The sequence below is a fragment of the Stegastes partitus genome, unplaced genomic scaffold (assembly GCF_000690725.1).
Source record: "Stegastes partitus isolate 25-593 unplaced genomic scaffold, Stegastes_partitus-1.0.2 Scaffold1277, whole genome shotgun sequence".
Classification (NCBI taxonomy): domain Eukaryota; kingdom Metazoa; phylum Chordata; class Actinopteri; family Pomacentridae; genus Stegastes; species Stegastes partitus.
This window is the reverse complement of record NW_007579008.1, coordinates 21,089-137,538: the sequence shown is the minus strand read 5'-3', so window position 1 is coordinate 137,538 and position 116,450 is coordinate 21,089. Positions and strand designations below refer to the sequence as shown.

At 39.6% G+C, this 116,450-nt stretch overlaps 3 protein-coding genes across 5 annotated transcripts in view; 1 reads left to right on the top strand and 2 right to left on the bottom strand.

Annotated features, from left to right (window-relative positions):
• The window catches only part of hapln1b (hyaluronan and proteoglycan link protein 1b), a 32,203-nt gene extending 21,356 nt beyond the window's left edge, over window positions 1–10,847 (top strand). Inside the window, exons 2-6 of the mRNA XM_008298068.1 lie at window positions 2,380–2,513; window positions 3,582–3,745; window positions 4,816–5,014; window positions 6,215–6,517; window positions 8,327–10,847. Coding sequence (XP_008296290.1) covers window positions 2,408–2,513; window positions 3,582–3,745; window positions 4,816–5,014; window positions 6,215–6,517; window positions 8,327–8,616 — 1,062 coding nt within the window. The 5' untranslated portion in view covers window positions 2,380–2,407 and the 3' untranslated portion in view covers window positions 8,617–10,847. The remainder of the gene's footprint in view (window positions 1–2,379; window positions 2,514–3,581; window positions 3,746–4,815; window positions 5,015–6,214; window positions 6,518–8,326) is intronic.
• Window positions 10,848–15,150: 4,303 nt separating this feature from the next.
• On the bottom strand, window positions 15,151–52,260 carry vcanb (versican b). The gene is made up of 16 exons (XM_008298067.1): window positions 52,111–52,260; window positions 49,645–49,716; window positions 48,017–48,427; window positions 44,157–44,331; window positions 43,728–43,855; window positions 43,346–43,642; window positions 37,361–38,101; window positions 32,036–32,202; window positions 30,203–31,538; window positions 29,278–29,391; window positions 29,083–29,196; window positions 24,136–24,294; window positions 22,660–22,742; window positions 20,251–20,395; window positions 19,320–19,502; window positions 15,151–18,559 (listed from the first exon to the last, which is right to left on the bottom strand). The coding sequence occupies exons 2-16, from the start codon at window positions 49,703–49,705 to the stop codon at window positions 18,309–18,311; spliced, it is 4,365 nt and encodes a 1,454-aa protein (XP_008296289.1). The 5' UTR covers window positions 49,706–49,716; window positions 52,111–52,260; the 3' UTR covers window positions 15,151–18,308.
• A 3,793-nt stretch (window positions 52,261–56,053) lies between these two features.
• Window positions 56,054–100,481, bottom strand: LOC103369363 (DNA repair protein XRCC4-like). 3 transcript variants are annotated; one of them, XM_008298064.1, is made up of 8 exons: window positions 100,381–100,481; window positions 92,183–92,326; window positions 90,642–90,832; window positions 81,725–81,891; window positions 76,527–76,658; window positions 75,681–75,817; window positions 69,911–70,052; window positions 56,054–56,645 (listed from the first exon to the last, which is right to left on the bottom strand). In XM_008298064.1, the coding sequence occupies exons 2-8, from the start codon at window positions 92,322–92,324 to the stop codon at window positions 56,546–56,548; spliced, it is 1,011 nt and encodes a 336-aa protein (XP_008296286.1). In that variant the 5' UTR covers window positions 92,325–92,326; window positions 100,381–100,481; the 3' UTR covers window positions 56,054–56,545. The 3 variants fall into 3 exon arrangements, with proteins under 3 accessions (XP_008296286.1, XP_008296288.1, XP_008296287.1); XM_008298066.1 differs by having other exon boundaries at window positions 56,054–56,642; XM_008298065.1 differs by lacking the exon at window positions 100,381–100,481 and adding an exon at window positions 97,612–97,623.
• Window positions 100,482–116,450: the final 15,969 nt, after the last annotated feature.

The window sequence follows — 116,450 nt, the reverse complement described above, 5'->3', positions numbered from 1 at the left end:
CAGTTTTTTGCTTTCTGATGTTTAAAGGATATTTGTATACGCAAAACAATGACACTCCCTGTAATAATAAATTAGTGTATAATATGACAGAATGATAAATGTTATATAATTTATATAATGATAAACACTGTATTTTTAAAATTATATAGTTTTTTTAAAAGAAAAAAAATCAATTTATTATTATATTTGTGGTACAAACTGTAATTATACAAGATATCTCTCATTTAACAAGTTTTGTAAAATTACAGAAAAAGATGTTAGGTTAGGTCTGTTAAGTGACACTAATTGTATGTAAGTTTAGAAATAGATTTACCACATCAAACTTGTATTTAAATTCAAATGAAAAGGAAATATTTGTGAAAGAAAGTGAAATGTATTTTTAATTTTTAATGTATTTATTTTTTAACTTTATGTCCAAAATTGTTTATGGTCATTTAGTTACGGGCTTTATTTTGCATCAGACATGCAAGCATCTTTGTAACTTTATCGATACATTCATGGACTTAAAAAAAAAAAAAAAGCAGAAATAAATATGGAGAAAAATTGTTGTATTAACCATTTAAGCTAATTACTATCTGCACAGGTGCTTCATGTTTTTGGGGAATCAGTAACTGTTGTAACTAGTTAAAACGATAAAAGAAAAGAAAATCCCTCAATATAGCTTCAACCATCTATCGGAGGATTTTAAAAGAACCTAAGCCATCTAAAATCAATGGGACCCTAATTTACAAAATGAACACCATGGTGTATTGAAGGAGACTTGAAACTAGCAACTGAGACTATAAATTCATTAGGGGAATATTTGCTAAAGTCACAATTCAAAGAGAGGTGTTGGATCATTTTCCCATTGGTACAGTTTGATTTCTTTTTGCAAAAAGAGGAGTCGCCCCCTGCTGGCTTCCAAGGCTACGTCCATCTTTTATAAACAGATTACAGTCATAATGGTCATCCCAGCGTTTCATTTTTGTTAAATTATGCTAAAATACATGAATTATACCATTTAAACATTGCCATTTTTACCATTTGTGTGTTCCTCACTACAGATATCTACATTTCAGCTGTAGATATGTTCAGTTTGCAGCTCAATTAAAACCATTTTCATCGCAATTTTCCAAAATCTACAGTCTAATTCTGACTTTTCGTAATTCTAGTTTCAAATATTGTTGAATTACCCTCAATTCAAGATGTCTGCATTCATCTTTTAGATTTTTAAATTAAATCTGAACTGGTCAAAATGATGTATATATCTCAAACTGGAATTCTGACTAGCACTTTAACTCAATTAAAGCTTCATTTTCAAGTATACTATGGCACTGCAACAGTAACTGCATATGGCAGACATTATACCACCATGTCAGAGCAGCCTGAAGGTGAAGCTGTAATAATTTTTGACCAGACGTCTCTGATGAACAAAACTTTTGTTCTCAACAATCTCCCCGCTGATGAGTTCTTTTTGTTTAATCATTTTCTACTAAAGCCTTCATTCATTTAAAGAAAAAACAAAAACGAAATGTTGATGCCATTCAGTGATTACAAATGCCACCAGAAAGTTGTGGGGTTTTCTTTGGGGATGAAAAAAAGTTGTCTTCTTTAAAGCATTAAAGGAATTTGAAAAAATAATATTGGCAGCACTGGGCTTCCATAAAACATTCCTAAAGTGGTGAGATAGTGAATCCTTCTGTTTGAGGTGAGCATAGATATGTATGGGGGTGAGTGTGTAGAGGATGAGCTGCAGTGTGTTTGTGTTTGTGAGTACATGACTATCTCTGTGAGGACCAGTTTGAGGTTTACAGCTTGAGGACACTCTTGTAAAGTGAGGACATTTGCTTTGGGACAGACCTGCAGCAGACTGCAATTCTAGGGTTCAGTTAGAATCAGGTTCAAATACAAGTAAGGCTACAAGGCTGAGTAAAGTCACTGAATGTCCTCACAGAGATAGGACCATGTGAGTGTGGATTAAGCTGGTGGTGTGGGGGTGATGCTGCACTGTGGCAGTCTGCCTCTGAAGTTGTGGACGGTGTCACCAGGACATGCTGCCTCCTCACACTGCTGGATGACAGAGCATTCCCTGCACAGTATGTACAGCGTTCAGAGCGTGTGTTGTAGCTGCTCGTGGGATGTCCGCTTTGTGCCTCAAGGACGGTGTTTCTTGGCAACTTTGCAGTGAGATGTGGAGATTTTCACTTTGTGCCTGTAGATGTGTCCTGCACTCGAATTGTAATTACGGAGCAGTCGAGGGGAAAAACAGCACTGCAGATAGAAACAGCTGCATGCAGAATATGCTTGAGCTTTATCTAAATCCTGCATCTATGTGATGTAGCTTCAGAAAAACTTAATGCGACTGTCCCGTAACCCCACCCTCTGTTTGTGTCTCTACAGTGATCAGACCCCCGTCCGGTGAGTGAAGATGATTCCTGTCCTGATCTGTGCGTTGGTCTCACTGAGTGTAGCAGAAACCGACTTGGACGTTCTGTATCCTGAGCTGGAGCACTCCAGAACCATCTATGTTACAGGTTAGTCTGCATGTTTCTTTGGGACAATGTCATACAGAGTTTTGCAGAGCGTCCAGCGTCCTTTCCTGTGTTTCGTTCACAACACTTACTCTGCAGTGTCATTGGTTTCCTCAGTTTATCAGCAGCACTATGGCTCAATGATAAGGCTGCTATGTGGGGGATTGTTAGCTCGCACAGATAAGAGTTATCTCATTAGACCTGCATCAGTGCCTACAGATGAAATCTTTGTGTATGCAAAGATGTCAACATTGTGAGAAAAATCTGCTCTGTAGTTTTTAAAAGTTTTTGCATTCTTATCACAAATGGAATAAACCAAAAACACAAGATGTGGCTGTTCACTCTTTGAACTCGAAACAGTTTCTGCGCATTTTTATGTTTTTTTTTTTTTGCTTCATTCGTGCGTTTTTTTTTTTATTTATTTATTTTTAGGTGGCTACTGCAGGTAGTTTATCATCAATGACATTCATGGTCTGAGGATGTATCCTACTGACTGAGGGAAACGTGGTTAACATCAGGATTGACTTTTCTGCTATCCGTTAGAACAAAACGCAGCCACACTGATGACTTCTTTGACATCAATCAATTTGAAGCTGAGTAAGCGTTCAATAAGTTAGACTTAACAGTCTCCATTAGGTTGGGCCATTTCAAAGACCCAAAAAACACAGGAAGTCTGAGCTCCCCCTGCTAAATGTAATGGATTTATCCTGGAGAGCTGGTGATGTAGCGCTTTTCTCCTTTTGAAAGTGACACGTGGTTGTCTGACCAATGAGGATTTGGTCAGATGAGGGCATATCGACCAGTCAGTCAACCAACCACCTGGACAGCACAGCCCCAGTATTACAGCTGCTAAACATCAGCATATTTGCAATTTGAAGTTAGCATTTCACTCAGATCCTATCCTCACACAGCCATGAGTGTAGTATCTGTGCACAGGTCCAGTTTCACTAGATTTGCTAGCCTATGCTAGGCTACACTGACTATGTCCCTCTTGAACCACGCATTTCCTTTGTTTATGAGAATGTGGATGCAGGTCAAGTTTCTTTGGTATAATAAGTCACTGTGTTGCAGAAAATGGCCCTCGACTCTCGGTGGTGGCAGAACAATCCAAGGTGGTGTCAAGGCGAGGGGGGAACGCCACATTACCATGCAGGATCCAAAGGGACCAATCAATGGCACCCAATCGGAAGATGAGGATCAAATGGACCAAGCTGACCTCGGACTACCTGAAAGAGGTCACATTTATTTTGTTCATTTTATCTCTTTAGTTGTTCTTCATTAATGCATGAGTAGCATTCCTAAAGATTAGTACTACATTAAAGTTGAGCAACGCTCCACTGCTTTTCTTCTGAATTAAATATGAACTTGATTGACCTGTTAAACAGTAAAGGTTTCCATAGTGACCCGTGCTCAATCAGTAATCAGAAACACTGCAGCACACTAGTAAAAACAAGTACTGTATCCCTTGATTACTTTCTCAATTAATAGATCAGCTGTTTGGTCCATAAAATGCCAGAACATTGTGAAAAATGTTGATCAGTGTTTCACAAAATGCAAAATGACAAATGTCTTGATTTGTCCACAACCCAAAGATATTCAGTTTAATTTCACAGAGAAGGAAAGTTCCAGAAAATACTCACATTCCCAATGCTGCAATCAAAGAAATTAAACAAATCCTCTAAAAGATAAACCGATAATGAAGATAATTGCAAAATGATTTCATATTTGGCAGCCAATCAGTCAACCATAGCAGCTCCATTGTAAACAATGCAAATTTTGGAGTTTTTAAGAAACAAATGCATTTAGCTCAGTGATATGTTTCAGGGACCAACAGAGGAATATACCACTGCAAATAAGGATTGCAGACACTGCTAATTATTCTGTAGTTACTTTTTACCAATAGCTTTGTCTTTAAAATGTCACAAAGACGATGACTGGCATGTTTTTTTTCTTGATGAATGACTTAAAATATTAATCAATTCCTAGTATAGCTGCTGGTAATTTTTCTACTGACATAACAGAAAAATCCTGAAGCTTGTGAGTTTACAAAGTCCTTCAGTTGGTTAAAACCCTGCTGTTTGTGGTTCATATTTAGGCCTTGATAGCACTATTGCTGCTTTTTATGTGATACTGAATTAGCTCAGAGTAGCTGAATGTCATGTGCTGGCGACTCCTCTGGCTGCAAAAAGAAGTCCAATTGTATAGAAGTCAGTGAAAAAATGACCCTCCATAAGCATGACCTATTTCTACAACCTTTAAATGAATATAAGTAGTGTGAAAAGTTCCTTTCCTCATCTTGCTCCAGGTGGATGTGTTTGTTGCCATGGATTATCACAAAAGGAGTTATGGCAGTTTCCATGGACGTGTCCACCTACAAGGCTCCTCTCCCATGGACGCTTCACTGGTCATCACGGAAATCACCTTGGAGGATTATGGGAGATATAAATGTGAAGTAATCGATGGGCTGGAGGATGGAACGACAGTGGTGGCCCTTGACCTTGAAGGTAAAAATATTAGGGTGAACTAACCCTTTAACCATCTGAACCAATGGCAGTTTCTGGACATATTCTGCTCCTGCCACATTTATACTCACTGTGGGCTCATTTTTTGCTGCAACATAAAATCCTGCATCACAATGGAAACAGCACAACCATGTCTGGAAGTAGAGATTACTCAAAAATGTCTTTTGTGTAGAATAACAGAATGCTATAAAATCATTTTTAATTACCCTTTTTTATATTTTTTCTTTTTATCAAGGTTTAAACAAATGGAAAATAATAGGTCCAACATTTTTCCTAATGCCCACATGTGCTGCTAATACTAATCAAAGATATTTACTTTTTAACATTTTGACAATCTCTACAAACGTTTCAAACTACTTTTGACATCATTTCTACAAATATATTTTACCATGCTGAATGTATCTTCCAACAACTTTGTGTTTTATTTTCCTCTCAGTCTCTCTTGTTGTCTCCTCTCTGCTCTGTGTAAACACTGCTTGCAGTTCACCTGAACACTCTCATTGATTTACTAATGGCTTTACGGTTGCGTCAGAATTTTGTGTTTGTGTGTTTTAAAATAGAATGTGATGAGAGCCAACAGTTTATTTTTGACAAATTTGTAAATAAGGCATGTTGAATAAAGGGAGTTTGATGAAGTAACACATTTTGAAAGTTAGATTTGGTTAAGTTTCGGATGGAATGGCACTTCAGATAGGTAGTTCTTGGACCTTTTCAAAGTTTTAAATCTGAATTTTTTTTCTGTATTTGCAGTCTCTGGCTGTTGCACATAATGTAACTTTGGCAAGCTTTTAATGACAGCATGCTTTTCAAACCCAAATGGGAAAGAATGAGGATGTGGTGTAAAAATAAAACACGTATAAAATGTGTTTGTACAGTAAAAGGCTGCAGTTGGTCTAAATTTAGCTCCAGGAGCAGAGACTGCTTGGGGGAATGTCAGGAGCCAGTGTAAGCATTGTGTACATCAGTGTCAGAGCAGCTTCATTATGTTTGAGCATAGCCAGAGACACCAACCATTACAGCCTGATGCCAAAAACGCTGGCAGCAGGCTGACAAAGAAACAGCTGTGCTTACACAGCAAGACACTACCTCAGTCATTAAGTTAAATAACACGACTGAATACAAAACTCAGAGAATGGATGCTGCTTTGGTCTGCTAACAGTGATTTCTATCTACTCCATGCAGGTGTTATCTTCCCTTACTTCCCCCGCCTCGGTCGCTACAACCTCAACTTCTACGATGCTGAGCGTGCATGCCGTGACCAGGATGCTATCGTGGCGTCCTTCGACCAGTTGTACGACGCGTGGCGAGGTGGGATGGACTGGTGCAACGCTGGCTGGCTGAGTGACGGCTCAGTGCAATATCCCATCACCACCCCCAGAGAACCCTGTGGGGGCAAGAACACGGTACCGGGCATTCGAAACTACGGGCTGAGAGACAAGGACAAGAACCACTACGATGTGTTCTGCTTCACCTCCCACTACAAAGGTAAAATTCATGATTATACTTTATTTAGCTGGCATGAGGAGACAATTTAGTGGCTGGTTACCTTGTGGATTTGATGTTTTTCCAGTGCCAAAGTTGAAGCACTAACTGCAGAATTTGCGGACTGTTTTACGGTGGTTCGAATCTTGTCTGTGTTCCAACTGTGAGAACTGTCCTTGTAGAACCTTTTTCAGGACTGTTTTGAGGCACGAAGACACCTCAAACTCCAGGCTACTTGTGAGCAGCCTCTCAATAATTATTGGTTGAACTCAGAGACAAACAAAAGGATATTTTTTTCTGCCCACTCAATGACTGTGTTCAGTAACAGTCTTTTCTCTTCAACATTCCCATCATGTCTAGTTTTGATGCATTCGGATTTAATCTCGCAGTTCAAGCTGCAATAGAAACAGGAAGGCTGAAAGGGCGATTAGGGGCCATTCCTGTAAACGTTGGTGTCATCTAGCATCTGCCCAAGTTTGAGCCGTGGAACCCTAAAGTGAACATTAATCAGGAGATATTAGTAAATGGTGTAGGCTATCTGAAACATGTAAAAAAAAAAATAATGGTACTTTGTAGGCTATTTTAGGCTTCTTAGCCTCTGTTACCTCAATACCCATCCATCCTCCCCTGCTTGATTGATGTATCCAATCGAGAGCTGATCTGCAATGCTGATTGTTTATATTTGAAGTCATGAATGCCTTTGAGCTCGGAGTTCAGAACTGGTTCATTGCTATTTCAGGCTATGCTCGACCCAGGTACTTGACTCTCATCAACAAGCTCCCCTCCCAGGTCTGGCCCCAGGAGGTGGCTTGACTTTTCCTCCCACTACAGAAAAATCTAAATATGACAAATGGGCACCGACACCTTGCACAGGTGCTGTTATTTGCTTCTGGGATATGGTAATACGGTATCAAGTGGTTGCTTTCAATGGCAGGAACTCTGGGGCAGGCATGAGGTGGTGTGAATATTTACTGGAATGGCCCTAATCATCCCTTTCAGTCTCTCTGTTTCTATTGTAGTGTCGGATCCATGACATTAGCGTTTGTGCTGTGGGACTTCACACCTGACTTCCCATGCCAAAACGACTTATAGCGTGTGTAGGAATGATGACCGTGTAGGAAGTAAAACATCGAAGGTTTGTTGTGGTAACCTATATGGTGAGTTTTACGCTGAGATAAAGACTGCAATTTGATAAGGGTATGGAGAGGGCAGAAAAAAATAGAACTGCTTGTCTTCTCTGAGCATCAAGATTCATGCCGCAGTTTTTCAGGGTCACTCAGAAGTACCAACCCTGGACTATTTTCTATTTATTTCCTCAAAAACACACACTACAATGGCCAGCAAGTTCAGTGGAAAACACACAGCTTCAATTCTGTGGAGCTGTCACGTCGCCCATCTTTATATATACCCTGTATGATTCAAATACAAATTGCTGAGATTCCCTCATAGGGTGCCTGGCCTCACCTGCAGAGGGTGAGAAATTCAGTGAGAAATTCAGACATCCACAGGTAGTTCAGAGTAGAGTCACTGCCCCTAGTTGAGGCATCAGATTAGAATCCTTCTGGGAACTTTCCGTTGGTTGTTCCCCGGGCATGTCCAACTGATAGGAGAACCAGGAGTGGATCCAGTACAAACTGGGGAGGTTGTATATCTCATCTACACTGGGAACACCTTGAGGCAGGGACATCTGGACAAACTTGCTTAGCTTGCTGATATCACAACCAGACTCCAACTAAGTAACAGAAAATGGACCCGTGGATGTTTGGATACTTTACATCTTTGTGCTCATCTGCCTGTCTTTTGTCTCCACAGGCCGGTTCTACTACTTGATCCACCCCTCTAAGTTGACCTATGACGAGGCGGTCAGGGCATGCCAAAAGGACGGCGCTCAGATTGCCAAAGTCGGCCAGATGTACGCCGCCTGGAAGCTGCTGGGCTACGATCGTTGCGACGCTGGCTGGTTGGCAGACGGTAGCGTCCGCTATCCCATCTCCCACCCTCGACGACGCTGCAGTCCCACGGAAGCTGCCGTCAGGTTCAGTGGCTTCCCCGACAAGAAGCACAAGCTGTACGGAGTGTACTGCTTCAAGGGCCACAACTGAGCTACAAACACACAATCAACACATACATACATACACAAGCATGCACAAACACTCAGAGGAGGGGATCTGGAGGTATGAACACACACTTTCAAACTGTGATGCTTTATTTCATGGAAACCTTAAGACATTAAAGTCAGACAGATTCATGTTGTTGCTTTGTGATCTGGGACCTGACACTCTATGAGGGATAGTTTACACATATTTAAGGTTCACATTATTTAATCAATGCCTTTGAGAGGGGTGGGAGGGTTATTGTGTGAGGGGTGGGGGTTGGAGGATATCACAGCTACAGCCATACTGTCACTCAAGAATGGACAACGCATGTCTGAACTGAGAACAGTTTAACAGCAAAACATCTCATGTTGGACTGACACTTTGGGCACTTAACTTGTTTTTGTTCAAGACCTGGAACAACAACACCATGAAAGACACCTGCAAACAAGACAAAAAGAGAGTTAGGATTACAAGCAGAGCACAACTAAAGCGATCTTTGCTGTCCATTCTTAACAAGGTGCTATGACCGGTACTTTGTACTTCATCCGACCGTCCAGTATTTTATGTTTTTATACAAATGTGTTGGACCAAACATCAGTGTCATCACCAACATGAATAAGAAATAGGAACATCCAACTGTTAGCTTGTTTATGTTTTCTAAATACGTAGAATGTGATAATCTAGAAATGTAATTCTGTTAATGACTATTTTTTGATATACTGTAGAAATATTTTCATTATTATTTCTGTCTTTCTGGCCAAACTATCCAAGTCTCATTGGTTTACATGAAACATACAATGACAGTGGAAACAAAAAACTCCACAATCTTTAAAAACAAACAAAAAAATTGCACTGAACCTATAGAAGATAACGCCTAGAGGAGAGAAGACAAGGCAAACAGTAGTTCGCCCCTTGCAGCAATACAAAATGCCTGGCATGAATAAATGCAGTGCTATGCTAGAGTATTTTTTCTGTAACAGCAGTGAAGTAGAATTTTGTGGCTGTATCTCTGTTTGGCTTGAACTTCAGAGCATGACTTCGACAAGCACACAGCAAAACAGCTCCCAGAGTAGATCTACTCCCGCTGTCTATCTAGCGCCTTGATAAACTGCTATTTTTGATACAAACACTGTAGTTTCTTAAAGTGTATGAGCAGAGCCAGGCCCAGGCCGGCTTGTGACCTCATCCCTCTGTACGTAACTCCAATGATTAACCTCACATCACTCAGCTATGAGTCTTTTACCTGTTATTCAGGGTTGTATCTTCAAAGCTGTTTTCGTGATCCCATAGATGTTGGTCTGCCTCCACCCATAATTACAAAATGTTTGCTGTAGCCAACAGAAATTCAAACTATTTTCTTACGCCATTCCTCTCCGCCAGTGGTGCTAGCTGTGGCAGGCCTGGGCGCTAGCCGACAGCACAAATTTTGGATTTAAATGCGCGTTTAGCAAACAGTTTTAGGTTTCCTTAAAATCATGAGGTTGTGACTACGACATGGGAAGTTGTGTACACAAAATGCTTGGTGCTTACGTCGTAGCATCAGCTGTAAGCCATGAAAACATGACTGCTGAGCAACGGCAACATGGGTGGTACTGTCAATGTCTAGCCCCCAAGACTTAGTAAGCTCATGAACCAGTAACAAAATGTAGGAAATGCAGAAGCATCAAAATAGAAGACAAGCCCATTAAAAATATCAACATGTCCATGTGACTTTACAAGAAAGGTTACCATATAATACCTTATCATCCATGCAAAAACAAACTATTTGTCAACCACAAATAATTTGCAATCATGTAAGGTAACCTAAAATGAGGGGAATTTGTGAAAGTAAACTTCATCTATGTTGATGTTGATATCAAAATCTTCTTCCACGTGTTTACTAAATTGTTAACGCTGTGCTGCCATGACTGAATATTTCAGCTGCTTATCTCAAGCTAGACCTAAACAACAACCTGTGTACTAGTGAACAGATACAGCCGATACTACAAGATGGGATTAAAACGACACATATGCATATCAGTAACATTGTGATGTCACTACTGTATTTACATGAAAGAAAATGTAAAAGTAAATTTAAAAAATTTACATTACATTAAACATGATGTATTAACTACCTTATCATTAGCTGTGATTATTGTTCTGTTTGTCACATCTATCTGATGCTATCTATCATTAATAAAAAGGAGCCAAATACAGGACTGAACACTCTAAAACAATAAAACTATATCTGCAGGTGATTTTTTTTACTTTAATTGTTGTTCATTTAGAACAAAAAAAAGGGAGAAGTATTCCGGTTATCCATGTATTTACCCTGTTCAGGAGTTTTGGGATCTTTGAACCCCAGGCCATTTGGTTTAGGTGACAGATATTGTTTTTTTTTTAATATAAAAAGAGGGATTTGTCATGCATTTGGAACCAAAAATACATCAACTTATTAGATAATGTATTTAACATAGTATAAAAGTCTATAATGAATACCAACAAATATTTTGCACATATTCTTTCTTGGGGTCCAATGGACCCCAAAAGACCTTCTACGTATGGAAACATGAAAGTCCTGAATAGGGTTAAATACTGATGTTTATATTTGACATCAGAGTGTCTCCTTAGAACTGCCTACCAATACTAAGGACTTCTGCTAGTATGAAGTGGGACAGTTATTTTTTTCATCTGCAAAGGCAGCGTAATTACCTGGACAAACAGTGGGGCTCTGTGATTTCGTTTTTATTCACGGAAAGATTGGCTCATGAATTAATAATTTGATGCTAGGTGCCTTTTTTTCATAGTCTGCAGGAAAAGTATGTAATACTAGTTTAAAATTACTATGGCTAAATTGATTGTGACTGAAACCAAAACATGTTTTTATCACCAGATTAGTACCTGAACTGTATTAGCAGTGCCTTTGATCGTTTTGGGCAAATAGTATGAAAAAGATGCAACCTACTCCAGAATAGCAGGTAGAAAACAAGGTGTTGAGGTTAATGAAGGGAACGATTTGTGCCCAAATCCTGGAGTTACGTACAGAGAGTTGAAGTCACTGATGGGACCACGCCAGGCCCTGAGCGAGCATGGTTTTCCTGGCAGCGACTAGTTCCCTGATGCTATCTAAGCTCTGCTAGACTCAGCCGTGAACTGGCTGAGCTCACCGATCAGACCCAGCGGGCCTGCAGCCAGCCTGCACCAGCCTGCTGAACGAGACAGAAATACAATACATAATCAAAATACCAGTAATTCCTGCATGGAGGCACTAAGGGCTTCTTCCATGTACGGGTATCGTGGTAAATGGTGCTCATTGATCAAGTGTTAGGTCACTGTACATGGTCCCAGCTGGCCCGGACTTGGGTTTAGGTCATCAACCTGGGCCTGGTTAGAGTCCTGCTTTACTTATCACCGAGGAACTGCTGGACAGACTCATAAAAATATCCTCCTGTAATGATCTGCCATCAACAATGCGGGAGGTAAAAAAAAAAAAAGAATCCTATTGCAAAGTCCACTGCAGTGCTGCAACATTACATTTGTCCTTTTTGTATTATTGGATTGGTTTCAGTTATTGTGAACAATCTGCAAACACTTTCACTTTGTTGAAGAAACATTTTGACATTGTGGGGAGTTCAAGTACTCATACCAATCTCATTTCTGTTCATTAAATTTAAGGCAACAGCCACAAGCTTGTTAGCTTAGCTTTGGAAAAAAGATTGGAAACACTGGGGAGCAGCTAGCTTGGTTCTGTCGTATTTACCACAGTCCACCGGTTGCTTATAGTCTTTATTCAGTACTAAGTGAAGCTAAATGTCCTGTCTTTGTCGAGAACTTCAGATTCAGTGTAGCCAGATGCTAAACTCTTTCCCTCTTTTGGCCTTTATTTATGCTAAGTGAAGCCATTTGATCTCCTGGCTGTCCTGTCCTCTATATTTTGTGAACATTTATGAAAATGGTATCAATCTTCCCATCTCACTCTTGGCAAGAAAAGTGTATTTTCAAAAATTATTTCTTTAAAGCTTTAAAGATAACCCAGAACTGTTGGCTTTTATTTTGTGTATTGTCTGTCTGATGTTGTAAATCTGAAACCTTGTTAATTACTGCAGCGTACAAGGAAACCTTAGGGACCCAAAGATAAAAAAGGATAATAAAACAGTACATAAACCACGTCTCTGCCTCTGTCTTTTTACACCGGCGTCATTGAGTTGGCCTATTATCGGAAATGCATCACGACGACTTATGAGCAATCACACCGCAGCTGCAAAAGAAAATAAAAGTCAGCAGAAGTTCACGTCAGCTATAATTGGCTTTCAGATGGCTGTTTGCAGAGGTAATGCAGTAATGTGCCCGACGTGTTTCCAAAGGGAGGGGTGCCGCTTACGCCAAAATGTTTTGCCAGCAGAAACAGCGAGGCCATTCATGGTGCTGCTTTCAGTTGATTCTGTAACTGAAATACAGTCGGTTGCCAAAGTAAAGGACTGTTGTAGGAACTTTGTGACGGCATGTTGGTGACGTGTTGCTTTTTTATGTCGATTCTCGTGCTGGTTTCTAGAAGGCTGTTTGAGCATGAGCAGGTAGGATAACACAGCTGTCAGTATATTTAGCCAGCGTGTCTGCAGTCAAGCTTATATAATACTTTCTACACTAATACATGGGTGAAACCTGACACGCAAGCTTAAAGCAACTTTTCAGGATACAGCATCGTTTAACTGAAACTCAAGCTCTTGTGGAGCAATCAGGAGATGCCATGTGATAAGTTTATAGCGGACCTCATTGAAAAGCTGGATGATGTCTGAATTAAAGGAAATTAAAAGACATTATTTAGCTCTGCAATGGATTAGGTAACATAAATAATATAGCTTTATTGCAACTTGAGATTTACAAAATGCTAATGAGCTTCTGGATCCAGAGATTCTACATACACCGCCCTGCTTGTACAAATATTCACCAAATGTGGGTCATTCCCCCAACAAATGCGTTGATTTACCCTGTGGGCCTGACAAAAAACAAACAAACAGTGATCTACTTTTTTAGGGAATTAATTATTATTATTATTATTATTTTAAATTAAACTTTATATTTACCAAATACCCCATAAGCCTTTAAACCCCAAAAGCTCACCAAATAAGAGACTGAGAGGAAAATAAAACATACTGGATCTATAAATAGATGTAACAGGGCTCAAAAACTGTATACAGAGGGGGAAGTTGTCAGTAAGCTGCTGTAAAATACATGGTGAAATATCTTTGTAGAGTTGATGTACAGAGTAGTGTGAAAAAGTTCATAGAGGCTGTATAAAAGTTAAATGTCTATAGCATGTGAATCCCCCACCCCTCTTTTTTAAAATACTGGTAATACCTTTGGACACTTGAACCTACCCTGTCAATTTCAGGAAGCTGGGAAACATTTTATTTATTTTAAATTTACCTAATTCAATTTTATTTAATTTATAAAGAAAATGTCAGGGGTTGATAATGTGTGTCCATTGGTATAGATTGTGCTTCATGCATAAACCCAGAATCGTTCTTTCAGATCGTCACTGATGGTCACACTGATGTGCCTTTCCATTGGGAAAATGAATCAAATCCTAATTTTTCATCACTTTATTGTACCTGTCCCATTCAAAAATTATTTTGAAATAAACTGCTTGCTCCAGCCAAATTCATTTAAAAACGAAAACTCCTCTGCTCCTCATTGCAACTGAGACGCCCACTCACTGGATAAAAATTCAGATAGTTTTGAGATGAGCTGCAGGATGTGTTTACACAAAGAAAAAAGGAGATGATAAAAGAGTCTGAGAGGAAAATGCAACATATTTCAATAATAAAAAATGTAGCATGGCTAAAAAAAAAAAAAAAAAAAAAAAGTAATATACAAAGGAGCAGGTTGTCAGCACATCACGAGATACATTCAGTAAGGTGAAACATGTTTCTAGAGCTGATGTGCAGAGCTGTGTGAAAAAGTTTGTAGAGGCCTAAAAATGTAAATTGTTCCTGTAAATACACATAGTAGGTACAGTCTGATTTGTCAGTACTGGAAATACCTGTGGACACTTGGAAAAATACTGGACTTTTTTTTCTTTCTTTTAAAAATTTGTAGAATGAAAAGTCAAAGAAATTTTACTCTTTTCTTCCTTTCTACTGTGATTTGTGGCTTTATAACTGAGTTTTTAAAGCCAATGGTAAGGAAAAATGTCAAAGGAGCAAAATAAAACTGCTTGGAGTCCAAGGGGTTAACAAAGTAACACACTAACTCGAGTTTGATACAGTTTTCTTGTTGATGTGCAGAAATGACTCCGTGTTTATATTCAGAAGAGCAGCAGTAAACACACACATGACTGTGTAACAAGCTTCACGGTTTGAGTTATTCATAATTTTCGCTGGTGAGCTAAAAGATGCTAAAACTCTCTGTAGATCTCAGGTTTGTCAATGTGAGCGAAACCTTTTACATTACACATAGACGTTTGCTCTAGAAGGAAATTGTGGGTCTTTTTGACAGTAAGAGAAACAAAGAACACCAGACTTCTGTAAATAAAGTAAAATAAAACCGCAGGACAGGTTGTGTTTTAACACCTCCTATTATTGCACACACAGCTGACAACAACACTGAAAACAGGCTGATGAACATATTGACAGTAACAACAGTGATTACATAAAAATAAGATCTTGTGCCACAGATACAGTAAACCCTATGAGCCACACGGTGTAGAAAAAAAAAGCACACTGGATACATCGACAAACGATATATATATAAAAAAGAAAATGTATGAAAAACATGAAGAAAAGAAGGCAAAATGCCTTAAAAAAGAAAAGAAAAAGTCTTGTGGAGCATGTAGAAAGTGTCTCTATGTGTTTCTGTCACATTCCCTTAATCCGTGGATGAAAAACAGATTCCAGATCTGTAGCAAAAAGCAACACAAATGTAGCTGAGAACACTTCCAACTTAATAATGCAGAAATAATCAGGAGCATTTTAATGGCGACATCTCTGGCTTGATTTTACGCACAATAAAAAGCATCAACAGCGCGACAAGCTGACTTTGCTAACGAAAAACTCTATGTGACGTTGAACGCGTAATGTCGGTGAAAGAAGCAACATAGCAAGAATCTGTAAACAGCAAGGAAGTCATCATTAACAGAATCATTCAGTTCCAATGACCTTTATTTAATATCACAGTCTATTCATAGTTTTAAAGTATACAATAAGTTAAATTCATATGGCTTCATATAGTATCTATATTATATATCCTATGATTAATAGCCCCAGCACACACGCACCACACATTCATAATAATCTACCGTCCCCTCTGTGTGCATTTAGTCTCTGTTTTTTAAAAAAACTTTTTTAAGCTAAAACATTTTGTACAAAAATCTACATGGGAAATCAACCAGTAAAAACAAGGCTGTACTAATATGAGTGATACAAACCAAAACTGAAAGTCTTCTATGATAATAATTTAAACGTATGTTTTCTTTCTTTTTATATTCTATCAATAACAGTATTTGGGCTAGCTTGTATAAAAATAAACCACAAATATTTCAACCTTTGTTTGCATGTGCCACATTTTTGGAAATTAAAGGTACCCTGTGGAGTTTTAGACCACTAGTTGGGCTGTGGAGCAATTTTGTTGGACTGCTATTAGTTTCATGCCATTCACTGACTGAGTGGTCTAAATAACGAATAAAGAAATGTAACTAGCCAATAGAGAACTCTAGGAAAACCATTGCAACCACAGACTGTCTATAAAAGATGGACATAGCGTCTGAAGTTCCTTAAATGTATAATCTTTTAAACAGCCAGCAGGGGGTGATTCCTCTGGGTACAAAAAGAAAGTCTAATTGTATAGATGAGAAAATTGCCCTTCCTTTTGTTTTTTTCCTCTGTAAACATTCCCAATAGTCTTATTTGCTAGTTTTAATTCTCCTTCAATAGAGTAAGGTGTTAATTTGGTAAATTCTGCTCCCATTTAGAAGCAAATAGATGATAAAGCACGGTATGGTAAGAGCAACTTTAAGATTGACAAGGTGCTACAAAATTGGTGTGCGTAGTTTTCCTGGAAAAAGAAAATAAATGTCAACGGCTAATTTCAAAACGCAAGGCATCAAAATGGTGTCCCAGAAACTAACGGGTGACAGTCTAGTGGCCACATCCATCTTCTATATTTAATTACAACCTATCAGGTGACGGTTACGTGACAGATGAAGGTGGCCACAGCTGTCATAATCCTCCACAGGGCTGCTTTAAAATAATTTCACAGAAGGCACTGGGCTGACAGGCTGTATTTAGTGAAAAGCTGATGAATCTGAAGTGTCACAGATGTTCTGTGGCGTTTTAAATCTTAAAGTCATAAGTCTTCCCATTTAGGTTGCTAACATACTTGCTTTTTAAGTACATGTTCACACATGCATGACTACCACCCTGGGAGAGCTGGTGGTACATGTCTTTAGAAATGAATGTGTCTGCGAGATACCACTCAGCATATGACAGTGGGGGCAGAATTAGAAAATAAGGTCAGTGGCAGTTCTACACCACCCTCACAATGATAGAAGGCTTGGCAGATAAAGTCATTAAGCGTAGTCCATCTGAAGGCCAGTTCTTGGTTTCAATTTTGGTGAGTTGAAAAAGATTTGAATCCAAATCAAGTCCAAACCAGAAAGAGTCGAGGCAGAGTCCGATAGAAATTCATTTTTAATCAAGGCCAAATTTAAAAGAGTCAAGTCAGAGCCAGGGCAGAATGCCAACTCATGGCCAAGTTCAAAATGTTTCAAAGCTAAATATGAAAGGAGTTGAGTCTGAAATGAGTCAAGTCTAAGTCAAGACCAAATCGAGACAGAGTCCAAAAGGACTCAAATGCAACTCAAGGTCAAGTCCAAAAGGAGTCAAAGTCAAATTGATAAAGAGTTGAGTCTGAGTCAAGGTTGAGTCTGAAGTCCAACAAGAAACATTCAGTCAAAGAGAAACTGTCTTAATGGAAATAAAACTTTCTTCCACAAGCTTACCATGACACACGACATTCTGACGGACACTAGTGAGCTTATTTAGCCCTGACATCACAAACTTAGATATATCAGGGACAGAGTCAAGTCCAAGTGTTTCTCATGTTGTTCAGCCAAACACAACAATAAATAAAAAGGAGCTCTTCTTCTTGCTGTCAAGTGATTACTATAATATTGTCTAGAGTGCCTGTGTTGAAAGCATCGTCACACTCATAAATCTGATCATAGTTTGTGTAGAAGTGTGCACTCCATGTGCATGTGAAAATACTGTAATCTGCATGACGATTTTTTTTTTTAATTTTGTGCTAAAGTGGAAGTTTGAAAAGATTTTATACAGCCAGGCATGAATAATTGCAAATCTGCCCTCTAGTTTTACACTCCAGACACAAAGTATGCAAGTATGTGAACACTGATGACTGTCTATTCATTGGAAATGCTAAAAAGCAAGTATATCAGTAACCTGAGCACCGAGACGTTGTAGGGAGACCAATATAATCAATAAGCTAACTCTACAAATGAAACTAAACTCTCACTAGTGTTACGGTTCAGATCCTGGAGTGTTTGTGGACAATGTACTGGTGAAACATCTCCCTCGTCCTTCTGAGAGAAATTGATAGACATTTGATCAACACTCCGTCTGTCTATCGATGCCTCTGGACTGACACGGCCAGCCTGCTGTGACTGGTCACCACCGCAGATCTGATTTGCGAACCCACAAACCCCATCAGTGTCTGATCTGGTCCTGGTTGTGTGGTTGGGCCTGCAGTAGCCTCTTCTCCCTCAGCACCTTCTGGACTCGACTCTGGAAAGGATTCCAGAGGTTTTGCAGAATGTTGTAGTCCTGCTGCTGCTCCTGGTTTTGATTGTGTTTCTCGTGACTCTTGGTGTGATGGATGTGGTGGTTAAAGTGCCTCTGTTGTTGCTCGTTCTGGTTGTTGCGGTGCCGCAGAGTAAATGACTTGTGGTAGGTTGCAGCTGAGAAGACAGATGGAAAAAGAGTTTAAAGCGAAAACATTTCAAAACAGTGTGCAGCCTTTAAATTGGGTCATTCCATTAAAAATGAATCAGTGCCTCACTGGTTGGCAGATATTCTGCATTTTTCTGATTGTCGTGTCAGCATTTTTATGAACTGAATCCTGACAAAATAAATAAATGTGTTACTTTGGCTCTGATGAAGCTTTCTCTCTCTTACTGTAGTTACTGTGACAGGTTTCCTGCTATTACATGGTTTAATTGTATATCATTTCATTTATTATGGTTCCAAATATCAGTCTATTGATTACCAATAACTACTAGTGATATTGGCCAAGAAAAAAAAACATCAGTTGTTCCCTAATTTTCACTAACATTTTGATACCAGGATCATCTTGTCACCATGAGTCCTTCTGTGTCAAAACTGTTTTCTAATAAAGCTGGATTTTAACACTCATAAATGTAGTTTCTGGCTGTGAAATGGAGAAACATCATTGGTGTTTTATATTATAGTTTGGATAAAACACGTTGCTCAAACTTCTTTGCAGCATCAGTGTTTGTTTGACAGCCTTTCAGATTCTACTCTGACAGTGTTCTGTTCTTGTTCTGTCAGTTTGCACAGTACTGTTTTGTGTTGCTGCTATTATACATTAAAATGAAAATTCAGTCAGTTCTGAGGGGAGTTTTTGCCACTGAATGACCCAGTTCTGAAACAATACGCTGACAGAGCCCAGCTACAATATATCCTTAAGTGGACACTCACGGCTCGTGCAGGTGACTTTGGGTGTATCCCACTGGCCATTGGAGCGGCAGCGTATAGTCGGGGCGTGTCTCTGGATGAAGCCCTGTTTGCAGTGATAGCGGAGCAGCGAGTTGATCTCATAGCGAGGCTTCATGGGCCCAAACACTCGAGCATCCTTCACCACGGGGGGCTGGCCACATGAAACTGGATGGTAGGAAACATAGCATCTAAACATATGCTTTGTGGTTGATTGTCTGGCTACTGGGTTAACAGTGAAACAACATGTTAACACAACACACACCTGTAAGCCCTTGTGTAGCAACATGATTATTCACTTTTATTAATATTTGATGAATGTAAATCCAATCTTCATTTTCTTTTAGCTCTATTTTTGGTCTCCACCACCTTCTGAGGAAAATATCTGGTTCTTCAGTTGCTTTCCTAGAGTTTTTTCTGTGAAAACCAAAGCTAAACTAAAATAGTGGCCAATAGTTTGGTCTCTTCAATTCCATTCTGTTCATTTACTTTAAAAACTAATTAAAATACAGACAAAGATTTGTTGCATTACTGCAAAAGTTACCACCTTGTTCTTGTTGCTGTGGTAAAGGTGATCCAAGGCCTGTTTAGGAAATGCCAGGTGTTCATTTATTATTGATTCATTGTCAGAATGAGAGAACTATACATGATTCCTGGGCTAGCAGAAAAAAAAATTACATTTTAATGACGCACCTGAGCTTGGTTCAGGTGTAACCTAACAACAGTCACATTCAACCATATTTAAGAAAACTATTCAGCCTTTCCAGGTGTCATTAGAACATCTTTTAAACTCCAAACCAAAACACTTTGGGTTAAATTTTCTGTCCGAGATACAAGAAAGGATGTGAATATTAATTTTAAACAGCTGTTTCTGTAGGCTGAGTGGTTCAGGTAAAATGCTTCCATGTGTACGTACCTGTCCCCTTCTTGCAAGTGAAGGTCAGGTGATAGTTGCAGGGCACGTCATTCCACTGTCCTCCCTCATGCCAAATCATCACCACACAGTCCTCTCCTGACTGGAAGAAGCTGTCGGGCTGGTTCTGCCTCCAGTGGTCGTATTGCTGCCAAAACACATAGTTTCAAGTGTGAAACACAAACATGCACCGCTTGGCTCATGCACTCACATGGAGTCTTTACCTCATTTCCTGTGAAGACACTGTAGAAATCAGGCTGCTACGTCATGTTGAAAAATTCAACATCTACTACCCAGCAAAGGTTTTTGTGTCTCTTTGTGGTCATTTTGTTTAAAGTTTAGCGTCTCTTATTGGCAGCTTTGCATCCTTTGTTGTCATTTTGTCTCTTTGAAATAAGTTTTATTGCCAAGTAGGTTCCTGAAGCTGCTCCTGAGGCATGAGGTTCGGGTCATCCTGCCAGAGAGGACGGGCTCAAGCAGTTTATGTCCAGAGTGGAAGGGGTCTTGTGTGTCTCTTTGTTGTCATTTTGTATCTCTTCGTAGTCATTCTGTGTCTTTTGTTGCCTTTTGTTTGCAGAGGTTGTTAAAATGTAAATGGAAAAATATCCAAAGTATGTGCAGCCACCTTTTTTTTTTTTTTCAAGTGTTGGTAACGTGTGGATGCTTGGAAAAAAAAAATGCTCACAGTTTTTCAAAATTTTTGGAAAACAAATAATCCAAAAAAAAGTTTTTTTTTTTTTGTTTGTTTTTTTAATACATTGATGCATTCCAACTGTATCATACTGCACATAAGACATTTCTAAGTTCTCTCTCCTTAGTCATGGTTGTGCTGTTGTAGTGGAGATGCAGGTCTTTACATTGCAGTGAAATATGTGTCAATATGTGTGTTCACAGTTACAGTTAAATGGATGCTGCTTCAATAAATTAAAAAGTCTTCCTGATTCATCACCACATGTCTGTGTCTAAAAGTAGGTGATGTAGTCAAGTAAGGAAGACATAATTAGACTAAGGCTTTCCTCTTCAGTAAACCCCAGTCAATAAATAGAAATGATTCATGCCTTTATTTTTACTCGTACACAGTACTGTAAGTGTGAATAAGGACCATGAAATCACCAGCTTTCCCCTTGAGAAAACAGTCCTCACTCAGCACATGTGACTGATGTAATTCACAGAGAAACCAGACTGTGGTGCTGCAGAGACAACCAGCACCACAGGCCCGAACAACCTGACAGCCTTCTGCAGCTTATACGCAAGAAGAAATGCACAAATAAGTTCCTTTAGTTTCTTTTAAGACTACCCAACCTGCACTGAACATGCTGTATGTACAAAGTGAGGCTGTGCAAGGCTCAGTCAGGGTGTGTCTGTATTCCCAGTAATAATACATTACAACAACAGCAGCGTACCCCCTCCAGTATCACATTTCAGGATTTCTCTCTGCTGTCATCAGGCCCAGTTAATTCAACTCACATGCTGCAACAGCAGACGCAGAATGTGTGTGACAGTGTGTCATCATAACTGAGAAGGATAGACGAGCTGCGTCACTGCCTTCAGCCGCTGCAACGCGTTCAGCTGCAGCAGGTCATGAGCCATGTTTTTAAGGTTCACATGTGTTTGGCACTCGTGTGACTCGTGTTTTGGTTCTTTGTGTTTTTTTTACTGAGTTTCTTTTCTGCTTTTTGCACTCACAAAACAGAACAGATTCTATAAATTCTCAGATTTAATTCAAAAAATCAAAACTTTAATCTTAAAAGTGCTGCAACATGCAGAAGATCCACTATTTTTAGAAAGCATTTAATGTAGTTGTGGTCATTTTGTGTTTATGGATTGTGCAATTTTTTTTTGTAATTTTCTGACTCTTGTGGTTTTTTTTGTCTTTTTGTGGTTATTTTACATGTCTTAGTGGCCATTTTGTGTCTTTTTGTGGTGATTTTGTGGTGATTTTGTGTGTTTCATGGTTTTTTATTGTGGGCATTTTGCACCTCTGTGTGGTCAATTTGTAGCTTTTTAGATTGGTTTACCTTTTAACTGAGTTCTCTAACTTCATACATATAATATGTTGTTGCATTATCAATCAATGCAACAAATATTTTCTCAAAAAAACTAATAATGATTGTTTAGGGAATGTCAAAACTATATAACGAATCAGAACATCTTCAGATTTCATCTTCAGTTCAACCAACAGACAAAAACTTAGACTTTAAATAGTTAAATTTTCTGGTATTTCTATGACTATGAGCTTTTGTGTGTTAAAGAGACCTTACTCTTTGTGTGCCTCTTGAAAAACCTAAATGTTTGATTGTCTCTTTGTGAGATTCAGTGTTTCAGTCAGTAGCTCTCTGTGTTAGACTTTACAGAGATGGAATGTCCAGGACATTACTGTCTGACGTGTCAGTTGGTAGGTGTTGGTTGTACCATAGGTCTGCCATCGGTCCATCTGAAGTCCCTCTCAAACATCTTGTCACTGAGGCCGATCCACTGGTAGTCACTGCCCAGACCTGCAGAGGAAAAAAACCACACCAAGTGTGAGTTCATTCATGGATGAAGGGAAGCAGCTGATGAGGATTATCACACTGCAGAGGGTTTGGGAGAGAGGTGGGGAGAGACAGTGCTCAGGTCCATTTCATCTGTCAGCAGTTTCACCAGTAAACCAAGAGACACAACCTCAAACACTCAGTTTGATTTTCTATGGAAACTCTCTGTTCTAACTTCCTGACAATCCTGACAAACAAGTGCACTGACCAACACATCAGCTGCTCTAATAATAAACAGAAACTCGTTTGTTGACTTTATCACTGCAGAGGAGCACAAACATGTCTCTCCATCTCACAGAAAACAACCAGCCTTCCAACCATGAACGAACCAAAAGGTCTGTAACAATCGACTGACCAATAAAACTGTGGTTGAACCTCTAAAGGTGATGTTCTAAGTCAAAGTGAAGAATGAAGCAGCTACATGAAATGGAACAGATGGTTTAGACAGTCTGTCTGGGAACTTATTTTTACTTTAATTTCACCATTTCAGCAGATATATATTTTTTAGACACTGTAACTGATAATGATAACCGGGAAGGCAAAAGGTGTTCTTTTGGCATTACTTTTTGGTAATTTTGCATGTTTTTCTCCTGATTTGTCCTGTCTTTCTGAACATTTTGTGGATATTTTGCATGTCTTTTTGGTCTTTTTTTGTGTCTTTGTGTTAATTTTGTGTCACTTTGTGATCATTTAGTGTGTGTGTGTGTGTGTGTGTGTGTGTGTGTGTGTGTGTGTGTGTGGTCATCTTGCATGGCTTTATGGCCGAGTTGAGTCACTTTATGGTCATTTTGTGTCTTTGTTTTCTATTTGTGTCTCTCTGTAGCTGTTTTGTGGCCTTTGTGGTTATTTTATGTCTGTTGGCATTTTGTGCTTATTTGTGGACATTTTGTGTATCTTTTTGGTTGTTTTGTGTCTCTTTGTCGTTGTTTTGCTTTTTTGCAGCCATATTGTTTTATTCTTTTTTAAACTGGACGTAGTGAGCATGGGGAAGCTAACTTGTCAATCCTAGTCTAGCCCTGCTCTAAAACACACCCTGATTTATCATCTATTTTTCTCAGTATGAAACCATAATTTGACAAATGAACACCATGCTGTGTTGAAGGAGACTTGATGCTAGTGATTAAGACCATTAAGACCAACTCATAAGGAAAATGTTTACTGAAGTAAATCAGGTCAAGTGAGAAGTCGACCAATTTCCTCATCTATATATTCAGATTTAGCAAGCACAGGAATCGCCGGCTGGCGACGTCCATCTTTTATTTGTAGTCTGTGGCTGACACCCACATCTCCCAGCGGAGCCCTGGAACAGTAATCCGCATGTTATAACACTTTCGGCCACATCATGAAGACAACTTACGATTGACAAAGAGCTGCTCCTCGTGTGACAGGATGCTGGCCAGGTGAGCTCCATGCAGTCGACACTCCCTCTCAGCAGCATCCCAGGTACGACGGTGTGTGAAATACTTGTAGCAGTGTGACTGAAACTTCTGCCAACCAAATCCGCACACCTCCGTGTCTGCACAGAGGAAAAAACACCAGGTGTTAAAGAACCATAAATATACTGAGTATACTTTGTCTTCACTGTTTGTATCAATCTGCAATTTCTTTTAACAAATTGTTGAATTTTTTGCAGTTTGCAGTCCAGAATTATACACTCAAATACAGTAAACATTCACTGAGCACTTCATCTGGAACACCTGCTTATTTATCCAATCAGCCAGTAATGTGTGGCAGCAGTGCAGATACAGGTCAGGAGTTTCAGTTCATGTTCACAACAAATATCAGAATGAAGGAAAATGTGAGCTCAGTGACTGTGGCAGGATTGTTGGCTGCAGACTTGTTGGTTTGAGATTCACAACATCTCCAAAGTTGAGGTGGATGGACTCTAACAGCAGTTTCAGCTGAGGAAACTCTCACACTGGAACCTCTTATTTCACTTGAAGTTCATGTTTGATCTCACAGCTGCCTGAGCTGCTGTGTTGCAGTAACTGATGCCTCTCTAGCAGCATCTGCTGATGCATGTGAGGCGTTTATGGAGCATTAGTGATAGTATTGTAGACCAGTAGTCTGCATGTGTGGCATTTAAGGAACATCTGGAAACTGGACATCTACTGATTAATGTCCACAGTTTAGGGGGACATCTGCAAAATGCCAAGTTTTTCAATGCAAGAGGCATTAGAAGAACATTAGTAAGTTGTAACACCTGTTAATAGTTTGCTTGTGAGGCGCAAATATTCAATTAATTGTTTTGTCAAGTGAAGTACAGACATTTGGACATTTGCCATAAGCTGATGAAGCAATTTTTGAACACAGACACATAACATCCACTGGAAAATCGTCGAAGTAATATTTATCCACTCAGCCATAGGAATGTGTTCTCAGTGAACCGACTCATCTTCAATATGTAAATTTGAACGTCTATCGATCTATGTGAGGCATTTAGGAAACATTTGTAAATTGTAGTGTCTAGCAGTGGTCTACATAATGATGCTTTATAGGGCATCTGTAAACTGTAGCTCCAGAAAACAACCTAGATTACACTTTGCCTCTAAACTGTGTGAGTCTCTGCGTGCACACCTGTCAGGCCATGCCACCCACCACCAGGTATATTCTCAGCCTGAAACAGTGAGATATGATAAAACAGCCAACATTATGCATTTTTTGCAAAGAATGCAGCATAAGCATCCTTGGGAACAACGTTTTAGCTTAAAAAAAAAAGTACAGGTACCTAAAATGTATTATTTGGTGCCAAAAGACAGTGAAAAGGGTGCACCTGAATAAAAAAAAGTGAAATGCACCCGTTTAGACACCTCTGCTTGCTAACTAGTTTTCATGTACTGCCACTGTTCAGGTGTTACAGCTGAGCAATCAAATCACCGTTTCCTTTCTCAGATGAGTCGTGCTGCTCCACAATCTCCCCACGTAGCCCTGCTTTGCAATCACTGATTTACAGTCCGGAAGAAAGTTTTTAATTTGATTATATGCATGAAGTTGCCCACAGCCAGTCGATTTGGACTCGTGCTGCTGCAACAATGAAGCTGCTCTGATTTGTTTATTTCTCATCAGACTCTGTTGTTCTACAGAGAGAGAGACCCGGAGGTCCAGCTGGGGAGTAAATCCCCTTGCTGAGTGAGCTCAGTAACACACAGTTGGACTTCATTAACCCTCACAAATATCCAGTTGTCTGCAGGTCAAACACACACACAAACACACACATTTAGCTTGATATACAACGACTTAATCAGCCCTCTGCTTTGTCGGCCTCAGCAAACAATGGCTGTTTTGTGTCAGTGGCTTCAGAATCTTTTCTGTGCCAATAAAGTCGTGATGGAAAGTTGCTGTCGAGGCTTCGGGGTAAAAGCCATCGTTGGCCCGCCTCATCTTAATAACTGCACTGAGCAACCACCTGCGGGGTCAGGTGAGGTCCTTAATGAAGGCAGAGCTGCTGGATGGTCAGCTCAGTCAATGCAGCCTAACACAGGACATGAAGGGCAGCCTGGTTCAGTGCGTGGCAGAGTTTAGCTGGACTCTTTCAATGCCACACAGCTGCAAAAGCTTTCTGGCTAAATAATGGAGCAATTATCTGTTTTTCTCCTTCTTTCCACTGGCAGAGAGCTCCGAGAGGACAGCTGTGTCTCTGAGTCCCTGTCTACTAACTTCTGCGTGTATCAGGAAGGAAAACTACAGTGAATAGGCCAAAAATTTACATCTAAGTTTGCATTCATCTTTTACATGGATACACCCCGCAGATGGGGAATTTTCCACTTTTCTGACAGAACTGACAATGTGAAGAGAAGCAGTGCTTTTTTCTGGTATGTTTCAAATCTGTTTTCTTCATGGTCAAGTCATTAAGCTCAAGTTATCCTCCTACATTGAATATACACTATTGTGAGCATTTAGACTTGTGCTTTGGTGTGTCTGTGCCACTCTCCAGAGTCTCTTTATGCACTTCAAATAATGGCAGCTAAAACAACACACATCATGTTGGAAATGGAGCTAATAAATGTTGAACAAAAGTTATCTTTACTGAGATTACTGCAACACATAACAAAGAAAAACCAACTGAGTCTATACAGTAATCAGCAGAACTACGAAAACCAGAAAGCAGCTTTCGGCTACAATGACCAAATACTGGCTCTTGCGTTTTGTGAAAATAACCAGCCAGTTACAGCTAGAGTTATACAGTATATATTGTTTCACTAAAGCATCATCATTCAATGGATTCAATGCAGAAGTGTAAATCAAGCTTCATCCAGCAAATTAATGCTGTGATGATTGTTTGGTTACATGTCACAAGTAACAGCAAGTCACCACTAAAAGCTGCTGTTTACAGACAGGGACAGACGAGTGCATCTGCACGGTTGAGTTGTGTTTTGAGGGTGAGGTAACAGAAATGAATTAAGTTGTAAGATGCATAACAATCATACACAAGCATGCCCAGTTCCCGTGTTTATATATAGATATATATTCATATGCAAAATTCCAAATAATTCCCTTGTTGGTGTCAGTGCAGCTGGACTTTATTTTCCTGATGATGCTAGTTTAAGGCTATCACTAAGACGGTAACTGTCAGGCCTGTGGCTAACTCTGAAGTACCTGTAACATCTTTCTAAAGCAGGATTACCTTTAATGCTCTGTTCTAACTGACAGACAGGAGCTAAGTTAGGGGGCAGTCACTGAAAACCCCGAAACAGTGTCTGGAAAACAACAATAATGGTTGAAGATATGGGCCTTAGTGGGCAATAAAGGGAAAAAAAGTTGAGTGGAATGAGAGAGAAGAACAAAACAGAGATGAACAGCAGGTGAGGAGAAGCAAACCATTATCAATCTCACAGTAAACAGAGGAGATCGTCCAAACATCCTGTGACGCTTAAAGAGGCTTAGTCATAAATGACAGGTTACCTGCTATCATATGCTGTTAAAATACAGCATGTAATCAATATTGGTTGTTCGTCTTTTTCAATTACCAATAATCGGCATCAGCGTTGGTCCTGAAAAAAAACACATTGGTCGATCCCTACCATTTGTCAACCAGAATCTGTACAAACAGAGAGAATTGTCAGATTTTCAACCTTCCAACTCTTCATAAACGTATGGTGACTTCCAACTATTTACTGCAGAGAAGACATTTCTGAGTTCTCTCTCCTTCTAGTCATCGTTATTCTGTTTCCATAGAGATGCAGGACTTTGTATTGCAGTAAAAAAAAAAGTGATCCCACAGTGAGAAAAAAAATGTATAGGAACCAAAAACACCCAGAAACTGGTTGGAGGACAGACGGCAGTTAAATCTTATTTAATAACTGATCTGATGCACAATGATTTACTGCTGGAGCTGCCACTTGTTCAATGTTATGATTATACCATGGAGAAAAAAAAAAAAACATGGTCTTGAAACTAACTTCTGCTTCCAGAACAACAGCAAAACCATCTTCAACTTTCATCACTGAACTCTGGTGCATGGTCATGGAAAACATTAATCCCTGGAGAGCTCTTGAGAGCCTGAGCCTCGACTCGCTGCTGAGTAATGACAGAAATATTGGACAAGAGGCTGGAACTAATCTGCCAAGGAGCCGACGCCCAGAGTTGGAGGACAGCTGAGGACCGAACGCTCAGTTTGTACACTTTATTTACCTGCTTGAATGTAGGTCAGCGCGTGTAGATCGCTTATATTTAAATGATAATCTCATGTTGTTGTGACTTTAGTCTTGTTTTTGTAGTATGGGGCATCATTTCCTTTAATAAAACGGATTATAGGATCATTCCATAAAAAATCAATCAGTGCCTCCCACCTGACCCCCTCAGGATCAGCTGATTATTTTCATGTACAGTCATTTTAGTTTTGGAGTAAGATGCCCTGAGTACATAAGGGTGAAATAAAACTGCACACTTGTGTTTTCCGGCCCTTTTCATTTGTTTATCTCCTGTACTTATGAAGTTATAATGGCTCAAAAATTATGGAAAAAAGTAACACCAATGAAAAAGTGCAAAATTTCGACCCACCTCTATGTTCTTCAAAGGGCCTTTAGCTGTAAATATTCATGTTATGAGGTAAAAAAATTTGCAGGATTTCATTAAACATATTGAAGTCACTGTAGATTAAAAAATAAATAAATCTGCTGATTCTGGGAGGATCAGTTGGGATCTTTCTTCAGATTTAGTTAATTACATATGGGAATGACCAAGAAACAAACCCTCATGTTAATCAAATATAAATGAAAATAAAATTATTAATATTCACAACAGTTTACAGAGCAGATTCCTTTCATTTACATCTAGATAAACGCTGTTGTCCCTGATTTCTGACCTTGTTCGCAGAGCTCTCCGGCGTAGCTGGGCAGGCAGAGGCAGGTGTAGGAGTTGACCCCGTCCAGACAGGTGGCTCCATTCAGACACGGGTTCGACTGGCACTCATCGACATCTGCAACACAAGCCTTCATTATTCCACGTCCTCAGCCTGTCAATGCGGGGTCAGTGTGTTCGGTTGTGTGTGCTACTGTACCTATTTCGCAGCGCTGCCCGACGTATCCAGGTGCACAGACGCAGATGTTCTGAACTCCTCTCTTGTAGCAGGAGCCTCCATTTAGACACACACTGGTGGAACACGGCAGGAGATCTGCACAGTGAATACAACATGGTTAAAATCACACCTGTATCAGTGTCTCGGGGTCGCTTTGCACTCTTTGTTGTCATTTAGCATCTTTGTGTTCATTTTGTGTCGGCTTGCAGTCGCTCATTTCACATAAAACGTCCTCAAGAACCTAAAAGGGAAGCCCAGTTGCTTTTTGCTAAAGCTCAGAGAGCTACGGTGACATGGATAACTGCGACAATGGATCCTATTATGAAGCTTAGATTTGTTTTTTCCCCTGACAGAACAGTTGAGTAGTTCAACGGCAGTCTGAAAGTTGAGAATCTGACAGTTCTGACAGTAAAGGATAGAATTTGGATGTTTTATTTATGCTTTTGAAACCCATCAATGGGTATTGGGGTTCAGAGGTTTGGTTTCATCTCATTTTGCTTCCAGCTGTTCTTTTTTTAGTTATATGTCCCACTGAAGCAGGAGTGGCATACTGTCGCTCAAACTACTAATTCAGTTCAGTTCTGAGAAGCTCAGGATATTTTGTTTTTAACAGGATCTGGTGCAAATCTTTTAATCTTTCTAAATGAGATGTGTAAGATAAAGTAATTTTGTTGAAATATCATGATTTTAAGCACAGATGTAGTTTTTTTCCTAAAGGAATCTTATGTCACAGATGAGTAGTTCAAGGATCGAGATGAAGATGAAAATCTGAAAATTGTTTTTGGTTTTATTTTGTAATTTTGTAATTTTGGCATTTCTTTCACTTCAAACTTGTCAGTAGGTTTTAGGTTTCAGATGGTTAAACTTAGTAAAACAATCACCACTGAATTCTCTACAGAACACGTACCTCTGACGTTCACCGTGCTGGCCTCCACAGAATAAGCCGAGTCAGTGCCGGTTTCAGGTTCCTCTGTTGCCTCGGTCTCTTCGGGTCTCTGTGGGAGGGCCTCCACCAGATCGGGGACAATCTCCTTGTCGTAGTCCACAAAATCTTCATCTGGCAGAGCGGTGGCGTGCGGGTCGGGGATCAGAGCCCAGTCAGGGACGGAATGGGTGTTTTGGTCAAAGGTATACAGAGGGGACGTCGTGGAGAGAGTAGTCTGGCTGATGTCCTGCGTGGAGGTTGTAGAGGACAGACTGGTGTGTTCGCTGTAAAGCTCAGTGTGGTCGTCTGAGGTCGTGTTTGGAGGCTCTGTGGTGACTGCTGGATGTTTCGTAGCGTTTGTGGCAGCAAGGGACAGATGTGTGGAGGGTGTCAGTGTGGTGCTTTCTACAGTCGTGTGCTGTATTTTTGTGGTTTGGTCTCCAAACGTCACAGCTGCCACTGCTGGTGAAACCGTGACCTCTGCAGGATCCAGACCATCCTGCTCCTCTGACTCTTCCCCATCCCCAGACACTTGCTCTGCACCCGAGCCAGTTTCTGCTACAGCATCCGGTGAAACTACTGGTGTTTCTGTGGCTTCTCTGCCAGCTGCAGGTGGACGCTGCGCGGTGTGGAGGGTGGAGTGAATTGGTGACGGTGTGCTACTGAATGTGGGTGTCTCTGATGGATAAACGTCTTGCCCTGAGGCCTCGTCTTCTCCTCCTGAGGCAGAGCCCTCTGAGTCCTCCATCTGCGGCTCTGTGGTGGTTTCCTGGGGCTTTGTGTCAGGGATTAAAGTCGGAGACTCCGTCCCTCCGATTTCTGTCTCGTCGGTCATCACACCCGGCTGGCCACCTGCAGCTGGCGTGGTAGGAGCACCAGAGCCATCAAGTGTAGTGCCAGGCTCCTCATCAGTGGTGCGGCTTGCAGAGCCTTCCATGTCCTCATGGGTGGAAACTCCTGAGCTCGACCGTGTGGTGGATACTGGTGATGAAACAGGTGGGGTAAATGTGGTGGTCGTCGCTGTTTCATCCTGAGTTCTGAGTCCATCAAGTGGTGTGAAGACATCAGGAAATGCTTCAGCCTCCAGGCCAGAGACTGAACCTCCATCTGAGTACGAATCTGTAGGATGAGAGACCTGATCACTGTTATCCTCTGTAGGCGTCTCCTCTGTGTGGATTTCTATGACACCATAGTCAAAGGGAGTCACACTGGAGTCCTCCTCCCTCTCCTCCACCTCCACTTCCTCCACACGAACAGGGGTGGCCGTCTCAAACTGATCACCTCGGGCTTCCTCTGGCGGCTCTGGTGCCAACGTCACCTGGACACATCAGGAAAGTGCATAATTAAAAAATAAAGGTTTATAAAGTATCATGTTGTAATTTAATTGTAACTTGGGTCTCTGCTTTGGTAGGTTTGGTCATTTTACCATCTGTGCTCATTTCATTAGCAACAAAAAGAGAATGTGTTTCAGCAGCTTCCTGTTTTGCATTTGGGTCATTTCATATGAAATCAACAATTATCTGCATCAGCTGATTTTTTCTGCACAATAACTTTAGTATGTTTAATGACGCCATGCTAATTTTACCTTTAAATTACTATTTTTTCAGTTACAGGCCTCTGAAGTAAATAGGGGTGATTTTGATAAAATATCACAACTTTAAGCTCAGACTTGGTAAATGTCTCAGAACATGAGTTTCAAAACTGCAAGTTTTAGGCCTCAGAGGGTTAAACAATGGAAACGTTTACCAAAATTACAAAAATATAACTAATGCTGGAATTGCCTGTCAACTAAACACTCCAGTAAATAGACAGTACCTCATGTTTTCCATTGACAAAGCTGACCATTGGAGGTAGATTGATTGGAGATGGATCAAGGGAGTCGGCGTCCCCGCTGCCTTGGATGGCCAGCTGACTGAGGTCGGTGATTTGGGGGAACTGGGAGCCGTTCATAGGCTGGTTTAAGATGTCCAGGACCATGTCAACTATAGACACACAAGAAACCACGGTTACAAATCAGGTAAGAAAAAAAGAGACAATAAAGCACCAGTGCCTGAATTTAACATGAAATTGTCAAAATGTCAAACACAGATATGTGCAATATGTTCTAAATGTGCAAAAAGTTTTGGAGATGTGCTATTAAAGTCCAAGAGTTTATCTGTAATTCCAAATGATGAAAATAGATCACATGCACAGTCAAAGAGGTTACTACCACAAACAACAGACACAAAAAAGAACAGAGGACAATAATACATGTGAAATCTACTGGCAAATAAATATTTAGACAAAATACACAACATCTTATCTATTATATTTTAAATTGTTGCCTGGTTTTCCTTCACATGGAAAAAGATGTTTCCACCATAAACTGATGTAGAAAAGGAACAAAGGAAAGAATGTACCAGAATGCAGAAATTGAAGTGTTAGACACCCAGACTCACTGGTGTTCAAACTAAATCCAACCTGTGATTATTTTTTTCAATAGCGCTAGAATTTTAAGGAAAAGAACAGATTTTTAATAAACCCAGAACCATCCTTCCACCATGTAATGATGCTCAGATGATGTTCACTGGTGGAGTACTCACACATCCTTACATCCACCTTTGGGCTAACACATGTTATTGTTATTCTACTACATTTTTTTCTAGCTACGTTTGCAGAAAGCACTGTATGCAGCACATATGGTAGAGTCTTCACAGTAAGTTGCGCACTAGCTTGTGAAATATATGTGTATATATCTTGCTAGTTTTCTTGCAAATGCAATTTCTAACAAGAAAATCCACAAAAATGCAATTTACTCCCCATTTCAATCCACCACCAGTGAAGAAATTCTGCAAACTGGTTCATCAGATAAACAGCAAGTGCAAGTACAAGTAAGAACAGCTCCACTAAAGTGTACAAAAGAAAGCAGAAAACATGATGCTACAACTTATATAAATAAGTACATATTCAGTATAAAGACTGTTGAAATATTTGTAGTTTTTAGAATTTTTTACTCCCTTAAACTCAGTGTTGGCTCCAGAAATCCTAATCATAAAGTATCAGTCAGACTCTTTTTGTTTGCTGTACCAATCAAAGTTGGGTTCTTTGCAAATGTAATTTTTTCCCCCATTTCAATCCCCCATCAGATCATCAGATAAACAGCAGGTGTCGCTAACTCTACAATCACTGCCATTAAACCGCTGCAGATGACGGAAAGGGGCAAAAGCTCAAACGGTTAAGACGCATGTGCAAAACATGATGCTGCTTAATACTCCCACAGCTTCACTTCAGAGGGGAATTAAGGTACTTTTTTTTGCACTACATTTAAGTAGCCGCTTTAGTTTCTTGTGAGATTAAAATCGTACATTAAAAAACATGTGATGAGCTTGTTTTAAAAGTTTAAGGCGGTGGTCTTTAACCTTTCTGGCTTGTAAAAGAAAGCTCATGAGTTGTTTGCAGTTCTACCAAACAGACATTTCCCCTCTAAACTTCTCACATGGTTTCATTTAAAGTACTGTGCAAAGCCCAAAGAAGAAGAAAAATCCAAAGAAAACTAATCCAGATTTGTGAATCGAACCTTTAATCATCTCAGCTGCAACCTCCAGGGCTGAAAAATCAATTTTCCAAAAACTGCAGTCCCTTGAATGTCCACTTCAAGCTCCCAAAGAGAGTCAATCCCCACGTTAAAAAATCCAGATTTACTGAAAATATAAACATGTTTACAGCCTGTTATAGACAACTGTTTTGGACTCTATAGTTAGGAGTGTAATGCTATTTGTTTTAGTACCGTTGCTGCACTGTTCATGTAAATTCGATTCTAAGTTTATGTCACCACTAATCCTACAGTGTTAAGTGTATCTATGTCAGTCAACTATAATGGAGCACATGATAACTTTGTCATGGTGCATCTCAACTACGCTGAAGTTCACGATGAGCAGTTGAGGGAAACTTCACAAGCCATTTTGGACCATTTTGAGCCATTCTCAACAACTGCTGAGTCATTTCAAACAAGTTTTAAGTCATTTGGGACAATATCTGAGTCATTCTGGACAAATTGCGATTAATTTTTGCTCAGACATTTTGGACAGGTTTTGAGCCTTGGACAAATATGGAAACAAAATAAAAAGGTAAATGGTAAAATAGTATGTAGATCCACAATTTTTTCCCCCAGTGTTGGTAACAGAGTACCTATAGGAAAAGCGTTAGGCAAATTGATTTCAATGTATTTATTTTGTAAAGTAAATGTCAGTAATCATGTCAGATATAAGGCCGTAAATTCTGATTTGTCTGATTTGAGTTCTCTCTCCTTCTAGTCATGGTTGTGCTGTTTCCATTGAGGTACAGGACTTTATGTTGACGTGAAAATGATCCAAAGTAATAACATACTAAATGTCAGCTTGTTTACTTTACTTTTTCATGGTGGTGTTGCTACTTCAGTAAAGTATCTGAGTACTTGTTGCGAATCCCACTGCAGCTCATTTCTGATATTGATTAAAACGAGCCAAACAGCATATCTGGATAGTGAACAGTCGGGGGTCTGTGTTGCTTATGATTAAGGTCGGTTGGTGCCAGTGGCTGCTCTCAAACAATGCACGCTTGTGTGACTTCATTAAGACTTTACAGTGCCCATGGAAGTTGCATCGTGGGAAAAACAATACAACACAAAGCCGAGATTGGTAAATTTGTGTGAGGACGAACAAAGAAACACGCCACGACTCGGCTAATCCGATTCTGTCAAAGTCTAAAAAAGCCTCCGTGCGACTCAGGAAAACGATTCATCACAACACTCGCTGCTTTCATTTTCCCAATTTCTGTGGAAACAGTGAGTCGGTGCCACTCATGCAAACGAGCGGCTGCTTTCTGTAATGATATATTACAGATGCAACAGGACACAATGTTTCCATAATAAACACACTCCTGGAAGATGGCACCGCTCTGCTGAAGGGAACAAACTCTGTAATTTGAGTGAGCGTGCAGAGGTGTGTGTGATTTTGAGGCCACAGGCAAAATCCAGAACTGGGCCCGTTATCATTTGTAAATTACTCTTAACCTTTTCCACTTGCAAGATTTCTGTTTCTTCATGACTGCCTTATCTATACTTATTTCTATCATTTTATTATGTTGTAACAGGAATGGCTTCTTAAAGAGGCAGCATCTGGACAGAAAGTGATTACAAAGACATGTGAAATGGTCGTAACGAAATAGCAACACAAAACTATAACAAACAGATACAGAACAACTTCAAAGAGACACAAGAAACAAATAAGGGGATTTGAAAAACAAATACAAAGAAATGCAAAACAACTACAAAGAGAGAAAAAACAGCTACAAAGCGATCCAAAACAACTCAAACAACTACAAAGAGACACAAAACAACTACAAAGAGAGAAAAAACAGCTACAAAGCGATCCAAAACAACTCCAAAGAGACAAAATTCAGCTACAAGGACATGCAAAACAAACTCTCAGTAATTTAGCAAATCTGTGGCTCCTTCGTAAGAGGTGTGGGGCCTTTTGCGTGTCAGTGCACAGTTACTCATTGTCTCATAATCCAACAATAATCAGAAGATACGAAATAATCACAAAAAAAACAACTCATAACTTCTTCACTTCCGAACAAGTATTTGGACTTTTCCAAGAAATGTTAATAACAAACCAGAGGCTCTGGCTGGGGGCCCTCTGAGCCCTCGGGCCTCTGGGCCTGTTCTTGGTAAGTCTGCTCGGTGTAATCCATCCTTGGTGGTAATACAACCAACACAGATGAATGTAAGTAAAGAGATTGAGAAGTTGTTAGTTTCAGCCCGCTCCCTGGAGAATAGTTAATTAAGGTCAGCTATTTGTGGTTCTCTTTCTACAGATATTCAGACGTCTGTAGACATGCCTGCTGAAGACAACAGAGACTAATCACTCCTTCAGACCACCACTGTGTGTTTGTGTGTGAGAAAGAGAAAGAAAGGCAAAGGGAACAACTATTCATGCGGCACTGCTGCTTTCCCCAAAGGAGACGCTGTGATGTGTTTACAGTATGTTTAGCTGCAAAACTAGACGCACAGAGATCACTGACTTCATCATTTCCACATCTGGCTCTGCAAATACCAAGTGTGTTTGTGTGTGAGAATCTGTCGGCATACAAACACAAAGGTAACAAACCATTAGTTGTTTCCTACTGAGACAACAAACAATACTAAATCACCTGAAACGGATTAGTGTGCAGTCCCTTACAGCATACCGTAACGCACATGAGGTCACTCTGGAAGATAAATGTTCTCACAGAAAGACCCAAACGTTGCGTCCCAAAACACTAAAGGCTTGCGAAAGATGCAGGAAGGGCTACAACTTATAGCATATAGCAGAAGGGAGTACACCCCTGTGCAATATCACTTAAATGTCAAATGATTCAAAACGGTATCATCACATCACAGGAACTTATTACCACTAAGACAGAACAGAAGAACAGAAGAGAATTTGCACTGATGTAGAATGAAAAGCTAACAGCTTAGATTTACTATGTTAAAATACAGGCTCCAAAGTAGGAACTCTAAGCAACAAAACTCAGTATTTGTCAGTTATTACTGACATTTAAATCTCTTACTTTTTCAATACATCACACGTACGTCCACCTTCATTTTTGATGACAGACTTAATCCTCCTCAGCATGAAGGATACCAAATCTACGGAGAAATGTTCTGCCATTCATCAGACTATTTTTTTCAGCTGCTCTTCGCTGGATGGGAGAAACTTGATTGAGACATCCCTAATTGATGGTGTTCATTATTAAAGTCGTGACATCAGGGGTGTAGATTTCATTTTAAAATTGTAAGGGAGGGTTGGCACATTAAGAAAGAACCTAGTTGTCCTTCTCTAGGAAATTTTACTTACTCTACTGCATTCTGGTAAATTTCTTTATCAGTTTATGACAGAAAGGCATCATGAAAAGGAAAAAAATCAATTCAAAATATCATGAAACAATGCTGTTAATCATTTACAGTGTGGCATATTTTAGAGATCACAACTTCTTTACGCAAAAGTAGCTGGAAAAAATGCAGCAGATTAAAAATATGTAGCAGTCAAGAAGAATGAGACTGTAAATATTAAATGACTCTGGAGAAACTTGATCGGGACGACTCTAGTCAGCACCAGCTCGGTCCCAGCAGACACTCACCTGACTGATTCTGGCTGTGCACGTTGACGATGATGACGTGGAACGGCGGTTTGCCTGATGACTCTCCGCCTGCAGACACATCCAGAGAGTGCTCCATGTCGAACATTGGTGGAGTTCCAGGGGTGACGTCCTCTTTGAAAACCACGGCAGGTTGTTGCCCATCCTCTGTGGCCCCGGCTGGGAGTCCTGGCTCTGCTGTGACAGTGAGTGCAGTCATCTCTGAAGGGCTCAAAGTGACTTCCAGGGACGAGGTTTCCATCCTCACTGTGGTCTCTGGAAGCCATCTTGGTCTCAACGTGGTTTCTGGGGTCACGGCTCCAGAGCTGTCATCGCTACTGCCTCCCTCCCCGCTGCCGCTGCTGTCACCCCGGCCTGACCCCGTATGGCCTCCCTCCTCCCCCCCATGGGAGATGTCAAGGTGTTCGTGCTGCGAGCGGGAAGTAGGTAACGGAGGGAGCTGCATGGGGATCAAAGTGTCTCCTCTGATGGGTATCGACTCAACCTTGTGTGAGTTATCAAAATCTAGAACATCAAACTCGTCTAAGGTGGTGGAGGGGGCCACTGAGGTTGAGGTGTGAGGGGAGGTGAGGTCCACCAGTGGGCTTTCTGTTGGCGAATATGCGACGGGCTCTGGTTGTCCTGTTTGGATTTCAGCTCTTTCAGGGTGTGAGGGAGCAGATGTGGGGTTTGACACAGCTGTACTCACCTGGGAACTCGCAGTAGTCGGTTCTGGTAGTTTAGCTGTGAGAGAGAGGAACACAAGAGAGGAGAGAGGTTTAGAAAACATGGAAAACAATGAAACTACTGGAACTGATGCCCATAACATATGCTTATAGCATCGGTAAATTAGCAGCTCTTGTATTTACATACTAAGGGACAGGGACTGTGTTGGTCACATTTTTCCTCACAGGTAGAAAACTAGCCCTGGTCTGCTTTACAAAAAAAAGTTCTGTGGCATTATAAATTCAGCAAAATTTGTCATCAGTGAACTTAAACATGCAGAACAATGAGTCTGGTCCTCCAGTGGTCAAGCAAACCACAGTAATATCCAACAAAAACAGTTTACAGAATGAAATCAGTGTCGTCATGAGCCATTAAAAAGAAAACTTTGCTATCTGGAAAATGCTAATCATGCAACTGTCAGGCTGCTGTTAGCTTTAAGCAGACTATAAAAGGAAATGTAGCAGCTTTTACTTATGAAACATGAAGTCACCTGTCAGGAATGAGAGTGGACCTTCTGACGGCATGGAGGCTGCTGTCAGAGAATAACAGTCACTACCGAAGCCCTCACTAACGCCACGAAACACACTGAGATTTTTAAGGCTTTTTAAAAATAAAATCAGTTTCACAAAACACCCTTAAGTCTTTAACTTAAAGGTTCAATGTGCAGTGTTCATAACTACCGGATATCATCAGAGCAGCAGCATCTCAGACCAAAACAAAAGTCTGATACCTCCTTCCCTGAACTAACATTTACAGAAAGGTTGTGAGAGTCAACAAGTAAGAATGTCGACACAACCTTAACCCAACCTAGCAGGGCAAAATAAACTGAATCGCCTTAATTGTTGTCTTTACCACACCTGTCTCTCCTCCAATATTTCACCGTTGGCCCCGAGTGGACGTGTGGTCCCCAAAAACCACAGAATTTACACACAAAGTATTTTATTTGTTATTTACTTCATGGTTGTAGACTTGTTTGAGTTCAGATCAGTGTGAGAGTCTCTGCTGCTGTTTTAAGGATCTCCTGTTTCAATTTCTTCACTGTCTGTTAAACTCCAGTCTTTGTGTTTCTGTTTCCACAAGTGAATTTTCTTTAGTATGTTTTTTTTCCTATAACCAATTTTGAGCATCATTATCGTTTGATTTTGATTTTTTTTTTCCCCCTGAAAGTTTTATGTGTCTATCTGGGGATAAGAAAAGCTGGAAAAAGTTAAAAGCATGACATTTTACCCACCTCTATGTACTTCAAGGGCCTGTAACTCTCTGCAAAATTTTGCAGGATTTTATTAAATATACTTACGTTATTGTACATAAAAAATCAGCTCATTCTAAGGGGGTCAGGTTGGAACTTTTTTTTTTTTTATTTGGTTAGTTTCATATGGTATAACCCTGCTGAAAAGGGTCACAGTATTTACTGCTTGCCCTTGCCCCAATGTTGACCCTTAAGGGTCTCTGTGCAACACCCTTAGGTCAGTCCAGCTGAGGAGAAATTTAGCCTGAAGTGTCAGTCTTATGGAGAAAGCTTTAGGTTTTTAGGTTTTGTCTCACCACTTTCTTATCTTTTTGGGAAACAACTGCAAATCTGCACGGAGAGGTTTCTGCGAGTTAGTTCACTTATTTTTCGCAGTGAACTGGTTTCTCTTTTTTCCCTCTAAGCACACTGTGTACAACTCTGAAAACACCATACGGGTTTTGTTGTAAAGACCTCTTCAAAACAGGCTGTGATGCTTGCAAAGATTTATATCTCATTATGATGGAACACATACCATATGAGAAAAGACGGGAAATAGGACTCCCAAACACGCATACAATGCTCTCCTTTGTGTACGTCTTAGTGCTGAGTTCATATAGTTAGCGTCCTGGGAGTAAGCAGCAGGCTTTGAACGTCACTGACATAATGCTTTAATAAACGGGATGTAATTGACTCCCCTCTCTCCCTCCCCGATCTGTTGGCTGTCAGGGGCAACGTATGGATGGATGGGAGGGGTGGCTGTTTCTCCTGTTTAATTTTCCACTCTTCCTCCCAGACTCTCTTCACACTACCCTCAAGCTCATACTCAGTGCTAACAATAAGTACTGTTGGGGCCCTACTCTTGCCGCAACTGACAGATATTCTCTGTACTGATTTATCTTCAGATTATTTTTTCAATCATTTAATAACAGTTCTGTCTATGAAATGACAGCAAATAGTGAAAACGCTCAGTATATTTTCCCACAGATCGTATTCATGTCTTTAAATATCTTGTTTTGTCTGATCAGAAACCCAATATCTTCAGTTAACCATAATGTGTGACTTTAGAAAAAAGACTCAAACTGTCACATCTGACAATCTAAAAACAACAAATCTTTAAAGGTTGATATGAAGCAGCCAACAAGGGCCTTCTTACTGGAATAAGTCAGGGCAGGTGCTTGGTAGCATTCACAAGAACAGCCCCGTCAGGCTTTCTGCAAGCTAGATGACTATGCAAGCACTGACTCCATTTGTTAGCAGTTGGCTAAGCTGGTTCGCTCCAATGCTACAATGCTAAAAGCTTGGTTATGTTGACTCTGATAGGGACCTGATATGTTAGAATCCAGCCGTTCTTAAATTCCTCATATCTGAGCAGCAAATATCTAAAGGCATACAAAGTGGTCAACAGGTGGCTTTCCAAGGCAGGAAGTTGAGGTGGCTCGAACGTTTTTCCTTTCATTCTTTTTGTAAGCTTGGTTTTTTCTTTAAACTTATTTTTTTGGCCTTTGTGCCTTTATTGGATAGAGCAGTGACAGAGAGACAGGAAAGTGGGGAGAAGACATGTGGGAAAGGGCCATGAGCAGGATTCAAACCCACGACCTCCACATCAGGACTGTAGCGCTGTACATGGGACGCCAGCTCAACCCGGTGAGCTATAGCGGCACCTCGAGCTTGGTTATTCCATCGAGCAGTGACTCTGTTCTCCGTCACCTCACGTCCGTTTGTCAACTGTTGGCTAAGCTAGTTACACTTTTCAATGTACAGTCCAGTGCGCTGCCAGTTAAAACTCAACAGTAAAATAAAATATCAGCTTTCTGACAACCAAAAAATGGAAACGATGAGTTTATTGCAGAGCTGTTGGACTGCGTCAGCTTGCACACATTTATATGCATGTTGCTGATAACACTCTGACTTTAGTTTCAAAGCAGCACTACAGTATTTTCAGATTGTTTTATTGATGCTTCTGCTGAAGGTGTTTACTGCCTGCAGAGAGGAGGCTTTACACTGCGGTCGGCTCTGGTGCTTTGCGCCATGCAGGAGACCCAGGCTGCGTGTTCGGCCCCGCCCAGATATGATGTCATGTGTTTGGCGAGCTGCAGCCGTCTGGCGGGGTCGGGGGCCAGGAGCCGGGGCCCGTCCTCGTGCTGTCGCTTTACTGTACGCTAGCTCTGCCACCTCTCTAAAGGCTTGGCAGGACACCCGGCAGAAAGTCCCGCTGTGCCGCCAGACATGTGAGCGATCACAGTTCTATCATGTGTAAATCAGTGTGATGCTGCTGCTGCTGCACACACCGAGCTGACCTCTGTTTTTAAATGATGATGTTACTGAAGGGAGAGTTCCCCTTCTTTTCCACCTCCTCCTCCCTCTGTCCGTACGTCCGTCTGGCGGTGGGAGTTTGGCAGCTCCAGCTGTGAAGCATTAGGGACCTGTCCTGTTTCTGCTCTATCTGTGTTAGAGTGCATATGTTGGGTTTTCCCCTTGTAAAAAGCGTGCCCCACCATAAATGGGGCAGAGTGAGTTTATTCTCCTCCTGTTTGGGTTTGTTCTCTCTGCTCCGTCTCTGTTGCCACATCTTTACGCTTCGCTGCTTTTATCGGCTGCAGATTGTGGCTTGTTTGTGCGGTGACACACCTCAGAGTTTATTCAGTAAGCTGCAGCTTTCTGCTGATTGGGACGTTTGGAGGAAGTTCAGCAAAAAGGTGCAGCCCTGACCTGAACAGAGTTTTTGGAAAGTTTTTGACTTCCACAACTCTATGAATAAACATTATTATTATTATTATAATTTTGCTGATGCTGTGAGTTCCCCAGCTGCATCTAAACAAACTGCTATCCTTGATAGCATTCCTCATTAAATTATTGTTATACAAGGTGCAGTAACTGCCCCGTTGAAGCTCTTCCAAGGTTGTTATCAGGACAGAAAAAACTTTCTACGCCAGGGTAGGGACTAATGAGTGGCCCTGAAAAACTTCAGTTTGGTTGAACTCAGAAAGGGCAACCAGCAGCATCTTCCCTCTCCTTGTATTTTGTTGTGTTTTCTTACATTTTCTATTTTTATGTTGAACATCTATTATTCACAAAAGTTTCAAACACTCTTACACACTGTCCAACTTGCAAAGATATATTAGCAACGTTAGCGTGCTATACTTTTTGTATATCATTTAAATATTTTTTTTTAGATTTGCATTTTTTTTCTAACACATATTTCTCACATATTTTTATTTCTGTTTTTGAAAAAAATATATATTTTTAGGCATTAGTATTTAGATTTTTTTAAATGTTTTGTTTACTATTATGACTTTTTTCTCATACCTATTTCTTCATGTTTTTACATACATAAAAATGTAAATTAATAAAAAGGATATAACTGAAATGCCTGAAATGAAAAATATTAGTGTCTGATTTTAAAAAATGCCTGAAAAATAGAAAATAAACAAATAGTCAAATATATATATATATATATATATATATATAATTCCAGAAAATATCAGTGAAACATTAATACTTGGGAAAAAAATAGAATTTATATCTGAAAAATATGAATTAAATTTATGAGAGATTGTGGTCATGGTCAGCAGGTATCCTTGATGGAAACAGTAATGCAGTTGGCTGAATATCTGTTCCATACAGATAATGTTCATGTTTCATTTTACTCAGACTGAAAACTCCTAAAATGATTTATGTAGAAATGTTTGGAAAGCTGTACTTTATAATAGACTGTCACACGCTGTTTTGTGTGATTCCTCGTTTCCTGGAGAAGTTAGTCTGACCCACAGAGACACAACAGACACATTAATGAGAAATACAGCAGGAGCTACTCTTTAACTCAGGCAGTGATTCCAGCCTGGAGGGACATATCACTGAGACTAATTCATAGCAGGGAGAGAAGTAACTTAAATATCTGGGGAAAACACAACTTCCAGGTGAAGCAGATGACAAACAGTTGATTTTGGTCCTCTTCTAACCAGAGGAGGAGTGTGTGTTCACAGGAGTGTTCAGCGTGTGTCAATGTTGTATTGGTTGTGTTCCTATCTTACCTTTGAAGCAGAACACTCCATAGAGGTTGCTGCGATCTGGGTATCCAGTTTGGTTTTCGTATTTGTAGAGCGTGCGGACGCCCAGCAGGCCTCCTCCACACTGCGGCCGGGGGACGGTGATGGGGTAGCGAACGCTGCCATCGGACAGCCAGCTGTAGTCGCAGCGGTTCAGTCCCGCCCTCCAGGCAGCAAACAGCTGGCCGGTCGACGCCAACACAGCGTCGTGCTTCTCACACTCCTCATTTGCCTGCTGCCAGGTGACCTTATCTTTGAGGGTGGGAGGGTAGAAGACATCACCTGCACACAAAGGACACACATGTTAGTAGTCAACAAAGGTTAACAGAGCTGCAGTCATTTTACATGATATTTTAGTTGTAGTTACCGTTCAGTTTGTCTACGTAGCAGTACACGTCATATTTCTCTGTGGGGTCGCGGATACCATACGTTCTCACACCTGGTCGATTCAGCAGATCACCTGCACAGCCTGGACGAGGAATTGTGATTGGATACCTGAAAATAAAAAAAAACTCAGTTGTCTTTCAATAAGTGAAAAATCAGCCAGTGTAGAAAGAATATATTGGCTTGTTTCCAAAAGAAATCCATTTTACTGAAGTAGTCTCTAGAAATAAATGGCACCACCAAGAATAAAGCAGGCTAAATTAAGTTATATTAGAAAATACTTGTGTACATATTCTTGCTGCATTGGCAGTTTTTTATCACTCATTTTTAGAAATTTGCACTGCAAGAAGACAAAGACAGATAAAAATGGAGATTTTGCAGTAAATGCATCAGAAACATTGTGTGAATGTACCTGACTGACTGGTCGGCGAGCCAGCCAGCGTCACACTGGTCGAGGCCGTCCTCAAAGGCAGCACTCAGCTGTTCGGGTGTGGCGACGGAGGCATCGACGGAGTGACACGCCTCCACAGCTGCAGGGAAATCCAGAGTGTAGCGGCTGGTGTTCGCTCTGTAGTGGAACACAACCCCTGCAGACAGAACAACATCAACAGTCAGTTCAACAGCAAAGCCTCAGTAGGATTTTATTGAACCTGAAACTTTTGAGAGCTGAACTTTCACCAGCTAAAGTTATAAATAACTGCAGGTCAAAAATCCAATTCAGGTTTGTCATCAGCTGCTTGCTAGCAAGATGTCACAAATATCACTATATTTGTAGCTAATGAATCACATTAACAATAACGAAGTCGACTTAATGCTGATAAACTGCAGCCCCAACCTGAACATGAGCCAAGAAGCAGAAGTAAAATAAAAAAAACTAATGAATATAAATAAAATAAAGGTAAAATATATTTAAAATGTCTGAAAGTGTTACATGTCTGCCAAAAAATGAATGCAACTTCTGCAAAAATAAATAAAATGTCTGCAAAACAAAATGTAAGTGTCTGAAAAAAATATGAATACACATATATTATATTATTTAGAATCGATATATTTTATAAACAGAGAATGTATAAAAGATAGTAATAAAATGTAACAAAATGAAGAAAAAAATCCTCAAAACATTTCAAAATGTCTTAAAACATTACCAAAATGAAGTGTGTGAAAAATGTAAACAAGACGAAAAAAAATTAAGAAAATGTTATCAATTAAATAATAACAAAATATCTGTGACAATCTTTCATATAATTTCAATTTCAATAAAATACTAATAAGAAAATTCTTTTGAAAAAAGAGGCAGAAATGTTATTTTTTGATAAATAAAAATAGAATTTCAGACATTTTCCCAAACCTATTCTACCTAAAACAGAAACAAAAGATTGAAAAATAAAATTTCCAAAAAATATTAATAAAATATCAGTAAAATGTCAAACCTGTTAATAAAATAGTCAAAAATATAAATACTATGGGGGGAAAAAACACGAAAGATCAGAAAGTGTTAAGAAAATATCAGAAAACTACTCAAATGTGCAACAACATACCTAAATGGGAAAAAAAATAAAATTCATTAAACAGCCAGGAAATACTGACGTCTTCAGCTGATTCTCAGAAAACAGAGGTGCTGATTCAGCACTCTGAGCTCTTACAGTTCTTCCAACATTAAGATTGAGACTACAAAGGAAAACACATTTCATCAGGCGGAGTGTCTAATGTTGACGTTGCATTTCAGTGACTGATTTAAAATGACTTCAGATTACAGCATAGATCCTCTGCTGACAGAAACTGGATCGCTGCACAGATACATGACAGTATAGAGAAACAGAAGCCGGTGAATAATTTCAGCTGTCATCCTCAGACTATACGTCGCTGTTGTCTTGTATCATTAGGTCTGTTTTTTTGGAGCTGGATCATGTCTCATCTGCAAGGATATCCTGGCAGAGCTGCAGGACGACGTGAAAGGATGTCTGAGCTGTTAAATGGAGAGTTGTGTGTCACTCATAGGGAGAGTCTTTGTGTGGAGCTGCTCAACAAAGAGTGCTGTTCAGGATTAATGTGGAATCTGTGGAAATGTCTGGGAGAGAGGAGAGGCGAGGTGATCGACAGACCCCACAAATCTTTAGTTTCTCTACAGACTTTCATATAGGAGAAAGTGAGGCTACTGTGCATTTTTATCTTATCCTGCGATACTGAACTGGAGCAAAGACAGTTAGTAGATTCTCTAATTAGTCAAACAACTAAAAATGAATATGACAATTGTTTACATCTTTTGGTCAAAAGCCCAAAAATGTCCACTTCCAGCTGCTCAATAGTGAATATCTGCTTTGCAAATTTTTGTAACAACGCCATGATAATAAGCTGAACAAAGTTGTTAATTGTTATATTGTGCATATCTAATTTAAAAACATTATTATTCAGTATATCTTAGCACAGAAACACAGGACTCTTCGGCAGACTTTAACGCGGTTTCTTTTTATTATCCCAGCCAGTTTTAGTTATTTATTATTATCTAGCTGTTATTCTGTTTATAGATTTTGTCATTGTTGATTTTGATGTTTATATATTGATAAATATTGATTTTTAAGTTTATATATTCTTAACTTATTAAAAACATTTGAACCTTTCGAGCAGAAAATGAGGGACCTGCATGTCAGGAAATGTATTGCAGATTTGCTCTAGTACCTGGTTCCTCCACCAGGTGGCGCCTGTCACTGTTTAATGAGATGGAGTTACAGGTGTGTTTGCTGACCGTCTGTAAGGATTCATAAAACAAGTGCACCTCCCTGGTGTTTGTTAATTGTTGCAGTCATGTTGATGAACTTTGCAGCATCACGCTGTGTGTGTTGGGGGACTGTAGGATTTAGCTAGCTGCCTGAGACTCGTGCTGAAAATGCTACGCTAATGTTCAGATGCAACCACAGGCCAGGAGCTGAGTGTCTGTCGGCAAAGATGCTGCTAATGTCAGGAATTTTCAACAACATTCACAATAAAGTGCAGTGTGTCTGCAAAGCTCTGTATAAACACGTATAAATACATTTTAAAGGTGGCAGTAAATACTAAGAGACTTCCGGTACCAATAAAGCGAAAGAACGTGAAATAAAACGCAGCAGGGGTCAGGTGGGAACTGTTTTCAGCTTTGGTTGATTTTTAATTAGAATGACCCAGCTACCTGCTTAGAAACTCATTTCCTCTCAAAAAGTCAGAATGTATGAGCACGGAAATATATTTCATGTCAGAAGTTGAACTACAGGATAGACGATGTCTCTGTGTTTGTGCTTCAGGTTTCCTCGTCACCCTGGTGAAAATTACTGTTGGACTTCAACTCAGATTTTAGTGGAGCTCGGAGAAACTTCCAGAAGAAGAATTAAAAAACAGACAGTAACAACGACCACAACAGACTTCTGAGAGGAAGCGACTTTAGAGAAAACAGCTTGACTTAATACTTTTGGCGGCACCTTCAGCTTTGAAGTGTCTGCCAGCTAAACACATCTGGATGCAGTCACTGATGGAGTTTGTAGACTCCTGGTACACACTGTTAATGTGACTGTAAAAGGTTTGGACCCGCCCACTGCTCTCTCTGCTGATGATGATGCAAAAACTACCACATAAAGATCTACATTAACCACGAAGCGATACTAAACTACCACAGAAGGATGCAAAACTACAGAAGAAAGACGTAAAACTACTACATAAAGTTACAAAATGACCAAAAAAAGCTGTAGAGCTACCACAAAAAGGGCTTAATTACTCCCTGAACATACAAAACTACTATAAAAGATGCAAAAGTAATTGCAATAAACATTCAAAATTACCATGAAAGACACAAAAGAGCCTCAAAAAGATGTTAAACGACCACACAAAGATGTGAAAATTACAACAAAAAAGTTAGAAAACAGGCACATAGACAAAAAAGTATCACAAAATGATATAAAATGACGACATAAACAAATAAAACTTCCACAAAAAGATGCAAAACTTTCACATTATGACACAAAATTAGCGCAAAAAATGCAAAATGACCCCCAGCAGACAAAACTTATATCAAAACAGTAACTACAAAGAAATGTAAAATGACACCCAAAGACACAATGTTACCACAAAAACACAAAATAATCACAAAAAGATGCCAAACTACCACACTAATGCGAAACCACCACAAAAACATGCAAGATGACCACAAAAAGGTGCAAAATGTGGACAAAAAGATGCGCAACAACTACATAAACATTTTAGTAAATAAGTGTGTAAGTGCATGTGGTGTGTGTGTGTTTTGCTAACCGGTGACGTTGAGGCTGACGGTGTCCTGAGTGTCCTCCATCCCGTGCATCACCTCGCAGCGGTACAGGCCGGCGTCACTGGCCCTGAGCCGCACAATCATCAGCGAGGCGTCCCCGACCGACAGCGGGTGGCTGGGCACCGACACCCTGCTACGGAACTCCTGCCCCACCTTCACCACCGCCCCCTGAGCCACCAGCACCACCTTCTCCCCCGGCCCATCAAGCTTCACCCACTTGATCCGGAGCTGCTCATCGGGACTAGAGCTGGGACGAGGTGCAGACGTGGGAGGGAGCGTGGACGTGGTGGGAGAAGCTGGCATGATGGAGAAGTGACACGGCAGCACCACCCTGCCAGCCAGAGAGCCGGCTGCAGGAGAGCTCTTCTCCATCTTCATCGTGGTACGTGGAGGCGCTGGAAACAGGAAATAGTCTGCTGAAATTTGATCATTTAGCCAAAATATCTGCTAACAGAGTTGGTAAACATTAAAGGTCCCATAATGTGCATCTTTTCATTCATGATTAAATCTTTTTTGTGGCTATCAAAGCCAAATGATCTTGTCCAGCATCAAACACACTTCAAGGTCTTGATTTGATTCAGCAGTTATGTTTCCATGTAACGGTAAGGTGACACTGAAGCAAACTTTCGAACAGTGTTTTTAGTATTGAAAGAAAATGTGAGTTAGGTTTGGCCCCAAAGCAAATAAACTTGACTGCTTTGCGTCATCAGAAGGTGGCGCTGTGGGCTACACGGCTTTCATAGACGGAGTAGAAGAAGCCACAGACAAAACCAGCTGTTTGACAATCACTACAACCCTCTAAGAGGAAGAGGAAGAAGCCAAAAGCTTTAGCCATCTACACAAGAAAAATGGAGAGACGTTTTCAGGAATAGTTTACAATAAGGAAGGTTCTATTTATTCTTTGATGCCTGCTGGTGACACCATGTTTCAAGCTGTGCAGAAACAAAGACCATGAAAAAAACAGCCGATCAGTCATGTGAGTTCAATGTTCTGCAGTTAGCAGCTTTCCAATCGTTTCAACAAACTATAAACAGTAAACTTTAAAACTGCACAACAGATTTCTGCATCATCTGTGCAGCAGCTCCTCTTCACTAGAGCGTTTGGTGACATAAGAGCACCGTCCTCCCAAGACAGAAAGCTCAACGTGACTACTTCACATGGCTACAGAGTCTGTCTCCAGCCTCATTCATCATCCATACACTCATATCCAAAAGTAAAGGAGCATTACATGCATTCCTTCTTTTACATTACGTCAGAAAACCATGGCACCACTAAATCTGGACCTGGTTGCTGCCGTCTGAGAGATCTAATGTCATATTTTATTGTCGAGCCCACAAAACATAAGAACAAACCATCAGCAGTCCCATCCAGCTGTAATATCTGTATTCCCCTGATACTCTGATAATGAGGGAATGCTGCTACAATACAAGTGAGCTCATGTGGGAGCTTCTAGCTGCTGCAAAAAGATGGAAGAAACTGCACATGTGAGGAACTGGAGTAAAAGGCACTTTCCACTCTGTCAGACTTGGACCTTTAAGTCTGGCACTCTTGTTATTACATCAGAGTTTGGATTTAAGGGGAAATCACATCATTCCCGCTGGCCTCGACTCACCTGGTTGAGCCGAACACAGACACACAAACCAGAGCAGGTGTGTGAGGGTGTGTCCAATCATCTTGACACAGTCTGAAAACACAAAGACACTGAAAATCAGAGACAAACCTCACAAAAGGGTTAAAGAAAAAGTTTTACTCTGTGTTTTAACATGTTGATGTACCTTAATGCTGTAATGGATTACTAGCTATAAACAGCAGAGTAACAGAGCAGCAACGACAGAAGCAGGAATGAAAATCTAAACTGTAATATAGAGAGAAAAGTTGTAAAGCTTTAATGTGATGTATTTGTATGATGATTATTTCACACCATTAAATAGTTGTCATAGAAACCACACATCAGCTAAAAATTGCTGACGGTGCACTCCGCCTTTGGATAATCTTCTGCTGTATCAACCAACAAACTGCAGCTTTGTCATACATTTTGTTTCAGAAAATAAACTTTAGTTTGATTATTTACAGCCCATAGCTTATAAAAATTCTAAAAAATCTAAAAACTCCAATAAGTTAATACATTTTAGTATGAGATTTAAATACAATTTACCCACCCAACTATAGTCAAATAATGCAATAGCAACGACAGAGATGTGCTAAGCTAGCTACCTTTAGCAGGAGTTTAAATGTTAATTTTCTTCTTTGTAATGAAATAAGTCCGCTGCTGTCTCATGTGGATAAAAAAAAAAAAACGTAATTAAAATGCTTTTTTTTTTTTACTGAGAGATACCAACCAGAAGAAAACCAGTCACTTTTTAAATTAGCTCTAGCTTATGCTAACGTTAGCTGAAGCCAGCTTAGCACTTAGTTTCACCTCAAATTGTTAAAATATTACTACATACTAGCGCCTGGGAAGCTTAATATTAAAAGTTATTGAAACTGTTTTAAAAAATGATAGCAAATCTTCATAATTTTAAAGCTAGAGAATTTTTTGTTATTTTATTGTTCATTTACATGTTGCAACAAGGACAAAAAAAAAACAATACCTTAAGTTAGCTTTAGCCTGTGCTATTGCCAGCAACAGCAATATATTAGCAACTAGTCTTCACTTGAAATTTCTTTATCAATTTTTGATATCGAACAAAAGCAGCAAATCTTCACAGTTTTAAATCTGGAGGCAGTTTTTTCTGATTTACATACAAAAATGAAGTTAAAAAATTCATTCAAATTAGCTTCGGGTTTAGCCTGCGCGACGGCTAGCCAATAGCTTTCTCTTAACATCTAAAGAAAATCATATATTTAAAACAAAAGCAGCAAATCTTCACATATTAAAAGGTAGAAAATGTAATTTTGGATGTTATTTTCAATCTTTTGACTTAAATGATAACAGTTGCTGATCAAATGATGTAAGATGTAACCTGTAAATACTGTTGGATAGTTGGGGTTGTTACAAAGCACCAAATTTTACCTCTAAAGTCACTAAAGCTGACAAATAACTGTAGTGGAGTAGAAGGATCTGTACAGCAGCATAAAATGCAAAATGAAAAGAAAGAAAGAAACTAAGAAAACAAGTACATGTACAATTACAATAAATTGAGTAAATCTACTCAGTTACATCCCCTCAGCTGCAGTGGACAAGCTGAAAGCAGCAGAGGTTTTACATTATTGCTTGAAAAATAGAACAGTTGATCAATCTGCAGGTAGTTGCAGATCATTCTCCCACTGATTGGCTGAATGTTTCACTGTTAATCACAACTGAAAGTGCTTCTTCCACCAGTACATTCCTATTATAATATTCATACAGCACTACTGCTTCCAACCTTCCTTTTACTTATGTGCTGTCTTCAACTGTGGTATTTTAAAGTCATGCAGTGGCAAAATCAGATATTGCTGAGGTTGAAATGTGCCATTTTCTGTCATTTTATTTTTTTAAATAATGTTTTTTTTTTTGTTGTTTTTTTTTTTTTAATCTTTTATAAGAAAGTGAAGTTGCTAACATTTTGGAATCACTACGACCTAAACTATGTTTACTCTCCAAATGACCAACTTTTACTGAAGTGTTTTAAAGTAGAAAGTCACCTCATGGTAAACAAGGACAATATTTAGACACTGCCTGGCATTAGTTGTGATTTTGCTGTACTTTCTTTATATTATTGGATGTTCCAGCACTGAAAATGCAGTTTTAATGCTGTTAATTGTCCATCCTCCATCGATGCCAGTGAAGCGCAGAGTCATGAAACGCAGAGCAGAGCAGATGTGTGGTAACAGCTGTGTGATAAGTCTTATCCAGTGATCAGTGGATGTAAACGCACCTAAATGGTCCCGAGAGTCACTTTTATCAATGACTCTCAAATCACTGTGATTTATCAGTGTGGGAACATTCCTGGCCACCCAAAAGCTGCCGCTCCTCCGCTGCAGAGCGCAGAAATGTGCGGCGAATAATTACGCACCAACTGAACATTATCTTACCACATGTAACCGACAAGTAGTCGAGTCTGTTCAAGAATGAAAGTTAGAAAAATTAATTTCATACCTTGTAAATGCGTAAAAAGTCCAAAAATCCACTTGCTCTGTGTCACTTAAAACTTTCCAAACTAAACTCCCGCAGGTCCGACGTCGGGGTCTGGATGCGCGTACTTGTGCGGTTCCTCTCAAACAGATGTCTTCCTCCAGCTTTCAGCTCTGGCTGCAAGTTCAAATCCACTTTACACCCGCTATTATCCGCATATTAGGAAGAGGAGGAGCGCACAGGGACGATCATACACCGCCCAGTGCACGGAGAGGGAGGGAGGGAGGGAAGGAAGGCCAAAAGATGCATGTAGTGAAGGAGGTGGAGGGAGGGAGAGTGGGGAAAGCCTGAGTGGGAGAGAGGGAGAGAGAGGGGGGAGACATTAAAGGGACGCTCCGCTGGCTTATAGCACTGCTGTGAAGTTAAAGCAGTGTGGTGAGGGATGGATGGATAAAAGAAGGATGGAACTGTGAGAAGCAGAAGTTGGAATATTACAGGTTTTCAGTGGAAAAGCTGATCACTGTGAATTTTTATTTTTATTTGTATTTTTAATTTTAATCTTTAATTTTTTTAAACTTTTTTTTTTAACAATTATTTTACAGATTTTCCCTTTTTGGTTAAATTACAGATGACTATTAAGTTAACAGGAAAACATATTAATTCCCACATTAATGTAAAAGGCCAAAGCTGTAATCAAAATCTGGATTTTTATAAATGGTCATTTCTCCTTTCACAGTGTTTGACCGAAACATTACACTATTTTTTCTGTACATAAATCAGTAAAAATCTTATTATTTTATAGATATTTGCCCTGATGTCGAAAAAATATGTATATTTTTAAAATGGTAAATTACACTGTAACTAAGATCTTTTCTTTTTTTGTCAACAGGAAATATTGAAAAAAATCACAGAAAAACAACTCTGTGTCAAAGCATTTCACATATTTGCTGCTATTTTCACGAGTTTTTACCATTTTTGAACATCACAGTATTCAAACATTTATTGCAGTTCTTCTCGTTTTTTTTGTTTTTTTTTCCAGATTTGGTTTTTACATTGTACATTTCCCATAATGCAACTTGGCAATATTTTGATTGAACCCCTTGAGTTAAAGATGAAAGTCTGTTCTTCAGTCACAATTTCATTTCCTCGTTTTTAATCCACTGGCTTGGGGTGTAAAGGCATATTTACAAAATCTTTATCACTGTCCAAATACTTACAGACCTGACTGTATACTACGAAGGAAAGCAGCAATCCTCACAATTAGTAAGGGAAACATATGAATATCTGCCAACTAACCAACTCGTTACCAAACAGTTTCTTCACCAACATGTTTGTAAAGGTGTGTAATAACATGTTTTAAAATGTTGAAGTTCAACTCTGTGGGAAACCCTGAAAAAACCTGCCGAAGTTAGGGTTCCAATAAATGATCATCATTATTGTCATTATAGCAAAAATATTAAAAATGATAATTGTTGTATTTCGGTTTCAAATTTGATACAACATGTTCTCAAGGTACCCTAACTTGAGCATATTTTTTCAGGGTTTTATTGTTTATGTTATTACACACCTCTACCAACATATTGGTGAAGAAATTGTTTGGTAAAGATTTAGTTGGCAGATTTGTGAAATATCTCATAAAATGCCCTTTCTAAAGCAAGAAATGGAAAATTTTACTAAAGTTTGACTAATTCTATTGTATACATGTTTGTAGTATATAATTGTATATTTAGGTTAGAGCTATCTTGCTATTCATTATGCCTCCTTGCTTTTGTCACTTGCGTCACCTCATCACCTCATAGCCCCTACAAGCGAGGATGTGAGGAAGAAGACAAACTTGGCAAATGAAAATGATGATGTGCTGCACAGCTATATCACCTGTCAAATCAAACTGTTGCCCATGAAAGTGCTGCATTTATACCACTTGATAAAAAACTTCCGTGAAGAACACGCCAGTGCTTCCAAACACTGAGCTCCTCCAGAAGCCTTTTTTCCTCCAGATGCCAGCTCAGGTCACGCAGAGTGGCCATAAATCCATCTAGATGTGAAAAGGTGCCATCCCTATACAATATTTCATGATGTGGCGGCAGTGTAAAGACTTGTTTATACTCTCTGGCAAATGCGCTCATTGACAGCGTTATAGCTATAATACCACTGTATAGTCTGCAAGAACCCACTTGGATTTCCGTGCACTATTTCCCTGGTAGTGTAGTTGACACATATTGGGAGCTGTACCTGGAAGTTAAAAAAAAAAAAGGGATCCGCACAGACTCTTGTGCACTTTGAGAGTGACAAAGTTTATGTCACACTAATCTGACTTAGCAGATGTCACTGATTGCTCCTTTCACGTGGCTTTTTTCTCTCCTGCCATTATCTGTGTGTTGCTGGTTTCAAAATCCTCTTCGCTGCAGAAAACAACAAACTCCGAGCAGCAACCTACACAGTAAAAATGGCAACTTTGCAGAGGATTTTGATCGTGCAAAAAGGTAGGCTTGCTTGGTTCTTTTGGAAAATTATCTACTTTAGTGACAGCGCTCACCTCGCTGCATGAAAAAGTTCCACCAAAACAATTCTCCCATCACGATTTTGCAGGGACACGGTCGGTGCATCCTGAGTTTGACACTGCCCAATATGACTGTGGTTTAAAGAAATACAAACCACAGTGTTTTTTTTCTGTAGCTGAATGACGATGAAATGATGAGGACAAACATAGCTGACTTAGAAACAGTGAAACAGCCAGCTGTAGCTGACTCTGGAACAGTCTTTTTGTCAGCTGTGCATGGTAGGGACCTGGGCTTCAGGCTGACCCAGGTGCACCCTCCTGAACGAGAGACGGTGGCCCACTAAGATACAGAAACAGACAGACAGTGGCAGTGGGTGTTACCTGGCTTAAGGGAAACGTAGAGAACACAGAACAAACCTGGTCAACTGGGACCAGGTGAGACGTCAGCCAGGGTGCAGGGCTGCAGGATCGGGATCTCTAAGTTGCTTGACAGCGGGGCAGAGACCTCCATAGCCATGGTCAGGGTGCTGGAGAGCGGTGAACGGTGAGGGACATTGTTGGCGGGAGCCATGCTTCCTTCTGGAGGCCTTTGCAGAAGGTGGGTGCAGGGTAGGTTTGGGCAGCATACTACCTGACTGGTGAACTGGCTAGACACTAGCAAACAGGAAGCTGGCTCAGGAACTGGGACAGGTTGGGGGTAGCAGGCCGAAGACTGGCTGACTCAGGATCGAAAGCAGGCAGGAAGTTAGACAGGAGGGCTGGGAAACAGAGGTATCTAAAAAATCCCTGATTCACCATAGCAAAGAGCTCCTCAGCCAAGGCTTCAGATCGCCCTATAACCCTAACAAGGGGTTCTACTCCACGTCCTATACAGGCAAATATGAGTGTTATTAAAATAAAGTTAATCGTGCATCAGGGTGTCTGCTGAGTCCATATTGGCTAGTTTATTCTGTTAGTTTACAGATTGGTGAGGAAAGGACCAAAATGCAGACAACTAGACTAAAACCTAAACCAAAGGTGATGAACAGGCTCAGGAGCAAACAGAGGTCGGCTGTGATCAGGTAAAAATACAAACTATTATACTGATGAATTATAAATGTGTGAATGATGGAGAATCTCCTTGTACAGGATTTAAAAAAAACAAAACAAAACAAAACGCCGCCCTTACTGAGAATCCACTTCAAATGTGAGACATGAGCAAAAATGAATTTACCTAAAAATATAACATGATAACAATGCTGGAAGTGAAAAATTATCTATAAAGGCAAATACAACAGGGTGGCACTCATCTCTCACTGAAGATAGAAATTAAGTTATTCACACAACATAAATGGAAATATGATGGAGAAGATGAAGATGGTGGTTAAAACATCTCACTCAGTGAAAGTGGAAAACAAAACTAATATATCATATTTTAAGAGGACTGTGAAGGCTTGCCTTTAATAATTCTCTCTGAACTGTCCAAACTGAGATCACTTTGCTCTGAGTTTTGCAGTTTATTAGCAAAAATATTAAAATGACAAAATTTAAAACACTGCATATAGAAATCTATACACGAGGCAACAAATGCAAAACATTTCCAGTGTTTAAAATACATACAGATTTTTGTTTATTCATTTTACAGCTTTAAAAAAAAAAAAAAACAACTTTGGCCATTCGTTCATTAACTATCATATCAGTTTAAAATTTCTCTAAAATGTAGAAGGGATGCTGTTTGTTTTGTCTGTTCTAATTTAACATATATTTGTTATTCGTGTCCTAGATTACTAATAATCAATAGCAGACAACCCCATTTTCACCCATCCTGTCATATCCTGTCATTATTTTTACTGCTCTATATAAATACTGTAATGCAAAACGCCCAGTCCATTCAATCTGTCTAAAATATGACCTGTCTTCATAACTCAGCGCTGTAGTTGTGTTTATGTGTCTGTACAGGGATGTGGCACCGGTCTGCAGTCAGAAGTCCTCAAACAAGTCCTCGACTGCTGAACTTGCTGCCGCAGCATCTGCAGAGCGCTGGGGAGTCTGCAGCTTACTGGATCCTGCAGAGTCGCTGCTGTGCAACAACGCGCACACAGACAAACACACATACATACACACACACACACACAGACACACACAGAAAGAGAGGGAGAGCAGGTCAGTGGGCTAATGAGGCCAGTTTACAGCACAGTTTTCCTGCAGAGACGGGAAGTGTATCATGTGGCCCATAAGGAGCAAGACAAGAAACACATGGGCAGCTTTTATACCTGTGTGTGTCTGCGTAGGTGTGTGTTTGTGTGTGTGTATAATTGTGGTGAAGCAGCTCCCCCACCTTAAGTGGTCTACATCAAATACAAGCGCTGACGACCCGTGTGTGTGTGTCTGTATGTGTGTTTGTGTTACCACGTGGAGGCTCATGTTCTCCAGCTGGCTCAGCTCTGTTGGAGCTTAAAGCACAGAGAATCTGCACACGTCTCACTGTGGTCACTTGGTTTCTCTTTGTGGTTGTTTTATGTCTCTTTGTGGTTGTTTTATGTCTCTTTGTGGTTGTGTTGTGTCTCTTTATGGTCGTGTTGCGTCTCTTTGTGGTCATTTTGCATGCATGATCATTTTGAGTCTGGAGTTGTGGATCTCTTTGCAGCCGTTCTGCATATTCTTTTAGCTGTCTTTCATCTCTTTGTAATCGTTTTGTGTTGGTTTGTGTGCTTTATGTCTTTTTGCGGTCGTTTTCTGTCTTTTAGTGGTCATTATTGAGTGTTTGTGGTTGTGTGTTGTCTTTGTAGTTGTTTTGCATCTCTTCAGGGTCATTTTTTAGTCGTGTTGCATTTTCTCTCGTTTTGCGTGTCTTTGTAGTCATTTTGTATCCCTGTGTGGTCATTGTGTGTCTTTGAGGCTGTGTTTTGTCTTTTTCTTTCATTTTGCATCTCTGTGTAGTCGCTTTTCCTCTCAGCTAACCTCCTGCCTGCTTTGGCTCCTGAGTCAGCCATTCTTCAGCCTGCTTACTCCAAGTTTTTCATTTTCAATCTTTTGCATGTTTTGTTATGCATTGCTTCATAGTCAGTATATGTATGTTTGGGGTCGTATTGCCTCCCTTTGTGATCATTTTGTGTCTACCTGTTTGTAGTTTTGCATCATTGAAACTGATCTGCATCTCTGTAGCTGTCTTGTGTCTCGAATTTTTTTGCAACCCTATGTAGTTGTTTTGCTTCTCTTAGTGGTAGTTTTGTGCCATTTTGGGGTTGTTTAGCATCTCTGTATAGTGGTTTTGTTTTTTTTTGTTTTTTTAAATCAATTATGTTGCATCTTTTCCATCATTTTGCATTGCTTTGGGGTCAATGTGTGTCTCTTTATGTTGTTTTCTGTCTCTTTGTGGTCATTTTGCCTCATTTTTTGGAATCTTGGGAATAGTTGTGTGTCTTTTACCTGAGCTCTATGACTTTTTCAAAAAAGAAATGTACCACCAGACTCCTCAGGCCACTGACCACAGGTCCAGGTCATGTTAATCGATCATTTATGTCAAGAGGAATGTTTGTTAAACATAGCTGGGAAGTTCTGTAAATTAAAATCCTGTCAATATTAACTATTTTCAGATTTTTACGTTTAAGTCCTATCCTGAATAATGACAAAACAAACACGGTTCTATGTGATATTAAACAGTCTTAAAAATACACTTTTTTAACCCTCCACAAACCCTGGTGACACCATGTGATGTTTAAGAGTAGAGACAGAGGGGACGATGGAAGGATCAATGATGCACAGTGGGTAGCAGAGAAAGGAGGGCAAGTCGGGACAAAGGGAGAGAAATTGAGAAGGAAAACACAAATGTAGGCCAACGGATGACCAGCGCTTTATCCTCAGAGGCTCAAGTCTTCTTCATCTTGATGAGTATAAACTTCTCTTCAAAAGCTCAGTTTTTATTAAAGGAAATCTCAAATTAAAGAATAGGTTGGCTTGATGGGAAATACAATTTACTGCCAAAAGCTAGAAGTGAGAAGGCTGATACCACGCTCAAGTGTATCAGCCCTTAGCTTAGCAAAAAGACTGGGAACAGAGCAAAACAGCAAGCTTGACTGCCTTCAATAGACACTTCTCTTTATTTCAAACAAATGCAAAATGGCTTATGTCAATTACAGCATACAACACTAATAAATGCACCCCTGTGTAATACCATTTGAATATCAAATCACTTAAAGTCATATCATGCATCTCGTTGAGGTCATTTTCTGTCACTCTGTGGTCAATTTGCGTCTCACTTATCCCTTTTCCATCAAGAAGAACCAGGTGTTAGTGCCGTGCTCAGACCGGTGTGCGCCCAAAAATGACTTTAAAAAGCGTAAACTAGGGCGTTCTAATGTCAGATTTGTTCAAGATGAAACCGAGTGATTTTTTCTCATGCGGTCTTTTCTATGAGCGGAATAAACAGTGCACGTAGGTGCGCTCCGTTTTTCACGAGAAGACCACATTTCTGAGTGTAAATACCGCAGCACACCAAAGTTATAAAAGTACTGTTTTCCACCACTGTGGTGCTACTGGTGGGACACAGTTGTACCGGATTTCAGGGTGCAACAGTTTGTGCAAAACTTCTATGTGTCCCGGGACTCATTCCAACACATCTGTGATCGAACCAGAGACGTCCTGGCAAAAAACAACACAAATCACCGCTTGTGTGTCCTATTCATCGGTTTTGGTGGTCATGATAACTCCGCCCCCAGTCCCTGGCGTACTCTGTTCTTAGCTCTGGCCCAGCAAAGACTTGGTCTTTGCTTAGCACCAGTTTTGAGAGCCTGGAGTCGGTGCTTAGGCGGTGGAAAGACAAAGAACTGGTGCTAAGTCAGGCACTAGCTCCAAACTAGCACTGGAACCGGTTTGGTAAAAAAGGGGTAATTGTGGTCATTTTCTGGCTCTATGTTGTAATTTTCTGTCAATGGTTGTTTTGTGTCTCTCTTTGGTCATTTTGTGTGAGCACATTTTTTGGTATATGAGACCAAGATACATTTGTTTGGCTCAGATGGGGTCCACCATGTTTGGTGTGAACCTGACCAGGACTACCACAGTGAATGTACAGTCCTGACAGTGAAGTACAGAGGTGTGAGTGTGATGATATCTGGCTGATAAGTGTTGGGGAGGTGATGTTAATACACGACACCATGAATGCCTGTGGAGAAACCAAAATAGTGGTGGACCAGGTGACTCCCAGTCTGCAGAAACTTGGCAGAAGAGGAATATTCTATCATGATAACCGTCCAACGCATAAAGTAACACAAATACAAGAGTTCATTAAGAGCAAAGTGGAAATGACGACCTGGTCAAATGTCCCCTGACTTCAATCCAATGGAACACATTTGAGATATTTAAAGAAACATGTAGAAGTAGTAGTAGGAGAAGGGAACTAATTGTTGTAAGGCAATACAATTTGGAATCATATAATATTTAAGTGATAGTGCACACTCACTTCTGTTGTATCATAGCGCAATTATAACTATAATGTATCATTCTAATATTATATAATGAATCTGATTCCAAGGTGACCAAAGGACCACCCACAAGCCTGAGAAGCATCTTGTGCTTTAAGTAATGAGCTGCGTTTTTTGGGGAAAAAAAGAAAAAAATGAGAACACAAAATTGAAAATAGTCGTTCTCCCTCCAATCCAGCCTGGTTGTGATGACGATTAGCCGAACAGGAATAAGAAGAAAAGACCGGTGTGAGAACGGAGAGGAGAAGGGAGGCCCCAAGCTTGTTTAAATCATTACCAACTGGATGCCAAACACTGCTGCGCTGCTGGAACCAGTTAAGAGGAAACAAGAGACGTGTTTCAGTGAAGAGGGGAGCTGTTCTACGCCGCCACGAAGGACCACCGCAGACTCATTGGAGGGGGACGTGACGAGAGCGGGTTCAACCCTGAGAGGTGAGGTTAAGCTCAGGTGGTGGTGGGCACACATGAGGCCCCACACAGAGCTGGTGTGGTGACATACCAGAGCTGCAGCACGAACACCAATTATGAGCAAGTTTGTAGCTTAAAATTGAGCTGAGCAGGAAGAAACACCCACCACAGGTCAATAGGGCTGATTTCCTTTGTGGGACCCACAGTACAGAAAAACTGACATTGACCAAATCCCGACAGCAACATCTCCAATATCTGTGTCCATGTTGAAGGTGTCAAATAAATATAAAACAAAGAATTGTCAGATTTTCATGTTTCATACTGTCATTGAATGTATCATGTGTGGTATATGGTTTCACAAGTAAAATTAATAAAATCAAAGATTAAAATCAAGATATTTCATCAAAATTATTTTCTCCAAAGATAAAGTGTTTGTCCAAGGTCCTATAAAAACCTACAAATTCCCCAGCACAACAAGAAGCCATCACTGTTGGCATTAACTCCAAACTTCCTTTAAATGTATGATAGATTAAACAGAGTGAAACGACCAATAACATGCACAAAGCTACAAACAGCTTCCCTCACAGAGTTTCCAAAATTTTTAAGAGAAAAAGATCATTAACCCTCTGAACCCCAAAACCCAATGAAAGTGGGTTTGAAAGGCATGATTTCTTAAAATGAAAAATAAATAAATAAATAAATAAATAAAAAGTTGGATCAATAAAATAAATGCAGCATGGCTTGAAAACAGTACACAGAGGAGCAAGTTGTTGGAAGATATATTCAGCATAGTGAAAAACTATTAATAGAGCAGCAAACTGTTCCAAAAAAATCATAGTAAAAATGGTTAAAATATATACTTTTTTTACAGTGTAGTTTTTGAGCGCTCTTACATTCATTCTATCAATAAAATCAACTCAGAATCATCATATTTGTGCAGCAACCATCACGTAGCCCTCTGTGGGCTCAAGGGAACCTCTGCTATTTATTAAATCTATATTCATCTGATATATTTCACAGCCAAGTTAGATCATGAAAGCTCTGTTCTGATCCTCTGTAAAGCAAAATGCAAACACAATGGCAATGCCATGTCTTGTAGTGATTATCCACATTGGCTGGGAGCGATGTTTGATAGTTTACAGAACAGGTTCGTGTGCGAAGCAGAGGGAGCGTTTCACTGTAACTTTCTTTGAGTTTCTTTCATGGGAAAACTGTCCTCTGAGTACACAAACGCTGAACATGTTAAAAGGAAGTAAAATGAGTCAAAAAGGAGAATTTCAAGATGATATGTTCACAGAACTTATGAGGAAGTGTTAAACACATCCTTGTTTCATTGGAAAAACAGTTCAACATTCTGGCCAAACTTAAAACTACAACTGTAAAGAGCCTTTATTAACATGTTGTATGTAATTTGTTATATTCATCAACTCTTTGTGGCTAAACAGCATGTACACCACCCTAAAACCACAAGCTGCTGTTTGCACACTTCTATTTTTGTACATATTAACCATGTGAACTGCAGCAATTTCTGGGTGTTCTCTGCTCCATTTTTCATCACTATAGGCTCATTTTTAACTGCTATATAAAGTCCTGCATCTCCGTGGAAACAGCAGAACAACGGCTAAACAGAGAGAGAACCCAGAGAACTCTTCTGTGCAGTATGACAGCTAGAATGGCTGAAAAATATAAAAACTAAACAAAGTTGAATTTCTTTGAGTGTTTATTTTCACAACAAATGAACAAAAAACTGCCATCATCATGTCCATCATTTTGTGCCAACAGGTGTTACCGATGCTGGTCATTAGGAGGAGCTCAGATTTTTCTATTTGTTTTACAGGATCGGGTGCAAATGCTTTATTTTAACTTGTAGAATGTAGAATAATGTGATTTTGACAGACTATTACAACTCTAAAATTTGATTTTGTTTATTTTCCTGATGAAACTGCACGACACATGAATTGAAAATCAGATGATTCAGAATTTATTCTTTATTGCGTTTGGCTAATTAATGGTGTCATTTTGGCAAGAGTTTTTTTAAAAAGTTAACATGCCTTTTGAACCCACTAGAGAGTATTGGAGTTCAGAGGGTTAAACAAACAAAGTTCTGTTCTGTCCTGTTCTGTTCTTTTGAGAGGCTGCACTTCAGCTTTTACATTTAGCTCTTGCACCTACAACCTTTGACTCCACTTAACAGAAGAAAATGTGCTTCATTGGCTTGGTTGGTTTGTAGTGGCTCTCAATGTGTACATAGAAGTACGGGAAAAAAATAGATCTATGTATGAGGATTGTGATTGTGTGTGGGTGCGTAAAATATGTCAAAATAATAGGAATATGCCCTAATAGTTAACCAATGTTAGTCTCTGAGGGGAGCTATATATATATAAGCTATTTCCCAAAATGTTGAGCAATGCCTCCTTCTTCCTTCTGCTTCTGTTCATGTGGCCTTCATTTATTTCTGCTCTGGCTCTGTTAACTCTCTGCTCCTCTGTCCTCGTAAAAAAAAACATTAAGGCTTGATGGAAATGGGGAAAACAATAGCTGGGTGTCGGACTGCCAGCAGCCTTGAACCCCCCACGTTAACACCGGCCTCCTGCAGCCAGCTCAGGGGGAGGGCGGCGATCAAACACTACAGCTGCTCATCAGCTCACCGCTGATTCTTGCTACAGCAGTCGGAGCCAGTGATAAGCCCCAGTAATGGGCACCACCGCCAACAGCAGCTGGGGATGGATGGCAACACTCGGGGCCATCTGCATGTGGCACAGCTTACAGTGGCTGGCACTCGGAGAGGCCTGGACGCCGTGTATTCACCCTCTGTTGGACGATCGCTACAGAAACAGAGTCGGATTGAGACATGTCTTTGGAGTATTTTCTAAACGGCCACGTCCAAAAAGAAGCTGGCGAAGGGGAGATACGGGCACAAGAGCAGTGGTATTGTGAGGTTTTGGATGCTTCGGAGCTGTGCGATGGTCGGACTGTGAGTGTGGATACAGAAGAACAGAAGAGAGTTGCATAATTGTTTCTTTGAGGCCAGTGTTTGACTTTGGCTCCACAGATCATGTCCTAGACCTCCTTTAGAAATCCCCTCCTGCACTGTGTTCACCAGGAGAATAACAGCATTCACTGATATCCAACAAATTAGAGTTATGAAAAAACACATTTTAAACTCATCTCTATCTATCTGTGAGGTTTCTTTAACCTGGGTCTACATGTCTGAGCCACCACCTTGATTTTGTATCAGGTGGTGATTTTACTAAATCCTCATTGGTTTGAACATAAGGCAACCCCGATTAAAAGACAAACAGATTTTGCTTGTTGAACCCTCTGATCCCAAACAGTTTCTGGGCATTTTCTTTTTGCCTCTGTCACATTTTTCCTGTCCTGCAAAGTCCTGCATTGCTATGGAAACAGAACAACCATGACTAAAAGCATGGGGAAGTCAGAAATGCCCTATGACCCAGTAGAAAGCCAGAAATCATACAAAGTTTAGTTTTCTTGATTATTAGTATTGCAAAAACTGAATAAATCTATCCAAGTTCCACAGCTGTTATAAATACTATAGATATTTAACTATTGACATTTTTACAGGCTCTACAAACTGTCTCACTCTACTCTGTACAGAAAGATGTTTCACCATGCTGAATGTATCTTCCAACAACTTGCTCCCCTGTGTACCATTATTGAGTCATGCTGCAATCATTTAAGATTCTCTTATTGTCTCCTCTCTGCTTTGTACAAACAACCTGCAGTTTACCTGAAAACACTCAGAATCTTTTTTACAGCCTCCATTTAGAGCAAATGGTTTACTTTAGGAAAACCTTTAAACTAGACACGTCGAATAAAAAGATTTTTGATAAAATATACCAATTTGAGACTTGGTTAAGCTGAGACCCTGATGTAACTGCACATCACACATGATACATTCAAAGACCATCAGAAATGGGACAATCTGATTATTTGCTCTGTGGTTTACAGCGTTGGGCTGATAAATGGTGTCATTTTGGTGAGAAAAACTGCATTTTAAATCTGCAAACGGATTTTGTGGTTCAAAAGGTTAACTTTTCTGAGGATAGGAAACACTTCTTCTGTGTCACCGTTATTCCATCAATGTTACCTCTTCTTGTTTAACTGACACTTGAAATACACTAACCTCTATTACCCAGATTTTGTCTAGCAATCAACCACGAGCTGTATTTTCATCCACCTCAATGGAGGTGACCAACATTCATTCCCAAAATTTTGATTCAGTGCAAAAGTTTTTGACTGAGGAAAAAAAGGCAGTGGTGACGCTAAGGGAAGGTCAGGATCAGCCCTAAAATCTTGTTTTCCACTTCAACATCCTCCTGGCTTCTCGTAGGTCAACATGATGTAAAGGCTATGTGTGCAGGACAAAGTCTTGCTCTCTGCACTACACTTTCATAATAATTACAATCTGAAGTACAAGATACTGAGTTTGTAAAAATGCAGTTTGTAACAGGTTAAAATAATGAGACTCATTAATATAATCCTTTCAGTAATCCTGGTTTTGAATAACAGGAGCTAAAGTTTAGTTTGTTGCTTTTAGATGTTTGTAGAAGCTTTTCCTCTCAGTTTAGTAAATTAATGCAGCATCAAACGGCAGCAGGATCCATGTGAGCAACTCCAAAAAGAGAGAGCTGCCCACATTTGGGCGCAACAGTCGTAACTTCATTCTAGTTTTGTGGTAATTTTGTGTCTTTTTGTGGTCTTTTTGTGTTTAAGTAGTTGCTTTGATTTTGTGTCCCTGTTGCCGTTTTGTGCCTCTTTGTGGTCATTTTTGTCTTTTTGTAACAATTTGTATCTCTTTGTGATCGTTTTGTATCCATGTAGTCATTTTTGTTTTTTGTCTCTGTCGTTTTGTGTCTTTCTGGTCATTTTGTGTCTCTTTATTGTCGTTAATTCCTGATAATTCTTAATTAGCTACAACATGCAGACAGGATCTTGCTGGATCTAACAGCAGCTCACACTGTTAACTTTTCTACACCTCAGACTTGTGAGCTGTCACACACAGTCACCGTTTATCAGCTGCAGGTAAATTATGTTACAGCTCGATCAAGGCTGTCGAGACATTTAGATTTTACTGTAGGTTTTACTGTGATGGATATTTGCCGCAGCAACGTTACTGGACCAAAGAACTACATACAGAATGTGACCATTCTACACATTAAAGCAATTATCAAAATATGGTAACAAGTAGCCGGACCAATAAACTGTACAATAATACTAGCCACTCTTATGAGAAATATATGGGCAACATTTGGAAAATTTATCAAATGAAGTGCAACGGAAACAGACCTGACACGAAGAATGTGATTTAATATCTTTAGAAGCTTCACACTACTGAAGTGACAAATGGAAACATCAGATCTTCATTGAATGACGCTGAGATTTTCAGAAGTCAAATCTCTGTTTCACGATTAGAGGTTCGACTATGTAGACTTCTTCTTCAGTGATAGCGCTACCTGCTGTTCTACTGGTCTTAATCAGCATTTTCTTTTGCAAATTGAAAACGTGCACGACATTTAGATGGAAAGCAGCTGCAAACTGTGCTGTCAGGCTCTTGAAGCTCAAAATCACCTTCACTTTACAGTTAGCATTTTTGAGCTCGATATCTGTAACAGCTGTACTTTTTCTTGGCTATTTGACAGGTTTTTTTCCCCTGATTCCATTTTGCACTAAAACTCTTTCTCAGTCATCATAGATTTATTTCTTCTGTGGCAGCAGGACATGTTACAGGAGCCTTCAGAAACTCCTGTGAATTGAATTGGCCTGACTTTTCTGAACGATTCTCTATAAACACACAAACATTCCTTAGCTGAGCCACTTTAGGCTACAAACAACCCGAGTGGTACACTGGTATTGTGTCCATTCAGAAATTTCCAAACCCAATTTCCAGAAAAATGATATTGTCTCATCAGGTGGTAGACGACAAACACTTGTAGGTGTTGACACTAACTTCAAATGCCCCCTCAGTCATTTTGTTCTGGTCAGCACACACTCTGTATATAACGGCAGCAGACCCTGCAGGTTAGATGGACGAGAACCGATGTTTTCCAAGGCCTCATTAGTGGAGCTGTGGGCTCACATAAAGCCCAGAGAGGGAAAGGTCTTTCCTCCCGAGGCAAACTCTACCAGTGATCAGCAGCTGGTCCGCCCGAAGCCAAGGCAGCATGACTCTGAGTGCTTAAAGAGAGAGTCGCATGGAAGACACAGAATCCTGAAGCCCAGCAGCAGGAATCATAAACCTGCAGGACAACGCTGGTGTTTTATCACCTATAAACCCACAGAAAGCTGAATTTGATATTCCTTCCTAGAGGAAGGCTGTAAATGTGATAACGCCCTCAAGGTGTTCAGCTGGCCTTTCTCCTTGGATGAAAACTGCTGCTGCAGGAGCTTCAAACTGGAACAAGGTCAAATGGTTTCGTTTTCTGCACTCCCGTGTTTGCAAATGCGACTAATTCTTGAGCTTGTGCGAGTTAAAATTGCACCATTCATTCAGGCACATGATCATCATTCGTCTGTTTTGGTGCCCCTTCAGTCGGCACAGGTTACTACTATGTTAGCCGTAGTGGTGGAAAGAGGTCAGTTCGTCCCTGACACATGAAACAGTCTTTTAGTTGTTGCATATTCTAAAGATGAAGCGATCTGAGGAGAGAGACAAAGTGGTTGGTGGTGAGAGAGAAGTACTGACTCAGATACTGCTGATGATGATGAGGGTGCAGGTTACAGTGAGATACTAACTGAGCCATCCATCCATCCATTATCTATACACCACTTAATCCTCACAAGGGGGCTGGAGTCTATCCCAGCCGACTTAGGGCGAAGGCAGAGGACACAACAGGTCGCCAGTCTATCGCAGGGCTACACTTAGGGACAGACAACCAAGCACACTCACATTCACACCTATGGACAATTGAGAATCAACAAGTTTTTGGACTTGTGGGAGAAAGCCGGAGAACCCAGGGAGAACCCACTTTGCACGGGAAGACCATGCAAACTCTACGCAGAAAGGTCCCGGTATCCTCACCGGGACGTGAACCGACGACCGTCTTGCTTCAAGGCAATGTTGCTAACCACTGAGCTACTTTACCCTTAACTGAGCCAGACAAAAGGAAAAAGTACGACATTCAGTCACAACGGCTAACACAGTAATAAAGTTTCAAAATTAAATAAATAATAATCATGATCATGACTTTGGCTTCCCACAATTAAACAAACAAGATCAACTGAGTATTGACATTTAAAATGCACTCCGTTCATAAAAAACTTTGCACAAAGGCAACAGTCCATGTAGATAAAATCACTCAGTTCTGATTTGAGTAAATCTGACATTAAAACATATTTTTTCTGTATTTTCCAACTAACTTCTAGTCTTAAACCTGTCTGAGTGTATTGCACTTGTCTAGCACCAACTACCATACTCAACATGTGAGGCGTTTAAGGAACATCAATAAATTGTAGTGTCCATCAACAAGTAGATGTCCAGTAAGTGAGGAGTTCCTCCATCCAACCTTCTACTGACCAACAGTTCTCTCAGAAAACAGCATCATTGGAAGCTTGATGGACAGATAGCTGGAGAAAATGGTCAGACGTTCCAGAGCAGCAAGCTATTTAAAAAACATTTCACTGTTTTATGTGTCTTTGCAGAGTGTTAGAAGCCCAAATCTTGAATCTTTCTCTGAGCAACTTCTCCACAAAGGGACAGTGATATTGCATAATAGACTTATTTCATTTCCTGACTTTGGCTGCAGCAGTAGTGCTGTTTTTAGATTTTAAACTCCACATATTGGTTTAGAAGTATAAGTTGTTGTACTTGTGAGAAAGAGTTGCACACATTTATCTATAGCTTTCTATTTTCTATATAATATGAGAGTCTGCCTACTTATTGCTTTGAATGATGATTGGAATATAAATTTTTTACTTGCTTCCAAAACGGTTTAACACTGCCAGGGGGGTCAGCTGAAAGGATGAGGCTCAAACTGTCTTTGATCTAGGCAAAACACAAACATTTTATAGAATGCACGAGTGCAGTTATAGTCAGAGCTACATGTGCCCTAATAATTTGGTAGTAATATCGATTAGCCTGTCAAGTTACATGTTCACACAGTGCAGAGTTTTTCGCAGTGTTCTCTCCTGCCTTTGCTACTGCAGATGTGTTACTTTCAGTCTGCAATGTGTGCTTAAATTCTTCATATTTCTCTAATATTATAGTTTGCTCGGGGTTTAAAAAACTTGTCACTCTGGTGCCAGTAGATCTGTCCATGTTTGTGGTCATCTGTTGCCAACTCCATCTCTTTCAGATGAAAGCGCCCATAGCCAGGTTCGGGGGTTGTGGTTCTCTTACCAAGTTGAAAACTTGCTTCATGTGACACTTAGCCAAATAGTGGTTGTTAGGTTCAGAGAGGCCAGATAACCAAAAGACACCCTGGGTACGTGGAACTTGCCTCGTAGTACAAGCCTCTGGTAAGCTAAACCACAAACACACTCAACAAACATGAAAAACTCTGCTTTGTGTTCATTCTGGAAGCCTTTCTTTGCTCTCAGCAGCAAATAAACCAGCAAAGAATCACAGCAAAACTACTTATTACATCCTAATCAGTAGTTCTGTATGCATTATGCGAAGCTGATTCACATGATGCATTAAAAGATTTAAACAAGAAAAGAAAAATATAACAATATCAAACTGCTAAATAAAACAAGAGAATTTTTAAAGAAATAAAAATCCATTCTTTTGTTCCTCTTTTTTTTAACTTGCACACATTAAATGATCCTAATAATTGCAATTTTAATTATCAGAGCTAAAGTCATGCCCTGCCCACCATCAGCAGCGTTTGTTTGGCTACGTAGTTCCCACATTCCTTCACATACCGACGTCACTGATTGTGTTGTGGTTAATCAGCAGCTTGCAGCTGCCGTACGAAGGCTTTGTGTGTTCTTCACGTATACCTCAGGGGCAGTTTGGAGGTTTGGGGGTAAGAGCGGTGGAGGGTCAACCTCCAGCCACATTCAGGTCCGCGGGTCAAATTGCAGAGAGCCTCTACACACTGGGTGTAATTACCCGACATAAAGAAGATTCCCTGACAGGGAACTTTTATGATGTTTGATTTTCCCATTCAGGAGAATAGCAAGAGGTAGAAGACGGGGGAAAGAGGGGAGAGGGGAAAGAAATTATAACAAACATGAGGCGTTGGATTTGTAATTTCTGTTCCATAGTAAAGTTGGGAGGTGGATTTAACTCCTGACAATAAAGAGCATTTAAACAGGCTGAGTGTTATTTTAGTGGAGATGTCGCGCCCTGCCCGCCTCGACACACTGAGGCTGTTTATGAGCTGCAGACGCTGCAAACTGACTGTAAACTAAAACACTATGAATGAAGATCTGCTGCTGCTCACACTGTCACAAAAAACGGGAACATTACCCACGTTGGACTCTGCAGACATACCTGGTCATCTGAGACGTCTCTGGGTTCGCTCTCTTGACCGTGGCGCCCAGGGCCCCGAGCTGACGGAACCGCCGCTTCCGAGATGGAGCCACATCTGTGATGTCACGCAGGCTGTCCTCCAATGGGCTCGGAGTAGAGGTCTCTGAGGAGAGAAGAAGTAAAAACATGAGAGACAGAGTGAAAATATAGTTTCATTATAATAATATTCATCTTACAGCCATTTTCACAGTGCACTCAGTATCTGCTGCCTGTCACTGATACAGGGATGGAGAGAGTAGGAAGAAAAAGACACAAAGAAGCAGCAAAGAAAAAAATGACTGACAGACAGACAAACAAGAAAGAAAGAAAGAAAGAAAGAAAGAAAGAAAGAAAGTTACTGTTGGTCAACAGAGTTCTTCCTGTAGTCGTCATGAATGTCTACAAAGAAGTGACTCAGTAACACAGTTCAGGATTCATCCTCTGGAAACCAAGATCCATCTGAACTAAACACCACCACGACTCGTCCAACAACTTTTCACATATTGTGTTAACACACTGAACAGTGACTCACTTGTTAAGGTCAAACTGCAACGTACTGGATTTCACATTTCCTACTGCCTGGTAAATGTGCACGTCTTTGAATCTCCTCCCGTCCACTGTCGCTACAGCGTCATTAGCGTTACATAAAAAGCTCCCCTCAGAGCCACAAAGAGTTTCTTGGTGGAACGTCCCTTTAATGTCAGTGGTTTAAAACTTCCAGGTGTGCAGCCTTTAAAACACACCGACACAAGAGGTCCTGGTTCACCTCCACTGTTGAAGGGTTGTTTTGAACATATCGTTCCTCTGCTGTCAGAGGCTCTGACGAGGCAGCTGAGGTCTCACTAACATCTGCCGCGAAGTCGTCTCATCAGCCGTCATCACGTCAAACGTTCAGGACGAGTGTGCAGAACAACTGAGAAGTTCTGAAATCAGCCACAAGTCAGCATGTTGGAGGGATCAAAGAGCGGAGGAACAAGATGTGAATGATGGTGGAGAATGTAGGAGTTACAGGCCCTTGAAGTACATAAGGTGGGTTTAAAATTTCCCCTTTTAAATTTGTGTTATTTTTTTCCAGCACTTTGAGCACCATAACTTCATAAGCACAGGTGACAGACACATGACATGTTCAGGTCTGGAAAACATATTTGAGCTGCAACCAAATCAATGTTACATCCACTCCAGGTGTCACGATCTGGAGCCAAAATCAGTTTTTTGTTCAGCACGAGCATCAGTATGATGGGATATATCATAGTTTTATTATATTCTTTTACTGTGCAAGTAAATGAACAGATGAGACTGCCCAGCTTGAATTTTGCGTTCAAATCTGGATGTCTGTCTCTGAGATGTTCAGATCACTTTGAGCGCTTTCCTTTGTTTTTATTCATCATCCTTGATCATCGACAAAAACTAATATTTCCCTTCAAAATTCTGGTTGTGTTTTTTTGTTGCACATGTAGTTGTTGTACCAGAAACGCAACAACTCACAGCTTCTACGCTGCCTGCATTGCCTACAGAACCACAGAAACACAAAGACCAATCCCTTTTCAGGCGTTTGGCACCAATTTCATATCAATGTCATGACATCCCCAAATAGGTTGAAGTTTCAGGGATGTTTGAAAACTTCCCACGGTTCCTTTTGTCTCTTCGTGTGATCTAAACCAACTCCAGGATGAGGAGATCAGGCCTCAGACCGCGTGCTGCAATACTCCTTGTTCTTCTTGTTCTTTATAACTCTGCCTGGATGTTTGAAGTCGTTCTACTGCAGGATGAATTTGGGACGGTACTGTATCTGGTTTCCACATCATCCTCACTGTCTGCTGTCAGTACACTGTGTCAGGTCTCTGAAGGCTGAAGCCTATAAAAGCTGCCTGTAAGACTCTGTGTCGAAAAATCAAACCATAGCAAAGCAGACAGGTGTCAGCAACACAGGAAGGGAGCTGTCAAATAAAAATCTTGTTTTTATTCCTTTTTAAAGTCCTGAAAGTTTATTTTCTCAGACTGTGGACGTGAAACAAAAACACATAATTTCTGCCACGGGAAAGTTTTGATTGTTTCTCTGCTCCAACTTTTTAACCTGTTACAAAAAATCATCACTAAATTTTAACTTTTTAATTCTGTGTTAGTCAATCATCTTGGCCATAGTATGAGGTCTGTATATGGTTGAGTTTTTACAGGATGTTTTAAAATTAGTTTCACCCACCAAGGCATGAACTCCACAAGACCTCTGAAGCCCGCTACTCATTTCTCCCACATCTAGTACATTAACTATGTCTTGAAAAGTTGTAAGAAATATTAAATTTGGCTCCTTTAAAAAAGGCCCTAGAGGTTTTTTCTTTTTGTTTTTGCTTGTTGCAGTCGGCAACACCAGTAGCTGACAAAGTATATCATAGTCAGAAGTAAATCATAGTAGATCAAGGAAATCATAATGGACAAGGGTCAGCTTTAGCAAAAACGTAAACAAATTATTTGTGTTAGTTCTCTATCTATTTGCAGTCATTGTAAGTAGGAATAAGCAAATCTTAGACAATTAAATCAGCCGTCATTATAACAGTTTAGAATCAATATATATAATAATGGTTGAAATGAATGGAGTAAAGCCCGTGTATTTCTATATGCTGAAGAAACTGTTTGCTACATAATCATCTCTCAGTGATTTCAATGAACCGTCTGACCATCTTTGTAGCCACTTTGTGTCTTTTTGTGGTCGTTTTCTGTCTTATTGGTGTGATTTCTGTCTCTGTGTGGTGATTTTAAGTTTTAGTGGTCATGATGAGTCTTTTTGGTTATTTTGTTTGTATGTTTTACGTGTCTTTGTGGATATTTTGTGTCTCATTGTGGTTATTTTGCATTAAGTTGTGGTCGTCTGTGTCTTTTTGTGGTTCTTTTGGGACTCCGCATCGGTTTATGTGTGTCTTTGTGGTCTCGCTGTGCATCTCTGTGGCCATTTTGTGTATTTCTGTTTGTTTTTTGCATCTTTTGTGATTTGTTGTGGTGTGATTTTGTGTCTCATGGTTATTTTGAGTCATATTGTGTCTTTGGATTGAGGGGGGAAAAAGAGGAGAACAAACTACCAGAACCTTGTTACCATGACGTCACCATCGTGCTGTCATAAATGAAACAAAACGCTTTCACTGGGTGGAACCTTTAGAAGGTTTCTGTACATAATCTCTATCTAATGCCTTTTCACTGGTGGAAGCAGACTCACGCACACACAACAAAACTACAATTTCCCCAAAGCTCCCTTCACCTTGTCCCCTCCCCTCCCTCTATCTGCTGGCCGTCTGAGTTATTGTCGTGGCAACAGAAGCAACACATGCCCTGGGAGCTTCTCCTCATCACCGGAGGGGGAAGCCCAGCAGGGGACACCAACGTCACCGACACAGCTTCAAACGAGCCCAACCTAGCTGTTAGAAAGTGGAAAAATCACAGATGTAAACAGATGAGAGGAGGGCAGAAAACTCCCCCAAAAACCTCCCCATTCTGCACTGCCCCAAACACCTCCCCTCCCGCTGATGGCACATTAATCACATCCAGAGCCGTCTGGGAGCAAAAGTCTAGAGGTTGATGAAGTGTAACGTCAACGTTAGAAGCTGGTTGTATTTAAAGGTGTTTTGGGACGTCAACTCAGGGGGACCACCGCTCTGCATTACATAACTCCACAGTGATGTCATGGCGAGTTTCTGGGCATGAAAAACACACAAGCAATGGCGCAACAGCTACTGAAGATCTCACAACCACACTCATAATTTACTGAAGGATTTTAATGTTAACGTAAACGCTGCCTGCTAGGTTTTAGCACTAAATATAAATGTGTCCCAGTGAGAAATGTTGCCGCTCCACTCTATGACGCCTCAGCAGGTGTTTTCCATCAGTCCACGAACACCTGCAGCAACACTACTCAGTCTTGTTCAGAGATTAAACCTTGTGCCTTAAACACAAGATGAATCATGTTCTGTAGGTGAAGCATTAAAGTTCATGTCTGAAGACTGGCTACATATCTGTCAGTGTGTTAATTCATCACACTGAAACCGAACACAGAAACAACACGAGCCGATTACGAGACAATGAGACACAGACGTGGAGAAGATTCCACAGAAGAAGAAGAAGAAGACTCACTTTAAAGGAGACGTAAGATGTCGCTTTGTGGACGTTTTGTCTCTCTTTGTGTCTGTGGATGTTTTGTCTCTCTTTGTGTCTGTGGATGTTTTGTGTCTACTCGTGGTCCTTTTGTGGTCCTCTTGCCTTCCTCTAAAATCATTTTGTGTCTCTTTGTGCTCATTATGTGTTGCTTTGTGGTAATTTTGTGTTTTTGTGGCTTTAATGTGTCTCTTTGTAGTCATTTTATGTCTATTTTTGGTAATTTTGTGTCACTTTGTGGTCATTCTGTATCTCTTTGTGGTCACTTTGTGTCTCTTTGTGTTCATTTTGTGTCTCTATGTGAACACTGCGTCTCTGTGGACATTTTGTGTTTATTTGTGGTCATTTGGCATCTCTCTGTAGAAGTTTTGTGTCTCTTTGTAATCATTTGCATGTCTCTCTGGTCATTTTGTGTCTCTTTGTGCTCACTTTGTGTCTCTGTTTTATTTTGTGTTTCAGTGTACACTGCATCTGTGCGGACATTTGTGTTTCTAAGTGGTCGTTCTCTTTGTGGCTGTTTTGGGTCTCAGTGTGGTCATTTTATGTGTCTGTGATTGTTTTGTGACTGCGATTGTTTTGTGTCTCTGTGTGGTCATTGTGTGTCTTTGTAGTTGTTTTCTGTCTGTGTGGTCATTATGCGTTTATTTGTGGTAATTCTGAGTTTTTGTGGCTTTAATGTGTCTCTTTGTAGTCATTTTATGTCCATTTTTGGTCATTTTGTGTCTTTGCAGCTTTAATGCATCTTGAATGCATCTCTTTGTGGTCACTTTGTGTCTCTTTGTTTTCATTTTGTGTCTTTATGTGAACACTGTGCCTCTCTGGACATTTTGTCTTTCTTTGTGGTCATTTTGTATCTCTTAATTTTCATTTTGTTTCTTTGTGGTCATTTTGTATCTCTTAATTTTCATTTTGTTTCTTTGTGGTCATTTTGCATCTCTGTCTGGTAGTTTCGTGTCTCTGTGTGGTCCTTTTGCATCTCTTTGTGGTTGTTTTTTTTTTAACTTCTGTGTGGTCATTTTGTGTCTCTGTGTGGTAATTTTGTGTATCTTTGTGGTTGTTTTGTGCCTCTTTGTGGTCATTTTGCATCTCTGGTAGTTTTGTGTCTGTTTGTGGTTATTTTGCCTCTCTTTGTGGCTGATATGTGTATCTATGTGGTCATTTTGTGTCTCTCTGCGGTAGTTTCATCTTTTTGTGGTTGTTTTGTGTCTTCTTGCAATCCTTCCATAAGAGAAATACACAAAGAATGTTCCTTGAAAAGTTCCCATTTTAGTGAATATCAGCACAGCTCTGTAAACTATGTGGCAGTCTGGGGAATTTATAGTATTAAACTTAGGTGTTTCTGCAATTAAAGGGCTCCGACTCACTGCACTGGATTAGGTTGTGTAGAGGAACATTTGCTGCATGTGGAGATCTTGTGCCCCCCTTTTTAGCAGATATCTGAGCAGTTCTACAATAAACGGCACAGCAGTAAGTTATTCTGAAATTTGGGAATATATGTCACCTGAGAAAACAACATTCACCACAGATATCAGATGTAAAACTCAGGCACAAAGATTCATGTGGTGTAAACTAGCTCCAGCCTGCTTGCTGTGTGCTTCACTGACAGAGCTCATACCCCTGGATGGTAAACTGGAGGCTGGAGGCGACTGCACCTCCTCTGGCTCCTCGTCCGTGCTGCCTCCATATTCATCGTCCTGACCTGCTGCTTGGTCTGACTTCACTGGACTCATCTTCTTCTGCTTGTCAGAACTCCTACAGAGAGCACACAGGGTATATGATTCATTCATAGTATGAAGCAACAGTTTCAAAATCATAACTACACTTTCATAATAAAAAACAACACATTTAACATCACATGACCCAATGTGACTCAGAGAACTGCTGTAATGAAGGAAATCCTTGTTGAGCAACAACAGCTGAAAATCTGCAGTCTGAAGCAGCTTCAGTATACAGTGTCGAAACATGTTGAGTCTGTGGGCAAACAGACGTAGAATTCAGGGGGAGACGTGACACACAACATGAGGACACTAGAGAGACAAAATAGACATAAATGGACACAACATGGCCACAAATTGGCACAGAATGACCAAAAAAATAAACAAAATGATCACGAAGATACAAATGACCAGAAAGTGATGCAAAATTACTACAAAGAGACACAAAACGACCACAAAGCACTGGGTCTTTTGCTCACTTTCAAAATATGAATTACTGGCTCAGAAAACCACTGAATCTACGTTATTGGATCCTAAAGAAAATGACAGTAAACGTGATTTGATGTTGATTTGAATTAGATCCTTATATATTCCATTGCACTTTGAATGGCTACTGTAAAAAAGAAAAGGAACAAATTGGTGCATATAATACCCCAGATTGCAGAAGATAAAAGTGTGTAACGCTCCAGATTGTTCAGATGAAACCAATGTGTGGACCGATTGTGAAACTGTAAAATCAAGCGCACCTTGTGTCCTGCAGCGAGGTGACGGTTTCCTGCAGACTGCGGATCTTGGCTTTCTTCTCGTTCAGGACCACGACAAAGCGAGAGTACAGCTCTGCCTCCAGGGTGTCTTTACCACCAGCATAACGCTTCAGCCTAAAACACACACAAACGCACACACAAGTCAGATAGACAAAGGCAGGGGCAACACAACACCACTGCTGCTGATCAGTGATGGATAGTGAAGTCAGGAAGCCGATTACAGAGCCATGAATCACAGGAAGAGAGCAGCACTGAGTATTAACTTCAGAGCAGGTTTCACCTTGAATAAATAAACTTTTCAAAATTATCATCTATGTTTTCCTTATTGTCATAAAACACCACATCACATATTTTATTGCCCAGAGAATGTTGGTTTTCAAAAGGTTGAAAAACACCAGCTGGCTATTAAACTCTGAAATATTTTCTCTGTCTGACTGTTTTTTATTATTTTGTCCTAAACTGAGATATTTCATTTTAGACAGAGGCATAAAAAGTCAACAAAGACAGACATTAGAGCAACAAGGCACAAATGACCAAAACGAAACACAAAATAAACACAAAGTGATACAATAGAACAACAAAGACAACAACAAAACACAATACACATGAGAGCAACACAGACAAAATCACCAAAACAACAGACAAAATGACCACAATGACACACAAAACAAAAACGAGACACAATACGACCACAAAGTAAGACACTGGACAAAGAGACACAAAATGTCAAAGTCAGACACACATTAGAGCAACAAAGAGACAAACCAACCACAAAAAGATGCAAAACAACCACAAAAAGGCACATTAAAGAAGCAAAGACACACAAAATTACCATAAAGAAACAATGAGACACATTATAGTGACAAACAGACACAAAACGACAACAAAAGACACATAATATAACAACAAAGAGACAAAAAAACACTAATGGAACCAAAGCACATTAAAGAAAAAACAGACAAAATGACCCAGAGACACAATATGACCGTAAATACACATTATAGCAACAAAAAGACACAAAATGACCACAAAGAAACCCAATGCAACAACAAAATTGAGACAAAATGACTACAGAGAGACACATTTTAGCAACAAAACTAGATAAAACCACGCCTCAGATGAGACGGCTTGTTGTTTCTTCAGCACTGGATTTTGTCTCTTATTCTGAAAATAGAACTTACGGGCTTTAATTGGGAAAAAATATACAAAGCTACTCCATCCTCCTTTTTGTTTGTTTGATAACTGATTGCTGTTAAATTGAAAACACATATCTGTGAGGTGTTTTTAAAGGTTAACATTTTCTCATTTTTGGGGGCTATTTTCAGTGGACTTGATGGGGTTCCTCTACTTTTCAGTGCATGATGAATGGACAGTACGTGGAGCCGTGTGAATCACAGAGGCCCCTCTGACCTCGCTGGGCGTGACAAATTCACATTAACACCGCTGTGACATCAGCTCATTGCTCAAAGTGACGTACAGCTGCAGGAAGAAGACCCCTCCCCAACCTGTGACTCAGAGGGAACCTCTGATGGATTTCGGGGAAATGAAACCTGTGATTTCAACCTTTCAGGGCTGCAGGTTTCCACCACAGACGTCTTCATCGCTATTCTATCATCTAATATTCCTCACTCCAATTGTTTTTAATGCATGCTGATACCTTTAACAAGTGTGGTTCATTGTGTTTTAAGAACAAGGAAGGAAATTTTGTCTTTTCACTTCTTGTCTGTGCAAAGCATCACATCACACTGCAACTTTTATGCAGCTTTATACAAAAGGAAAACTTGCAAAGTTCTCTTTTTCCATGAATGATGAACAAGAGAAGACCATCTGATAAAACATGTCTTATTCTGACTTAAGAGTTTTTAGATACACTGACTTTTCTTTTCTTTTTTTTTTTTAATTTAAAATGACACAGAGTTTGTTGACATGCAGGCTCCACACGTGCACAGCCAAATGAGTGAAAGACTGGAAAGAAACACTGGACAGGAAGATTTGTTTGGAAAACTGCATGGAAATATTTTAGCCACAGAAAGGATGCAGTTGACTAAAAACAGGTACTCGGTCAGCGGTATGTGCAGTTGTTGCCACCACAAGAGGCAACAATTAGTTTGACTATTTAAATCATCACCACAGAGCCATTTATGAGGAGTGCAAAGCCAAAACCGAATGAGAGTCAAAGCAAAAGACCATTTCAGTTGTCTTTGCCAGTGTTACACCATATAGAAGAGTTTATAAATGACTGTTCAAAATATTTTTTTTCTTTTTACGCAAGTGCACTTCTCTACGAAAATCACATCATTTTTTATAGATTAGATTGCTTATTTTTTTCCAAATAGTTATTCAAGTCATCTGTTGCTAATTCCTTCCAAGTCATGGACGAAAGTATTGGAACCCCTGGATTTTTTCCAGAAAATACACCATTTCTCCCAGAAAATGTTGCAATTACAATTGTTTTCGGTATACACGTGTTTATTTGCAAAAGTGTCGTACGTCCTCATCTGAAAGAGAAGAAGCGCTATGGCAGGAGATCGAGGAGAACCCCACTGCTGACAAAGAGACATTAAAAACCCAGACTGGAGTTTGTGAGGAGTTTGAGTAAGCCTCAATCCTTCTGGGAGAACGCTTTGTGGACAGATGAGACTAATGTAGAGCTTTTTAGAAAAGCACGTCATTCTACCGTTTACAGAAAACGGAATGAGGCCTAGGGCTGCAGGGTGGCGCAGTTAGTAGCACTGTTGCCTCGCAGCAGTTGCCGGTTCGCGTCCCGGTGGGGGCACCGGAATCTTTCTGCGTGGAGTTTGCATGTTCTCCCCGTGCAGCGTGGGTTCTCTCTGGGTTCTCCGGCTTCCTCCCACAAGGTCCAAAAACATGTTGAGGTTAATTGGTGATTCTAAATTGTCCGTAGGTGTGAATGTGAGTGTGCTTGGTTGTCTGTCTCTAAGTGTGGCCCTGCGATGGACTGGCGACCTGTCCAGGGTGTCCCCTGCCTTCGCCCCAAGTCGGCTGGGATAGACTCCAGCCCCCCACGACCCTAATGAGGATTAAGCGGTGTATAGATAATGGATGGATGGATGGAATGAGGCCTACAAAGAAAAGAACACAGTTCCTACAGTCAAACATGGTGGAGATTCAAAGATGTTTTGGGCTTGTTTTGCTGCCTCTGGCACTGGGTGTCTTGACAGTGTGCAAGGAATCATGAACTCTGGAGACTATCAAAATATTAATGTAGGGCCTCGTGTCAGAAAGCTGGGTCCATGTCAGAGGTCATGGGTGTTGCAGCAGGACAATGACCTGAAACACACCTCAAAAAGCACCAAGAAATGGTTGGAGACAAAGCCCTGGAGAGTTCTGAAGTGGCCAGCAATGAGTCCAGATCTAAATCCCATTGAGCACTATGGAGAGATCTCAAAATTTCTGTTGCAAGAAGGCACCCTTTAAATCTGAGAGACCTGGAACAGTTTGCAAAAGAAGAGTGGTCCAAAATTCCAGTTGAGAGGTGCAAGAAGCTTGTTGATGGTTACAGGAAGCGATTGGCTTCAGTTATTTCTTCCAAAGGGTGTGCAACCAAATATTGAGTTGAGGGTGCCAACAATTTTGTTCAGCCCATTTTCTGAGTTTTGTGAAAATTATGTACATTTTGGCTTTTTTCTTCTGCTTTTTTGTGTTTTTCAATGCACATAAACGAAACGAACACATGTAATTGCAACAATTTCTGTGAGAAATGGTGTATTTTCTGAAAAAATTCCAAGGGTGCCAATACTTTTGTCCATGACTATATAACAGAAAAACTAAATATGACAACATCATTTGTTTCCAATATTATGTAGCCTTAGTTAATGCCCCTTTATTCACATTCCAGTTATGTTAACTAATAAATAAATGATTCAATTTAAGTGATTTGGGGCCGAGACAGGTAAAAGAAAGAGGAATTATATTAATGAATAGTTTTATTGCGTTTGACAAAGAGTTACTGAATTAATAGTAATAATCTCTGCAGAAATGTAGGACTCTCAAGTCATATTGCTTGTGTGTTTTGCTACTTCTCATGCAGCTCCCAGAACTAAAAAGTAATTTTAAGATCTGTAGCACACAATAAATTAAATTCCATTATCAACACACCACTTAATCCTCACTAGGGTCGTGGGGGGCTGGAGTCCATCCCAGCTGACTCAGGGCGAAGGCAGGGGACACCCTGGACAGGTCGCCAGTCTATCACAGGGTTACATCAAATTTTGTAACCACAATCCTGTACTTGGGAAGCAAAAACTCTGTCAGATAAATAGAGTAAAAAGCAAGGCTTCCTTTCTGAAATCTTGCATATTTTAGGCCCCTGGGCTCCATGCTGTTTGTGGGTTAGGGTTAGGCTCCTGTCACTTTTTTCACTGCAATATGAAGTCCTGCACCTCTATGGGAACAGTACAACCATGGCTAGAAGTAGAGAGAACTTAGAAATGTCTTCTGTGTAATGTGACACAGTTCTCATTGAATAAATTATGTGAAAACGTAACATTTCTTGAATCATTTATTTGACAAGAATTGAAATTAATAAAAATAAATAAACAATAAAAAAAATTAAAAAAAACAGGACTCAGTATGTGCAACAGGTTTCACTAACACTGGAAGAAATGGTGGTTTAAAATGCTATAAATATTTTACTATTCACATTTTAAATTTGTTTCGATACTTCCTGCTCTAGGAAAACACAGCCTGCAGATCAGCTGAAAACACATTTTTTTGCCACATAGCTGTTGGTCGCAGTTGAGTCACTATTATTATTATTTTTATTTTTTGATTTTTTTTTTTAAAGTAAAGTTAGTTATTTTGGTTAAATGTCATACAGTTTCTAGTTCTGATAAATAATGTAATTTGTCCATTCTTTTAAAGACAACATGCCTTTTAAACATAAGAATGGTTTTGGGGTTCACAGGTTTAAAGATAGTTACGTACAGTTGTGGCTGTCGTGGCCATCTGAGGTCAAACACCAGCTGAAAATCACTTAAAGTCATAAATAAGTTTAAAAACTACTTTGTAATTCTGTGAATAAACCAAATATTCCCCAGACCTTCAGAGAGAATTTATCTTTTCTGGAAGTCATCATGCAGCCCTGCCTATTGTTGGCTCCCAGCTGCAGGAATCTTTTGGCTGTTGCTGAGCGTTTTGAGTGTTTTGTGTGTGTTTACTCTGCAGCGATGCGTTGCTGTTCTCGTCTCAGTCTCTGGTTCTCCTCCTGCAGTTTCTGGTTGTGGTGCTGCAGAGTGTTTCCTCTGCGCAGACTGTGAGTCAGTAACTCCCTCACTGCCTCCACCGGCTCTGCGACGGCCTCCAGTACCACGGAGCCCAACCTGAACTGAGACCAAAGACACATCCGCTGTTAGTCACAGGCTTTTCACATTCAATAACTGTTTGTTTCAGGGCCGATCCAACAGTTACTTCATTATTGATTAATCTGCTTGATATTTTTCTGATTAATTAATTGTTAAATGTGGCGCGTTTGTATGCACCATTTGTAAAAGATTATGATGTTGCCAAGTGAAGCTGATCCTTAACCTTGGCATTTCTCATTTGTGTGAAATTTTGTCAAAATTGGAGGATGAACTCTTGATTTATAGCCAAAGACATGCTATCTGCAGTCAAATGATGTCATCGCTGGTTATTTAGTACATCTGGAACAGAATTTGACCTCAAGTAGTTTCCAACAACCAACATCTAATAAGCTGCGACTTGATAGTTGGGTCTAAGTGAACATTTGCATCAAATTTGATCAAATTCTTTTGAGTTGATCAAGAGATTTCACATTCATGAGAATGACACAGACAACCTGAAAATACAACACCAAAGTCCAAGATGACGAAGGTCTTGTTTTGTCCACACCCAAAGATATTCAGCTTTACTGTTATAAAAGAGGAAAGAAACCAGAAAATATTTACATTCAGGAGGTTGTCGTCACATAATTTAGATTTTTCAGACCATTTATTTGATTATAAAAACAGTTGATAATGATTTATTGACTAGTTGATTAGTTACTCTTGCAGCTCTACAGTGCTTCGTCTCAGCTAATCAAAAATTCAACACTTTTATCTGTTTGCAGCATAATGTTTCAAGTATGGCTGCCTGATAAACGTAGTGAGGAAAATTAGGGATTTGTGGGGCTTTGTTTGAGACCACAGGGCAACTAGTGGGAAGAGAGAGAACCTGCTGCTTTAGAGCCAAAGTAACATATGTCATGTGTTTTATTGGTGATGTGCTACTAAAAATAACAATATTGATAATCAGAAAAATGTTCAGTCCCAATAATCAGCCAGGCAGGTAATCTGTTGATCCCCACAAAAATCTGATGAGAATCTTCCAAAAACCAAAGAGAAAACCACAAAAGTCTTTACATTTAAGAAGCTCAAACCATCAAATGAAAGATTTATTAAATAATAACTAATCAACATTGATTAGGAATGAAAGGTAACATCTTCAAATGTGTCATTTTGTCTGACAAAACATCCAAAAACTCAAACAAATATCACGTTTAAAGTGTTATGACAAAGAAAAGCAACAAATCTCTAATGAAATATTTTTTTCACCACTCCTGCTTGAAAAATGAAACAATCTGTGAACAGATATATAGCAAAAGAAATTTCAATACTGACGACTAATCATTTCAGCTTTCAGTCAGCTTTCAGAAAAAAGTTCAGAGAAATGTTCCGTCTTTCAACTGTTAATTAGACAAGCAAAACACTGTCTGACATTAACCAGGATTCTGACGTGGTGATGGGTATTTTACGCTGTTTTCCACGGTTGTAAAGAACAAAAATTAATTGAACTCCAGCCCAGCTCACTCAGAGCAAGTAAACAGCTGGATGTAACTAAATTTCCTTGAAATAAACAAAGACAAAATAGTAATGACTGCATTTCTCAACAAGAAAGAAAGTTACTGTGGGCACCGTGATAGCTCACCTGGTTGAGCTGGCGCCCCATGTACAGGGGCTAAAGTCCCCGACACAGTGGTAGTGAGTTTGAGTCTAGCTCGTGACACTTTGCTGCAGGTCCTTCCCTCATTCTTCTCCCTCACTTTCCTGTCTCTCTCTTCACTGTACTATCCAATAAAGGCACAAAAGGCCAAAAAAATTATTTAAAAAAAAAAGAAAGAAAGAAAGAAAGTACTGTTCAGCTATGAGGATGCAAACGCCCGTTAGAAACATCTGTGTCCTCACTGATCCAGCAAAAATTAGACGTTTTATGTCCAAACAAGATTTAGAGAATCTCATTCGTGCCTCCATCGGCAGCAGAGTGGACCTCAGCAACATCTCCTCTCAATTCTGTCCCAAAGGTCTGTTTATTGAAATTGCTGCTGCCAGACTTTGTACAAGAGTTCAGGCAATTTTAAATTACTTGTTCAACATTTCTGATCTCCTTGGTAAAAAAACAAAAAACAACAGGGCTTTTGTATCTTCATGAGACAGCCAGTGAAAACCTCCACTCTGATTAAAACAGGGTGAAGCTGCTTTCACATCACGCAACCTCCAGCACACTTATGCAAAAGTCACCTGCAAAAACATTGTACAAAAACATCACCAAACTGCAGCAGGCTAGAGAAATATTTAGACCTTCTTAAGCCTTTTTTGAATTCAATGATTTAAAGCAAATGAATCTTGGTTAATGTAACATGATCTATATTTGACCTGAGAAGGAGCAGCGTCCCCTGGGAAACTAAGTCCTCCTTCAAACATGTTTACACACAGATAAGAAGCACAACTGTCATTATCACCGCTGACCTCTGCGACCTGCAGCTCCCTAAATAACTGAGCTTTACGGGGGAGACACAGCTGTGTACCTGCACACTGGATAACACACACACAACCACAAAAATGTGGCGCAAAAGAATCTCCAAAAAAGTCCAACTGTGTGAAACGCAAAAATATTTAGTTTCCTATCAGAAGACCAAAGAAACATTAAACTCTGAAACTGAAAAGAACTGAAAAGACAGTCATCAAATATTTAGACGTTTTGCTTTTTTAAAAAAAAAAAAAAAAAAAAAAAAAACATAAGTAAACCGTGTGAAGACCATTTTTCTGTCTTATAGAAAAGGCAAGTGTTGGATATCAATATGATACATCTTCACTATTGTTCACAATCTGTGGACAGAAACAGGCCAACAGAATCATCTGACAGAACAAGAACTGAATCAGAGTGAAATTTGAAAGACTAAAGGCCGCACACTAGTTTGAGCAATTTGTCCATGTTTCCCCATCTCATAGCCAGAACCTACATTCATCAGTGTTACAATATGACTTTGTTAGAAAATGATTTGGACACAAAAAGAATCATGGCTAGAGGATAAACCTGGTATCAAATGTACGTCAAAATGAGACTTTTTATTTGCTTTAATTTGTTCTGACAAACGACCTATTCCAAATGTTGCAAAGACCCTTAAAAGTTGATCAAAAATGCACTTTTTAAAACTTTCTGCGGTGAATTATCATCAAAACACATCCAGGGTATCAATGTTTGTTTCTATGTCACATTCACTGAACTGCTGCAGCAACTGAAACTAACTTTAAGATACATGTCATGATGTTAAAGCTTGATTTAAAGAAAAAATGGTGCTGGATAAAAACCAGACTTTGGCTTTATTTGTGACTCCTGGAGTGGATGTAAAATTGATTTGGTTGCAGCTTTAAACAGAGCTTAAATGTGTTTTTCAAATCTGAAAATGTCATGTGTTTGTCTCCTGTACCGATGAAATTACATAGGCTCACAAATTATCGAAAAGAAACATCGTCAATTAAAAAGAAATTTTAACCCACCTCAATGTACTTTAAGGACTTGTAGCTTTGAAAATATTCATACTATGTAGTTGACATGTTGTATGGCTTCATTACATATACTAAAGTTATTGTGCAGAAGAATTTCACTTGATTCTTAGAGTCATGGAGGAGGCACTACTTGACTTTTCACAAAATGAAACCTGTACCACTGGTGCAGTACTATTTACCATATTATCAAGTGTGTATATTTTCATCTTTTAAATATCAAACATCACAACACTGCTAATTGAAGACCTGCTGATTTCTTCTGTTGTCATGTCATCTTCTCTGCAAATTACATGTCGGGTTCCTCTGAACATGATAAAACTCGCCACAATGTATTTTTTCATTACTTATTTTTGAGTAAAGCATACAATCTTAAGTAGGAAAAAGTAGCAATTATTTGTTCGTTTTTGTGTAAAAATGTGGCATCTTTTGATTTTCTGATTTCACATTCTCATAGGAATAGGAAAAGACAGACTGACAGATGGATTTAAGACGTCAGATTTCAGACTGAGACTGTTAAGTTGTTAGTAATTCTTTAACAGTTTCATTTCCACTGAAGTCATTACCAGAGAAAGCAGCAGTTTATCCTCTCATGTCTCCCCCACTCTCTGTTTCGTCTCAGTATCTAATATTTGCCAGCTATTACTTCACCACCTCTTAGAAATGTTAAGTAAACAGCATCCGACTGAAATACTGCACGACATGGAAATACGTCTCCTGAGCTGCTCTGGCAAACGCTTCCAGTTGTTGCCTCATCGTGTTCACTCAGACGGCATTAAGCTCTTAGCGGTTTATAATTCGGCTGTCAGCTGTCACCTGAGCTCGTGGTGGGGATCGTGAAAGTCTCTACTCAGACTGGATGTTGTTGACGGAGGAAGCAGCGGGACGGCTGGACGGGCCGTGTTGATGTGGGCAGAGGGTTTCTCATGTCGTCATGGAGACGCTGCTGTTTCTAAAGCTGTTTCTGACTCAATGATTCACACTAATTAACTGCTGGACACTTTTATTTGGAGAGAAACCTCTGTGAGCAGCTCCACCTTTTCTAAATTTACTGCCAAAATGGGTTTAACTTATTTTGTTCTTTTTGTATTTTTTTTAGACACTAAAAAGAACAGAAACACACCCTTACAGGACAAAAATCACGTCACGTTCCTCTAAATAATTCATATGAAGCACTTTTCCGAGGGTGTTCAACAACGTACTGTGGACACAATTCTGAACACTGTCAGCAACTACATCATGTGTTACCATAAAACCATAACAGGGTGCAACTAATTTTATCGAATTAACAGGGGTTTTCCATAGAATTATACACATTTTACATACTAACGTCTTATTAATTTGGCAGGCCATCAGTCTACCACTATTCTTAAAATCGTAATAATATCATTAGTAGAAGCTGCTTGCTTTGGAATATCACCTCAAAGAAGTATGTTTTCCATTTGTGGCAAAAAATATAATTAAAAATTAAGGAAGGAATTTGCTGAATTGAACCCTTTTTTTTGCCGGAACTTAAAAAAAATTCAATTATTAGATTTTCAACTTTCCAACACTTCTTGAACTAACGAACATTTAGTTCTTTTCATAAAACTAACTATGAGGTTAAAACCACGATATTTTATCAAATACACTTTATTTAACATGCGTCATTTAAAAATTCTGCATCAATAAAGCATTTGCTTGATTGATCATGTAAAAAACTAAAAATTCTTCCCCTCAGCACAACTGATTCTCCACGACCGACTCAGCTGTGACCGACAGTCAAGATTCAGAGTTGTCGGGTGAACAGTGTCCAGAGTAGAGTGAAAAGGTTTGTAGAGGTTGTAAAAATGTAAATAGTTAAATATCTATAGCATGCGAAGCCACCATTTTTTCCACTGTTGGCAACACCTGTGGACACTTGGAAAAATGTTGGACATGTTGATTGCAGGTTTTTTGTTATTTTTTTAAAATGTTTTTATGATTTATGGCATTCTAACTGTGCCTTATTTCAAAGAAGGCATTCTGGCGTTCTCTCTACTTATAGCCATGGCCATGCTGTTTTCACAGAGGTGCAGGATTTTTAAGGAATTTTGGACACATTTTGAATTATGCTGGACAAGTTTTAAATCAATATAAATACAATTCAAATCCTTTTTCTTCCAGTATTGCTAACCTGTGTGTATTTGGAAAATGTTGAGCAAGTCAAATCTGTTTTTCCCAATTTCTGTAATTAAGTAATGAAATTCAACTTTATTCTTTTTTTTTAATGATTAATGTCATTGTCAAACTAGAAAAAAATACATTTTTTGAGTTTTCTCTGCTTCTGGCCATGGTTGTGTTGTTTCCATGGAGGTGCAGGACTTTAAATTGCAGTGAATAATGTGACAGGAGTGAAATAAAAAATAATACACACCCAGAAGCTGCTTGGAGTTACAGGGTTTAATAACCCAACAAGGTTGCAAAGTTATTGGAGCTATTTCCAACAGCAGTTGTTACATAAAGTTTCATTAAAGGTCTCATTAATTTTTCCTCATCTGGTGTGAACTGTTTATTTTTGGTGAATTTTTAAATGAAACACATTTAATATTATGACTTTGATGGAGTACCATGATGTTAAGGTTAGATTAGGTTAGCTTAGCTTTTTTTACCTTTCAAACTTGCCAGCAGGTTAAATAATAGAAATCATTTATGACACTGTGAAAATCAAATGTTTCAGGCAGCCACCTCTAAAGGACACATCTGAGCTGGAAGTCAGCAGGTTACACTGATGAATTCATGACCACAAACACACACACGTTTGGTATGCTAAGCAGCTCCTGCAACACCTGTACGAGAACGTGAGAGTCTCCCTGCTGCTGCTGTTTTGCAGCACTGGACAGGAGCTCAGATTAGAGGGCATTACACTGAGGCCTTTCATTATGACTCATAACATTATGACAGATGAATAACTGTTTTTTATTTTTTACATGCTGAGGAAGAGAAACCTCGAACACCTCTGATGACACATCACTGCACACTTCTGTAAACTGGCCGTTCCTGACTCTCGTTTTCATAAACCGCAGCGTCAATTCATTTCCCTTTTAATGAAACTCAGATTTCCATTCTGTCAGCACTACCATGACGACAAAGGTGTTGTGTCCAAATCATGAATGAGGGTGTTGACACAGCTCACCTCTGAACAGGGTTTACAACTGCTAAACCTCATCAAGCTGTGCAACTTTGGAATACGTGTACATTAACAATAATCTCCTGATCAACTGCTTCTAATAAGGTAGAATTTATCTAAAAATACTAAATACTGGGGCGCTGCTGTAGCTCACTGGGTTGAGCTGACGTCAACAGGGCTACAGTCCCGATGTGGAGGTCATGAGTTTGAATCCCGCTCATGGCCCTTTCCCACACGTCCTCCCCCCCTTTATATGCACTGTCAAATAAAGGCACAAAGGCCAAAAAAATAACAAAAAAAAAAACAATAAAAAAGAAATACTTGCTTTTGGTCTGTAAAATGTTGAAAATTGCGAAAAATATCTTGTTTAGCTCGACTGGCAGAAATATTCAGTTTACTGTTACTGTTGCTAAAACAATAAAAATGCAGCCTTTTTGACCATTAAATGCACTGATGAGCCAAACATTAGGACTACAAACAGATGTAGTGAATACACTGACTATCAGGTAACACAAGCACATGTTAGGGTCTGTAATATATTATATTTTCTGCAGGCTTCAGCAAATTAAATTTAAGCAACTTGAATGCAATCCAATGACTTTTAAAAGTTGATTCTGATCAAAAAAAACATTAAGAGCATGACAAGTTAATAATCTATAAAGATTTATATCTCATCTTGGTCAAAGCTACTTGGCCGTATGTAACATTTATGCATAGTAATACAATTAATCAATTAAAGTGTCAAAATGGCAACAAAATAAAAGAAAGATGGAACCACAAAGACAAAAAATAACCACCAAGAGACACCAAATAATCACAAAAACACACAAAACAACCTCAAAAAGACTGAAAACAACCACAACAAGACACAAAATAACCACAAAAGCAGCAGAACACAAATAATTTTCGTCTTCTTCGGTTGTAAAAAAAACTATGGATTAATCAATTTAATAGGCAAGTAATCATTTTGTTTTTTGCTAAAACTGACATGCGTCAGTGATAATTCGATGAGAACAGCCTTCAGAAGTTTGTTGGGAATGTGAAGTTCCCGTGACAACGATGCTCCACAACATGATGAGTTTGCTGCAGCTCAAGGGGTTACACTGATTAGACTCCAGAACGTGTTTGTGATTATTTAGATAGTTTTACTGGTGAAGTAACACTCAAATGAAGCCACGACTCTGGTTCCTACAATAACATTAAGAGCTCACGGTAAGAGCAAGCACATTTCACACTTCATCCATCACTTCAGCAAAGCAAAACAAGCTCAGAGCACTTTAATCTGGAGCTTTTAAACATCTTAAGATAATTCAGGGAAACAGGAGGTGACGACCGTGATGTTATCCGCAGTGTCAGCTCTGAAGGTGGCCCTAATGTCAACATCCAGCCCTGTATTTTACTCATGCTGCTGCACAGTGATACCAGATGACTGTTTTAAAAAATTAACCAGCTGGATTTGTTTGACCAGTCCTGTGTTTTACAGTTACTTTTCAGGAAAATCTACTCTCTCAATTTGGGTAAAAAGGGATTTTCCAGGAAATGCAGACACTGTTTTGTATTTAATAGAGATAATTGCTACAGTTTTAAACAATCAAACTATAATCCAACCGTAATCAAACTATATTTTCTGATCTAGATAACATCTAACCGTCATTTAACTATGATCTAACCATCATTTAACCATCATCTAACCATAATTTAACCACGATCCAACTATAATCTAACCAACATAGAACCATAATCTAACTACAGACACACCACAATGTACTCTTCTATCTAATCTAACCAAAATCTACAATCTATAACCTGATCTTACTATATTTTTTAAAGAATTAATAAATTCCCAAAGTTATGGGTTAGCATCTGCTTATTTTCTTTGAGTTTAAAAAAAAATAAAAAATTAGCAACACAACAATAAATACTTGTCATTTTTAGGTGTACACGTTGAGGACGGCTGTAACCAAATGTAAAATTTCTTGATGGTATGAAATTGCAGCGACTCTTCTACTAATTGATTGATCGTAGGGGGAAAAAATCAGCAGGTTATGTGTAGATGAATTAAGTACTTGCTTGCAGCATATTAAATAATTTGAACCTTTTCATACTGATCTGACAAGAGCAAACGGTTGGCTTTGCCCGGTCACTTACTGAGAGGTCCTTCTGCAGCTTCTCGTACGTCAGCGTCACTGTGGAGCTGCGGTCTGGTGGACGAGGCATCAGGGTGAATGTGTAGGAGGTGGAGCTTTCTGCTGCCGTCAGCGCCTGCTGGAGGTCCTGGATGTAGCGCTCCATCTGCATCTCCAGCTCCTCGGCTTCACTGCACACCAACGCCTCGCTCACTGCATATAGAACAAGAGTGGAAATACAATAGCATAAACTGTGGAGCAGAAATTTGTTGAAGGACAAGAGACACTGAGACAAGAGCACAGCTTCCTCCAAGCCTTTAATTAGACTTTCATCTTGTTTAGTTCTTTCTCTGGTGTTCTAACTTCACTTTCATTGTTTTTGCTTGTTAGATACGTTTTAATTGTATTTTTATTGTTGATTAATATTTTTTATTCATTTGCAAACATTTCCTGTACTTGTTAAAGCCTCTTTAAAGCTCTTTGTTACACTGAAAACTGCTTTGAAAAGTGATAGAAGACTAAAGTTCATTCCTCTTTTTGTCTTCCTGTCAAACTACTTCTCCTTGCCTTCCATCTTGTTCAAGTCCTCCACCTTCTTCTTCTTGTCTTACAACTTGTTCTTGTCCTTCACCCTCTTCCTCTTGTCTGTTCTTGTTCTCCACTTTTTCCTTCTCTATGTTCTTGTCCATCTTTGTCTTGTCCTCCCTTTCCATGTTTTTCTTGTTCTCCATCTCCTCTTGTCCACCTTCTTCTTCTTGTCCTCCTTTTCCTTTTTCTTATGGTTGTTTAGTCCCCCTCCTTATGGCCCAGCTTCTCTTTTCTGTTTGTCCTTCTGTTGCATCTCGTTCTTCTTTTTCTTCTTTTCTTGTACTAATATTTTTTAAAATCGATTCTTAAATACGGTAAAAGCTGGAGAGCCCTAAAGCCTAACAAGGTTGAAAAATCAGGTATCAGGTATTCAAATTAACACTGGTTGAAGGATTGTATTTGTCCATTTTATGCATTTATTTATGGACATTTTAATCTGCTTTACATTTTCTATTAGAATATTTACCTTTAATGCTCTTACAAAGTCCCTCCCTTCATATCTGATCTCATTCATACTAAGTCTGTTTTATATGTGCTGTCTGACAAGAATACTCGGGTTCGATTAGGTCACAGTTCTCTAAATGTTTTTCATCATGCTGGCCTGCATGTTCCCTGATCTCACCAATAATGACATGAGCTGGTCGGATGGATGTTTGCAACACGAACATGCAGCTGAAAAACCTGCAGGACTTGTGCGATGCCATCGCAGCAGCATCATCTACACAAACACCCGCAGGAAGGTTTCCAGCACCTTGTTGAATTGTGACCTTAGAGGAGACCCTCATAAATCCAGCTCAGCATCTCTGTCCGAGCACCTGAGGAGGTCAACGATGTCGCGCTGTGAAGGCCTCGCAGGTGAAGCGAAGAAGGCGTGTGTGGTCAAACAGGTGAGGCCGTCTGGGCTTTAGCTGAGCATAAATCTGTCATGTAAAAGGGTGAAAATGTGGAAGAGGTGACGCAGGGTGATATTTTTACCTGCTCCTCTCCATGCAGCCTGTCCATCAGTCAGCATGCACTGGAAGCCTGAAGCTAAGCCCCGCCCCTTCCAGTCCAAACGCAAGAAGTAGGAGGAGTCAGGCTCTGAAGAGACGAGGATTTCACGCACCGACGTGTGCATCCCTGCAGAAACACAAAACACACTCTGGTTAGACAACCACATTAATCTAACGTGTTGGTAAAACTACTCGATCGGGGGTCAGTCAATAGGGTTATTTCAGTGCCGATACCCGTACCGATTACACTGGTCGACACCCATTTTGGAGTTTTTTGAGCTGATTTTGGACAATTGCAATGTGCAGAATCCAAATATTACATTGGTTTTGCTCAAAGAGGTCAAAATTTTGATTTGTTGCCACATGCACTTTTTTACATATTTGTGTACATGTGCGGGTATCGATGCTTTGTATCATACAAAATTCTTTTTCTATTTCCTGAAATGAACAAATTCAGAAACCTTTACACGTCGATACTATAAATATTCGCTGGTTTATGAACAACACATCAGAGTCACGTGATTTTATCAAGGTGAATATCTGAGTGAACACCACCGGATGGTGTGATCATAATTTTAGTTGTAGTTTATGATAGTTTTCTCTGCTTCAATATTGTTATATATTTAGTGTTCTTTGCCTCAATACATACATTGAAAACAAATGGCTTCAGCCAGGGGGACTTGTAGAAATAAGCCTGATGTCTTCTGCTACATCTGTGGTGAATACACTCTTGTTCCAAACAAATACCCGGTCACCAACTTCGTAAAACGTGCTTTTCATGCTTATTTTGACTTGGTGATCAGGATAAAGTGTGTGCGCCTCATATGGTGCGCAAGAGTTGTATGGAGCATCTGAGTCAGTGGACCAAAGGGACAAAATTCAATTCAATTCAATTCAATTTTATTTGTATAGCGCATATTTACAACAACAAGTCATCTCATAGCGCTTCACAAAGGCAGAAACAGAAACACCCAACAATCCAAAACATCTGGGTTCCCTATAAGCTTCAGCAGTCCGCAACAGTGGGAAGGAACCGAAAACCCCCGCAGGGGAAAAAAAACCTCCGACAGAACCAGGCTCAGGGAGGGACGGCCATCTGCCTCGACCGGTTGGGTGGATGTAGGATGAATTATACAATGTAGTTTACAGTTAAACAAGTTGTTAGAAGTTATTGTCCAAAACATGCAATTTACTTGTATTTACCTTTACAAATATTTATTTTCATCAACTTTTGGATCATTTAGCTTATGAAAAGGATTAGAAAATGAACCCTCTAAAAATCCGATTTCATATGAGAAATACCAAAATAAATCAATCGCTTATGTCAAAAAATTTAATCAATTTAGTGGTAAAATCTTTTTTTTTTTTTTTTAATCGAGTTGGCATAAAAACCTGACCTGATACAAAAAAGCAGATGTCATTTTTGGATTCAGCGTTGCAAAAATGTCCTAAATCAATTTAAAAAATCCTAGACACCTTCAAAAAAAAATTTTTTTTGTAACCCAGTGTTATTCGTAATTAAGGAGATCACTAATTGATATACTTCATTTTTGTTCAGCACAATTTTTCATTACCCACCTTTAAGCATCAATATTATGGGCTGCATCATAGTTTAATGTCTATGAAATACAGAACCAGTCAAAAGTTTGGACACATCTTCTCATTCAGTGGTTTTTATTTATTTTAGTTATTTTCTACATTGTAGATGAATACTGAAGACATCAAAACTATGAAAGAACACATATGTAATTATGTTGTAAACAAAAAAGTGACAAACAAATCAGAATAGGTTTTATATTTTAGATTCTTTAAAGTAGCCCCCTTTTGCTTTGATGACAGCTTTGAACACTCTTGGCATTCTGTCAGTCAGCTTCGTGAGGTGGTCTCCTGGAATGTTTTTCCAACAGTCCTGAAGGACTTCCCAGAGGTGCTGAGCACTTGTTGGCTGCTTTTCCTTCACTCATCCCAAACCATCTCAGCTGGGTTGAGGTCGGGTGTGGATTCCAGGTCATCTGACGCAGCACTCCATCACTTTCCTTCTCGGTCAAACAGCCCTTACAGAGCCTGGAGGTGTGTTTGGGGTCAGTGTCTTGTCAAAAAACAAATGATGGTCCCAGTAAGTGCAAACCAGATGGGATGTCATGGCACTGCAGAATGCTGTGGTAGACATGCTGGTTAAGTGTGCCTTGAATTTTGAATAAATCACCAACAGTGTCACCAGCAAAGCAGCCCCAAACCATCACACGTCCTCCTCCATGTTTCACAGTGGGAACCACACATGCAGAAACCATCCGCTCAACTTCTCTACATCTCACAAAGACACAGCGGTTGGAAACAAAAATCTCAAATTTGGACGATTTCCACTGGTCTCATGTCCATTCCTTGGGTTATTGGTATTATACTGGTATTAATCTACAATGTGGAAAATAATTAAAATAAATGAAAAACCATTGAATGAGAACGTGTGTCCAAACTTTTGACTGGTACACTGTAAAATGTGAAAAGTTGATCGCACTTAATCGAATCTGGGAAACCAGCTGCACTCAAAAAAGGCAAGTAAATATAACCATTAATCTTAAATTCAGTTTACTTCACATTTACTTGTAAAGTTTAATTAAAATTTAGCTGTATTTACTTAATTTTGTGAACTTAAAAATAGCAAGTATAATGAACTTGATCTTTCCAAGGGTTAGAAACTTCAATAATAACAATTGATCAGATTTATATAGCGCTCCTCTAGACACTCAAAGATGCTTTACACTGTCAATTATTCATTCACGCACATTCATTCCGGTGAGCTACCATTGTAGCCACAGCTGCCCTGGGGCAGACTGACAGAGGCCTGGCTGCCATTCTGCCCCTCTGACCACCACCTCAAACAATCCATTCATATGCATTCACACCAGGCAAGACGGGTGAAGTGTCTTGCCCAAGGACACAACGACCATGACACAGGTTACAGGGCGGAATCAAACCGCCAACCTTCCAGTCATTGACCAACCCGCTCTACCACCTGAGCCACAGCTGCCCCGTAAAGTTTCTGGAAACTCTACTGTAAAACTGCACTGCAAATCTGAACTGCTGAGTTCTGTGTTCGGTCCAGGAACAGAACGTTTCAAGTCCAGTCTACTCAAGTGTTCTTATTTTTATAACTCCTTCAGGAAAAATGAGTACATACTCTCAGTCCATGAGTTAAATGAACAGGACAGTGAGAAATAGTAATAATAGTAATAATGCAGTATTGCTTTTAAAACTATGATACATCCAAAGTTAATCACAGAAAAAATCTAAACAAAATGTAGATTTTCTCTTTAGATTGTGACAACTGGAGTAGATGTAAAATTGATAAGGTTGCAGTTTTTAACAGAGCTCAAATGTGTTTTTCAGTCCTGAAAGTTGGTTGTCACTGTCTCCTATACTGGTGGATGGATGGATGGATGGATGGATGGATGGATGGATGGATGGATAGATGGATAGATGGATAGATGGATAGATGGATAGATAGATAGATAGATAGATAGATAGATAGATAGATAGATAGATAGATCGTAATTATTATGAGGGTGACCCTATGTACTTAATTAGCCTTGAACTCCTGAAAACATTCAAAACATGAAGGTAAAGCTTTGCATAACTTCATTTAAATACAGTAAAGTTATTTCAGGTGGGAACAGCTTTTGTTGATTTGATTTGTAGACCTTATTTAAACTGTTTAATGTCTACATGTCTGTATCCTGCTAAATTGTAGAATCTCTTGGCAGGGCGCTCCTGTAATAGAGATTCTTAATCTAAATGAGCCTCTTCCTGGCGGATATAAATAGAAAATAAAAACCACGGCCTTGGCACAGCCTTGACAGACTCACTGTGATGAGTTAAGACTTTTGGCTGCAATGGATCTTCCCCAAATTTTGAAGGCGTTTGTCTACAGGGCTGTATCTCCCACACTGTTCTTTCTATACTGATATGAACCTGCTCAAGTTAAAACTGAACCTGGCACCTGGCATTATTTTAGCATCAGTTATTTCCTGTCACATTAAAGCGTTGAATAACAAAGTCTGAAGAACAGAAAAGTAGACCTGGATAATGTGTGCAGACAAAAACAAGTGCTACCTTTTACAATTTCAATAAGATTCAGAAAAACTGAGTCATTCTGAATGTTTGTTTTCAGATTTTAGAGTATTTGCAATGAGCTCATTTCTTGATGTTTACCTCCAAATGCTAAACTTCTGCAGTGTGACCTCCAGATCACTGCAGGTGTGTTGGACCTGACCGAGGCCTGTCATAACTCACACAGCTGTTCCTACATCATTTTTCTGGCATCTGTCACAACCTGATGTTTAGCTCACGTGCCAGTCAATGCTTTACCTCCGCATCCAGCAGAACAGAGGAATACCTCGAATGAATGTACATGTGGTTTTGCTACTCTGACATGCTGCGAATTCATCTGCAGCAGCATCCATAAATGGCAAAGCTATTGCTGTACAGAGAGAACAGAAGAGGGTCTGGAGAGAGTGGATCTGGAAATCATCAGAGACCCCATAAGGCTTGGACAGATCTAAAAACCACCACAACCGGAAACATACTAAAAACTATGCTACATTCCTGTATTCAAAAAGTATTTATCTTAGCTATATTTGGAAAAACATTTAGCAACTCCAGACCTCTGTTCTACTTGGATTGGACTATCTACCAATATTGTTGCTTTTGTGGTACAAATGGTTATAGCTGCTCAATCTGTTATAAAGGTTCAACAAAAACAACTTTGTTTTCATCTGTGTGACCAAGTATTTCATATTAAAAACTATTCCATATGTTTTGTTTTATATTATTGTAACATGCAATTACATATGGTTTGGAAAATATCAGGAGAAGACTTGTTGATTACCTTTTTTTTCCATTAATGTGTGTTCTAAGAAATTTCAACTCTTACATATGATTACCCTGAAACACTGTCTGGAAACGAATAACAAATAATGCTTTATGATCTGGACCTTAGTGGGTAGTACAAGTGATAGAACAGAGAAAGATTATGCCAACAGAGAAGAACAGCAGGAGACAAACTGTTCAGTCTCAACCAGTGGATCGATCAGTAAGGAGAGGATGTAATGTCAAGGCATCCTGTGAGGTTTTGATGTCAATACTCCTATAGCTAGGAGCTGCCTTAATAATGAAGAGGCCTAGCTATGAATGACAGGATCCCTGCTGTCAAATGCTGTACAGTATAACGTTTAATAAATATCGGTTCAAAATAATCAGTCATTGGTCTTTCTCAATGACCAACAATCGGCACTGAAAACCCCATATCGGTCGATCCCTAGATTTCAGAGATGGAAACACCTATGAGTGTTTTCTTGATGGGTTCTGTAAGTAATGTCTGTGCAGACTTAATGAAGCCAAATAAACCTGTCTCACCTTTTTGGGCTTCTTCTCAACAGCAACAACCAACTGACCCGTCTTTACGAAAACATCACGGCAGAAGCTCCAGCACTTAAAATGCAAAAACAAAACAAAAAAACACTGTGCAGCATCTCATTTTAGGTGAGCAATTTCTCCGCCTGTGCGTCTCTTTAGCTGTGAAGCAGGTGTTGGAAGGATGTAGTTAAAGTTGCGGCTGCTGCTGGAACATGTGTCCGGCTGCGTGCTGCCAGCTAACTGAGGGGCAAATTTCTCCGCTGCACTCTGTTCAGCCTGTACTTGGGCCTAATGAGAGGCTGTGTATTGGAGCATTACAGTGCTTACAGCGCTGTGATGACACGTTTGCATGAAGCCGGACTAATCATTTACAACAGTCTTGCTCACTTTGGTCATTACACGACCAAATGGCACTAAGGAAAACCAGTGTTTAACAATTACATAACCTTCATTCTTCATGAGGGCAATGCATATTTCACTAAATACCCAACAAATGCCTCATCTGTGTGTTTATTTTGGCACACGTGGGTCTTTAAAAAACAGAAAGAAAGTACTTAAAAATGCCTGTTAAAATCTTCAAATTCAGATATTCAGCTTTCTGCCATGTATGAACACAAAAAGATCACATTTGAGAAGCTGTAAGCTAAAAATGTTGATATTTTTGATAATAAATGAATATTTGAAATAGTTGGAGCTCTGACTTGGCTTAAAGCTCCAGCGGCTAGAGAAAATCAAACCCAAACAAATAATTATGGAAACTCTGGGTAATAAAATAATAAAGATGTATACCATCGATAGACATTTAATAAAGGGTAATTACAAAATTGTTTAATAGTTTTACCTAAATGCATCAGATGCAAACTGCCATGATAATGTGTACCAAACTGAGATGATTCCTTTATTCTTTTTATTTTCTTTTATGTGTGTAAATGTATTTAATTTTGTGCATTTCACTGCTGTTAACATTGAAATGAATAGAATAGAATAGAATTCTGCTGCTTGCTATTTATCTGTGAACAAAATGTAACATTATATTCTGATAAATTTTCAGCCATATTGTCCAGCCTTAATTATACCTGTATGTGTGTTGATTCTGCAAGAACAATATTAAATGAGAAAAGTAGATCAACAGGAGAATTAATATTTTATAGGCATAAAAAATGTTTGAGAGGTATTGTCACCTGGTGCTTGAATTTAATGTTTTTCACACACACACACACATACATACATACATACATACATACATACATACATACATACATACATACATACATACATACATATATGAAGACAACTGATGCAGAAAAGAAGCAGACTGATGCAAAAAATTCTCTAAATATAAAGAAAATGAAGCCATTGATGCTGATAATATCCTAGGGGAGGGCGTCCAGAGGTGACATGTTCTTCCCAATCTTCAAATGAACTCTGCGCTAATCTCTCAAATGTCAACAGAAGCAAGAAAATATTTAAAACTCAGCAGAGAGGTAGCTGGATTCAGCATGTAGCTCTCCTCACACACGAGGACACAATTTGTAACAGAGCTAAACATCAGCTTTTTCGAGAGATATGTAACCAACAATGTTTGGAAAACTGAAGGTCATTTTGTCTCTTTGTGGTGATTTTGCAGTCATTTCGTGTCTCTTTCTGTCATTCTGGTCATTTTACGTCTCTCTGTGGTATTATTTCATTTTGCTGTGGTCATTCTATCATTATCTGTGGTCATGTTGCTTTTCTTAGTGTTATTTTGTGTATCTTTGTGGTACTTTTGTGTCTTTGTAGTTGTTTTCTGTGCATTTGTGGTCATTTTGTGTCTTTATTTACTGTCCAACCTGTACGATAAACATCTTACCATAACTGTGGGGGGCGTGTATGAGTGAAGCTAGAAGGAACATTAAAATTAAACTGTGTCTGAATGACACATTAAAATATTTATTTATTTTAAAAACAGACAAGTTACTTATCTCTATTCAAGTGTTTTGAAGTTGCATATTTAGAACAATTACCCTACACTAACTTCAATAACTATCCAATAAACTTTAGTAGGTTAATGGTGGTTCTAATGATGGACACAAAACTACAAGCTCAAACAATTCATTATAGAAACTACATTATTTGTATACAGTCGCTTGTCTGTGGTTCAGTTTCCAGATGTTTAACGTGGCTTGTTGTGACAAAAGCTAAACCTCAATCGAAAAAAACGTGTTCCTCAGTAAAACACAGCAGGGAGCAGCTACATACAGTTTGTAACCTCAGAGCATACAAGAACACCTACTCGAAGAGCTAACCATTGGATTTTCTGAGAGCTATTTGGCCGGTGATATTTGGAGGTTGTTTAAAATCGCTTAGGATTGTTTTAAGCGTATTTATTAAATCCCCAAAATCCCCTCAAGCCATCCGGGAAGAAAATATCCCTTGTACTAAATGACAAAAACAAGTTTCAACTTGTTGTCAAAGTTATGCCTCTGTTTCACAAATCAAAACAAACATGGCGGCTCGACGGCTAGCACAACAGAAAACAAGCACTCAACAAATCAAACAAGTAAAAATTCGTTTTTTTAAACACTGCGGTTACTTTAACGTTAACACAAACTGATAACTGATACTAAAATATGAACGTACGTTAACATGTGAGCTGCGCAGTCTCTGGCTAAGCTAGTTAACCTCACTGAGCTGTGTGTAAACACAGGCTGAAGCTACAACAGGTGACCAAAAAAAGTTAATTAAGGCTTGTTCACACCAGCGACAGCTTCATGTTAGTGTGTGTCTCACCTGCAGCTGCAGCGCGAGGCTCCGTTGGTTTGTTTTAAGGAGGAAATGTGATGTTTGATGTTGAAAACAACCGCCGACAAGTTAAAGCACCATCAGGAAGCTGCATAATACGTCATCATCAAGCGACACAACAGCTCAGCAAATCAGAGCTGACTAAACACCTGCAGGGACAGTATTTTGTTTTTGTCTTTATATTTTAACCCTATGACATTAAACATCTAACAGAACAAATACAAAAACTGAAGAAAACTGAATAAAAATAAATAAATATTATAATATATTAACTTGAGGTTGCATCAGAGGGGAATGTTACAAAATATCCTTTACTTTAGCAAAAGCACCAGAACCTAATTGTAACAATACTTCAAGAAATGACTGTAATCAAAATCCCACGTAAGTGAATTCACATGAGTCATCCTCTTTGCCGTTCCTCCAAACTGTGCTCAGGTGGATAGGTGCAGGGGCAGAGCCAAGGGGTGTCCTGAGGTGGCCACGGCCACCACAGACTGATACCCCTTTTCCACCAAACCTGTTCCAGTGCTAGTTCCATGCCACTTAGCACCAGTTCTTTGTGTTTCCACCACCTAAGCACCAGCTCCAGGCTCTCAAGACTGATGCTTAGCAAGCACCAACTCTTTGCCGGGCCAGAGCCAGGCACCGAGTACATCAGGGGCTGGGGACAAGGTTATTGTGACCACCGAGACCGATGAATGAATGTGTCGTTTTTCGCAAGGATGTCCCTGGTCTGATCACAGATGTATTGGAATGAGTCCCGGGACACACGGAAGTTTTGCACAAACTTTTGCGCCCTGAAAGTCGGTACAACTGTGTCCCACCAGCAGCACCACAGTAGTACTTTTATTACTTCGGTATTTACTCTTAGAAATGTGGTCTTCTCGTGAAAAACAGAGCGCACCTACGTGCGCTGTTTTTTCCGGTCATTAGAAAAGACCGCATGAGAAAAAAATGAATGCTCTAATTTACTCTTTTTAAAGTCATTATTGTTTGCACACCGGTCTGAACACCACAGCCACCAACAGCAGCTGCTGCAGCCTGCAGTGCAGAGCGTTCAGGGAACATCATAAATTCTAGAGTCTGTTGATAAGAAAACGTCAGCAAGTCATATGTTTTGCCTGTGACAAGGTGAGAAGTGCGAACAAATGAGAAAGTTGGTCACACCGGTAGAAAAGTTAATCTGGAGTCCTGTGTGGACTTCCATGTGGCACGAGTATTGTATGGTAAATGGCTACGTATGCAGTGACGTATGGCTTGGCTCTAACTTGACTCCTTGCGGATGGAAAAGCAACAGGTTCTTAGATTGGAACCAACTAAGCACTGGCCCTCACACCAGCATGGAACTAGCACCTGGTGCTTCTTGGTGGAAAAGGGGTATAAGTGTGGCCTCAAACAAGCATCACTGACATCTGTTAGAGTTACTTTTGCCAACTACAACTTTTCTGGGAGAAGCTTTTCAATGAACATTTCTCCATAGCCTTTGTTCCTATACAGATGTATTTCATCATCCTTCAGCTGCATACAACTGTGTAACTAACCAATACAACACTGAACAATACAAGACTGATCCATAGACTGTATAAGAAAGATATATCCAGTGTAAGGACTGATCCAGAACATGCAGTCAAAAGAAACTAAATAAAGGCTGGATGGACACAGTGATGTCTCAACTAGGTACATGTCCATGGATACTTAAAAAAGCACCTTCAGCAACCGTTCCAAAATCTTTATCAGCTTAAGGATTCAAAAGAAAAAGGTCATTAATAAACATCTAAATGAATAAATAATAGTACTAGTAGCCCATCCCAGCTCAAACTATCACAAGGAGGGAAGTGAGGAGAGGAGATAGAAAGATGAGAATTTCTTGCACCCACGTTCATGACTGTGGGAGTTTTCTCAGTTCTCAAAATTCTACTAAAACATTTTACAGAATTTAGTTTTGGGTCCAAAAAACTTTAAACTTTAGGTAATAATATTTAATGCCCTCCATCTCTGCCTGTGCTTAGCTGGCAGATTTCTCTCCCTTTCTTTTCCCTTTCTATTGGACGTGATTGTGTGTGCAGGGACTTGTGTGTGCGGATTGGATAATCACCTGAGAGAACACCTGCCCCAAGGAGTGGCATACTTTTCAGTCATCATCTCATCCACCATAAAAGATGGGCTCTTTCCACCATTCAACACTGGACCATGATGTGACAACATGATCTGTTCCACTCCCTTAAAGTTACTTCACTCTCGACCACCCGACACACACGCCATTCCTCCTGCCTCGTGTCAAGTTTCACCTGACTCTGAATCACCTGCCTGCACTCCAGCCTGAATATTCTCCACGCCCCATCTCCTCTCTTACTTGCTCACATACATATTATGGACATAACTTTTATTCTAATTCTGGCTGTTATGTTTATTGTCCGCACTCGGGTTTCTGATTTCCTGTAAGAATAATTATAGTCATGGTTGTACAAAATATAAGATTCAATTCAATTCAATTCAATTTTGTTTGTATAGCGCATATTTACAACAACAAGTCATCTCATAGCGCTTAACAAAGGCAGAAACACCCAACAATCCAAAACATTTGGATTCCCTATAAGCTTCAGCAGTCCGCAAGCAGTCCGCAACAGTGGGAAGGAACCGAAAACCCCCACAGGGGAAAAAAACCTCAGACAGAACCAGGCTCAGGGAGGGACCAACTGCGCCACCTGACAGCCCATTTTGAAATATTTGGTGATTAATTTTCTGTTGATGGACTTATTGATTAGTCACTTGTTTGCTTCACATATAAAACCAGAGTTTGTGCTGGAGGTACTTCTAGTGGAACAAGTCACAGCAGCAATACACATCATGGTAACCTGTAATGCACCATATGAATCCTGTTTAATAATTATAATAACAGCGTCAAGATCTTTAGTCCTTTTTGAAGTTGTATTTTGTGTTAGGGGCTGCAAGGTGGTGCAGTTGGTAGCACTGTTGCCTCGCAGCAAGAAGGTTGCCGATTCACGTCCCGGTGGGGGCACCGGAATCTTTCTGCGTGGAGTTTGCATCTTCTCCCCGTGTAGCGTGGGTTCTCTCCGGGTTCTCCAGCTTCCCCCCACACAGTCCAAAAACATGTTGAGGTTAATTGGTGATTCTAAATTGTCTGTAGGTGTGAATATGAGTGTGCTTGGTTGTCTGTCTCTAAGTGTAGCCCTGTGATAGACTGGCGACCTGTCCAGGGTGTCCTCTGCCTTCACCCTAAGTCGACTAGGATAGACTCCAGCCCCCCCGCGACCCTTGTGAGGATTAGGTGGTGTATCGAAAATGGATGGATGGATTTTGTGTTAGTTCACAGAAGCAGAAACATGCAGAAATATAGCCTGACATGTTTATTAGCATTTCTTATTGATTAAGATTGTTCTGTTTTAGATTTGGTGACAAAGACAGTTTAGAGTTGATGTAGTGTTTTTTTGTTTGTTTGTTTTTTATCATTTTGAATGATTTCATTTTGAAGAAATTTAGAGTTTCCAATCAACCTATCGTTTGTGTTTTTGGGGTTGTGGGAGGAAACCAGAGTTTCCAGGGAAAACCCACGCAAGCACATGGAGAAAAGGACAACAAACTCCAACAAACAAACTCCACATAGGAACAACCAGCCGGACAGTAGAGAAGGTGGAGGCATCTCTGTGAGGCTGCAGCACTCATCACTGAGCTTCTGTGCTGTCTGGGGGGAGAGAAAGGTGAGAGAAAAAGGGTGAGAAAGTTAGAGAGAGGAAACAGAGCGGGGGATACAAGAAAGAAAGGTAGAGAACGAGTATATCTGTAGATTCACAGTCATCCAGGTCATGGTAATTGTGGGAGCTTCAGCAGAAATCAACTGGATTTGTCTTGCAGGTTCTTGAAGATGTTTCACCTTCACCCAAGAGGCTTCTTCAGCTCTAATAGACTAATGGGGAGTTACAGAATTTACAGTCACTCACATGGCTAATGGCCCATTACTGACCAGGACTCATATGCCTCAAGGTGTGGATTGTTGTAGCACCAGTTGGTCCAACAACAACAACAGCAACCATGGTGGTGAAGCTGCCTGTTTACAAAAAAAAAGGATGTGAATCTGCCATGTCAGGAGTGACTCAAGATGCCTCCTCTGTTTAGAAATGGCTTTTCCAATTTGATGTAGTTGGCTTTCTTCACTTTCTCAAACCATCTGTCCTCTCTGTCCAAAATATGTACATTGTTGTCCTCAAAGGAATGTCTCTGATCCTTCAGATGCAGGAGGATGCTGAGTCTTGTCCTGAGGAGTTGTTCTCCTGTGTTGAGCCATACGCTTGTGACGCTGTTGTTTAGTCTCTCCTATGTACAAGTCTGTGCACTCTTCATTGCATTGGACTGCATATACAACGTTGCTCCGCTTGTGTGTTGGTGTACCGTCAAAACAATGTATACAAATTTGAAGGCTTACATAAAGTTATGCATTCAATTAAGTGGTGGGAATAGGTCCGTCATTTTAGGAAGAGCAGTGTCCCTCCTTGGGGATCAATAAAGTATTTCTGTTCTATTCTATTTAGGCTTGTCATCAGAAGAGTACATGAGGAAATCTGTGTCTCATTCAAAACAGCTGACAGAGTAGCAAGGCTGCAGCTTTGTGTCAAACTCCCGTCTTGCTCATATGTTTTATTAGGCATCACCTCCATTTGGTGTCTCCAGCAAACATTTCAATGACTGGTAATCACTCAGCCAGCTTTCATGGAAGGAAACCACAGACAGTGTGAAAGAGAAAGTCATCAGATGTTGAGTAACCGAGTTCCACGCAGCCAATATAAAGAACATTTCCCGGAATAACAGTGCAACCACAAATCCAGCAACTGACAAAACGAAGCAGTAAAAAGCCTGACAAGAAAGTGCTGTTTCATATAAATGTTGCATGCTACACTGTACAGTACAGTCAAGTTAAAACATGGCTCATGTGTTGTCAGAAATAACCTGGGTCTCAGCTCACACAGCTGCAGAAAACACTACTGAAAACACAATGCAGTAATAACACAAAGGATTTAGCAAACTATCAGAAACATTAGGGAAAAGCAGGGAAGACGTGTTTACATAGACGTCTGGAAGATGGTCACTGATGGAGGCAGGAGCCAGTATCTATAATTAATTACAGATGCTGCAGAGCTCTGAATAGTTTTAATATGTTTAAAAGAATACAGAGAAAAGGAAAACATGAAAATCTGATATGTAGATAAACATTTGTGGAAAAATTCAACCTGCACTTTGTCACCTCTTGAAAGCAGCCTCACGAGCTAAAAACAACACTGACATTTACAGTTGGTAAATCAAACATTTCCTTATTTCCAGGGTTGCAATTATCAATTAAACTGCTGATGTCCACTAGATCATTAGTCTATTTATTACCAGAAACTAGTGATCCAATGCAGCTTCTCACAGACTGAGGTGATGTCCTCAAATGTCATATTTATACTGATGTAAAACACAGGAAAGCAAATCTCACTATATTTTTTACTGGTTTTAGTTGAAAATCACTGAAACAATAAATTATTCACAATAACAACAGATATTTTCACACTAATTGATTGCTAAACCAGCCATCTCCTCATCCAGTGGCGGCACAGTAACATTATGCTTCCTTTAGTGAGATAACTCCAATATTCTCTCTCTTTTCGCTCCATTTTTGGTCTCCACCACCTACTGAGCAAAATATTTTCGCTGCTAAATGTTAACTGCAGTTTGTGAGATATTTAGAGCTTTTTATTCTCTGAACAGCTCCTCCTGCTCCTGCTGCTGCTGGAAACAAGGACAACAAGAAGAAAAAACAGCCCCGTGTAAATGTATTACATCAAAATATATGTTCTTCAAGGTGGAAGCAACATATGCTTTTAAAGAGGTGCTGTAGTGCAGTCCATTTACTATTTATGAAAGAGTTAAATCTTTAAAAGCAGCTTACAAGTATATCATTTCTCAGAAAGATGCTATCATGATCAGGCCCATTTCCAGTGAGCACATTTGCTCCTGCATAAACTCCCTGAACTCCTGCATTTGAACACAGTGAAGGAATCTACTTATTAGATTTAATGACATGCAGGTTGGTGATTCCATATAAAATCAACCAATTCTGAGAAAATGTCCCAAAAGACCTCCTCAGAATCAATTGCTTCTTCATGCACAATAACGTTAGTATATTTAAAGAACTTACCCTATCTGAAAATGGGTCTATCTCCTGTACTTATAAAGTTATGAGGGTTCAAAAACAGTGAAAAAAGTCGTGGTAATTAAACTGTTACCTCTGAATATTCATGGCTTTAGGGCAACATTTTGCAAGGCTTTGTTAAATATACTAACATAGTTGTACGTTAAAGGGAGGTTCTAAGGGGGTCAGGTGGGAGGGTCAGATTTTTCATGAAGTGTCCCAACTCTTTACCAGGGGCAGAAATCCAAAAGCAAGAGGTTGTCATGAGCTTCTATTATTATTTTTAATATTTTTGTTGTATTCTTTAACCAAACTAAAATGAAGCATCATTGCAAACTTCTTCTAGCAACTTTAGCTCTTTAATTTGTTGATAATTTTCATTTATTTATTTATTTTATTGAAACTCTTAGAGAACACACTGAGGGACGAACCTCATCTTCAGTCATGCTGATGTTAATACAATACATGCAGACATGTAAAATCATACAGCAATAAAATAACAGTACATGGCTACATCAGAAAAAGTCAACAATGCTATAAAGTGTAGGAAGAGCAGCAACTAAACTTTAGAAGTGTTTTAGTGGTATTAATGAGCTCAATTTAAAGTTTTGTTGAGTTATTCACAATATGCGAGGCACGGTGACTTGAACACTGTATGTACCATGCATCATTTTGTACAACTGACAACAAATAAATGGCAGTTTTAAAGTAAAACTCAAGCTTGTTGTATGTCAACTAGTACTGGAACATTTTTAATCAAATTATTATTTTTTTTTATTAAATAAGTGCTTGATAAGAAATGCAAACAGGAAGGAATTACCGCTGGGGTCTCCCAGTCGTCCCAGCAGCCTCCAAGTTTGCAGGGTCGGAAACACAGAGCTCAGTCTAAGAGAGCAGCAGGCTCAGAGGATGCAGGTCAGACTGTCTTTGCTTCTGTCCTGAAGACACAAATACACCCAGACATGCACAGATACACAATACAGACGTGTAAAAAGCTCTGAGTGGCTCTTTAAAGCTTCAATGTGTCGATTATAACCAACCAAGGGAAATTAGTCACCAACTACAAAAGCTGATTGTCTTTTTGAAATAGAATATGCTTGGCTGTTTAACTGTTGCATCAAAGTAAATGTATTCACAGAGCACTCAAAAGAATGACACACTGACAGCTTCCACACAGCTGTAGAAAATGCAAAATGTGCAAATTTGTCCAGATCATCTTAATCAACAAGCTTTTATTACACAAATGCAATGTTGTGAAATGAGACAACCAGCCCGAGTCACTACAGATGAACAGGGGATTTTTGAACTTAACCAACTTTAGGACACCAAAATTAAGCAATAGGCTTTTCCTTTTTCTGGTCATTTCGCATCACATTTGACCTGATTTTGGTCAATTAGAAACTTTTGTGGCAGTGTTGCATCACATTTTTGAAATTTTACATCCTTTTTTGTGGTCACTACGCATCACAACTTTTTAGTTCTTGTTCTGGTTGATTTCTATCGCGTTTTGCCATATTTTGGTCATTTTCCATCAGTTTTGTGCTAATTTTTTGTCACATTTTTGATCATTTTACAACTTTTAATGGTCATTTTATGTCACATCTTGGTTGTTTTATATACTTTGTGATTGTTTTCCTTCACATTTTGGTGATTTTGAATATTGCTTATTTTGCACAACATTTTGATTGTTTTACATGAATAAATCTCACTGTGGCTGCAAGGTAGTGCAGTTGGTAGCACTGTTGCCTCGCAGCAGGAAGGTTGCTGGTTCGTGTCCCGGTGGGGGCACCGGAATCTTTCTGCGTGGAGTTTGCATGTTCTCCCTGTGCAGCGTGGGTTCTCTCCGGGGTTCTCCGGCTTCCTCCCACACAGTCCAAAAACATGTTGAGGTTAATTGGTGATTCTAAATTGTCCATAGGTGTGAATGTGAGTGTGCTTGGTTGTCTGTGTCTAAGTGTAGCCCTGTGATAGACTGGCGACCTGTCCAGGGTGTCCCCTGCCTTCACCCTAAGTCGACTGGGATAGACTCCAGCCCCCCGCGACCCTAGTGAGGATTAAGCGGTGTTTAAATAATGGATGGATGGAAATTTCACTGTTGCTAGTTTGGCCCAGGCAGGTGCTCGTGCTTCAAAAAGCTGACTAGTTTGGACTTCAGTGCAATAAGTTGCTGAAAAAAAGTGACTAGTAAGAGTTTATTCAATTAGTACAACAAAATAACCAACTGGTGCTGACAAAGACCTCACTAGTGGAATAAACTGTTGACTGAGTTCAAGAAACAAATGCTGAAACAAATTTTAGAAGATGGGAGAAAACACCAAGTTTGAAAACAGTTTGTTTAGGTACGTGTTTTCATATTGTCAACTTTGTCAAATCATCATCTTAAAACCTGTCAGATAAATGTAGTAGAGGAGAAAGTCCAATGTTCCCTCTGAGATGTTATGGAGAAGGTTTCAGAAAAATGGAGATACTCCAGTGAAGTACCTTAAAATTGTACTTAAATACAGTACTTTAGTAAATGTACGTTGTTACTTTGGACCAGTGTTGTTTCCAGGAAACGTTTGGCAATCAGCAGCTTATTTTGGCTGCCATGCCTGTCTTCTTCTACTAACAAGCCACAATTTACTGCTCTGAAACTGAATATTTCCCACAGTCCCACACACGTGTAATCACCTGGAAGAGCTGTGCAGGTTCCTCCAACGTGAACTCCAGTCATGCATGAACCGCTACACATGCAGCAAATCCCTGGAAAGGATCAGCTGATGTGGGCCTCAGTGTGTGTTTGAACCCAGGAGAAAGCACTTTAATGCCCAAACTGCCTCTTAGAGCAATTATTGTTGGAATGAGTGTCTGTTTGCAGAAGTCAAATCACAGTCCTGCAGTAATCCCTTCATTTCCCTCTCGACAACATGTGGCACTCATGTTGTTGCCTTTGCCTCTCTGACGAGGAAATACAAACAACTGCGGAGAGGGAAGCTTATTAGTTTCTCATCTGATGAACTGCTGTCTGTCTGGTCTCTGCTGTTGTCCTGAAAATGCCAACAAGAGACTTAAAAGTCAGTTTTAAAAAGGAGAGGCCTACTGCACACTGTTAAGATACATCATTACAGTGAAACATACAAAAAAGTCGGAGAGGACCAGTGAAGATACTTCTATTTTGCATTGGTCTTGATTTACAAGTAATAATATCAGCCTAACAATCTGCAAAAGGTGTTGCTGGATGTCAGAATCTCTCTTGTCTTATGTATTGCCTCCTTTTGCTTTATGCCAGCAGCCCTTGAGCTGGTTAGATTCCAGCAGTTTGTTCAGACCTGATAAGTCCTGTTATCCCAGAATGACGTGACAAATTTCTAAAGAGCCTTTCGTCATGTCAGGAAAATGTGTCTTTCTCAGTGTTTAACATGGACAGATTAATAAACAAACCTACTGGGCCAAGGTGCAGTGGCCCAAGGATTCAGGGACCCTTAGTTTTAGCCTACAATTATTATTTATATTCCAGAAAGACACGCAAAGAAACTAAAATGAGACTCAAAAGAGCCGTAAATGAAGAAAGTGAAAAGAGGTAAAATGATCACAAAAACATGTAAAACAACTAAAATGGAGACAAATGTGATACAAAATGACCACAAGAAAACATAAAAAACAAAATAAAGGAATGCAACATAACTACAATAAGACACATAATGACCCAAAAGTGATGCAAAACAATCAAAATGTGTCACACAACTCTCGCAAAAACATGTAACACAACCAAAATGTGACGCAAGCCAATCGCAAAAAGGTGCTAAACGACTGAAATGTAATGCGTGACTAGTTCCAAGGGCTTACGACATGAAGACAAGAAGACATACCATGGCGATTGATATGCGAGTTTTAACAAACACAAAGAGTTCAAACATACAATCGTTACAATGACATGCAAAATGATCAAGTTGTGATGCAAAATGACAATGAAAAGATGTGAACTGACCAAAATGTGGTCAAATGTAACACAATAACCACATGAAGTGGTAAAACAACCTAAATATGGTGCAAAATGACCACAAAAAGACAAAATGACATCAAGGACAATCTAAATGAGACATAAAATTAGCAAAATGGAACAAAAATGAAACCATAAAAACTGTCAAATTACCCTAAAGAGACACGATGAGAAACAAAATGATGGACATGGGACAAAACATGACCATGAGCAGACATGAAATTACCAAAAAATAACCACAAAGAGATACAAAATTATATAAAACGTGTAAGATGGACAGTGTCTTGAAAGACATGTAAGGTTTCATAATGACTTATTGGACAGTTGGAAATGTTTGTTATTCCTCAGATGAACACGGTTGGTATTCAGACCTGCAGCTGCCATTCAGTCTGCAGGTCTGACTGTTTTTCCTGGACTTTAACAGATTATCAGTCCTGCGTCTCTGCGTACATACAATCAGCTGTTCAGAACAAAGAGTTTGTTCACTGAGCTCCAGGTTCTGGTTGATCCTGACAGACCTCCAAGGCTCTGGAGATAGAGAAGGTCAACACAGCAGCTCTCTCCAGGACTGGGGTCATTTATTTAGACTAGCACTCAGAGGGAGAGATTGGGATCTCTGCTGCAGCCGCTGGCTGGTAGAAACCAAATAATAATTACATACAGTGTTTGGAAGGCGAGCAGGATTCTACAACGACAGACAGGTTAGGTTTAGTATTTGAAGATACAAACTGTAACTAAGGTTTAATTTTCTCTTCAGAAATGTTGTAACATATTGAGGAAATGTGCAAATGTGTTGAAGTATAATGTTGGGCAACAATATGTCCAGTTCTGCAGTACAGTATCCATTTGTTGTGACTTCAGTATTATTACCATGTTTTATAGTTCTGTTTAGACTCTACAGCTCTTTCTTGTTTGATTTATTTCATCCATTAGTTTAAACAGCTCAGAGTCTGTTGTTGCTGACATTAGAGGGCCTTGTGACACTCAGAATTATGGCCAGTTGTTATTTTTAGACAACACTTTATTTGATTTGATTTAATGCAGAAAGAGTCCACAATCATTTGAGAAACAATGTGTGTATTTATATTCAACTAAAACCATCATCTTTCCCAATTAAAATCAATTTAAAGTGCGTCGATTGCCTAAGTAACAGATGGGAGTTCTTACATCCACCGTCAACCTCGACCTCCTCCTGGTCACTCAGGTGCAGTTGATAAATGTATTGGAGGTGCAACAACATGCTCAGTGATCTAGGTACTAAAGATGAATTCATTTTTCAGTGAATGGAAATGAAAAATAAAAGAACATGAAAACAGGCCCATTTTGACCTTGAACAAAAAAGGAAAAAACAAGAATGAAAGCTTTTCCAAATGTCTATTATTGAAAATCAAAGGCAACAAAGTGGAAAACAGAACTCGTTTTTTGTTTTAGTGTAATGTCATTTTTACTTTTTCTGTTTTAAACCAAACATGAAAAACAAGAAATAAGGTTTTTTTCCAGCATCCATAAACATTGAACATCTACTGGAGCAAAGTGGGAAAACTGCCTCGTCACCATTTCCTTCAGTGTAATTTCCATTTATCAATTTTCCTTAGTGTTTCTTGGCCTCGTGGACGTCTTATTAGTTACAGGTCAAAAAATAGGTCAAAAAACTTTTAGCCAAACTACAGAAAGATTGGCTTGAAACCCACAGCGCTGGGTGCTGCTGGTACAGACACGATTTCAAGAGTCCGTGTGACTCATGTTTCCCAAGATGCCCTTGTCTTTTAAGTAAATGCTCTATGGGTAAATCGCCAACAGGAACTGTTGACAGTGAATTCAGCTGGCTTCATTTTAGCAGATGCAACCAAGTAAAGGCTGAAAAATTAGCTTTAAGTTTAAGCTCATGGCATAATCGATTACATTAATACAACATCAGTTTATGTTTTGTTGTTTCTTTTTACATCTGTTCATGAAAGTTAAGACTTTTAATGGAAAAAAAAAAACTTGCAGAAAAACACAATTTGGGAGACACCTGTCAGTCATTCAAACAGTTATATAGAGTTTGGCTGAAAGTGCGGCTGCTGCAAAACCTTTAGCACTGGTTGTTGCAATTTGTGTCAAAAATTGGAGCCATGTGTCAGTTTATTCTGGACACACAGACATGATACACAATCAGTGTGACTTACACTTCCCAAGATGCCTTTATCTTTGAAATCAATGTCCACAAATCAAAGAAATTATTGAAGAAAAGATTCTCCTTGTAACTGCATAACTCAGATTTTTAAGTTTTCTTCAGTGTCAGACTAATCTAGTGGTATTTATCTGTAAATGCAGTTGTAAATGACAAACCACTGCTGCTAAGAAGGAATTCAGCTTAGTTTATTTTAAAAAATGTAAACAAATAAAGAATTTTTTTTTAAAAAAAACAAGTTTTTAAATTAAAGCTTATGGTGTAAATTAATTAAATCAATGACAACATCACTGTAAATGTCTAAGTCTGTTTTTTACATCTGTTCATGAAAGGAAAGATTTTTAACTTTAACTGTAAAATATTGCCCAAAAACACTTGAAATAAAAAATAAGTCATGATACTGTTATGAATTCTGTGTGGTTTTCAGGTGATGACTGTACTACTTTTTGACTGTGACAATAGCCAAAAGTGTTTTTGTTTTTTTTTTTGGTGCTGTTGTTTTTACCTTCCCCTCTCTTATATTGGATTTAATTTGTGTGTAAAGACGAAGAAAATGTAAAAAAAAAAAAAAAAAAAACAACAACTGCTGATCACATAAACATGTTTCCTCGTGGCACCACCCGAGGGCTGGAGCAGACAGCGTGGCTTCATTACCTCCAATAGCCTCTTCACAGATCCCTCGCAGGGCCTTCGCTTTCTGATCTCCTCTCCAGCGTCATTAACTGTAACTCACTTTCATGTCCACTCCTCTGTTCGACTCAGGGATCCTTCCTTCCGCCCGTCTTTAGCATCGCCTGCACCTAATAGCCCTGAGCAGACATATGTGCATGAATGTGTGCATGAGTCCAGCTCTTTAGGCTAGATCCTGCAGTAATGACTTCCAGCTCAGTCTGTAGGTAACAAGCGTTTCCTGGTGGTTGTGTCTGCCCGAGGACAACAACTCCTGATCAACTTACTGCAGATCCATCCAGTGTTGGTGAAAAATCAATGAGCAATACATTTATAAAGCACTTGAATGAGCTATCATTTATCATTATTCGTCTTATCAAGAGCACGAATGACAAGAAAACTGATGAAAAGTAGAAACTGTTACCTGTTTTTAGCGTCACAGACTGTTCATGTGGTTCTTCTTTTTAGATTTAAGGTGCATGGCTTCAAAAAATGTGAGTTAACCATGAATCGCACCTTACAGATTGCCAAAAATCCTGCAGCCCTGCAGGAATTACATAATAATTTCCATGTATATGCAGATAACAGTCAGGAGATCTCCGTCAACTACTCTGGTGTCAAAAGACTTTAATCCGTCATAGCTCTTGGTTCCCTGAGAACATTTTACGCTTCAACCCTATCCAGAACCTTCATGTTGTCATAAGTAGAAGGTCTTTCACAGTCCATTGGACCCCAAGAAAGAATATGTGCTAAATATTTGTTGGTATTTATTATAGACTTTTATACTGTTAAATACATTCTCTGATAAGTTAACGTATTTTTGTTTCCAAATGCATGAAAAATGTCTCTCTTCTTATATTTTAAAAAAAATCATCAAAAATAAAAGAAAACAATACTTGTCACCTAAACCAAATGGCCTGGAGTCCAAAAGACCCCTAAAGTTCTGAATTGGGTTAACAAAGACAGAACTGAAAATATGATTGTCAAATATGGGCAAAAAACAAACAGCCAGTAAAAACATTAAATACATCCATTTGCCTGGATAAAGTGAACCATTCTTTCAAAGCTAAAAATCTGAGCATCACTTTCAACTTTTATTTGAAAAAGACATCAGTAAGGTGAGATTACAAGTTGCTCTTTATGGCCTACAAAACTTTTCCTTTTCCGCTTTTAGGGCACAGGATGCACGCTACATAATCACCGCAAAGATTAACAACAAGCCTGTTGGAAGTTGAGCATCTTGTGTAATGCTGTTTTCATTCAGGATAAATCAGCTACCTGCTGTTTATTTTACTGTGCACTAACATTTTGGCAATGTTATACTTTAAATATACGTCCTAAGTGGCCTGCTACCAGCACAGATAAGTAAGGTTTCCATTACAGTGCCGTGCAGTAGGTCTAGACGGGTCGTCCAGGTCAACACAGTTAACCTGCGATGTTGCTGTGAAGTTTTGCTACATTCGCAAAAGAGAACTCCCTGTTTGTTGTTGCTCTCCTGCTCCCCTCTGCTCACAGCATCACAGCGGAGGGCGTTTAAACACAGTCCATAAATGCACTTCATTAAGACTGGCCTAGTTTTGGAGGCAGGGGCACCAGAGAGGGGCAGAAGAGCCTGAATTTGAGTTTGGAAACATGGAAGGGATTATGGATATTTACTGTTACAGGGGCCTCCATGAGCCGCTGTCACTAGGCCCAGAATCTCTAACAGCAGTCCTGCATGAGGAGCTTAGCATGAATCTGCATCAGCTCTGCTGAAGCAGCAACATCAGGTTTTGGCCAGAAAATTAAAGTTAGTAAATGGAGCTACAAATTAATTGACTTTCATTGTGGAAAAAGTTGTGTATTAAATGTTAAAAAAAAAAAAAAATTACAAACACAGATGCAGATTTACAGCAAAATACTTAGACCATTTAATTCATTTTCTTCATACAAATGTTGCCTCTTACTTTACTTCAAATACACCAGATTTTCTCAATTTCCATAGTTGGACAGGTTTATGTAATTATTCATGTCAAAGCTGATACGATAGCTGAAGGGAAGACAGGTGTCACAACCAAAATTCATAGAGATGCATCCAGTAAATCTTGAAATATTTCATTCTGGACCAAAGTGGTTGATTAAATGCTGAACTAAATGATTAAGTCTATGGATGATTACTGAACGGGCCAACCAGGGACACACCCAGATGTCCAAGTCAGAGAGAACCTCACAGAGACTTGGTACAAAATTATTCCAACTGCAAAAACAAATGACTGAAAGGGGACGCAAACCAGCCACGAACTGACTCAAAACTACCACAAAGAGATGCAACAAGGATACATCAAGAGACAATGATCACAAACATACAAAACAGCCACAGAGTGAAAACTGTGGGTGAGAAGACACACACAACAGCCACAAACAGACTCAGAAAGGAAGTACCGACACATTTTAGCCACAAATAGAAAACAACAGAGACACAGAATAATTATTAAGACAGAAACATAGGATTACAAAGAGACACAAAACAACCAAGAACAGACAAAAAAACAGCCACACACAACATTGAAAATGATTCAAAATAACTACAAAGAAATACGAACAGTGCGAACTGTCTACAAAAAGACACATAATGCTTACAAAAAGAGATAGTAAAAGGACACACAAAAGGACTACAACCAGCCACATCAACTACAAAGTGACACAAAACTGCAAAAAAACAGGTGCAAAATGACTTTACAGTGACAGAGAATGAAGATAAAGAAGCACAAAACTACAAAGAGTCATAAAATAGACTCAAAACATTTTACAAACTGTCTGCAAGGAGACACAAAACTCTTACAATGAAGCACAGTGACAACAAAGAGACACGCAAGAGCCACAAACAGTAAAAACTGTCTGCAAAGAGGCATCAAGAAACTACAAATAGACACAGTATTATTATAAAAAATAAATAAATAAATAAATAAATAAATGAGCAAACACACACAAAGTAACTGAAAGGAGAGACAAAACAGAATAGAATAGAATAGAATAGAATAAAATAGAATAGAATAGAATAGAATAGAATAGAA

Excerpts from the sequence above, each read along its gene's own strand:
- vcanb (XM_008298067.1), bottom strand. The coding sequence starts at position 49,705 with ATGATTGGACACACCCTCACACACCTGCTCTGGTTTGTGTGTCTGTGT. Across the intron at positions 29,392-30,202 it reads CAGCACGGTGAACGTCAGAG|ATCTCCTGCCGTGTTCCACC; the intron begins GTACGTGTTCTG and ends TTCACTGTGCAG. Across the intron at positions 24,295-29,082 it reads CGGAGAGCTCTGCGAACAAG|ACACGGAGGTGTGCGGATTT; the intron begins GTCAGAAATCAG and ends TCCTCTGTGCAG.
- LOC103369363 (XM_008298064.1), bottom strand. The coding sequence starts at position 92,324 with ATGCACACGTCGGTGCGTGAAATCCTCGTCTCTTCAGAGCCTGACTCC. Across the intron at positions 81,892-90,641 it reads AGCTGCAGAAGGACCTCTCA|TTCAGGTTGGGCTCCGTGGT; the intron begins GTAAGTGACCGG and ends CTTTGGTCTCAG. Across the intron at positions 76,659-81,724 it reads CAGCAACGCATCGCTGCAGA|GCTGAAGCGTTATGCTGGTG; the intron begins GTAAACACACAC and ends TGTGTGTTTTAG.